Here is a 141,692-nt window from a genome sequence, read left to right on the forward strand (position 1 = left end):
TTCTCCCTTTACTTTGGAAGGGAGCAGATCAATAAATAAATAAACCAACAGAAATGTTATTTCCCTGGTGAGAGGCTCCTTGAAGTTCATCAGAAATAACAATCCCAACCCCTTGTGCATGTGTAAGCAAGGGAGAAGGGATGCGATAAGCCCCTGGGAAAAAAAACACCAGTGCAACATATTGGGCCTCATTTGGAGGGCGGCAGACTGACAATTTAACAGCAGTGTTCAAGGTCTTACTCAGTGGCTCAAAGATTTTGACATGAAAGGGACACCAGTCAAATGAATGGAAGGATCATCTTTCAGGATTAAATGTCCTTGTCACTAACCCATCAAAACACGGCGTTATTTTGAAGGGACAAATTGTGCTGAGCAGTTTACAGTAGATTAAACCTGAAATTCCAGGGGATATTTGGCAGATAAAGCTGCCACAGGTGGCATCAGCATTGCAGGAGCACAGGGTGACTGCATGCCAACTCTTGAGACAACTCATCCCCAGGAGGCTAAGGATCTGCCTGGCCCTGCAGGGAGCCCCAGCTGTTCATCTGCCATGCAGAGGAGTATGCAAAGCCCTGGAGTTGCTCCCAAATCGACCCAAAGCTTTCTCCAGAGGATGGGTGAATTTGAAATCCAAAGTTTACATAATGCAGTGAGTCAGGATCCAAAGGCTGCCTTGAGGCTTGACCACAGTCAGAAGTGCCCCAGACTGCCACCAGTAAGTTTGCAAAGGAAACACTCTTGCAGACATCCCCAGGCTAATGCATGTGTCTATACAAAGACATGCAGCAAAAACTGTCTGGGTGCATTCCTGAGATTAGGCATGTCCCTGTGTCCCACCAGCAAGGGCAGGGTCCCCAGAGCACAAGCCTGCACACTGAAGCCAGAGGATGAAGGGTATGTGTGGGACACAGCCACAGCCCTTCAGCCTTCCTCCATCCCCTTCTCAGGGAAGGGTAGGAGTCAGGGTGAAGGTGGACAGGACCCCCCTGGTCTTTGCCATGCTACAGCACTGCCACAAGTGAGTTCTGGTTGCATTTGACTGAATGAGGGAGCAGGTTTAGGGAGGAAGCATCCAGGGGAGTTCATGAGAGGTGTCTGCCAGGACAACCTGCATGTGGAGGAACCATGGGTCAGTGCTGTGTGTCCTGGGACAAGGTGGAAACAAGGGATATCCCTGCCTCTGACGTGTTAAACCATCTCCTCTCCAGGTGCACATGTTAATGGGAGCTTGGCTTCAATACCAGCTGTAGGATAAAAGAGTCTTGCATGAAAGATAGGAAGCTAATCTATGAGTTATTGGTTATGGGTCAGCAGCACTAGCAGTAGCTGAGAAGAATGAAACCCGGTGTCAGAGAAGCTGGGGTTTCTGACTCTAAAGGAGGCCGTAACAGATAAATGTTATGAATTCCTCTGCTGCACACGATCCTTCCTGGTTTACAGCAATAACAACCCTCAGACCTACCTCTTCACCCTGCAAAGCTGAGTGATGCAGCATGGTGCGCTGATGGGCTTAGCTGGCTTTAATGTCCCAGTTAAGTAGCATTTGTGGAAATGCGAGGACAGATGCTCCATCCAGAGTGCTCTTCCATATGGAAAAATCACAAGGATACACTGCAGAGGGAATATGAACACTGTCTTCCAGTCCTTGCGTACAGAAGGAAACAGCAAGATATCTCAGTTAGCAGTTATTGCTGTCAGTTAGCTGACAAGAAAATACTTGTGTGCAAAGCCTACCCCATATCCTATTCCATGGGAAGATGCTGGCAGCTTGAAAGAGAGCCACAGCAATTGCTAAATGTCTTCCATGAGGATTTTCACAGCCCAACATAAGCAAGGGGGTGCATGGGAATAGACAGTATAAGCACTCCTGTGTCAGCATTGAAATATTGGCTATGTTTGGGTAAAGGGGGACTGAAGGATGGGTAAAGCAAGTCAGAAAACTGGCATCACCTACCTGGAAAATTCAAAATATGTAAAAAGTCACAGTGAAGGGACAGTAGATGTGAAATGCAATCAGCCTGGTGGGATAAAGACATGAACATGGTGTTGCCTGAGCCTGTCAAGCAGAACCCCACAGCCAACAGCAGCATCTCTCATATGGCTCCTGGAAAGTTCTGGAGCTTGTACCCATCAGCTTTGTGCAGCAAGGCAGCAGCATGGAGAGATGGAGGGTGTCAGAGCTGACTGTTTTGCTGGCTTTGTCCAAGCCTGCCGTCACTCTGGGAAACCAGTCAGAGGGGTGGGGTGGCAAGCGGCATCTTCAGTTATTGTGTTTTAAAATTCTGCCGTTGTAGAAATTCAGTGTGACCAGGCCAGCCGGTTTTCTAATCACTTACCCTGAGGTAACTTACTCCAGGAGCACTGCAGAACAAGCACGTCTCTCCTGTCCCCTCCCCAAGCCACCTGCTCCGTACAGAGCACTCAAAAGCCAGCACATGTAGGGCAGAAAGAACCAGAATCACAGCACACTGGTGGGGATGGGTCTTCTGCAACTGTCCTAGGTACACCTGTATTCACGGGTGCTGCAGGACACCTACATTTGTCCTCTGCCATATAAACATGTTGCTAGAGAGGCTGCCTTTGGTCTGCCTGCAACTCCTGCCTGCACCCTGCAATACAAACAGCTGAGGAGGGGAGCCCAGGGATGCCCCTGTGGCTCTGGAGTACCTGGGGAGGCTCATGTCCACACAGCGGGGCAGCCAGCGGCTGTGAAGGCAGACAAGCAGCTCAAAAGGCAAAGAAAGGGACACTTGATGAGCAGCTAGGCCTGCTCTGCTGGGCTTGTGAAATGAGGCAGGGCGAGCAGGTCTGACCAGCATGGGGAGAGACAGCAGCAGAGGGGCATGCAGGCAGCAAGGCTGCTCTGGCTCTGTGCTCAAGGCAGGCAGTTCTCCTGCCTGCTTCCCCAGATAACCCACAGCACAAGAGCACAGTTGCTACAGCCCCACAATGGGCATACAAGCTGAACTGCTGAACTGATCTGGTTTGAAGGAAAAAAGGGCTGAAGAGAGAGAGTTAAACTGCTGAGTACTTTACAGCATCAAAGGGTGGCCTAAACTTCTCTCCACTCCCTCTCTGTCCTGCCCAGCTTGTTTTGGTGCCTCAGGGATAATCACATCCCCCTCCTCCTCAGTATCTCTTTTTAAACAGTTTTTTGGCCCATCACTCCAGGGGGTTCATCACTAAATGCTCAAGCCTGGTGTTTGCTGCCTCCACATCTCCAGAAACTTGGCTCTTGCAGGGATGCTGTGCTGCGGCCATGGAGGAATGATGCTTCTGGAGAAACAAAGGGTTGCGAAAGACCCTGGACCTCCCATCCCTCTCATCCAGGCCAGGCTTCAACCCATTTCCAAGAGTAGAAACAGCAACTACAAAAAAAGTGGGAGGTGTAAGATGTGCAGGGTACATATAACCAGATTACAAAGTATTCTTCCATTTTCCACACTCTGACAAGGAGAGGGAAGAGCAACAGCATTTCATGCTGATAGGCGACGCTGTCCATGGCACAAACATCTTATCTGCGCCTGGAAAATGAGGATATGGAACCTGCAAATGAGAAACCTGCCCATTAGGCTAATGTGACACTAATACTCCACATCTCGGAGACTGGAGTGCCCGTGGTGAGCCTGCCAAGAGGAGGGACAGCCACAGCAGCCCTGCTCACGAATGGAGCTGATGGGCAGCCCAGGGACACCCCTGGGTTGTGGCAGCCTCACTCCCCTCCTAAACATACACACGATTGGGGTACCCTATGCTGCCTACCTAAAATCTCTGTTCCTTTGCAAGGTTGCTGTTGTAGCAGTAAATGAAATGCTATTGCCCTATTACAGTCAGGATATCGCTCTAAATTGACTGTTTTATAGTCTTGGGTAATTTAATTTTTTTATTTAGTGAATGACTTGCCATATGCCCACTGAATGAGTGATACAGCTATAACATGGATCATATCAGAGCTGCTGTTTAAGAGCTCCCATTGCCAGTCCAGGTCTCCATCGTGTTCAGCCCCTGTTGCTGGCTGGTATGGAGGTTTGCTGTAGGAACTCCCTGCCTGAGCATGCAGAAGAGCCATCCAGAGACTCTCGAGGGAGACCAAGACGAAGCAGCAACCTGTGGGTGGATGGTCCAGCAGCAAGGTATGTGGGTCTGAGACTGGGATTGGCCTGGCAAAGATTCATGTGGTGTGTGCACCCCAGCTGCTGCCAGGCTGGGTGTGCAATGACCAGGAGGCTGGGGCTGCCGATGTACACCCAGGACACAGATCTCCAGCACAATGCTGGGAGCCCAGGACCCTGGGACAGAGGCTGTATTTTGGGCTGTGTATGCTTAATAAAGCTCCTGATTAGGCAATCATCCTACCTTATCTTCCCATAAGCAGTTGCCACCTTCCCCTGGGGTGGCAGCATCCCCAGGGCTCATGGGCAGCCGGCTTGGCTTAAAATACCCTGTGAACAGCAGAAGGATTTCCCAGCCAGACTCTGATCCTCTGAAAATGTAGGATGGATGATGAGAAAAGAAAACAGTGGTGTGGTGAGACCCCCCTCAATAGCAGCGATAAGTCTTGCTCAGCCTCACTGCACCACAGGGCTCCCCCTCCCAGTGACTCAGACCGTGATTCGGATCATTTTCTCCTAAATGGCCTGGCTGTGTTTTTCCAAGTGGATCACATTCTGCCTCTGACTGCCTGCAGTCTCAGCAGGACCCACTCGGTGTGTCCTCTATCCTCTTTGGTATTTTGATCTCTTCTCCAATTTAGTTTCATCTGCAAATTTCAGGAATGTGTTATTTAGGAGACCTGTGTGTCTTACTCATTTAAATGAATACTGCTTGGTAATATTGCTCTTGTTTCTCTTTTTAAATAATTTTTGCTAGCTTTCTGCAAAACTGAATTTTTCTGATTATTTTTTCAGTTAAATTAGGAGAACACATTCCATATGACACTAGTCATAGTGCATGTTCACAGGCTGATTTTGCTTTGCTCCATCCATCATGGGATGCTGCAAGACCCAACATAGGATGCCCTGAGACCCAGAGCCACTGAAAGCATTATGGGACATCTCATGTAAAAAGTTTTTTCTTTATTATATGACTTTCTCCATGTCCTGTATGAAAGCAGACAGGACATGGCACCTCTTATAGTTTCCCAGCAAATATCAGCCATGGGCTCAGTGGTCCAGGGCACTGCAAACACACATATAACCCCATCCCCAGCACAGGTCCAATTTAAGGCTGGTTGAGCTCAGTGCAAATGTGCCCATCTACATGTCTGCAGAGCAGCACTTTGTGCAAAATGTCTGTCGGTGATGGGAGCTGTTCCCTGTATACATGGGAGGCCTGACCTTTGCACGCGTCCATGGCCTCCAGGGCCCTCCAGGAAGCCTTCTGGTGATGTCTTCTAAGTCAGAGAAGAAAATGCAATGAGTATAATTCTTGTCTTAAAATCGTGAAGACCTTTAGGACTCAAAGCCATTTTTGCAAGTACCCTGAGGGCTGTGAAAAATTCAACCCCAGCAAAATACTGTTTTCACACTGGAAAGTACCTGCGAATCCCTCACAGTTGGTTCTTCTGTTTACTCGCTCTGCCAAGATTATTAACGAAGGTGTTAAACAAGCAGACGTAGCACTGGTCCCTGTAGTTCCCCCGACACTGCCTGATTTTTATAATTGTCCTTTGTCCTCAGCTTTGAGGATGGTTAGAGCGCCTTGCTGGCACAGAGGTATTGGCAATTTCACGATCAAAGACTTCCCAGTGGAGATGCAGATTTTGTTGCTACAATGTGGGCAAAGTTTCTGCAGTAACTGTGGCTTTGCTAGGTAGGATGACCATCCGTGTACCAGTGTCTCCATCCCTGGGGCTGTCTGGAGGAGAGCACTGCCTTGCACTGTCGTTGTCTAAAGGACGGTGTTCACGTGGCACCTTTCTGGATCTCTCTGCTGAGTGGAGTCATCACATCACTGTGTCCTGTGAGAAGATAAGCCCTACATCTGCCCTTCTATATGCATCCATGCAGGACATGAGGAGGTGGTGCCACATGGAGTGGGGCAGAAGCTGAGGAGGAGTGAAGGGTGTCCTTTCCTGAAAGTGGCTCTCTACGGCAGCTCTGGGGCAGAGAGGGACCAAGCTTGAGGTCTTCTGGGAATGAGAGAAGTCAAGCGGCTGTGGGCATGCATCAGAAGACTGGGAGATAAATTCAGCTGCGTTCCCATGGCATGATCCCTGGCTAGATTGGCTGCCCAACACCTGGGAGTCAGCACCTCTCCATCCCAGGCAGTATCTCTTTGCCTGCATTCTTGGCTCCAGCAATCAGCTGTGATCTTGGGAGCAGGAGGGGAAATCCAGGATGTGCTTGTTGTTCCACATTCCTGGTGCATTTGCTATGGGATGGAAGCTGGAGACCTCCATCATGTCTCCACCATCGATGTCCTCCTTGTGGATTTGCCCTCCCTTCCCTGCTCAGGTCCTCCAGCCACCATGGGAGTCACTGAGCAGCCACAACGTACTCTAAGGGGGAAAGAAGGCATCTCTCCCCAGGGGTGCCAACACCCCATCCCTGCTTCCTCGTACCCCTGCAGCCTGAGTGCCAGGGCAGTGCTGGGAAGCTGCAGCCAGCTCCTGGGCTCATTAACGTGGAGAGCATGCGTGCCCTGCTCCCCGTGCATCGATCTGATAAATGAAGAGCCGCCGATGATATTTTCTACCCTTTTAAGTGTTAAAATAACATTTTAGTGAAATATGAGCAGGTCAGAGTCGAGCTGCCCCCTTTCATTTCACAGCACAAAAGCAGGCTGCCTTGGGTAGGGGTGTCTGTGCATGTGGGTGTATGCGTGCTCACACATCTGTGGAGGAGGTTCCCAGGTCCTGAGGGTAGATGCATATGCAGCTGTGCACAGTGCCCTCTAGTCTGTGGGAGAGGATGAGAAGTAAAGGTAGGTGTGCAGGTGTCAGTGAAGGCAGGATGCTGCACATGGACAAGTGCAGATGTCAGGCTGTGCACAACACTTGGCCACAGGACAATGAGGAAGACCCATACCCATACATACCATAGTGCAAACTTTCACAGGTGCAACGTTCTTACAGGTGCAGAGTTTTCTGGAAACTTTAGCAACTCATGGCTGCTCCTTGAATCTTTCTGGGTCTCCTTTTTGCAATTCCTTTGTGGAAACGCAATGATGTGTTGGGGATTGGGCAAATGAAATGACATTGTCCTTGAGTTTGGCTCTACTCGAAGGGGCCCCTGTGCACTCAGCCTCCAGCCACCACAATCCCTGCCTGGCCAAGGAGATGAGGGCTGAATGCAAGGAAAACCAAACCCCACATGAAAAATGTGGGTTTCCAGCCTAGTTAAACTAATCTATAAAATGGATTGGATGGGGGGGGGGGGAACAAATGCTCACTGGACTGTGAAATTATACGCTGAAAATTGGAGTATAATACTGACAGTTGCTCGTGATGGAGTCCAATGTGTCAGGAAAGGAAGTGGTAGTGGTAGCAGGTTTGGCAGGTCCTGGTAGATCCTGCCCTGTTCCTGGAGGAGTGACAGCCTGACCCACCTCATCTGGGCTAGCCAGACCTTTCCTGGCCTGAGGATCAGCTGGACCTGGTGACTGCAGGGGGTGAATGCCATTTTCACACCCTCAATCTGAGTGGCTCCTTCAATGCCGAGGATTTCTGTGCATGCCTTGGGGCCTGGCTGGAGTTGCCTTGTGCATTCTTTCCCTGCCCATCTCAGGCATCCATCCCCTGTCCATCGCCCCTCATGGCCCTTTGGTTTCCCCTCCTTCCCCTGCCTGAGGGGAGCAATTCTTCACGAGGTCTTGCTTCCCTTCTCCCCAGCCAGCTCATCCTCAGGCCCCAGCCCCCCTTTCCACCCTGTTGCCCAATGTCTTCCTTCGCCACATCTCTGGAGTATGATTACGCGCCCTGGGTGAGAGCAAGAGAAATATATGCTGAGATGACATTTTGGTTATACATGATGCTATTAAAATATGATAAGAATGCTATTAACATTAATAATCCTTTTCATTGTATCATTTAGGGAGCAAAACAAGCCATTAAATATTACGGAGTCATTGGTGCTTTGATGGCTTCAGGGAGGGGAACATTTGGCCGTATTTGTCTACATGCACTCTGAAAATATAACATTATCTCTGGGAAATGGGCTTCTCTGGGCTCATCACTTCCCTGTGGCTCAGTGGATCCAGGCCAGTATCTGATGTGTTGGGATGGGCAGGTGTTGCAGAAGGGGCAGAGGAATAATTTGAATTGCCCAACGTTAACCATGTGGTCCAGGCCAGAAGCTCTCAGGCAGGGCTCAGCTCTTGGAGCAGGCTGTTCCATTTGCACACTGAGTCTGCTGCTTGGCGCTCCCAGCCCTGTCAAACAACCTTCAAGCTCACTACAATTTGCCAAAACCTCAGCATAAATCTACCTACTCTCGCTGATGCCTTGCTCAGCCCCAAAGTTCATCCATGTGGGAGTTCCCTGGACACTGAAGCATTAGCTCTTAAATGCTCTGAAAGGCACCTCACTCCCAGACAAATCCCCAGAGAAGACCAGTCTCTGCATGCCTAATGCTCTGCCTACACTGGTTATGTTCAGTCTGAAGCCTGGCAGCCAGAGCTGGTGACAGCAATATCCCCTTTCTGCACAGTCATCCTCTGGTGAGAGGGCAGTGGGGCTTTTTTAGCCCTCTCTTTGGGACAGGTATCAAACGCCCAATCTACCAGCTCCACTGAATGCCTAATGCTGGACAGGAACCAGTGCCAGCTCCTTGCCCAGCCTGTCCCCAGGATCAGTCCACGTGAAATTCAGGCTGAGAAGTGGCACCATGGCACAGGGCCAGCATCATGCCCTGGTCTCAAGCGCTGGGCAGCCCTTTGATACCCACAGGCTCATTAGTGATGCTGCTGCGCAGGGCAACACCAGGGCAGTGGGGCAGACAGGCAGACTGTGCTGGGCTCAGGAGGCAGCCATGCATCCCCAGGCTCACCAGTGACCACTTGCTGTGCTAGGCAGGGTCGTTGCAGCCAAGCCAAGGCCCCTGAGCTACTCAGATGCCACCAGGGTCATTGTTATCTGGATGTTTCCCCATGGTGACAGCAGCAAATGAGGGAGAGAGCTAAAAAATGTGCAGAAGCTTTTGACAGGACTGTCAGAGCACCGAGTGAACGCTAACAAGGACAAGTGTGGGCTCTTTAAACAAATCACTGTCATGTTGCAGGCATATCATTGTTTAACACAGTCACCACAAGTCACCAGAAAAGGTTAAAGCAAGAATGGAAGACTTAGTCCTAGGGAATGTGTCACAGCCAGGCTGTCCTCAGGACTGATCGCTTCCTCCCTGTACCCCAGCTGGCTTCAGGTCTGGAGCCCACAGTCCTTGGAGCATCCTTGGGATGGACCTGCCACAGTGCTCGTTGTTGGAAAGACTCCCCTGTGCAGGTGTGGTGCTCACAGAGGGCATACCAGCAAAAGCAGCTGTGCTACACCTATTCCCTCTGCCCTGCACTGGTGAGGGGCTGGGGAAGAGGCTTGGTCCCGTGCAACGACGGCCAAAAGCAAGCATGTACCTGCAGCAACACTCCCAAGGTGCTCCAGTGATGTGACCCAGACAGCTCTGGGAAGGACACACTCTCAAAGGCTCAGAGCCCCCAAGGTTTGCCTGAAGAGGCCTCTTTGGTATGTCTGACTTGCAGTTGTTCAGGAAGCCTTAGGTGGCTTCAACATCATGGGCTAGCTGGCTTCTCCATGGGGACCAGTGCCCTGCTCACAGCTGTGCATGGCTCTGCAGGGCCAAGGGCTTAGGTGTGTGACAGTGGGATCCTGTTGGCAGCTGGCAACAGTCCTGCTCCATCTGTCCTATCTGTGGGGAAAGGAAGGGAAGATGTGTGAAATGGGCAGGGGGATCCCTAGCGAGATGAGCTGCTGCAAACCCAGTCCAGGAACAAACCCTGCTGCATTTCCCCCCCGACACAGCAGTTCACTGGGAGATATGAAGGTGTGTCAGTCCTTGGAGACTTTCATGGCTTAGCTAGGTGTAACCATGGTCTGAGCTAGTGTTGGATATAGTCCCAAGAGAGGATCCGGGACCTCTAAAAAGCCTTCCCACCCACCGTTGTAGGATTCTGTGCAGGGGAAATATCCCAGTAATATGGGCCATAACACTTTTTAAAGTGTAAGGAATGAAATAACTGAGGTTGCTCACTGACACCCAGGGTCACTGCATGCAATTCGTGAGAAGCCACTCACTGCGCAGAACCAAATGTTCCTGTATATGAAAATCATATGCCAAGGTCACATAAGCAATCCGGACACTGACCTTAGCACTCTGCTCACGCACAAACCATTAGACATGGAAATATATAACAAACAGCCCCCAAAGATCCTAAAGGTCCTACACAGCTCCTACGATGCCTAGCAAGTCTTCTCTATCCATCACGTAGCATCTCCCAGAGCAGTGCATCAAACTTTAATATCTTACTCTTAGTCACACAAAGGCTGTAACAAGCCTGGCCTTTCATGCTACACAATCCACCAAATCAAAGGCTCTCTGACAGAACAGAGCACCTGAATATAATCTTTCTCTCTCATCTAAATCTCATCTATTTCAGGGCTCTGCATACCCCCTCGTCGCTGTGATACACATCAGCATTGCCAAAAAGCCCATTTTCCTACTGTGTAAAACAATTGGACATATTTCTAATTAGACAAATATCATTAGACATAAGGCTATTGTACAGAGATGAAGGAAACCCCTATGTGAAATCAGAGCCAAGCCCACTGTGCTCCAACAGCAATCACTTCTTCCTCCATCCCTCCTTAAATGTGATGCTATGGGACACTTTGCCCATACTTCCAAAGATAAAAAACACAAAAAGCCCACTCCTAGGGGTGAAAAATGTTATAGGGAATCCAGGCTAAAAAAAAGGATGCAAATAGAAAGATGTGAAGGAAATGTCTTCAAAACGGCTGCAAGATAACAACGCTAAGACCAATTCCTGGCAGGCAGGGAATTCACAGCTTAAAGGAGATTTTATAGAGGAAAATTTGGCAGAGTGGCAATGGCAAGTATGTTTCCCTACAAGAAGGAGTGGTGTGGGTATGTGTGTCGCTGCCGTGGCTGGTCACTGCGCACCCATGCTGGGTGGTGAGGTGCTGCTGGGTACCCCCGTGCCATGTGGAGACTGACGCAAGCAGCCCAACCCCTGATGTCAGGATTTTCCCCTTGGACAAAGTGTCCAGAGTGAGAAGATGTGACTCAAACAGGTTATGACCTAGTGAGGGGCTTTCCAGGCTGTCAGCTGCTTTTGTGCAAAGACATGTCCTGTCCTGTAATCCCTGGGGCAGGAGCAGAGAAAGGGATGAAGTGGGATTGGTGTGTTGGCTGGGGTCAGGGCATCCCACTGGAGAAGGCATGTGCCGTATGGTACAGTTTCCAGTAGCCTGGAGATGCTTCCAGCTCCTTGCCTGCCCCTCTTGTGCCCACAGTTGCACGGGTGAAGCTGGCTCAGAAGCAAGATGCAAAGAGGGTGTTGCACAGACCTTGAAGGGTGTGCCTGGCAGAACAGAGCATCCCCTGCCCTTGGTGTTGGGTCTGGAGTTTGGTGGAGCTGCTTGGCCCTGTTTTCCATCCCACAGACAGGACACCCCATGGCTGGGGATGTCCTGGAGCCCACACACAACCTGTGTCCATGTACATCCATCCCCTATACATAAGTCAGTGTGGATCAGCTCTGGCCAGGAGGCTCTGCTTCCCATCCTGGTCCCCAGAGGGATGTCTGGGCTCTGTGCTCTGCCACAGGAACCTGGGGGTTTCGTGTTAATGTGGGCATCTTTGCCTGTGTAGTGCTATGGCTTTACTTTCCTGGGCTCTTTGCTGGGTTCTGGGGTCCAGGGAGGGAAGCGGCAGGACTGGGGCAGTAGCGGAGAGCAGAAAGACATCTTTAAGATTCACTATCTGCATCCATTCCCATTTAGGTCCCCGCACAGAAGCAAAGTGTCTGGATTTGTGCAGTTGGCAGAGCAATCCCATGATTGCACTGAATCAGAGATTATCAAGGGGGGGGAAACTCAAGGCTTACGTGGGATCAGGAAGAGAAGAGGAGGATTTGGAGCTGGTCTGATGGGTTAAGTCATTTGTACTGGCTGAGATCAGGCAAAGGAGGAGTCTGATTTAGATGTGAAATCTGCTGCCACCTCCTCTGAGCCTTGCCCATGCATTCCAGCACCTTGTGGTGCAAGAGGGTGACAGCTTGTCCCAAAACAACAGCTCAAAGGGCAAGAGTGGGACCTGGAGGCTCTCCTGTGACCTCTCCAAGGCTCCTGTGAGTGGTTAGAAGTGTTCCTTGCTGTACTGCCATCCTCAGTGATCCCTTGTCTGCTATTGGTCTTGATGTCTGCCCATCAGGTTCTGCCTCTCCTCTGCCCTGCCCCTCTCCCCTCTGGACAAGCCCCTTGCTAAGCCTGCAGGAGAGAAATGCAAATAACTGGCATTTACTGCTTCCCTTTCCTGCAGGGTTCCATCACCAGTAACATCACAGTTTTCTTTTTCATGTCTCCAGCCTTGTCCAAGAAAAGGTCACCTCCATGCCTGCTTCCCTCTTACCTAGGATGGTTCCCTGCTCCAATGGGGTCCAATTCACTTCTTGCCTTAAGTACTGCCTGTCTGAAAGGATGGGAAGCACTGAATTCATCTGGGAGCCCTGGGTCCCACAGAGATGCTCTGCTGTCCAGGGTTGCTACTGTTTGCCATGACCTCCAGTCTCTTCTTGCCTGGTTGCTTGGCCAGCGGTTGTTTCTAAAGCCCTCAGTCCCTCAGATTTGTTCTGCCATGGGATCTCTGCTGGGACCTGGGTGCTACCGCACACACCTCTGCACCTTGGCATTTGGCTGCTGGGGCACAGCACGGCACCCTGCTGGCTTTGGATCAGAGACAGGGCTGGCATGTGCCCTCCATTCCAATGGGTGGCAAGACCTTGGAGATTTTCAAGGGTGAAGATAGGATGAAGGAAACCTAAAAAGAGCCAGTGATGTGAAACAGCCGCTGAAAGCAAAAAGAGCAGTCAGTAATGACAACACCTCCTGGCGCATTCCTTTCCACGGTGCTTCCAAGCAGTGTCCCCCCAGGCTGCTGTGCAGACACTTCTGGGAGTGGGTCCCAGGTGCCGGGAGCATGCAGCTGCTTCCTGTGGGTGCTGGGAGAGGAAAGCAGAAGGGACTTTGTGTAGCTGTGAGAGGCAGCCTGGAAAGGAGACACAAAATCAGTCTCTGCAAGCAGTCCTTGTGCCTGGTGGTGGCCAAGGGTGGCAACACAGCCCTGCACATAGCCACCATCTTCAGTCACTGATGAGCACAGTCAGGAGACAGCCTGAACCCTGGGCTCACCCCTGCAAACTCTCTGGAGAGGCAGGAACCAACATAAGAGACCTCAGCATGCCACTATAGGAGGCTCTGGGCAGCAAATCACAAGTGCATCCCTTGGCCTCCTTTTGGACTTCCTTTGCATTCCACTGCTCCTGGAGGGTGGTGAACGCCCTTGCCCTGGCACACTGGCACTGCCTGGCAGCAGGGCTCTCATGAGCATGTGGAGGAGTGCAAAGAGAGCCAGGGGGGGTAAAGAGTCTGATTTTAGTTGTAATGAAGCCCCAGGAGTGCAAGATAAAAGTGCCAGCAGCCCTGAATGTGCCGCTGGTTCCCATGCAGTAAGTGGGACCGCATGGGTAAAGGAGGGCAGGTGATGGGCATGGGGTAATGCTGGTCCTGGTGGCTTTGCATCATGCTTGCCCCCTCTGCATACCCTGGGCATGGAGAGCTGTCCTGCAGGAACTGGGGGCTGTAGGGCACTTGGGCGGGACAGTGCTGGGATAAATACCATCCAACCACAAGTTACCAGCCCAGAGCAGCACCCCACTGGTGACATCTCCAGCCATCAGCTGCCTCCTGAGAAGAAAATTAATGTCTCCTTATGGGGAGCAAGAGCACCAGACCTGCAAGATCCAGTAGTAGGAGCTGCATGCTTTTATAGGAAGGAGACCTAATGAGGTGCTTTATTAATTGCAGTGTGAACTTTTCCTTTAATGATTCTCCCCGCAACTCCCTCTAGTTAAAGCTAATGGCCTGTAGCATGTTCAGCAGACGGATTACTCATAGGTGCCCAGGCAGCTGGGCCCAGCTGATAGAGGGGTGTGTGGGGGCTGCCAGCAAGGCAGACACATCACCTGCTGCTCCCTGGCTTCCCAGGGCCCCAAGGTAATGCAGGGGCATTGCTGGACCCCAGGGGTAGAGGGGCTGCTAGGACACCCTGTCCTTGCCCATGCATCCAGTGCAGCAGCCTGTGGCAGTGATGCTGGTAGCAGGATCTCCCTTGAGCCCTTGGTGGTTGAATGAGCCGGCAGCAAGACAAAGGCTTCCCCATTGCTGCAGGTCATGGTGTGGGGGTTGCTAGGCTTCATTGCCCCATGGCCCGAGTGTGGCTCTGTTTGGGCCAGCTCGGTCTGTGCTGCAATACAGCTTTCCCCTCTTTGCTTCTGCACAAGGCAGAGCTCGGCCTGGAGATGGCAGGAAGAGCCCCATCTGGGAGCTTGCAAACTTGGGTGCACCAGGGCAGCAGGGTGGTACTTAGTGGGCAGCAGCTAGCCACCTCCACTCATCCCGGGATACTGGTGTGGGGTCTTCACAGAGCCTGTTTGGGTTTAAAGTTGGGACTCAGCCTCATTATTTAAATTAAACTATAGTGGATGCTCCCTGGAAATTACCATATGCCACCAGATGATGCTGATGCCGTGCCATTGAGAACAGTGTGGGCAAATGGTTTGTGCTGCCCCATCCCATGCTGACCCTGCAGAGCATGATGGCCTTTCCAGTAAGTCAGCAGTCCACATGCTACCACACAGATTATACAGTGCCTTGTGAGAAGATATTGATTTCCATCGCCTGTGGGCTGTAGGGGTCACAGCAACCAGCTGCATTAAGCACTGTGCATTAATGAAACGTGGCCAGCCGGCTGCCTGCTGTGAGAGCAGAAAGCTGTGTTCCATAAAAACTCCCATGGGTGCCATGGCCAAGTTCATGATCCAGGAAAGGGCCACAGCAGTGTAGTGTGGCCCCATGTGCCTGCCCAAGCCCTGTGCAGTTTAACCAGGTGCCGTTCTTCCCTGAACCTTCCTCGGGTACCTCTCCATCAGATAACCCTGTGTTTTAGAGTTGCATCCTGCCCTGCATCCCTCCACAGGTGTTTAGCTCTTTCCATGCTCTCCCCTTTTCCCCTGCCCCTTCTTGCCACACTCTCCTGGCATCAGGGCTCTTTCCATGGCATGCAGTAGAGTTAAGGGTGGGTAAGGGCAGCACTGGAGCTGGCTGCTGGGGCTCATCACACATGCTGGGGCATGTCTGCAGGCTGAGCAGCAGGAAGGGGAATAAATTAGCAGCTTCAAGTGGAGCTGGAGGTTTCCACGTGGGAGTTTGCTTCATTTTTAAAGCAAGTTCTGGTGAAGGATCTGCATTTCAGCCTGTCCACGTCCCATTAGCGAGTAACATGGATGTGTTTGTATTTAGTGTTGGCATTAATTAGTGGTGGGAGATGGGGTGAGTGTGAGCTCTAGCTCTGCGCAGATGAGGTGACTCATCGATCCCCTCTTCTTCACCACAGACTTTCTGCTGTAGCTCCATTAGCCTCAGCTGCCCCCCTGCACCTGGGGAACCTCTGCAGAGCAGCTCACACATGCCCACTGCTCCCCTGTGGACCATGCTATGGTGAGTGCCTGATGCAAATTCCCTTTCCAGATCCAGCTGCTGCTACATGATGAGCCTGTTGCTTTGCTGCCTGAGTCTGCACTGAAAGGTGAGAGTATTTTTAGCCTTGGACCGATTTTGCACAAACGCACCAGCCTACGCTGTGGGCCTCATGTAGCACCAGGTCACTCTCCTGTGGCTAGGGCTCTCCTCCGGCTGTGTCAGGGTGTTGAGGACTGCAGAGGTCCCCAAAGCAATGCCCCCTTTGAGCCAGGAGCCCTGCAACCAGCAGAGGCCTGACATGCTGCTGCTCCCCAGGTGCTGAGTAGTTTGCCCCTAAGTCTGTACCGCCACAATGCGCACCCTGGTGTTTCATGCAGGCACACAGGGCAAGGCATAGTTCAGATGGCTGTGGAGATGCTGTGGGATGTCTGGGCACTGCCAGGGTCATGTCAAACCCCCTGCAACCATCCAGCCTTCAGCAGCCCATGGTCTCTGCTAAGCACCCAGATTGTAAGTGTGGGCTGGGTATAGGGAAGGGACGGGCAGGATCGCTCAGCCTGGGGGAACTTGTGGCATGGTGGGTCTGGGGGCTGCTTGGAGGGGCAGGGAGCCAGCAGGGAGCTGAGGGGGGTCTGCCTTGGTGCAAAGGAAGTGACATTTGTTGAGATGGAGTTACAGGGCCACAGCAGATGGGGTAGAGGGGCACTTTATAAAACAGTATTTCCTCTGTTCTGCCTCTCCGTGAGGTCTCTGTGCCTGAAGCCAACCTAATTTCTGTTGAAATGAAGCCTGGCATTGAAGTTTAGAAGCTCTCTTGGTCATGGAGGTGGACAGACCCACTGCCTGGGTGCTGCAGGGCAGGGAAGGGCTGAAGGATGGCTGCAGGGCAGCAGGACGGCCAGGCTGTGGGTGTGGGCTGGCATCCACGCCACTGTCCAGGGGATGAGCCAGGAGTGGACTGAAAGCAGGCTTGGAGAGTGCCCTCGGTGGAGGCCACCATCCAGGGTCCTGTGCAGGTCTGCTACAGAAGCTACCCAGAGCCGATGTGAATGGGGATGCCTAAACTCCCCATGGTTTCCCAGAGACCCCCTCCAGAATCCTTGTCTGCCATCCACTTGCCCCTTTTGTGTCCCCACCACCCCTTTTTAGTGGTTGGGGGAGGCTGTAGGACAGCCCAGCAGCTCCAGGTGGCCATGGTGAGAGAGACCACCTCTCTGCAGTGGACACTGCGAAGCACTTCCCCAGACCAGCTTTTTGCTTGGGCCACATCCTCAGAAGAAGCCAGCATGCCTTAATGACACACAGCTTGTTGCACACAAGGACATCCATGGTGACCCATGCCATGTCCTCTGGTGTGAAGCTCTTCCACAGTGCAGAGCTCGTCTAGGCTCAAGCTCCCAGCCATCAGCAAATGCAGAGCTGCAGAGGATGCTTAGCTATGCCCTGCCAGGGAAGATCACCAGCCCAGAGGAGCTGTCTGTTGCTAGACCAGGAAAGCCAAACCCTCCTGGCTCAGTGCTTGGCAGCAGAGCAGAGCAAATCCCACCCAGCCATCTCCATATAAAGGCAGAGGGAAAGCAGGGGTCGTGGGCACCAGCCCAAGGGGCCCTTCTTGTGCATGTGTCCCATGAGAGTCTGTTTCCTGCCTTTCGAACACAAAGCAGCTAGGGTTTTTTTTCCCCTCTTGTAGCTGGAATTTTGCTGCATGTTTTGTCCTGGATCAGCTGAAAATAGCTCCAGTCAATCTTAACAATTCATTAGCTCGTTTTTGTCGTGAAACTGTTGTTGCTGTTGCTTGCACAAGAGGACAACAGCTCCAGTAGTGGCAAAGCACTGTGCTGCTGAGAGCTTCCCTACAGACTGTTGTTCGCTGAGGCTCTAGCTTCAAAGGCAATTTCCACGGGTTGCACTTGCCTGACCCCAGTCCTGGCATTTATTATGTGCTCATTTGATGCAATGCAATCCAAGGCAATTAGCTCACCCATTATCCTGATGCCTGTCCAAATACCAGAGTGGCACTTTCCCAGCTTGTGCATGGGTACATTTCCTCGGGGAGTCTTTCCATGGGAGCCCAGGACAACACTATGATCAGCACCCTCAGCATGGCGGGGTGGGGTTTTTTCTTTTTTAGTTTTTGAAGCATCTTGGTCTAATACCATCAATTCAGAGCAGGGGTGAGTGAACCCAGCACACACTTTGCTTCTGGCCTTCCATTATCGCCATTCAGCTGTGCATCCTGAATGAGCACAGCCACTGTTGATAACTTCATAGCTTCAGCTCTGTGTCTCCCCATTTCCCGCATGGGGACCAGGGGTTTCATTACCAGCAATGTCCTCTCCTGGCTGCCCGTATATTTATGGCAGTCCTTCTTTTTTATAGCCAATTTTGTAGAGTGCCCAGCAGTTATCTCAACTGCTTCCTTTCATTTCTGCATTATTGCCAATTTCCTGTTCCACAGACTAAATTTATCACATATTTAATTGTTTGATAACTCCTAGAACCAGCTTAGAGTCACCCTTCTCTGTGCTGGCCCCATTCCCTGTGTGCAGGCTTCATGCTCCCATCCCCAGCACATGTCTCAGACCCCTCCCAGCACATAGCTGCAGAGAAGATTCCAGCCTGAGAGCCAGTCTCAGCATCTCTTAGGAGCTTTTGGCCTCCTTTCTCTCATTTTAATTTGCCAGTCCCAGTCCCAGCCTAGCTCAGCATCCATACTTTGGTCCATTGTCGGTTATCCTGGGAGTCCTTGTGGTGTGCATGGGTCCATCTGAAGGTCTTCCCCTTGCCAGCAAAGGCGGCGTTATCCTACGGACATTTGGCCCTTCTCAGCTCATGCCTGTCCCAGAGCAGATGCAAGGACTTCTGCCAGGTGTGAACAGCCTCTGTAATGCCTCCAGTTATTGCTTTAGTTTTGTTTCAGTTCTTCCAGCCTTCTCTCCACTGGCGATATTTCTGAGTGCTTTCAGGTGCCCACTCCCTCCTGGTGCCACAGCACCACTGCTGAAGCATGGGTGAAGTGATTGTGCATGGTGGGCACATGCATGGGTGCACAGCCTCTGAGTCGTGCAGCCTTGGACCTCCTTCAGCAGGGTGCCAGCCTCCTAGCATAGGGTTGTGTCCTGGTCCCACGTGCCTGTCCTCAAAACCTGCAGCAAGCCCTCCACCCAGGTGCTGTGCAGGCTGGGTGCCTGAAGCTCACCCCCAAAGCTGAGTCCCACAACTTTTTCAGTAGCCTGGCATGGAGGTTGTGTCTCTGTGCCCTGAAGAGAGAGCTTGTGGGGCCTCCAGGAGGGGCAGGGACAGTTTGAAGGCATCAGAGTGAACAGAGGCTTGCAGGGCAGAGGCAGATATGCCTCTGTACTGGGTTACCCATTTCAGGGGCTCCACCCCATGCCTAATCACAGCTCAAAGACACCAAGCAAGTATCATGCCAAGACTTTCTGCTGAATAACATCCAAACATCCCAAGCACATGCCCCACTGCTCAGCAGCCTGGCTGTGCTATCCCAGAGGGGCTTGAGCATCACCTCTGTTCAGAGCCACAGGAGCACTGCACCCTTGCAGGAAGGATCCCTGTCCCATACAGCATGCATCCATCCATTTGGGACCAGTTTGCTGTCCTTGTTGCTTCGGGCTGGCTTTAATGCATGAATTAGATGAGTCTCAGTGCTATGCCCCATTTACACCTAATTGTGTGACATCCCAAAAGCCCGGGGGTGGGGGGAGCAGCTGGTCCTCAATCGAGGTCCTGCCCCAGCCTTTATATCAACCCTGAAGCAGCCCTAGCCCTGGAGGCGCTAGAGGTGACTGGTACCTTTTAAGGGTAATTTGGAGCCACAGAATTACTGGGGGGCTTCACGCCTTGCATTGTTAGTGCTTGTCAAATATTTATGAAAAAAACAATCTGAGGATAATTAATTCAGAAGCAATGGCAAAGCCTGGCTGAGATTTATTTGATGGATATGATTAGAGCATGGACAGAGCTCTGCCAAGTCCAGGAAAGTGTATCGTCAATAATAGATTTGTCAATAGATGAAAACATCATCAGATAAGTTAGCCTTGAGTGCCACCTGGCCAGCACATCCCCACAGTCATCCAAGGCCAGTGCCTGAGAGATGGGCTCCAACCTGCCCTGGCAAAACAGCTGCCCCACAGCTCCCAGTGCCACCTTTCTGGGCTGGAATCTTGGTAGCCAGTGGCAGGGGACCAGCAAGAGCATCTCCAGGGCAACTCCACACAGATGGCCCGACAGGGGACAAGGGGTAGAACACAACCTGCTGCAGGGGGGGAGAGGTTGGGGGTAAAGAGCCCCAGTGCTGGCCATGTGCCATCATTCCTCTGTTTGGTGTCACTGCCATCCCCAGGGAAGCCCCTGCTCTGGGATACATGGCACAAAGGCAACCTTGAGCACTGGGAGGGCCATGCTCTTTCCCTGAATAGCTGCACCGCCACGCCGTGCCCGTGGGGTACCCCTGACCCTGGGCCCTCCTGCCCAGCCACGGCTGGTCTGGGGCTGAAGTGTCTTGCAGGGGGCTGCACACACTGAGCTCATTCATCCACCAGAAAGGGGTCCTTGTTCCCTGCAGACAGGCTGCAGGGGCCAGAGCAGCTGCGGCGGCACGGGTCCACCAAGGGCAGGACCAGCCCCAGGCACTTTGCAGCCCGGCTGGCTCCAGCAGGGCTGGCCGATGAGCTATGTGATGTTTCCCACTTCTGGCAGCTTCGGCCAGGGGTGCAGGAAGGGCTCCTCAGCCTCCAGCACCCACTGATCTTCCAGGGTTGGGACCGGCTGTGCTGGGACATACAGTCCCATTCCCAAAGCACCAGGCAGGGACAAGACCCTGCTGCTCCACTGAATCCAGGCAGGCAGGGGACCGTCCCTTTCCCTTGGCACGTGCCACACAGGGTGGTCACGGAGCAGCACAGTGAGGAAGCACTGCAGGCTGGCAGTGCTGGTGCTGCTGGTGGAAGCAGAAGGGATGCCAGGGGGCTGATGTAGTGATGACCCCATCCTGTCCTGCAGCATCTCTCAGCCATTGCTCCTGCTCTGACAAATCCCAGCACCCCAGTTGCAGCACCCTGCAGCCTCTGGCACATGGGGCTGTAAGTAGGGCACCTTCCATGGGGCATCCCTCATTCAGGGGATGCTGGGCCTGACCAGACCCAGGGGGCCATGCCAACCTGGGCAGGGTTTTCCCTGCTCCCCACAGGCATTGGGGCTCCCCAGCCGCCTGGGTCGCTGGCTCAGGCTGCTTCTCATCCATCTGCTCTCCTGTCACATCCCCATCTCCCTGATTATTTTAATGAGGATAATGATTCACACCTGGGCAATTCAAACCCGCTAACAATAACAATTTTAATTAGTTTCCACTACAAATCTGAAATGTCGTCATTAACATTTAAAATGCTTGCAATTGGCAACTCCATATAAAGCAAGGCCTGGGTGGGCTGCTGGTGGGGTGGGCAAGGCTCAGGGGTGCAGGTGGGATGGGGAACCTGCTAGCAGGGGCAAGGCTAGACATCCACACAACATGGCCCTGAGCTGTTCCACTCCACCCCAGCTAGCTCAACATGGGGGCGGGTGGCAGGGAAATGCATCACCCAGGCACTTCAGTGAGTGCAGACAGGGACCAGCACCTGCCTCTTGCTGGCACCTTTGCTGCTCTCGGCGGCATGTGAGCTGTAGCCTTTGGGGACCTGCGTGGGCAGGCAGACCCACGGCGGGGAACACCCGTCACCCAGGCAGCAATGCATGCCCAAACAGGGGCACCTACGTGCCAAGCACATCAGGTAGCTGTGCCCATGCTGTGCACACGGGGCACCAGGAGAAGAAGGGGGCATGTCCCAAAGGCTCACCTCACTTCCCCAAGACTCTCTTGAACCCCAGAAAACCTCCGCTTTGATACAGACTTCCCACTGCACCACAACCTCTGAAGACCATCAGCATTGGGGTCAAGCCTGTGTCAGTCCTACATCCAGCTGTGCTCCCCACAGAAGCTGCTGGTCCCTATCTCCCCAGGCAGACCTGTCCAGCCCCAGCACAGCTCTGTCCAAGCAGCCCTGCAGAAGATGGGGAAGACCTTGGAGGAGACCAGGCACAGATGCAAATATTCCCCTCCCTCAGATAAGGTGTAAGACTGATTAGGGGAGAAGTGGTGGTGCCTTGAAGGTAGACAAAGGGGCCTTTTCATGGGGGTGGGAAGAGACAGTGCCCTGGAGTGCAGAGAGGGGTTAAGCAGGCTCTGGCTGGTGCAGTCTATGTGTAGATCATCCATCACACATGAGGAATGCTCCCCAGACTAGAAAACCTTTCTGACCCAGGTTCTCCAAGCTCACCCTGCAGTGTACCTCTTATCCCCAGGGGTCCTTCTTACCCAGGGTAGAGCTGCAGCTGGCAGGGTAAGGGTTTGGGGGCTCTGGGCAGGCTCTTGCAGTGTCTGGAGTATAGGCATCACAGGCCTGGGGCTCTGGAGGAACGAAGAGCAGAGCAGGGTTAAATACAGCTGAAAAGGAGACCTGCTGCTGTCACCCTGCACATGCTGGGGTCCTGTGGTCCCTTGCTTTTTCCTCTGCACAGCGGAGGACTGCCTGCTTCCCCTGACTCCTCAGCAGCCCGGCAAGAGCTAATGCAGCCCCATGTTCCCCATACTCTTGCATCTGCCTGTGGTCTTTCATCTACTGGAGACTTGCTTGGCTTGCTCAGGCATGTGCGGCAGGGGACCACACTCCAAGAAGTTGCTCCAGGCACTACAGGGAACAAGGGGAAAAGCCAATGCCAATGATGCTTTGGTCCAGCTGCTGCCTCTGGGATGTGGGGTGCATGTCCTCTAGCATCCTGGGCTCAGCTTTTCCTCGACACCACATCTGCCTTTACAAAAGGGAGCCCTCTCAGGCTGCTCCTGCAGCTCCTGGTGCTGATTCTTGCCTGTCCCTGGAGGAAGCTGGAGGAAGAAACACTTCCACAGTGCCCAGCTCAGGCAACCTGTCAGCGATCACATCAATCATTCAGCCAACCCTGGCCTCACGGGATGTGTTTAGCAGGAGGATCTGGAATAATTCTGGGCAAGGATGTCGAGTGGCACATGTGAGGCCCGCGTGCGCATTGCCGCAGTGGCAGGTCAGTGAGATGCTCTCCCAAAGGCAGCAGAAACAAGCAGCAGAGCTGAAGCTGCAGTTTCAGGGTGATGGGGACTCAGCAGTTCCCTGAGGGTGCCCCAGTGATGGGGGAGAAGGCAGGGCTCCTCCAGCCCAAGATGTCCTGCTGGCTGGGGTGGCGTGGGATGTGGGAGCTTGCAGGGTGCAGGATGGAGACTGTGGCTGCTGGCGGGAGATGTGACAGCTGCTTGGAGAAGGGTGACCTACAACCTGGTTGGGGACCTTGGGTTCAGACTGGGGACAGGATTGGGCTCCTGAGGCTGTCTGATGTCCTTGGAGCTGTCTCCCTCCAGGCTTGTCCAGTCCTTTGCATGCTGATCAAGGGAGCTGCCTGTGTCCTGCCTTGCTGAGAGCTTTCCCCCAACATGGCAAGCCTGGGGATCACCAAGGCTGGAGCTTTTTCCCTTGTGCCTGCCCTTGCCAGTTCTTGTGCAGGGACACAAGGGGCTCTCCTGGGGCTATGAAGGGGCCTGTGGGCTTGAGGTGCCTGTTGCCACAGTAGTGCAATGAGGGGCACCCAGGTGGGAAGGGGACAGGGACTGTGTCTCTGCAGCAGCCCAAGGCCACCATCGGCCAGGACAGGACCTGCAGCCCGTCACTTTCTGGACCCCCATGCTGGTGGGAAGGGCCAGTTGTGCTAGCAAATCCCCCACCCCAGCTGGATCCCAGTGCCAGCACTCTTTTTCTTGGCATGGTGAGATCCTGCCTGCCTTGTGCCCAGGGTGCAGTTGTCTCCAGCCCTGGGACATGGAGCAGTAAAGGGTTGTGCACCTTTCCTGCATCTCTTGTAAACAGGAGGTGCTGCGCAGTGGGGAGCAGCTTTGTGGGCAGGTCTTGGGCATGGTGAGTCCTTTTAAGGCCCTGACCCTGCATCCTTCCCCTGGGTAGAGATTCCCCTTTGCTGCTTCCCTCCAGGACCCTATGCCCAGGGAGCTGTGGAGACCAGCTCTTTTGCAGAGTGGACACTGGCAGGCTTAGGGCAGGGTAGGCAGCTGACCCCCTTGCCCCCAAGAGCCCTCTAGCCTCAGCACCATGCAGGGGACCCCTGGGCAGACTTGAGTGCTGCAGAGCATTCTGCCCTCACTGGCCCATAGCAGAAAGGAAAACCACAGGAGAGATGGGATGATGAAGCCAACACATTGGACTTGAGATAGGGTGGTAGCATTGCTGCTGAGAGCCCTGGCTCATCCTTGCAGCCAGACACTGGCCAAACCCAGGTTCAGCAGCTTTCTGAGGGGCTGGCAGGCAGCAAGCTGCTGGGGCAGAAAGCATAAGTGAAGATTACAGCCACCTCCTCTCTCTCCCCCAGCTACACCGGCTGTTGTCTTAGTGTAAACAAGGTATTTAATATGCAGAAGCACTCATTAGCATCTCCTGGTTTCAGCAGCGCAGTGTCTGCAGCTGGACTCATGGGACATGTCACAGGAAATCTCTACACACAACTTTTAATTACAGACAAATGGGTGGACACGTTGTCATTACCAGCTCCCGGTGCTTCCTGCCACTCCAGCTCTGCCTCATCTCCAGAGGAGCCTGTGGCCAGGCTGGGGCTGCATGAGCTGTGGGCGGGTCCTAAGACAGCAGCAATGGGGTGGATGCTGGTGGTGGTGGGCGCTTGAGGGGGTAAACAGAGACTTTCCAGCAGCAGAGGTGCAGCCATGGCACTGCCGGCTTGCTGTAGCGTTGAGCTAGGTGTAGGAGACCCACCCTCACTTTTAAGGCTGGGGTCTTGGCAGGGTGGGTCAAACCCTTGTGAGCACATGGGGAGACATGGATGGAGTCCCTTCTTCTCCTGGAACCTCACAGACCCTGCTTCAAGGTGTTTAAGCCTCCCTGTCCTCCACAAATGCTTGCTGGACCACAGCCATGGACCGCAACCATCCTTGACCCCTTTGCCATTCCTTTGGGTCCTATGGCTCATGATGATAAGAGGACAAGGAAATACTCAGCCCTTTGCTAGGCTCAAACCAAAGGATCCCAGGATGGACCCTGTTTGTCCTAGTATGCCAAGGGGGAGGCAGTTGCATGGGCTTGAAGCTCATTGTGCAGACAGATGGCCACTGGTCATCCAAAAACAGAGGTGTTGGTCCAAACTGGACACTGCAGCACCCCAGTGCCTGTGCAATTCCAAAGCCTGGAGCTGCCCATCTGCAGTGAGATGGGTAGCCAGATCCTGCTGGCTGGCTGCACAGAGAGAAGCAGGAGGGAGAGGGTGGCTGGCTATAAAATCTGTATCTGCAGAGGGAGCAGTGTGCAGGCAGGTGCCAGGGCTGGTGCCGAGCCACCTCATGTGGTGGGGACAGCAGCCCTAGGCTGACCCACACCCTGGAGCCCACTCTGCAGCCATGCATCTGCAGAGGGGAAACCAGGGGAGCAGCTGGATGGGGACCCTTCCTGCACAGCCCAGCTTTGCTCCAGTGCTGCTGGAGAGCACGCAGACCTCCTCTTCTCTGATCCTGGTGTCAAGCACGTTCCCAGGGTAGTGGTTTGGCCCGGGGCACAGGCAGATATGTTGATCACTCTTTCCATCATGGAAGGAAACCGTCTGAGCTCCAGGGCTGGTTTCTGATGCTGAGGTGGTTTAGAAAGCAGCTACTGTCCTCCTGGGTTCACCTCTGAGCTCTGGGACATCAGCCAGCTCACTAGTCCCTGCTCAAGCAGGGGCTGCCTGCTTTAAAGCAACAATTTTTGAAAGCAATCTCACGCAGGTTTGCTTTTGCAAGCAACTAACGGCTGATGATTTCTCACTTGCTTTCCCTTGGGGATGCTTATGTGCTTGAGGGAGGGTGGACAGCAACATGCAGGCATTTTTGCACACAACCTTTGGATGTTTTGGAGGCTGCAGTAAGCAGTGCTCAGGCTGGGAGGTGTAAAGTGCGCTGACACAGGGTGCAACAAATAGCTGGCACCAGTGACTGCAGCTGTACCAGGGCCCTTCACGGCACAGGCTGCTGCTCCCAGGTGGTTGCCTCCCCAGGGAGGCACCCAGGCAACAGCAGGTTATAATGTCTCTTTCTGCAAAGCTTTTAGCAAAAGCCATTTGTTAGCTATTGGAGTTATCTGCAATACCATCCCAGCCATGAAATAGTCATCCTGAGGTGGGCAGCAGGCAGCAACCAGCAGCCTTCCAGGTAGCTGAAAGGATGCCCCACTCGCTCTGGCACCAGCATTCCCATCCCAGTACATCCTGGACAGCTAATGCATGCTGGGATGTGGGCTGTGGGGTGCAGACTGGGATCTGTGCAGCATTGCGAGGAAGAACCGGCTCATTCACGTGTAGTTTGGGCATCTACACATTGCATGGCATGGGAGCAGCTGTGCCTTCCCCTTGTTCCTTTGGAGGGGCCAAATGGGGGGCCACAGAGGGACCAAAATCTTGAGGCTGGGCTGAATTTCAAGAGTCACACTCCGTGAGAGCACAAATCACCATCATTATGAGTTGCGAGGCCAGGGGGGTGTTATAGCAACTTCCACACAGCACACCCCTAAACACCTATGGCACACCCCTAAACACCTACAGCACCCCAGTCTTTGAGGGTACCAGCCACGTTTGTCATGCACCTAGCCCAGACCTTAGAGGGCACCTCTTCCTCCTCGTCAGGGCTGAGCATGCTGCTGGCACCATTTTGCTGCATCCTCCCCAGGGACCACCAAGCAAAGTGCAGACAGAGCTGCTCTCAGGCTGGGGGTCACTGGAGGTGAGCAGAGAAGTGATGTGCAGGCATGTGTCCTCTCCTCCTGGTGTAGCTGGGTGTTCTCCCATTCCCTATCACCCTCCCCTGACTGTGAAGTGAGCTGGGATCCCCTGGAAATGTCAGAGACGCCAGATAAAAGGATCCCATCCATCCGCCTGCTCCTTCCCTCTCCAAACTGCAGTCTGCTGTCCCGTAAATTGCACTGGCCCTGCGGATCCTCACTGCCAGCCACATCACAAAATCAGCTGTCTTAAAAATAACTGTCCCAAAACCCCAGCCTGGCTTGGCACACGCACAGCCCGGGGCTGGAAGTGAACACAAGGAGCCAGAATATCTCTGTGCCCTCTTGGCTGCCTGGATGGGTGTGTCACTTCCCTGTATAACCATGCACTTACCTCTGGGTTTTCTTCACCACCACAGGCTTGGAGCTGCCATTTCCTCCCCACAATGCTGGCACTGGGGCCATGTAGCCACATTGGTGCCAGGGTGACACTTGTCCCCATCCCAGAAGAAAGGCAGGGAGGGACAAAGCAAGGACACGTGCCAGCCTGGCAGAAGGTGGGATTCTGGGGGCAGTGAGATGGGTGTCTGTGCAGGGGTGCCTGGGTGAAGGTGCTGGCTGTTTGGTGGGATGGCTGTGGCATGTTTGGGTGGGAGCACAGAGAGATGAGGACTGTCCCAGGCAGGAGGAAAGGAGGCATGATGCAAGTGAGGCTGGGAAAGTCTGAGAGCATTGAGAAAACCAGTGGGTTTGCTCTGCATGCATCAAGAGGGCAGAAGCCATCACGTGGACTTGTACGCAAAGGCAGAGGTGTCCTACCTCCACCAAGAGCCAGGCAAGAAGCGCCTCCCTTGGTCCACGTCACCGCCACTGCCGACCTGGATTCCTCCCTGAGACATGAGCCGGTGACCTCAGCAATAAACAAAGAAGTGGAATAAAACCAGGGCAAGATAGATGCCTGTTTTATAGGCTCTTTAAAAGCTTTTGACTCATTCTGGCAGTCAGGACTAACCTTAAATTGCTATGTGATGGAACTGGTGGAAAATCATCTGGCAACATCGAAGCAGTGTACCGATCCATCAAGTGCAGGATAAAAATAAACAGCATGCAAATGGGCTCCATTGGTGGCGGGAGGGGCAGGACCCGGCCTTAACCTCCATACCCTGACACAGCAAGCACCCTCCCTTCGCCCTCAGGGCCAGGGCACACTGCTTCACAGGGCTGAGCATCCTCAGTCCCCTTACATACAGGAGGGCTCAGACCTGTGCAGAATGGGACCCGAGGGCTGGCATCTCCCCTCAACAAGATTCTCCACTGGAAACGTTCTTGGCTGGGATCCCACCACAGCACCCAGGCCTCTGCATTGCCCTATGGGACTCAAAGCTGGCATATTTTCTTCCCTGGCAAGGTTTATAAAATAGACCCAGGGTAAACGTCCTTGCCCTGAGGAATGAGGGGGAGCATGGTTCCTGATCAGAGCTGGGATGTCTGCTCTGGAGAGGGGGCACATCCCAGCTGAACCCATCCTCTCCCAGGGCCAATGCAACAAGGAGCATTGCCTAATGTCCACTCAACATCTGGCTGAAAGAGTGGAGCAGGAGAGTCCAGCCCAGCAGAGATCGGCTCTATGAACTCGGCATGTCAGAAAGCCAGACAGAAACACAATCCCATGAGCAAGCCTGGCTGTGCATAGTGAGGGGCCAGCACCAGCTACTCCTGGCAGGATGGCAGCATCATCTGTCACCTCCCCATTGGGGTCCCACTGCCCTGACAGCAGCATTCCCAGGAGAACTGACCTGCTCCTAGCTGCAGCCTCAGGTCACAAACCCTGTGTGCAAACCCAGACCTGATCTGCCCCCCAGCACCCACGGATGATTTACCCAGAGCACCCACACGAGACCTGCATCGAAGCAAATGTGCCAGGGGCTGGGACCTACGAGGAGCTGACTGCAATGGCAGGTCCAATCCCTTCGCACCCTCAGTGTGCCTGTGGGTGCTGTCAAGCGTGGCTTTTTCCCAGGATGTGGCGCTTTTGTTGGGGTATCCAGAGCCAGGGTGGATGCACAGTCTTGGTACCAGCCAGCTGGCAGTGTGGTGGCCAGTGAGCCCGTGTCACCCTGGGGACATGGAGCTGGGAGCACCCATGTGACTTCCTGCTTTGCCTGCCTTTCAGTGGAGAGCATTTGCAGCATCAGATGTGCTGCTCTGATCTGAAGGGCTTTGAAGCAGCTTCTAATGCATTTCTAATTCCTGCTTATCACTGGAGCCTGTCGGAGCTTGTCTCTGTGGCTCTTCTTAGTGCAGTGCTCCAGCTCAGCTCTGTTACAGGAATATCTCAGCTTCAGACCTGCGGTTTTTGCCTGGAAAATCTCCCCAGAAGTCCCTGCCCCAGCTTGTACTGTGGTGAGGGAAGCTCACACCACATCAGCTCCGTGCCTGCCCCTCTCTCACTCCTTGCATCCCTTGGCACTGGGTGGGACGACGTCGTGACCCTTGCCAGGCCCTATTAGCATCTCCAGGCTGGCAGATGTCCCTCTGCTCAGCTCATCACACTGTCTCTGTCCACAGGACAGGTCACCGCTAGGAGCTGCGGGAAGCACTTGCAGTATGAACCTTGCAACCCATCTCCAACCCCAGAGTCCCTGAGAGACCTTCAAGGGGTGACAGAAAGTCCCTGGTGGAGAGGACAAGTGAAATTGCACCTATGCCAAGGCACTTTCTCCCCCAGAGCCATGGCTGTGCAGCGGGGAGCTGAGTCCCAGCCCCTGAGACCTCCCATTTCAGCCCCTGGCCGTGCTGGGAGGGCAGTGGAAGGAGCAGCCTTGGCATCCCTGCACCAGCCAGCACTCCCAGGTAAGGTGCTTCTGCGCTCCTCATATCTCACGTGACAGGGAAATGGCTCGGTGCAAAGTGCTCTGAGGCTGTGGATGGGAAGTGCCCTCTGCACTGTGCTGAAAGCTGTTATTAGCACTAATGGCTCTTTTGCTGGGGATATTCAAATAGCAACCACTCCATTTTCATTGCTAATCTTTTTCCCCTCCCTGCTCTCCCCCTCCCCCCTCAAGAGGAAGACAAAGGCTCCTCACTGCAGAGTCCCAGCAAAGCTGCTCTGGCTGAGGAAGCCTAGCTCCCAGGGACCATCAGCACTGCCAGAGGCCAAGCCCAGGAGGAGCAGGCTGCACATGGCCTGGATGTTTGCAAAGGAAAGGTCCAAAGCAGCTGCTAAACCAGCACTGGGGAAGCAAACAAAGCTCCCTTGTGCAAGGAGCAGATGTACTCAGGCAGAAAGCAGGGATGGGGGAGTGTGCACGGACCATCAGGGCCACGGGTACTGGCAGGCGTCAGAAGCTGGCAGAGGCAGTACAGAAGTGCAGAGTGTCTCCCCTCTGTACCCCACAGCAATGGGGTGGGATTGGGACTGGGTCCACGGTCAGCAGCAGCCCTGGGGCAGATGGCGACCCAGCCCATGTGGCACTGAATACTGTATTTGCGTTTCTGGGATTCACAGAAAATGAAAGTAATTTTTTTACTCAGTAAGCAAAGAGTTTATGTTAGTTGAAAATTGACTCAATAAATATTTCAGCCAGTATTTTAACTGCATGTGCAGTCTTCAAAGGCTATTAGGGGAACAGCTTTATACAAACAGGCACTGAATCACACTGGCCATAGCACATTATGGACTGAGGTATGAAGACTGCTCCCAGGGGAGCTGTTCTTGCTGCTGTCCAGTTTGGATAAAGTAACTTCTGCAAACTGGTAGGGATGGGACCCAGGACTTGCACATGTGGAGTGGATGTGCCAGTGGACACCACTCACTGGGGAGGATGCTGAGCTGGGGATCTGCAACATGAGGTGTGAGCCTCAATGCTGCCTTGCTCTGAGAAAGCTGATGTGACCAATGCCTCTGCAGGTTGCTTGAGACCTGTCACCAAGTGATGAGGAGACCTGGGTGCTGTTATGGGGCTGGGGGGCCTGAGGCACTGGGAGAGCCAGGACCTGCTGCTGCCAGGGTGCTCCATGGTGCTGCAGAAATGAGCTGAGCAGTGGCAGTGGAGGGTGCGAAGCCCTGCGGGAACTGTCTTCCTCCTGCCTAGCAGGGAGAGGGAGGCAATTACTGCTTGCAGAGCCCTCCCTGCCTGCCTGTGCACTGAAATGGCCCCATGGGCAGGCTGCCAGGCATGGGTGGCTTGGCCAGCTCAGGCTCTGCAACTCCTAGCATTGCTCATGTCCTGTGCTGCTTCAAGCAGCCTCAGCCCAGCAAGGCACAGCTGGCCGCGCTGCGAAAGCAGGAATCTTGTTTTGGGCACCTTGACACCCCTGCCACCCCCACCAGGCCCTTTGTCTCCGCTCCCTGCCTGCCTCCCCTCTGGTGCTGGTGCAGACGTGCATGCTGGGACCCAGCAGACTTGGAAACGCTCACAGCCATCCAGGCAAGTGGAAACCACTCCTCTCCATTCGGAAATTAAATGAAAGCTTTAAATATTGCTGAAGCCAATCGATGGGGTGGGCAGGAGCCCAGCATAGCCCTTGCCAAGAGCTGTCCAGCATGGAGGGAGAGGGCTCAGGTGCCCAGCTGCCTCAGTCCCAGCATCATCACCTTGTATGTTCCCAGCCCTGTTCTCCTCAGCCAGTGCATCCACACAGCTGCATGGGAACACCCCATCATCCCAAACCCTCCCTCATGGTGACAGCATCCCGGGGTGACAGCTAAGAGTGGCCCTGGTCCATCAGTGTCCCAAGAGGGTCCACCCCTGACTCACAGTGCAGATCGCTTACAGATCCAGCGGCAAGCAGGGGGCAGGGAGCCTTGCACCAGGATTAGAGCAGTTTGTTCTGGGATTAGAGCACTGTTTAGCCATAGCAGGGTGCAGTAACCCAGCTCTGCTTTACTGAGCTCTGTGGGATTAATACTTTGTTTCAAAGGATTAGGGCGATTAGGAGTGTTGTGGGGGGTGCTGCAGAATGCAGGGTTGCTTAGTGGTGCCACACAGCAAACAAGCACTGAGTCAAAAGATCTCAGTCCCTCAACTGGCTGGGAGCACTCCAGAGGTGCCCCAAACTCATGCTCCCATCTCTGAGAGCTGCAGGTCCCTCATGGGTTCCAGCCCAGGGCATCAGGGCCATGCACAGAGCTGCAGAAAACGCACTCTGCCTAGCCCCTTGGTGGGATGCAAACCCACCCTGTACCATGCCAGCTGAGCCCAAGCCTGGCCTGATGCCATCTTCCCCATCCACACGTCTCAGCTGCTTTTTACCCAATTTCTGCACAGCCTTGGCCCAGAGATGCATGCAGCAAGCAGGAAGAAGAGGCAACAGGTGGGAAGCCCTCGGAGAGCAGGAAAATGTGAAAAAACATTATGAGCCTGTCCTCAAGTCCCCACGTCCAGCAGGGATCTGTCATCCCTGACACATTTGCCAGCAGCTTCTGGCCCTGGGATCCTCTGTACCACCATGGCACCACAAACCAGCTAACCTTGCATACAGGCTGTGTCAGTGCAGCAGCTCCTGTCTGGCCCTACACAGCCCTCAGAAAGGATGCTGCAGCAGGCAGAGCTAGCACCTAAATCCCATGCTCACCTCCTACCACTCAAGGCTACTGGGCACATGAGGTGCTCTCTCTGCCTGGTTTCCTAGTGAGCTGAGGTGCTCCTGTGAGTCCGTTGCTTCCCTAGCTGTCCTCAGAACCCCAGTTCCCTCTCTGAAACACTGTCCTGAGGTAGGAACTGCTGGAACCCAGCACAAGGAGATCAGTTGGGCTAGAATCTGGGCCAGAGGATCAGCTCTCCCCCAGTCTATCAGTGCAGGACTGAAGCTAAGACTGCAAAACCCACCCAAGGTTAGAAGCTGGAAAAGCCAAGGAATGGCAGCTGGAGACTTTGACCCTGGGTCTTCATCTGGGTGTGATGCTCCGTTTAACTGGTGCAACAGCAGGCAGCCCTACGCCGTGGTGGCAGTGCCAGGGACAGTTTCTGGGCTCCCACGTCTCAGCCCTCTTTCTGTGCCAATATATCTCTTTGCCACGTTATGTTGCAGCCCAGATCACTGAATTGATCCAGCTACAGAGGACTTGACTCCATTCCTGGAAGCCCCACCAGTGGCATGGCCAAGGGCAGGCGAGAGGCTGGAGTGGGGGGGGGGGGGGGCAGTGCCTGCAGCTCCTGATGGCTGATGCTCCTAGGCCAGCAGCACGAGAGCTTGGGCGGGCTGCAGGGAGTAGAGCAGCCCCCAGACCTCTGCTCCTTGCCTGCAGCCAAGATACCGAAGACACCAAGCTCTTTGCTCAGGTCCCACCACCCTCTTCTCTCCCCTTGCTGCCTCACAGGTAATGCCGTGCAAGGGGGCTACAAGCTCTTGATGGCCCATGACCCATGTTGCACGAGATAAGGCTGTGGGATTTGGGCTGGTTTATCTGGCCAGGAGGTAGCTAACAGCAGCACAGTATGAACTACCTAAAGAGAAGTGGTAAAGATGTTGGAGGTGAACATTTCCATGGTGGCAGATGGTATCCCAGGCAGCCAGACGTTGCATCTCAGCAGCTTGTGCTGGATGTAAGGAAAAAATTCTTCCCCTGGAGCATGTAGTTAGAGAGGAGGGAGGATCTGCCTCTTTGGAGGTTTGGCCAGGCAGACAAGGGCTGACCTTGCCTGGTGCTGGCAATAGTACTGTGCACAAAGACACACAGGCAGCACACCCCCAGCACATGTGTGCATGCAGGTGTGCACCCCCAGGGAAGTTGCATGTGTAAATTCACACTTGCATGTGAATTTGCATGATTGCACGCACCAAACGAGAGGCATACACCAGCACACACACTGGGAAGCACACATGTGCAGTTGCTGTGAGTCTCACTGACATTTTGCAGAGGGATGAGTTGCATGCAGGGGAATTTTCTCCTTTGCAAAGAAAATGTGTAAATTCTGCTTTGGACAGCCACACTTGGGCCCCAGAGCAGACCCAGCAAACTGGGACTTCAGGCCTCTCCCCTGGTGACACGTCAGTGCCCAACTCCTGACCCGAGGGCCAGCCCATTCCCAGCCACTTCTTTGGGAGAGGACTGGTCTGTGCTGGGGACCAGCCATGCCTGGAGAAAGGAGATTTGCAGGTCTGGGGTTGAGCTGGAGAGCATCTGCAGAGGAGGGAGGATTGGGTGGGTCAGGGTGGGGGGCCACTGCCTGCGCGCTGGGGTAAGTAGAGATGGTTTTCATCCTTTCCCCGCCTCCAGCCTGTAAGGAGAGCTTTCTCTTAAGTCCTTTTCCGCTGCTTACTCCCCCTGAGCTCGCACTGTGCTAGAATGGTTTAATATTGAAGAGAGACAAATGAGTGACTCATGCACATATGCAGAGGATAAAAATACTCGGGCCCCATGCATCCCATGGTCTGGACCCGTGTGGAGTAGCTGTGCAGAGCAGGGTGGCGAGGTATGTCGGAGCTAACATGCCCACTCTTGTGAGCAGAGGGACAGGACTTGGTGCTCCGGAGACTTGGCAAGCCCTACCGATGCTGTTTCAGTGTTTGGATAATGACGCTCTCACCCCAAGTGGCTCCAGCTCTGCTGGCCATGAATGAAGGGGATCAAGGGCCATGTGCTATGTGGAGCTGACTGGGACTCATGTGGACTTTGTGTCCTTCATCAAGCAGATGAAGATGCAGCTTTTGGCAATGGTGCAGGATCCCACTGCTGTGTGAGCACCAAGCCACGTGGTACGCTATGTTGAGAAACCAGCAGCATGTACACATACCCTAGCTGCAATGTTGCATCCAAGGGATGGCCACAGGGCAGGATCTTGTCTCCTTTGGCCTCTGGAGGGGTAGAGAGCCCTTTGGGCAATGTCAGCAAGGTGTGCCCAGCTTTTGATACCACCCTGCCTTGCCAGATTTGCTTAGCCTGGCATGTGTGAGGGTCAGACCAGAGAAGCTTGTACTAACCATGGCTTTCATATTCCCAAGTGGAGGAAGGAGGTTTGAAAGCAGAGGCATAACTTTGCATTTCTTGTCTTTTGCATAGTCACTTTTGAATGGGATATTTTGCAATGGTTTTGCATGCTTTATGCTGCTTTTTGCATGCTTTATGATGAAAGACTCCCATGTTTGTGAGCACACACTGCTGTTAACACCCCAGGGACCATTCATGCCCATGCCTCCTGTTTGTTTGTCTCTGGGTGCAGAACTGGTGAGTGACAGTTGTCCTATTTCCTTGCAGAGTTTGTTGTTGGGTGTGTTGGTGTCACACAGTGGCAGGATTGGGAGGGGACATCACCCAAACATCTCTGGAGGCTGGTCAAACCTTGTTGAGCTTCAGAGCATGGCACTGCCCAGACGGTGGGAGCACACAAGACACAGAGGAGTTTGCCTGTGGGGTAGTTTGTGCAGGTCTGTGTGATAGGGAATGGGCAGAGAAGTGTCCTGGGAACCGGTGCTGTGACTTACAATCCCTTGATAAGCAGTGATCAGTACTAGCTTAGAATGATGAGAACAAGGAAAAATAGGAAAAGAAGAAAAACTCTTGACACAGTAGGGTATGTCACACTGGTGAGAGGAGGAGATGCCCCTTGGGTGAAGGTTTCCATGACAAAGCCTGGTGAGCTCTGGGCCAGAGCATGGCTGGTGGCAGCTGGTCCTCTGCTTTGCACTGCTGCATCTTCCCTGTTGGCTGAGGAAGAGGATACCAGCAATAGGAGCTCCTGCAGGTGTCCCTGTGGTGCCCCAGGGTGCATGGGTGGTGCGGTAGGAGTCACTAGTGACACCGTGCTCTGTCCCCAGGTCCACACAGCATCTGACTTCCCATTGGGTTCCCTGGGCCCACAACCTAGGAGGCAATGGGGGGGCAGTGGGGATGTAGGGATGGGGTCTGAGCTTCCCACAGTGCCTGTGCCTCATGCACTCAGCCAAGTCACCCATGTCCTGGGCATTACTTGTCCAGCTGGTGGTTTTCCAAGGAAGAGGATGACCACCACTGTTTTGCCCTGGGAAATGTTACACAAGGAGCAGGAGACCCTCCTGGCTTGGGTGTGACCTCAACTGTCTTCAGGCTTTTTTAGGGTCCTGCCCCATTCTGCCCAATGCCTCGGAAGCATGAGCTGCCTCCCTCTGCATGCCTGACCTGCTGGTGCCCATCAAGGGGTTTTCGTGCAAGCAGCTCTGAAACTCAGCAGGTTCCAGTGGGTTTTGGTTCACCAGAAAGTTCCCAGGCACGGGAAGAGGGGAGGCCCAGGTGCTCATGCCAGTGGGGCCACTGGTAATGCACCCCATGGTGAGGCATGGACTGCACCAGCTGCTCCTTTGCCTAGCTGTGGGTGATGGCATGGGGTGGCAGGGGAAAACATCCCTCCCTGTAACCTGGCAGGCTCTGAAGATCACGTTTCTGGCATTTAGCTGGAAGCTGAAGTGCAGGAGACAGGGCTCTGGCAGTGATCCCAGCACTCTCCGCTTTACTGGTAGCGGGGTGGGGAACTGCTCTGGCTTGGCAGGAGGCCAGCTGGGGGCTGGGGTGTGGGGAGGAGGATGCTTTTGCAGGGATGCAGCCGTGGTAGCTGGCTGGAGTGGGAGAGGGCAGAAAGCAGGGTGGAAAAGCAAGGAAGGGTGCCAGGCAGGAGCAGTGACTGAGGTGGGAGCCTGGCTCAGTGCAAGGCTGCAGTCCGCCTCGGGAGGCTGTGCGGAGCTCAGGCACGTTAGCAGATGCAAATTGCTCCAGCCCTGTTCACCCTCTCTGCTTAGCTCTCCTACATGGCTCTGTGCACACGCCTGTTCTCCCAAAGGCAAATGTGAGAAAGCAGAGGCTGTTTGTCATCCCCTTTAAACCTGTGTGCAAGTGAGCATGGCGACGTGCTCTTGGGCTGAACGCAGCTCACCTCCATCACAGAGCCCTGGCTGGAGGAGACTGAGCAACAGACTGCGAGGGGGATTCCTACTTTGGCTACAGTGTCTTCACGATTTTGTGGGTCCCCTGTGGTGGAGGGGTCCCTCTCCACTGCCATCCTTGCTCACCCCACTGGCAGTGCTGACAGAGGTGTAATTTCCTGCTGCACTGGTCCTGAGCAGGCATGAACTGAGCAGGGTAGGACAGCACTGGGCACTCCTGCTCCTGGTTGTGCGCTCCCAGGGAACATCAGCCTGCTTGGCTAGGGGTCATGCAGGGAACCAGCTCGCAGAACTGAGCCAGGTTAAAATACATGTGTATATATGGCAGAAGAAAGGGTTATTTTAAGCCTGAGTTAGTTCCTGGATCTGGATCTGACACCCCTGGCAGTCTGCGCAGCTGCACCCAAGTGCTGGGTGGTACTAGGGCAGGAATGAGGGGATGTGGGATGGGATACCCTGACCTGGCATTGGTGCCAGTACAGGCAGGATACACACCAGAACACAGGGTCGCCTCCCAGAGGCATTCACACCAAGCTTCAGCTTGCCCAAGCCAGCTGGAGCACTAGAAGGGGCAGAGCTGCTCTGCGACCCCATCCCTAGCTGCATTGTCCTGCCACCCCAAATCATGACAATGTGGACATGAGTCAGTTTTGTGAAGAAAAAAACAAAAAGCTCCTTTTCTCCTTTTCGCTTTGCTGTATTGCTTCCTAACTGGGTAGCTTGCTGAGTTGTCCGCTCCACAGCCTCCCTGTGGCCTGTGCCAGCACAAGGAGGGAGTGAGAGTGTTCTTGGGGCAGATGGACATGCTCTGCAAATCGGAGTATTTCTGCAGCCTTTTTCCCTAGGGCTATATCCAGTAGCAACACTCCCCACACTGCTCCCATTGGTTTCTTGCTCTTCAGGACACATTTATCTGTCTTTCATGGGAGCTTAAACCCATCTTGGCAGCCAGGGAGTGGCCAGTGCTCCAGCCTCAGAAACACAGGGTAGGCAGAAGCCTCCTGCCTGGAGCACCAGGCAGCTGACAAAGAAATCCATGATGCATTTGAGGGCACTGCATCTCACGTCAGCTGCTTGGCATGATCTGTGCCCCTGCCCTGCTGTGCCCGGCTCATCGGCAGGTTGCGGGACTATGCATACCCCTTGACCAGGGCTGTGCTGCCAGGGCGAATGCTCCTGCAAATATCTACCTTGTCTTTCTCTGTGGTATGACTACCTCCTCTCCAGGGAGGGGGGGTTACCGGTGTGGAGCTGGGTGCACCTTTGGGAAAGCCAAGAGCTAATGCTGTGAACCTCACAGGCCCCTCCAGCAGGGGCTGAGGCTCATCATTTCTTAGCACATGCATGAGCCATCCATAGCTGCTCTCCTCCCCTCTGCTCAGGACTACAGCTGCCCTCTCCCCAACCCTTGCAGGGGTGATAATGCTCACTTGCTATGGCTCCTGCATATTTCTTCTCAAAACACCAACCTCAATTTGGCAGGAACAGCCTGCACTGCTTGTTCCTGGTTATAACTCTCAGCTGGTTGTATTAAATGGAACGGTTGGATCAGCCTGTGCTGGTCTGAAGACTGCCATCTCTTCATCACTATTTACTGCTCTGCCAGGCTCATGTGTCAGCTGCAAATATTAGCAGCAAGATTTTAGATTTACTTCCAGACCACTGATGAAAATGTGGCATAGCAATGAACAGCACTTTTGCTGGTTTCCACATCCTCTGAGGAGGTGTCAAGTGTGAGCATTTCAGGGTGCAGGGGTGGACTCACAGGTTGAGGGGGCCACACCTGCTGGTGGGTGTGACACCCCCCACCGCAACCACCCTGCCGGGTCCCATGGGTGCTCCCACTGTGGGGTGACCCCGCTGCCTGTGCAAAACTGCTGTATGGCCATAAATCACTGCCCAGCATGTGGAGGAGACCTGACATCTGTTTGTGGTGGCTGTCCTCTGCTGTGGAGGTTCAGCGTCTGCTTCAGCAGCAATGCAACCAGTCTGGCAGTGCAGGCAGAGGGTGGAGCAGGGACGAGAAACACTGCCCTCAAATTAGCCCACCTGGGTGGTGAATCAGACCCTTACCTAATCCCCGCTATTCAACTACTTATTGGTTGAATAAATATGCCATAATAACAGCTCATAACCTGTAATGTGGCACCCATTATGTGCAGGTACCCTGATTCCAGAGCAGATAATGGCAGAAAGCATCTTGCCTGCTCTGTACCTGGCGAGGAAACTCTGCAGGTGAGAAAACCTCCAGACAGCAAGGTGAGACTCTTACAGGCTTTACAGAGTTGAGCCTTGTCCCAGAAGGAGTCACACTGGTCCTCACCGTGCCACCAGCACACACGTCAGCATCATCACTGTGTGAAAGTAGGGAAAACCAAGTCCTTGCTTTTTTTTTTTTCATGTCCATTATATTTGACATGAGACAGCAAGAAAGACTGTATGACTCAGTTCCTTGCAATGCAGCTTCTCTGTGGCTTCCTGTGTCTGAGGACTGCCACTGGCTGAGGGTCGTTACATCAGTTTTGTCTTTCTAGCTAAATTCCTCTTCTCTGGGAAATGCAGGGTCCTCCGGGCTTGACTTCCCCTGGGCAAATTGCCTGTCCTGCTGGAGGATGGGGTGAGCTTGCATGAACCCCCAGATCTCACAAACACAGGCAGCAGGACACAAAAGCCTGAATCCATAGAGGATGTACCGGGGAAGAGGGGTCACAATTGGGAAGTGAAATGCAGCCCAAGCAAAGCCATCCTGAGCAAGAGCTTGTCTGCAGCTTTGCAAGGGGCTCTGGGTCCTGCTTATCTGGTGATCTGGTGCTGCTGCAGGAAGCCATGGGCTTTCTGGTGCTGATGGGATGCATGCTGCTCACTGGGGCTTGCTTGCATTTTCTCAGCATGGGCATACAGAGCAGGTTTGCTGTGTGGGTCTGGTGTGAAGCATGGCAGGCATTTTCATGCACTGATAACCTGTAACAATAGGGTGAAAATCTCTCCTGCATTGTTGTCAAGTTTCAAATCTCTGATGGGTTGGAACAGAGACAAAGCTCTTCTGGTTTGCTCCTTTTCCATCTCTAATCATTCGGGCTGAGTGGGCAGATCTCTCCAGAGCTAGGTAGGCAGGGGGCTGTGAGATGTTTTCTAGTTTCATGCTCTTTACACTGTCATGTGTCCTCCAGGACCTCTTGTTTCCGTTTTGTTGGATGAAAGACAGCCTGTGGCCCATTGCTCCCCTTCAGAACCATTCCCTGAGGTCCAGGTGTTTACCTGAGCAAGGGGAGCTGAAGGGAGAAGCTCCAGCATACCCAGCCCTTATCTTCCCACAGCTCCTGAGGTGCTGCCTACCCAGAGATCAGAGGAGTTGCAGTCTGTATCAGACATCCCTGAGAGTCCAGGAGCTTTCAAAGTGGGAAGCAAACCATGCTCTTTATGGGTACTTTGATGAGTAATGATTAGAGGATGGTGGGGAAGGGTTGAGTTTGCAGGATCTTTCTGGGGACAGGAGTGCCATGCAGGGCTGGAACCAGCAGCTTCTGCTCCATCTGCACCTCCATGTGTCTCCATGGCTACCCATGCTGCCCATGCCTCCCTGCTTTGTGGGTCTCCGCAGGTCACCAATGCACTTTCAGGCAGCCACTGGTGGGAATCGGCCATCTCCACCACCTAGAACTGGGGATACATTGTCCAGGGTGTTGTGGGCTCAGGGGCATCTCCCTGCTGTTCTCGTCCCTACAACCCCATCACTGCTGGTGCTGTATTCATCTGCTTCCAGTGCAGAACAGGCTGCACCAACGGAGCAAATGTCCCTACCCTGACTCTACAGCAACATCTCCCCTCTAGACCCCACTGCAATGACCCTATCCCATCAGCAATGTCCCCCCACTACAGCAGTGTCCTTGCCAGCTCCCCAGCCCTTCTGCCATCAGCCCCAATGACCTTGCTGATGCATTTCTCCCTGGCCTGGCAGTTCCTCTCTGCCACCCTGGGGAGGAGGCAGGGAAGGATATAACTCCCCTGGTATTTTCCAAGCCTGTCTCCCCAGTAGTTGCACCTCCCGTGGCGTCTGGAGGCAGTGTGGCGAGCTGCCAGCTGGGCTGAGATGCCTGGGCACTCATCTCCACTTTGAGGGCCATGCCGTGGAGCCCATGCCAGCAGCACCAGGTCACACTGCAAGACTAATTTATATTCCTTAGTGTGCAGTGGGTGCCTGTCTCTGCTCTTGGTAGTTCTGGCTCTCCACTAGCAGGTGGCCTGCTGGGGTTTGCTGGCAGCCGTAAGGGGAGGATATTTTTAGCTTTCCACTCCCTCTTGCTGTGGGCGGTATGTGGCATTTATTTGTCATAAAAGTTTTTCTAATTAGGGTGGCAGGCTGTTTACACGGCAGGAATGATGGCACGGAGCTGAAATGCACTAAAGGTACCATCACTAACCTCCAAGCTCCTGGGTGCTGGGGAAGCAGACCTGCACGCTCTCCCCACTCCTGTGCCCAAAAGTCCAGCTGACTCTCCTCATGTCACAGGGGAGCTGCATGGCTTGGTTAGAAATGCAAGAGACCCAAGCCAAATGGTCATGTGTTGTTGGTAGAAACACAGGTGGACTTCCAGGGTCACAAATCCATCCCTGTTTAGCACAGGCACCACCATCAAGGCTATGCTCAGGCTCTGTGTGAAAGCATTTTGGTGATCTGCTTCCCCACACACCCTGGAGATGCCATCTCTAATCAGGCAAGAGCTGCCTCCTCTTTCTAGCCTGCATGTGTTCATGCCCCGTTTGGACCCACTTTTTCTCATGCCAACCCTTTGGCTCAGCTCCTGGTATTCCCAGGCCTGCATCCAAACTCCCTGCCTGCCTGTCCTGCTCCTCTGTGCCTGCCTGTGCACCTCCTGCACACGTGTCTGGGGAGAAAACACCTTGTAGCTGTGAAATGGTGCCCTGCAGGAAAATGCTATCTAACCTGTTGGAGTAGCTTTCCGCAGGGAGCCCCGTGCCCTTCTTAAATCTCTGCAGGCTGCCGGAGCCTCCCTGGCACATGAAGGCCTCGCTGCAAGGATCACACATTCCCTGGCATAGGGGACAGCCCTGCTGGAGGCAGCTCTGGGGCATGGGGCCAGGCGTAGCATCACGCTTGCTGGGAATCCGAGCAGGAAGCACTGTGCCTGCGCATGGAGTGCATGCAGGCTGCCGGCTGCACCAGCCTTGTCCTGGTGCAGGGCCAGGCTACCGGGCTGCAGGCAAGCCCTGCACTCTGCAGCACAGTGTGGAGGGTGAGTCCAGCCTCTCTGAGAGCCTTGGCACCTTCTTGCACAGGAGTCACACCTCTCGCTCCACTGACTGGATCAACACATGCTGCTCCCCCTCCATCCCCTCTCTCCAAACCTGATTGCAGGGGCTGAGTCCTTATGAGTGCACTGAGGTGAGGTATGTCAGAGCCAGACTTTCAGAAGCTGGCACCAGCCCAGGTTTGCTGCTGCAGCTCCTTGTGCTGGCATTAGAAACCCAGATCAGAGGCAGGGGGAGCATTAACTGGCGTTTGCAAGAGTACCAGCAGCGGGAACGGTGTGGGAACTGAGCACTGGGGAGAAAACAGAAGATGGGAAAGCAGATGCCAAAATGAACCTTGGAGATATCTGCAGGAGCTGAACAGGAGGATGGTCTAGTTGTTTGCCTGCCCTGGACCTGCTGTTGCTCCCCCCATCTATGTGCAAGCATGCGCATGTGTCTGTGTGTAAGCTCACAGGTATCTTCCCTGCAATGACACAGCTCTGGGGAATGTCCAGGCATGGGTACCCTTCTTAAAAAGGACCTGTTGCAGCAGCCTGTCCAGTGCCTGCATGGCAGAGAGCCATCAGGAAGTGACTGACTCACTGCAGGTCCAGACACTGTAGGAGGGTTGGTTTCAGGTCCTGGCTCCACCAGGCTTCAAGTATGACCAGTGACAGCTTCTGGCTGTGCCTATACCAGCAGCTGTAGCAGGAACCCAGGTTCAAAGGTGGTATCTCAAAGTCACACTCTTTGTATGGGGCTCCACCTAAAAGCCTTCATGTTGCCTAGGAAGAATTGAGGGCAAAATCCCTGCCATACTGTAGTGCATTTGGCCTCTGCATGTCCAAACGGTATCCCCACATGAGTGGGAATTTATGCCTTCATATGGATCCATGTGCGTGTTTCCTCAGGACCTCAGCCAATGCTGGTGCCTCAGCAACACTAGTGCCTGTATCCACACAGTGGAGCAGCAGAAACAGAGGCATGGTCAGGGCAGGTTCCTGCATGTTCCCAGCAAGCCAGGCAGCATCACAGAGCAGTCAGGCATCACGAGCAACAAGAGAAGATCCTCTCCCTGGAGACCCTTGAGCCTCCTGCTCTTGTTGCAGCTGGGTGTCTGCAGCACTGGGTCTGGAGTGATACCCCCAGGTGCTGGGTTATGGATGAGCAGGCAGAGAAACCTTCTTGATGCAGGGTGATGCAGTAACCGTGGATACCAGAAAGGTAATTGGTGAGAAAGGAAAAATCTGAAAAGGCACCTGCTGCTGAATTCAGCCATTGTGAAGCTCTTTGAGGTGGCTGCCGATTTACATATCAAAAGAGGAAACTGAGAAAAGGATGCCCAAAGGTTGCAGCTGAACTGTGCTCAGGTCCTCACCTAGATGGCTACTGGCTTCAGCAGATGGGGTAGGATGAGTCCCTCCCTGCTCAAACTGCCTGCCTATTGAGTCTGCTCTGAGTTGTCCCTTTATAGGCTGTGGGAGAGATGGACAGCTCTGGAAGACAATTTGTGACATTCTCGGGTAGCAGTTGAGGTCTCTCAGCTGCTTCTGGAGCAATCCATGAACGCAGATTCCGGGGCTTGGCTATGTGAGAGAATGATCAGTGGGATGGAAAGCACCACTGCAAAGTTTTTATGGCCAGGGATCCCACACATGTGTGGCCAGACAGCCACCATCTCTGATGCCTTAGCTGCCTTTTGCCTCGTGCTTTCTGTTGTAGCCTTGTCCCAAGCTTCAGAGAGGGATGGGCAGTGAAAGGGGCATTCCCCACCCAGGGTGCTCATAGCTACAAAATACCATAGTCCCTCTCTTGCCTTCCCACCATCAAATGTTTTCAAGAGAGCTGGCACCATATGCACAGCCCTAGCAGATCAGGATGAAGGGGGATTGCTTTCTGTGCCATGAAGAAAAAAAGCTTTCTGAAGGGTTGACTGGAATCAGCCAGATGTTGCCACCAGGTGATTATAGTTTTGCAGGGCAAAATATCTTCTCTGGACCATAACCATCACCAGTTTCAGTTATAGCCCTTTTTTCTGCTCATGGAGTTGAGCCTGGAGGAGGAAAAGAATGGATTGCAGAAGGAGAAGGCTGAGAAGCAGTTTCACAAGGGACCTCTCCTTGAACCAGCTTCATCCTGTATGTGGCTGGGCTGGTAACAGGGTGGTAGTGGAGGCTCAGCTGCAGGCCTGGGCTCAGCAGCTCTGGCTGCAGCACTCCAGGATGACAACAGCAATTTCCATGGTGTTTTTCAACCTCGTCAGTGGGGCAGATTGGCCCTTGAGGTCCTGCTGAAGGGGACAGGCATCATGGTCCCCACCTACTGTTAGGTTTGTCCATCCAGCTCCTGTCTTGTCTTGTTTCCTGGCTAGTCTCCACACACACTGGGCTTTGGACCTGCAGCCCTGCCTTTGCCGGGCCCTGAGGAGGCTGTTGTCCACCAACAGCCTGCACTGTGCTTTTCCAAAAGCCAGCTACCAGGAGCAGACAGACAACAGCTTCTCTGGCACCAAGGGTGAGGCCAGGGTGAAGCCTCCTCTGAGGTCTTGGTGCTTGCAAGGGATGCACCTTTCTGTGCTCACCCAGCGGCCCCCGTCAGCCCTGGCTATGGCATTTCCAGTGAGCAAGCATCGAAGAAGCTGTTTGCTAAGTGCAACAAAACCAGTGCAGCTGATTACACCAGCTTGTCCTCCTCCAGGGACGTAGGGGTGAGGAACAAATGTCCAACACCCAGCATTGAGAGCCTGTCTGTCTCACGGTGCAGGGAAGAGGGGAGCATCCTCTATCACCCTGAGACCTTCTGCAGCTGGTCAAAGCCAGGAGACCTGCTCAGAAACTGGGGCCAAGGTGGACATTTCAGCTGCTCTCATGGACTAGGAGGAACAAAGTGGTGGCCTGGTGAGGCAGAAGCAGCAGGCAGCTGGCTGGCCCCAGCCTTGGATGCAGCCCCCATTAGCAGCCTGCCTGGAGTATGTGTATTAGCCATGAATTAATGTCCTGCAGAGACTGGGAACCAGGATCATGCAGGGATTAAAGAGGCATTACCCTTTTGTTAAAGCTGATGTTTTTGGGATAATCTGGAAGCTTTAGCTAATACATTATTACAGAAACTCCTTCAATCACAGTGGCAGACAGTAAGCAGATTTGGATATTACTGCATCACTGTGCGCAGGCCTGCTGCTGCTATTCTTCTCTGCCCAGGCATCATCATGGCACAGCTGTGTGTGTCCTGCCCTGGGACCTCTGCAGAGACCCTGTGGTGGCCTTGTCTTTTAGAAGAGATCCCTGCCTGGAGATGCTACGTGCACAACCAAAGGAAGGCTGTGTCCTGGCTGGGGTGTTCAGGGCTCCTCTGGGGAAATCAGCAACTTTGGAGCCACTCAAGAGGCTTTGTCTGTGAAGAGCACTGGGAGCTCCAGCCTGGTTAGACAGCTCAGCCCATCCAAGCATCCATTAGCAGTGCCATTCAGCTCACAGCTGCAAAGAGGTGGAGGTGGCTGGGGCAGAGGCCATGGGAGTGCCAAACCTGGCAGCCCTGGGAAGATGCCCTGGCCTGATGCCTCCTCCTACCTGACAGATCAGCACGGTGCAGGGCTGGGTTTGCAGTGGAGAGGCAGCTGGACAGCAGGATGCTGTTCAGAGGAGGCCAGAGGGGCCTTGGATCCCCAGATCAAGCAGGGAAAAGCATCTCTGGAGCAGGGGGAAGCTGCTGCTGGCGGCACACATCTCCCCTTGGTGCTGCTGCTCCATCAGATATGCTGCTGCTTGGATCCCAAAATTGCTCCTTTCTGTTTTCTCAGGAGCCACAGCAGATCTAATACAAGATAGCCTTTCTTCATCCCAATGTGGACAGCAGCACCAGCATTTGGCACTTGTGGAAGAAGCCACTTGTCCATGCTTCCAATGGTCCCAAGCGCTCAGGGCTTCACAGGTGGCTTCTTGGCACCGCATTCCTAAGCTTCTCTGGGACTTTTGTGGAGACATATTCCCAGTTTTCTATTATTCCATCAATATTTTATCTCCCCAGGTGTGACCCCACTGCCAGGTATGCTTTCCTAACTTCTGACAGTCTGGGAGGGTACGGGAAGCTCGTGGGTTCAACAGATCACCACTGACCTGTGCAGGTGGGGCCAGGCCCTCAGGTGCTTATCAGCAGAAATCATGGGAAGACACTGATGATCTACAATGTCAGCCTCCTCTGGCTCAAGATGCTGATGTTCTGCAAGCAATCTGTCTGTACTGAACACAGCCAGCCTCCCTTCCTGGGAGCCCTCCACCCTGCACAGGTTCCTGCATGCTCACACACCATCCTGAAGCTCAGCACTCCCCATCCCTCCACAGAGGCTTATGGAAATTGGAAAGTCATGGGGAAAGATCACAAAATTCTTCTGGGAGCAGTCCTCTGGGCACATGGCATCGTCTCTTCAGAGGGGCATGTGGGGCAGAAGGCAGGCAGGTTATGGCAGTGCCTGTAAAATAAGAAGACGCTTCTGGTGGAGGTGGGAGGAAACAGCAATTGCAAGAGCTGTTCCTGCCAGGGTCTCAGCTTGATGCTCCAGTACTGTCCATACCAGGTGATACCACCTTCCCTGCCTGTGTGCCCCTGTGCACCCACTTCCGAAGCCTTGCCGTGCCACCTCAGCTGGAGAGCTACACAGGGCACGCCATTTATACATTGTCAAAGCTTACCCTTGCCCTAGCATCAGCATGAGCCCAAGCCCTTTCCCTTCCCATGGAGGTTCCCATTTATGCTGTCCTTCCCTGTAGGTCTGTCACAAGCCAGAGCCGGGTTTAACCTCAGTCCCTGCTTGTGACTTTGCCTCTGATCCTGCCTCTCAGGGATGCTGTGACTTCCATAAAGCAATCCTGGAGATATGGAGGCATGTGATTAAAGCTGCCCATGCCTGGGATTGAAGGAAGGGCAGTTGTCACTGTGACACATCGCCTAGGAGTGGTGGATAGAGATGAAGGAGGCTCAAGCCTGGCCCTGCAGAACTGCAGGAAAGGCAGAGACGCAAATGTGGCAGTGTGCAATGTGATGGGACTGGGGCTCTGGCCTGCTCAGCAGTGCTGTGGGGACAACTAGGAAGAGAAACAGTTCATATTGCTTTTAGTGGCAGATGCATGGGATTGTTTGAGCCAAATGTTGTTGAGAAAATAGATATTAACCTCCAGAGAGCTAACAGAAAGAAAGTGAAAATGCAGCGGCGGGTAAAATGTGGGATGGAAACTGGGAGGCAGAGATGGCTGAGAGCACACACAGCCAATGCAACGCATGCACAGGGGAGCCTGCTGGGGACCACAGTGTGGCGGAGTTGTAGGAACACCCAGCCAAACAGGGGGGCATTCCAAAATGAAATCCTTGTGCAGAAGCAGGAAGTGGTGTTCCCAGATTAATTTTCAGGCAGGGAAGCAAAAGGCAGAGATGGAGGATTCAAAGCTGTGATGCTGGAACACACAAAAGGTAGCAAATTCCCAAGCCCGGATGACACATCTGGAGTCCTCAAAGAGCTAAAAACCAAGTGACTAAGCTCTTAGCAATTACACACAAATTCACATCCTTCAACTATTGGACCGGGGGCAGTAAATGCTGGGCCTACATTTTAAAGAAGGCCCCGGGGTGTGCTAGGGATTACAAACCAATAAGCTTTGCTTCAGCATGAGGAAATGGTTGGAACAATTATGCAGAAACGTAATTGGAAATCTCGTAGAGCAGGGGTTCCTGAGCTGCCATATCCAGCCACTTCAAATAAGTGCACATCACCCGAGCAGCTCCTCTTTTCTAGGCCAGGTTATTCATAGGTCTGATCCCCTCATGGACACACAGGTTGAGTCTGTGCAACAGAAGGCACAGTTTGGGGCCAGGATGGAGGGGCTGGCAGCAGGCAGAGCTGCCACCAAAGCTGTGAGCAGACTCCAGGGCCTTGGAGGGAGCAGGACCCTTATCAGACAGACGAGTTTAGAACCTGTCAAGCTGCTGGCACCCACTCTAACAGCAGCAGGTCAGACCCAGTGTAGCCCAGGGCATGTGGCTTTTCCCCTGCACTCCAAAGTGTCACCTCCCTCTTCAATTCCCCAAGATGCTGCACCCAGTGCAGATGCTCTGCACAAACAAGGGAGTGCTTGCTGGAAAGAGCACATTCAAGCATGGAAGGGAACCTACTGTTCATGCACAGACAAGGAAGAGGATGTGGGAGCACTGAGCAGCTCCATCCTGGTGTTTCCGCATGTCTGGACATCAGTATCTGGCTCCTGACTGAGAATTGGCCCCTGCTGCCAGCACTGTGGCTCAGGGGTACTACAGTGCTGGGAAGATGCTGGCAGCCATCAGGAGGTTGCCATTCACTCATGTTGTATCTTTTCCTCCTTCAGGGCACCTTTTGCACCTCCCCATATCCAGCCACCAATTCTGGGGATGCCTCAAGGAAGGTAAATCCTGCAGAGGTCACCCCCATTGGTGGAATCAGCCAAGAGCTGATTTCTCTCATTCAATTAATCAAATTCATCAAATGAGTTGCCTCATTGCCCTAGAAAACTAGGCTGAAATATAACAAACATAAAGTAAACACCCAAATGACCAAATAGCCATCAGCCCCCTGCAGCCAGCCAGGGTGTCTCTGAGTAGTCTGGTTTCACCAGCCAGAATTGGGTGTGCTGCCTTCCATTGGTGCTGTTTTGGGTCATATTTTTTCAGTGCTAACAATGGGATTGCAAAAAATATATATATATATATAATTGGATATGTTTTATCACTTCCTCCCTTCCCACTTTTCCAACTAGGTGGAGGGACATGGAAAGGTCCACGGGGTTTTAAATACCTGACTCAGATTGAAGAAATCTCACCCCAAAAAACAGCTGAGAAAGACTTTTCTGCAATGCCTTTTGTGACAAAGCCCCCTGCAAGGAACCTCAGGCCTCAGGACCCATCAGTAGAGGTCCTGACGCTCAGAGAGTACCTCTGTGTGCTCCAGTCCTTTGGAGCTCAGTGTGTCCCCAACCAGCCCTGCTGAGCCCCCCGTTTGTTATGAGGTGGGGGTACAGGCAGGCAGCCAGCACAGAAGAATGTTTCTGCCCTGGGCTTTTCTTGGCAGAAAGAAGAGCAAGCACCTTCCTCAAGGGCCTCCTCTGCCTGCCTTGTGCCCCAGGGCGTTCATGTACCTTTCTCTAGAGCATTTGCATGGGGCACCACAGAGACTGCAGGCGGGTCTGGAGGGACACTGGTCTGGAAATCCCCACTGCAGCTTCCCACAGCATATGCCAAGGGGCTTGAGGACAACAAATCAGAAGGGACCCCCCCTCCCCCCAACGCTTTTAACTGTTGAAAAAGTAGGACAGGTCTCCCAGGCTCTTCTGTGCTCCTTCCATCGCTCCCAGCATCTCTCCAGTTCACTCTTGCCTAACCTTGCCCTCTCTTGCTGTACCAATGTAATCTTCAGGCACAGTGGGGTCCCCAATTTAACTGCATCCCCTTTGAGCTAGGCCTGTCTGGTGTCTCACTGGACAATAATACTGCAGATGTGGAGTCACAAAGAGCAAAAGAAGGGCAAAGAAGAGGAACACATTGCCCAGCCTGGGAACTGCCCCTTCAGCCCAGCTAAAACTACCACTGCAGGCAGCTCAGGAGCCTCTTGGTGCTCAGTGTGGTACTAGTACTCCCGGGTATTCCCAAGGTAGACCACATGCATCACCAGGCGGTTTGGTGCTGGTGTCTGTGCGGGGCTGGTGTGGCAGAGTGATGGTGTTACAATTGCCCTGTCCTCCCCGTATCTCCTCGCCTTCCTTAGTTGCACTATCACAACCGTCTGTGGGGCCACACTGAAGTGGAGTGGGTTTTGTACAAGGGCCGATAGCTGAGCTTTCACTTGGGATGAGCCCCACTTCAGCCTGATGGGCTTTGAACCCACAGAGCAGCAGCCCCTGCATGGAGTAGGGGAGCAGGGCAGGAGCACAGGGTCCTCTTCTCACTTGCATTTCAGCAGCCTGTGCTTTGGCTGTGTCTTACATCCGCCCTCCCTGTGCTGCTGTTTCCCATCATGGAGCACCCTGGTGTCACCGGCATGCTGCCCCCTTCAACTTCCTCACCACTCATGAGGGGCTGACCAGCTCCTTGCACCACTTCACAATGCCTTTTGCGTACAGCTCTTCATCCCACTCCAGGTCCAAGTGACACTGCTGTAATCAGGCCAAGAGATTTAATTTTGTGAGCAAAATGTAATGCCATCAGGTTCACTAAAAACATCTGTGAGCCAGGCCAACGTTCACCAGTGTTTTTCCTTTCTCTGCTCATCTACCCCTTTGCTTGATAAAGTGTATCTGGCATGCACAGCCCTAACCCCAGTGGTACTTACCATGCTTGGCTCCACTTGTGTTGCTTTCACATCTCATACACAGAGCCATTGAATTTGCTGGGTGGGAGAGACCATGGTTTCTTGCCATGCAGCACTGAATTCACTTTCCTACAGCTCTTGCCAAAAGCTGCATCACCCTGTGACATCCCTCCAACAGAGCCATCTCCATGCTCAGGCTTGGGATGTCATGATTTCCAAAATGCTTTCCTTGCTGCCTGGTGTCTGGGTCATGGTTGTCTTGCCAGGGACCTCAGCTGGATGGATGGGATCCTGTTATCCAAACCTCCCCATCAAGTTGTCTGAGTACATTAGTTTTACTTCTTGCTACAGAGAAGACCCAGACACCAAAATATCTTTTTCTTCTTGGCCCCTAGATCCTGCAGCTCAAAGGCTCTCGTGATTAAAGCCTTGATTACTCCGGGTCAGGATGAGGCTGGAGGGCTGGGGCAAGGCTCTGGCCACAGGGAAGGTAACAGGAAGAAGGTAACCCCCGTGGTTGTGACTGTTCCCATCATTCCCTAAAGACAGACAAACTGCCCCAAGAGCCTGGTCCCTATCCTCTTCAGTCCCCATGAGGCTTTTCACACCACGCTTTCAGCCCATCCCATCAATCTCTCCCTCTTGTACTTTCTCATTTCACAGGTCTCAAACCCGGACACACTCTACCCATTTCCAGAACAAGCCCCTGGGCTGTGGAGCTTAGAGCTGGGCACAGCACCTGGGCCGCCATACCATCGCCCCTACAAAAGGCCACGCCAGGTGTGCTACGCGCCTCCTTCCCAGAGCTTGACAAGGAGACACCTCCCCATCACCCATCACAAACCCTGTCCTGAGTGCCTGGAGGTGGCCACCCCATTTCCCAGAGGCTGAGATGGCCTACCTCTGGGTCACCCACACCATCACTGGCCCTGGCAGGGTCCAATTCCAGCAGTGCAGGGCCAGCTCCTGTCCTGTGCCAGGCCACCAGTGATGCATGCTGCAGGCAGTGGCTGTGGACTTGTTTGCCTGCCTTGTTCTCTCACCCCTTGCTTGTCAGGCTCATATACACATGGGTTGCAGTGCCTCTCAGGGGCCCTTGCACCATGCCAAGGGAGCTTTTCTTATCTTCACAGGAATGAAAACCTTTCCCAAATCAAAGTGCTTATGTGGCTTTGAAGAGTTTTCACTGGAGATGAAATAAGGCTGTTTGCAAGCATGAGCTATCACTGCTGAAGCTGGAGCTCCTGGTGGGACAGTGACTGGGTTACTGGTGTGCATGTGTTACTGGTGAGCATTGGACCAGGTCAGTCGTCCTGCAGCTACCCTAAGCTGGGCACTTTGGTGACTTCAGCAGGCTTGAAGCCAAAGGAGCCATCCTCCAGGCTGAAACTTTCCCCCTCAGTCAAAGCCCACCAACACAGGGCTTGTCTAATTCATTTGTAACTGGCTGCACACTGGCAATTGTGTGGCATGAAAGACAATGAACAAAGGAACACTTTAGAGGAGTATGTGGAGATGCTATAGATGTTCAAATGGCACCCTGTGCAACAATGTGCTGCACAAATCCTCTAGTGCCCAGGACCCACAGGGCCTATCTGGAGGGGAAAAATAAAGGCAAGGGCCAGTGCAGCAAACAAGTCTGAAGAAAGCCTCACCTCCTGGAGGAAACTACCCACACTAGGTTGTTCTGCTTTGAGATGCTGGATGAATGCTGCATATGGAGGGACTAGAGACAGTCTTGCTGTGGGCTTGGGGATAGGCAGAAATACTTATGTGATCTGGGACTCACCAGCACAGGCTGTACCCACCAGCATGCCCCGGGGAGCAGAGAATGCCTGGGAAGCCAGTGTGCATGTAGATTATTTGTTGTTTGATATTTTCCTTTAATGATTTTGTCCTAAAATAAATATACAAAAGTTCAGGGCCCTGCAGGTTGTGTCTGTTAGCAAGAGAAACGGATGACTGAGTCAGTTATTGCTTTGGAGCAATCGATGTTATTTGTTTACCAGGATGGGCAAAATCTAGTCTCCCTGGACACATCTTGCTAACAGCTCCTCATGAACCTGTCCGAAAGCTGTCTTGCCACCCTGCCCACACAGTCCTGCCACCCCTCCTCTGCCTTCTTGGCCTTCCTGCTTGTGGGGAGAGCACGCTTATCTGTGTGGCAGCAAGCAAACTGGCTGACATGTTGCTGCACAGGCCAGGGAGTCTCCTGAGCTTTGGGGAATAGAAGTACTTTGCCAAGGGGCAAGGAGGGTGAAGTTTCACACTGGATCCCAGCCTGGGGCAGTAATTCTCAGGGGCAAGGGGAAGCAGGATGTGCACTCTTTATCGGTGATGCGTCCATCATCCTGGGACTCGGGCACAAATGGGGAGTGTAAAATGGTGGACCCCAGTTCAGAGCAGAGCACACCACATCCCCAGTATGCCACTCACTGCATCCAGCTGATCCCCACACCAGCACAGGCACCCTGGCACAGCCACCATTCCCATGTGCCCCATCCCCATGTGAAGAACCCAACACAAGGGTCTCACAATCCAGACCTGCAGACCTCCTAGTTCAGGCTTGTTCGCTCCCTGGGGATATGCCATTTCTGCATGGGGCTGAATCAGGCCCACTGTGGCCAACTCTGCTATGCAGGGTTCCCACTGCTGTGAACTACATCTCTTGTGAGAGAATCTTGGTTAGACTTTTTCAACAGAGCACAGCTTGTTGTCACTTGTTTAGCACTGCATTCCCCTTGGAGCATCACTCAAGTGTCTCTGGATTTTGCCCTGGAAGAGTGTTGGCTCTGCAATATTGCAGAGCAAACAAAGAGCAGAGATAAAAGGACAGCATGATCCCATCAGAGCAAACACAACTCTCCAACCTCCATCCTAGTGACTACAAAGGCCATGCAGGTCCACCACTGCCATCACCTCCCACCCCAGCCCCTTGCTGGCCCCAAGCCTCTGCCTGTGCTCCTGCCTGGTGGTGAAGGGAGGCGATATGCCAGCCCCAGCAGGCAGCACACTGACCTCCCACCAGATACTGTCCGCATGGCCTCAGTGCTTCTCCATCCCCAGCCTGTGCTGTCCTGTTCTCCTCCATCCATGAGGTCCCAGTGCCAGGGCTGCCTGTTCCTGCCTCCCATGCCCACAGTGATCTTGTTTCTGCCCTGCTGATGCTCATGGCACCTCGGGGTCCCTGTCTACCTCCCTTTTCCTTTGCTGTCTCCATCCACTAACCTTGCCTCAGGCCCCTACCTCTCAGTCTGTCCCTGCCATCTCCTGCCAAGTGCCATCTCCTGCCAAGTGCCATCTCCTGCCAAGTCCATGCTGCCCCCGAGATCTCCATCTTGTGGTGTCCATGCACATAGGCTGTCTGCCCCTGCCATTGTCCCTGCCCCATGGTTGGTACCTAGCACCCTCCCTGCCATGATGCCTGCCCCTGGTGCAACCCTGAGCCCTACAAAAGCATGCTTGACAGCACAGCTGGCCTGGGCTCCCCGGGATGTGTCTGCCTTTCCAGGAGCAGGCATGAGGGGAGCCCAGCCTCTCCCTTTCTCTGTATGCAGAGCAGCTCCTCTCTTGCCCAGCCCAGTCTCTGTGGGCAAGTCAGAGCGTGAACCGAGTTTCCTGCTGTTGTGTCTTCCGTCCCCCGTATAAGTCACGCTGGGCAGGTCTGATCTGGTCTCCTCTCCCCAGGTTTCCTCCTGCCTCCCTTAGACTGCAGCCAAAAAGGCAGAATTCGGTGGGTAGAGGTCACAGCTGCCCCAACAGCTGACAACTCCTGTTCTGAGGATGTGAAAACCTCCTTTCTCCGGTGCCTGCTCAGAGAGACTGTCTCCAGGGCTGGGCCATCTCCCAGCAGCAGCTGGAGGCTGACTGGAGGTGGACTTACAAGCAGGAGACTGTTGGACCCTAACAAAATCAGGAAATGGGTGTAGTTCTCCTTGCAGATGAGGTATGAATAGCAGATTCCCCATGGGTGGTGAGGCCAGCTTCGAAAGCAGCAGGGATGTGGTAGATTCAGCTGATTCCTTGCTAAGTTGTACTTCCAGACAGCTTCCCTCTTCCTGCTCGTCTTCAGCCTCTTCTCCCTTTGGGCCACCTCTGCCAGACCTCAGCAGCTCCCACTCCTAGACCTGCAACCTGCCAGATCCATTGGTGTAGGGGTGGAAAGGCAGCAAAGGGGGACAAAGAATACCTCATGCATAGCACAGCTCACTGCTTCCTACCCAGGAGCCCCTGTGCTAAGCCCCACAAGCAAGAATTTGAGTCTGTAGGGCAATAAACAGAGTGTTAGAGGCAGGGGATGGGAGGGAGGCCACCACAGCCCAAGCCCCTGGCATAGGTGCTGGGAACAGCAGGAGCTGCCCCTTGGGGGTGGCTCACAGCCTGGGGAAGCTAAGCATCCCCACAGGCTTCCAATAGTCTGATAGTCTCTGGGAAGATCCTTTTAAGTCTGAATCCCAAGATCAGCTCTTCCTTTGAGCACCAATTCTCAATTCGCCAAAAGGGTTTAATTTTTGGTGCTTTGCTCTTTCTACTTGGAGAAATCTCTAGTGCCACAGAGGATGGGTGGAGATTGGAGAAACCTTCCTGTTCTCTGCAGAAGTCCACCTGAACCCTGAAGTAAGAGATTGATTAATCATAGCTTGGATAATTGCAGGGCATTGCAGACAATCTGTTCCCAACACCCTGTGAAGGGAAGGGATGAGGTGGACGATTGGGCTCCTGTGAGGCCAGGGGCGGTCACTCATCCCAGCCCATTCACACGTCAGCCTCAGAGTTGCTCCCAGAAACTGGATTAAATGGTTTCTTTTTTTAAAAAAAGATCTAATCTCTTTACAAATGCTTGAGCAATGTTGTGAGCCCTGGGAAAAGCTCTTCCAACCTCCAAATGCTTTCACCACTAGGACACTGGCTTTCAATTCAAGGCTGAATCTGCCTCTCTTCAGCTCAAGCCCTGCTCCTGTTACACCTTTCTGTGGGATTTAACGGTTCCCCACTATCTTTTCCGTGTGGGAGGACACAGACCAGGTCCTCCCATCACCTGACAACATACCTTTTTAACAAGCATCACATCATTAGGCCTGGCTTTCCAGCCTGTGGTCAGGTCTGTGGTGCTCCTTCAAGCTCTCCTGGTATTTCCCTGCCTTCTCTGAGTGTGGGTGCCAGACACAGTGCTTCAGCAGTGAGCTACTTACTAGCCCTCCCATTTCAGGAGCCCACAGCAGGGTGCACCAAGTTAATTTTGGGGTACCCGTTCATGCTGATCCCTAATTCCTCTTCCACAGACAAGTTGTCATCGATGGATGAGGCATATACTCCTGGGAGGGCTTCAGATGCGGTCCCTTGGTTGTTGGTTAAAAGCCAGTGTTCTTACCTCCACCCTTTATAGGCATGCCTAGAGTCATTGCTTTCCAAGATCTAGCCTTCAGGCTTAACATGCAAGCTCCATTTCCAGATATATTCCTGTGTTTATCTGTATTCAAATGCACCCTGACCATTTAACCAGGTGATTCAGCATGAAACCATCCTTGTTCATTTCTATCTCATCACTCTTGGTGTCATTTTCAAGCTTTACCAGCAAAGATTTCATATCTTCATCTACATCATTGATAAATATGTTTAATAGTAGTGGACGAAGAACAGGTCTCTGGGGGGAGGTAGGTAGAAATAGCACTACTTACTGATATCAACCCATTAGCAACTACCTCTGAGATTTGCCAGGGAAGCATTTTTAATCCATCTAATATGTGCCCTGTTAATTCCTTATAATGCAAGTTTTAATCAAAATGTCAGGTGGAAGTAAGTCAAATGCCTCGGAGAGATCCGAGTGTACTATATCAACACAATTGCCTTTCTCAACATGACCAGTAATCCTGTCAGAAAAAGACAACAGGTTTGTGTGACAAGCCGTGCCATCCATGCCACCACACTGGCTGCAGCTCCTGATTCTGGGTACCTAACAACACCATTTGTTCCTCGACCCAGGGATCCACATGTGGACCGAAAACCCACCAGAGACTAGCAAAACCCCATGAGCAATACCCTCACCCCTTCTCCTAGCTTATACCCATGTTTCCTCCTCATTTGCAGTAATATTTCGGAGACTGTGGTCCCTGAGGAAGGAGATGAGATTTCAAGGCTGGACATGGAGGTCTGTGACATTCAGCCTCAAGGGTCCATCCCAGGAGGAGCTTCCAGCCTGGCAATGGTGAAGCCCGTGCAGCCCTGAGATGCGAGGTGGGCTGAGCACCGTGGGAAGACCAGAGCTCAGGGGCTTCCCCGGCTTGCAGAATCTTTCATCCTCCGTCACCACAAAGCCAGGCCAGATCTGCATTTGCAGCAGCCCACAGAAGCTGCCTCTGTTGTCTTATTTTTGTTATTTTTGAGAGGATATTTTAGCACTGAGCACATTCCCTCCTGTTGCCATGGCAGCCATGACAGGGGTTATATACCGTGAGAAAAATACCAAAATTAATGAGTGAGTGAAAGTGCAGCCGAGAGAAAAACAAGGTTAAAAAAAAAGAGTTAAGACAGTAATAAAAACAATCTCCCAATAATTTGGCTGCAAGTGTCCCACAGGCAAGACAGGCAGTGACCATCCAAGCCGTTCAGCCCCTCCACTGATCCCGGCGCGGGGTTCAGCTGTCTGCATCCCGTGGCCAGCACATCTCCCAGCTGCGCTTACCAGAGTGGCATGGTCCGAGGGATGTGCCTCTCCCACAGCATCCCGCTTACGCTCCAGATCCGGATCGGGCTGAAACTGCCCAGCCCCTTCCCCTGCAAATCTGCAGCCCTTCATTATGCGGTAGTCATGCGGAGGAGCAGTTCTTTAATGTGCTCATTTCCTTGCATTTGGGTTTTGAGGATCTTTTTGTTTTTAATTGTAGAAACAAGCAAATTGTCAGAACATCTGTGTTATTAGCATTTGCTGCCCAAATCCGTGCTGCTGCTTCTCCTGTGGAGCCCAGAGCTGATGAGAGAGAGAACAGAAGAGCCTTTGAACTCCTTGCAGCAGACGGCAGCCAGGTTGCTGCGTATGTGTGTTGGGGAGGGGGTATTTATTCTCTTGTAAGGTTCATTTGCTCTCCGTGTTTCCCTTTCTTCTCGCTTTCCCAGAGATTTAGCTGGATGCTCTTCCCTCGCAGGCTTTGTTCTTCTGACAAGGCCCCACTGGCATCATGAAGCAGCTGTCTCTGCATGATGCCAGAGCATCCCGGCACAGGATACCCACTGCTCGAGGCGAGCCAGCACCTCCAGCAGCATCTCCAGGGTCGGTGGCACTGTCAGCACTGGGACAGGTGGGTGGGAAGGATCTGGAGAGTCTCATGAAGTAACTGCGGCCAAAACTGCAGACGGTTTCCCATTGCTTAGACTGGCCCTGCTTTCTAGGAAGTGGTGAAGACAAGGAAAGGAACAGTGACTCATACTATAATGCCCAAGCAAAGGGTGGACAGGGAATGGCAATGATGGCATCGGGCTTTCCTTGCTGTCGAGGGCACTCTGGGAGGAGCCTGGCCGCTTTCAAAGGCAGCAGGCAGAGGAGGAAGGTAGAGACAGACAAACCACCCCTGGGATGCCAGGCCTCTGGTGGCCTGGATGAAGCGTCGCTGGCTCCCCTGGCCATCAGGTGCTACTGGCACTGCAGAGGACTTTGCCAGGCAGCTTCTCTGGGCTGCAGAGAGGTGGCTCCTGAGGCTGGGACACTTTTTCCCCCCATGCTCTTAGACCCTGGACCTGCCTCTCAGAAATGTGCCTGAGCAGAGGCTGCATACAGCAGGCAGTGGCCCCCCACAAATAGGTGGCATCGAGTAAACTGTGTGCATGCACAGCTTCCCTGGCTGCTCCCTGTACAGCCTGTCTATCAACTACCTGTGCCTCTTGTGAAATGGAAACCTTTGGTCACCAGCAATCTCTTAAGTTTGCCTTCACTGCTCCACAGACAGCCTTGGATCCACAGGGTCACTTCCTCAGTTCTTCCCTTTGCTACAGCTCTCCAGCCATCCAAGGAGGGCTGCCAGTGACTGATAAATTAAATCTCACATTGTCTCCAGCGAGTTTAATTCCCTCTCTCTGTCCAGATCCTCGGGTCATGCTGTATCAGTAGGGTAAACCCTGACAAACCCCACAGCTCCTTCCCCTGCCGTTCCATAGTGGGCTTTGACCTTCTCTGGGTTCTCACTTCTCATCTTCTGCTAAATGGGCTTCATGAGAATTGACACCCAGAAAAAAAAACCAACCCAACACACAGACGCAGAGAAGCCGACATCTCTGCAGGAGCAGAGATGGCCTTGCTACAGGGAAGTCTCGAAGAGAGCAGGGTTTTCCAACCATAGGGGATGACTCTCCAGCCTCTTTCTCCTGCCCAGTAGGAAGAAGCCCTGCCAGGGACTGATCTTCCTCTTGCAGGGGAAAAGCAAAACGATCTGGGCTGAGCTTGGCAAAGCCAGGGCTCCTCCAAGCAGGCCAGCGCAGCCTCTAGATGGTGCAGTCATCGCAGCCGAGCTGAGCATGTGTGCAGTGAAGGGAGCTGCGCAACAGGTTGGCGTAGCTCAGCGGGAAGCAATGCTCCCATCCTCACGCTGCGGCGAAACAGAAAGGACTTTCCAGCATCCTGGAGAGAAATCTGCGCTGCAGCTGGCCAAGAAGGCGGGTGCTGCGTGGTGAGGGGCCCTGCAGCCCCGTGGGGTGCCCAGTCCTTGCAGGGTGCCTATAACCACCCCAGCATCTCCATGTGTGAGCTGAGGCCTTTGGCAGGGCCAGGCTGCAGGTGCAGCCTGCTGGCAGGGAGCACTGGGTCTCCTTGCAGTAACGTGGAGGCCAGTGGAGGCATCGAGGGAAGAGGCACCCCTGGGGCATGTTGTCCCCAGGCTCCCTGGGACTTGCACTCGCCCATCTGAGGTCCCATGGGGGCCAGCAAGCGAGGACCCAGGTGAGGTAGCACAGCTTGCAAAGGCATTGCAAGGGCAGCCAGGAGCTTGTAGGTGCTTTTGAGAGCTCGCAGGTGCTCTCTGCTCCCAAGTCCTGACACCCTGCAATAAAAGCATGATTCACCAAGGTATGATGGGAGGGGACAGTTGCTTTTCCAGGCCCCACTACCTCACCTGGGCAGGGCTGCAGGAGCCACTGCTTGCAGCCTGCCAGGAACCCTTCGTGGCTGGGGAGATCTGTCCAGGGATGGGCACAGCACCCCAGTGGGCTCCCTGCCACGGAGGGGTTCTCCCCTTAGCACAGCAGGGTCCACTGCCAGCCGGGCGCCCTTTCCCAGTGCAGCGAGGCTGCAGGGGTATGAAGCACCGGCTGGAAAAATAAGTAAGTGAATACATAAATAAGAGCACCGGGAGGGGAGCGAAAGGGGAGACCCGTCCCAGACGTGTGCGGGCGAGGAGTGGAGGGGTCCCCGGGGTAAGGGCGTCCCGGGAGGCTGCAGAGACACCCCCCCTCCACTGCCACGGGGCTTGGCGCGGTGCCTGCAGCCCGGAGCTGGGAGGTGCAACGGGCAGGCGGCTCTGTCCAGCAGCCGATACCCGCTCGTCCCGGCCCGGCTGGGCTCGGGATCTGATAAGGAGCCGGAGCTCCACCTCCCCGTGGTGGCAGCGGGAGGCGGAGGCAGCGGGCGGGGGGAGGGGGGCGAAGGGGCCGTGCCTGCGCTGCGCTTCCCTTGCACATCCTCACACACACCGAGGGACGGAGGCGGGCACGGACGGAGCTGCCCACCGGGGCTGCCGCCAGCCCTGCCGCCGCCGCTCAGCCGGAGGAGCCGCAGCCCCGGCCCGGGGGAGGGGGGCGGTTCCCGCGGGAGATTTTTTTTTGCCCCCCCCTTTCTTTTTTTCTTTTTTTTTTTTTTTAAATTTGGTTTTCATCCGTGGATAACAATCGAGAGGAGTCGGGGGGGTGGGGGGAGCCCGGTCCCGGCGGGGAGAAGGCGATGCAGACGCCGCTGGATCAGCGCGCAGGGGGCCAGCGCGGAACGCAGCGCCGTCCGCACCCAAGTAAGAGCTGCGCCAGGGCCGGGAGCCCCCGCCCGCGGCCGCGGCGAGCTGCGGAACGGTGCGGGGCGGTGCGGGATGCCCGGGGCGGGAGCCTGCCGCTGTGCGGGAGCGCGGGGCCGGGCGGCAGCGGGAGCGGCGAACATCCTGCGCCGGGGTGCGCGGGCGGCGGCAGCGGGGCGCGGGGCTCCGTGGGCAGCGGCGGCGGGCGGCTCTCGGTTACCGGTCCCGCCCGGCGCTGCCACTTGTTGTGCGGCGCGGAGCGGGGCCGAGCCCGGGCCGGGCAGTTTGGGCGGCTTGGGGTGGCTGTGGGTGTGCGGCTGTGTCGGGGTGAGCGCGTGGGTTTATTTTTTTCCTGTGGGGGGTGGCTCTGGGTGTATGTCCCCCATCCACCCCTGGGTGTGTGCGCCCGGGGTGTGAGCGCAGCTCGGGGTGCGCGGGTGCGTGGGAGCGAGAGAAGTTGGGGGTGAGCTGGGAGCCGTCTGGGAGCGGGGCTGTGCGTGTGCGTGTCTGTGTGCGTGTGTGCGGGCGGAGCGGGGTGAAGGCGGTTGGCCGGTGTGCCCGCCTGGGTCCGTGGCAGGGTGTCTCTGCGTGTGTGTGCGTGTGCCATTGGGGTGCGGGTTACAGGAGTGGTATGCATGTCAAGAGCGGGCTGCGTGTGCGTGCGGGGAGTGGAGTGTGCGTTGGTGTGTGTTACAGAGGGGTGTGTGCGCGAGTGAGAGTGTGTCAGAGCGGCGTGCGTGCCTGCGCCTTAGAAAATCCCTGTTTCTCTGCTTGTACGCGAGGCTAAGTGTGAAGCCGGTGCCGGGAGAGCGGTTCCCGTGTGTTTTCCGCGGGTGTCTGTGTGCGTGTGCAGTGTGTGTGTGCGGGGCTGGCGGGAGGCGCCCCGTTCAAGCCCGGGGCTCGCCGGGGAGCGGCGGAACGGGGCGCTCCCTGTCCGGGGCCGGCGCTGCTGGGGCGCTGCCGGCTGCGGGAGCCTCAGCCCGGGCAGCCCCAACGGGGTCCGGGTAGCCTCGGCCGCGGCGCCCGGGGAGCGGGGCCCGGCCTCCATCCTCTTCTCCCAGCTGGCGAGGGCGGATGGGAGCCGGGAGCTGCGGCTCCCCCCGGCACCCTGCGACGTAGGGACTCCCCTATCCTCCCTCCTCACGGCCCCCCCAGCCCCTCCGGGCTGCGGTCCTGGGGAAGGGCCGCTCTCGCTGTTGCCGGCTCCCTGCGGCCCTGCCGGGGTGCTTCAGGCCCGCGACAGTTTTGCTTTCCCCCAGGACTCCCCTCCAGGCCGGGATGGCGAGCAGGATGGTGGCGCGGGGGGGGGGGCAGGAGCTCGCAGGAGACCGGAGGGTCTGTGGGGGACCCCCGAGGTGGGGGGATGGAGGCTGCCGTCCTGGGGAGGCTCTGACAGGTCTCTGCCTTGCTGGCTGCTGGAGTTCGAAAGGTTGTAGAGGAGGAGGCAGGAGCAGGGAGGGCCCTGGGTTTCACCCTCTTTTCATCACATTGCAGTTCCTAAGAGATAATTTTGGGGTAAAGCTGTTCACAAGCGAGTGCGGTTCCTCGTTGCAGGGTGCTCCAGCTTGGGGTGCTTCGGCCCAGCCTGCATAAATGCTGAGCAGCCGCAGTGGCAGCTGGAGCTGAAGGAGACCGTGGGACTTGCCACAAAATAGTCAGGATTCAGCCCATCCAGACCGTAGAATCAAGACTGAACATCGGTGGCCGTTTTTTGGACAATATGGTCCTTGATCTCAGCCCCTTGAGCAGACTAGAGCTGGTGGAGCTGTGATTAGCATTTGCTGCTTTCTCCAGTGTTGCTCCAGCTCTGAGCATCAGAGCAGAGCTTGGGGGCATGGGGGGGATTAGTACTTGTGTGCAGGGTTTGGATAGACTTCCAGGCATGGCTTTGAGCCATGCCATCAGCCGTTGGGAGCAATAAGAGGGTGGACTTTGGTGCCCGTTCCCGGAGCGGTGCTGCTTTCTGTGGAACAGGGCCAAGGGGCTGTGGGAATCACAGGGTGCACAGGCTTGTTCAAGCAGTTGCTTAAATTCTTGGTGCTTTGTAATATCTCTCTCATTAGGGCTTGTTTTTTTTGGGGGTGGATGGCTGAATTCTGTAGGATTTTGCATGCCACTGTCCTCCGAGATCTTCCCAGTCATGCATTAAGCAGCGTGACTAACGCCTCTCTCATGTGGTTCAGTCTCTCTCACACTCTCCCCGTAGGGAGAATTGTGTGTCTATAGGAATAGTTGTTTTGGGAGGGGTTTTTATTTTTAAGTGCTCTGTACTCTGCCAGCAGGTCGGAAAAAGGTGCCTGGCACTGGAGAAGAAAGTGTGGGATGGTCCTTAGATCCCATGGGAAAATAGCCTGATGCCTTGGACTGGCCCCTGGGAAGCCTCTGTCTCCTGCACAGACGTGCTTTTCCCCAGTGGTGGAGGCTTCCGCCTCCTCCTCCTCCTCACGCCCAGCTCTGGGCTCTCATGTCTGTGCTGTGTCATTCGCACCCCTAGGCGCCAAGTAGGATTCCTTACCCCAGTGAATCCAGGACCCCTCACGCCCACCGGCAGTCCCTTGTGGGACAATGATCCCACTCAGGTTCCCAGCCCCTCTCTTCCTCCAGCCTCCCTGCTTTGGAGGTTTCCTTCACCTGTGGGAACAGGGCTTGGGTTTAGGCTCCAGCCCCTTTTTTGGAGCAGAAGGCATGGGTTCTGGGCACCCTTGGGTGACTCCCTTCCTCCTCCAGGCTGGCACAAGGCTCCTGGCATTTCCAGCTCCTGGGGCCCTCCCTCACAGCCCAGTCAGGGCCACGTGAGGCATCGCCCCACAGTGGGACTTTTACCTTTACCTGCGATCTTCCACCTCACTCAAGGCTTAGTCAGGACGGCGCTACGTCATTGGCAGTCATGGCCCAGCCTAGTGCAAACAGGCTTGTGCAAACAGTTCAGTGGCAGGTGTGGGTGCCTTTCCTGGCCAGGACATCCTCCCAGTGGTCAGGGCTTTCCCTTCTCATCCTCGCCACACAGCCATTTCTAAAGGCAGCACAGGGCAATGGGGTGATGGAGCTCAGTGTGGGTTTGGACATACTGTGAAGGCAGGTGGATGGTGGGGGGGTCCGGTGCGAGTACACGCACATGCTGCAGGCAGGCATATGCATGACCCAGTTGGGGCGTGCACACACACACGGTGCAAGTACCCCTGCACGGGGTGACATCACACAAATGCACACCCGGTGGCGACAGGGGCATGCGCAATATGCTCCCCCGGCGCAGGCACACGCGTTGCTTGGTGCACACACACGTGCGCTCGGTGCAGGAATGCAAACTCGTGTCTCGTGCACAGGCTCTCCTGGTGCAGGCACAGGTGTGCTCCTCGCAGTGCATGCATGCCTGCACACCCTGCTAGTGCACATGTGTGCACATGTATGCTTTTTCCTACAGTCATGCTCTGAGCAGGTGCACATATACCCAAATGCTCATGGTGCACATGGATATGTGCACTCAGCGCAGACACGTGTGTGTGCGTGTACATGCATTGCTGGGCTTTGTCTGTATTGATGCAGAGATGTGTTGTGCTTCTGCTCAGCTTCTTACCTCCTCCATCCTCAGCCCTGTGCAGGGATGGAAGAAGGCTTGTCTGCCTCTTCCCTTCCTCCTGGGGACATACATCTCAGAGGTATCTGAACACAGTGCCAGTCTGGACTGTTATACGTGCCCTCAGCAAGGTGGAAATACCTCTTCTTTGCATGAAGGATGCTTGCAGGACAAGGGAGCAGAGTCAAGCCAGGCTTCAGGACTATAGTTTCTTCTCCAGAAAGAGATGTATTTTCACCCATGGAGGGAGAGCTCTTCTCTTCTGTGCCACTGATGAGGCACTTGTTTATGGGGAAGTGGAGGGGTGGAGGGAAGGAGAGCTGCTGGCTTGCGGGAAGTATCAAGGTGGATAGTCCAGGATGCTTCACTTGTTGAGGATCTGTACAATGATGGAGTAACCAGGAATTAGGCACTTGCTGTGTGGCATCACAGAGAGGAGATGGTGGAGGAGTGCTTAGCCATCCTACAGGCTGGGTGCAGAGTGTGGAGAGAGTGAGCAATGGGAGTGGCGAGAGAGGGTTCCTGCTGTGGGGCCATGGCAGCTGCTCGTGGCTGTTGATTTTAGGGCATCCAACCACTGGGCTTTCTGGGTGCTGGTGAGCTGCTCTGCATCCCTTCATGTTCATGGCTCAGCAGAAGCTGCATGGGTGTGCCTGGACCCTGGAGGAAGGTGTGTTCTCAGAATGGAAAGCGGGGCACAGGAAAGCTGCTGGCCAGGCACAGCACTAGGCAGAGGCTTGGTGACAAGGCATGTGGCTTGGCACAGAAAGAGACAGTCTCTATGGGGCTGGTGGTGTACCTGTCACTGCCTCTGCAGCATGTGCATACTGGGAGGTTTCCAGTGGCTGGGTGCCTGCAGTGCAGTGTGTGCAGTGTCTCTGCAATGCAGGGGGGCAGTACTTCTGTCACTGCCTCTGCAGTGGGTGGAGTGGACATTGGCACTGGGTGGGTAGTGTGGGTCTGTCCCTTTGGGGCAGGATGGACACCCAGTGTGTGCGTGCAGTGTCCCAGTCTGGAGTGGGAGGGAATGAAAAGGAACAGTGTGTCTGCAGTGAGCAAAGGGAACAGTATTTGCTGGCACAGGGTGTGGGGTTGCCTAGTGACTGTGTAGCAGAGGGGAGATGCTGTGCCTACCATTGCAGTGTGCTGGGATTGTGCAGTGCTGCTCCTCAGGAAGACATGTGGCCTGTCCTGTGGGGTATGTCTGCACTGCAGTGCAGGGTGGGCAGTGGGTCTGTGTCCCTCTAGTACAGTGGTGGGTAGTGCCCCTCTTTCTGCAAGGGGTACAGATGGATGGCAGTGCCCTGCATGCAGTGCAGGATGGATGATGCACAGGGCTCCTGCATCCCTGCAGTGCTGGATGGGTGGTACCTTTGTATCACGCAGTGCAAGGCTGGCAGTGCTGCTGTGTCAGCAGTGCAGGGAGGGCAGTGCTGCTCTGTCCCTGCCGTGGCAGTGCCCTGTGTCCCTGCAGTGGTGGATGGGAGGTAGCTCTGTATCCTGGCAGTGCCCCGTGTCCTTGCAGTGCCGGGTGGGTGGCAGCCCTGCATCCCTGCATTGCCCTGTACCCCTGCAGTGCCAGGTGGGTGGCAGCCCTGCATCCCTGCAAAGCAGGCAGAGCCCCTGCCCCCGTTTTCATGCTCCTGTTTCTGCAGGGCTGGCAGACGCCTGCAGTGCCTCTGTGTCCCCACCGTGTGTGGCAGTGCGTGGCACAAAATGCTCCTGTGTTTCTGTGGTGAGAAGCTGTCTCTGAGCCTGGCTGGCTCCCACCAGGTTGCTGGCAGCAGGCTGCATGCAGTCCGCCCTGTTAGTGTGCCTTGTTGGGTCTAATTATAGTTTGTGTGGGGATGAAGAGGGTGTACAGTGGCAGGAGTGGCTTCCTGCAAGTGACAGGAAGCCACGGCTGAGGTTTCGATGACTGGGTTGCTCACCTGAGCAGGGTGTTGAGGAACTTCGCAAGCCGGAACCAGTCCTCCCAAGCACTTGCTTGTGGAGGCTGCCAGGAGACCATGGCTGGGGCCAGCTCTGCCAGGCGAGCCCTTGAAGCCCGTTCCCTTTGGGGGGCTGCTTTGGCACTGTGTGCAGTCCTGTATGGCACAGGGGGTGAACCCAAAAGGATGCACCACGGAAGTGGGCTGGGGCGGAGCAGTCCCCAGGGGCCTGGGTCTGCCTAACCTCTGGTGTCTGTGTCTCTTTCCAGCTCCCCTGCAGCACAGGATGAAACTGCTGGCATCCTACCTGGCCCTGTGGCTCCTTTTCCAGTTCCCTGCCCTAGTCTCTGGGACACGTGTGGTCTACAAAGTGCAGGAGGAACAACCCCCTAACACCCTCATAGGGAGCCTGGCCTCTGACTATGGTTTCCCAGACGTGGGGCACCTCTACAAGCTGGAACTGGGGGCCCCATACCTACGTGTGGATGGCAAGACTGGGGACATCTACACGACAGAGACCTCCATTGACCGGGAGAGCTTGCGTGAATGCCAGCACCTCCTGCCTGGAAAGCCCTGCTTCCTAGAGTTCGAAGTGTCCATCACTGACCTGATCTTGAACAGCAGCCCACGCCTGCTTGAGGGGCAGATAGAGGTGCTCGATATCAATGACAACACCCCCAACTTTGCCTCACCTGTTCTCACCCTCTCCATCCCTGAAAACACCAACATTGGGACACTCTTCCCCATCCCTCTGGCCATGGACCGGGACTCGGGCCCCAACGGTGTTGCCTCCTACGAGCTGACAGCTGGTCCGGAGGCACAGGAGCTCTTTGGGCTGCAGGTGGCAGAGGATCAGGACGAGAAGCAGCCACAGCTGATCGTCATGGGGAATCTGGACCGGGAGCTGTGGGACTCCTATGATCTGACCATCAAGGTGCAGGACGGAGGCAACCCACCACGGGCGAGCAGTGCCCTGCTTCGCATCACCATCCTGGACATGAATGACAACGCGCCCAAGTTTGAGAAGGCCCTGTACGAGGCAGAGCTCTCTGAAAACAGCCCTGTGGGGCACTCTGTCCTCCAGGTGAGTGCAGGAGCCTTCTTCTCCTCCCCAGCTCCCCTCCTGCCTGGCTGCAGCAGGGACAACCTGGGGAGCGTTTATATGGCTGCTTGCTGCCACGATTCCTCAAGAGAGGAGGGAGCCTAGAAGGGTTGCAAGCCATAGGAGCCCACAGTGTCACTCACCCAGGGCCAGCAGGCAGACAGGTCCCTGGGATGTCACATCTGCTAAAACAAGGTTGGAAAGGCTGCACAGGAAGGCGCAGGCAGAGCGGGGGCTGCAGGACACAATTGAGGGGCAGCAGCAGGGCTGGTGGATATATGGGAGCAAGGCTCTGGGTTACAGGGAGGGCTGAGACCTGAGGTCCACGGGGAGTCTGGCTTCATGCCAGACCAATCTCAATGCTGCCTGCAGACAAGACATAGACCCTTTCATAAGTTGCATTCCCTGGGCTGCTCCATGGAAACCCAAGCTTGCACTGGAGATGGGGGGCAGGCAGCATCCCTGCTGCCCATCTGGGGGGGCTGCCCATGACTCCGGGGTTGCCCTGCTGTCTGCAGGGTCCAGGGTCTCTGCCCTGTCTCAGGCAGCAGTGCAAACTGGCTCAAGGAGCCCGAGGGGGTGGATCTCGGTGGATTTGGCTTGGAGGGGGCATCGAGATGATCGTAGCCGACATCTGTTTATCTGCAGCTGCCATCTTAATAAGCAGAGCGTGGCCAGTTCTCATCTGCTTGCTAATTCTGATGTGAATTTTTTTTTAAGAATTCATTTTTCACTGTTAAGAGAATGGAAGTTGGAAGCAGATAAGGATGCTGCACGGCCAGGAGGAGAATGGGCTGAGATGCTGCTGCTGCCATTGCTCAGCTTTTATCTTTCAGGGGGAAAATGACTTCCGCCTTTTTTGTGAGTGGAGGTAAAAGGTGGAATTTACATTTAACAACTTTCGTTCTCCATCCAAATCTGCTGAGCAAGATAACGGTGGAGCAGCAAATGGTGCAGAGAAGAGGCTGCTCGGAGAGCCGATTAGGGAGGCAAATGTTAGACAAACCTCATCTTCTTTAGAAAGCAAATAATAGGCGCAGAGGCAGGTTTATGCGAATACAGAGCTCCTGATAGGCAGGCGGGGATGGCTGGTGCCGTGCAGAGCTTAGGCAGCCCCGGTCCCTGCTTGGCTGCGTACCTGAATGCTGGGATGGAGTTGCTGCAGCTCTGCACATCCTCACCTCCCTCCTCATCCTCGCCTCAAGCCCTTATTTGGGGAGGGTTTTGCGGAGCGGGTGCAGCCAGAGCTGTACCTCCACCTTTCTGCTTGGGTCATGGTGGTGAGGCATCCCAGAGGATTCCCTGCATGCCGGAGCTGGCCAGGAGGGGAGCATGGCCAACCGGCCTAGCCAGTTTTGCCGGAAGAGCAAGGAAAAGCCTCTGTGCCGGAGGGCCACTCCCAGCTGCTCTGCCGGTCCCAGGCTCTTTGCCCATAGTCATTGGCCCCAGAAGAGGAAATCCTGGTTTTTCCCCACCAGCCATCCCCAAAGGAGGCTGCAGCAGGCAGCATGGTGGCTTGCGGAGGGGCTCGCACTGCCTTGCCCTCCTGCTCACCGTTTCTCCCTCCATCCCGCAGGTGAAAGCCAACGACTCGGACCAGGGTGCCAATGCCGAAATCGACTACTCCTTCCACCAAGCCTCAGACATGGTGCGCCGGCTGCTGCGCCTAGACCGCACCACGGGGCTCATCACCGTGCAGGGGCCCATTGACCGCGAGGACGTCAACATCCTCAAGTTCTCAGTCATGGCCAAGGACAAGGGGGCCAATCCCAAGAGTGCCCGCACCCAGGTGGTGGTCACCGTCAAGGACATGAATGACAACGCGCCCTCCATAGAGATACGGGGCATTGGGCTCGTGACCCACCAGGATGGCATGGCAAACATCTCGGAGGATGTGCCAGTAGAGACAGCAGTGGCTCTGGTGCAGGTGTCTGACCGAGATGAGGGTGAAAATGCTGTGGTGACCTGCGTGGTGGCTGGTGACGTCCCATTTCAGCTGCGGCAGGCTAGTGAAACCGGGAGTGACAGCAAGAAGAAATACTTCCTGCAGACCACCACGCCGCTGGACTACGAGTCGGTCAAGGAGTACACAATTGAGATTGTGGCAGTGGACTCGGGGAACCCACCCCTCTCCAGCACCAATTCTTTGAAGGTGCAGGTGGTGGATGTGAACGACAATGCGCCTGTCTTCAGCCAGAGCTTCACTGAGGTGGCCTTTCCTGAGAACAATGAGCCCGATGACCTGGTGATGGAGGTCACTGCCAGTGATGCTGACAGTGGCTCCAACGCCAAGCTGGTTTACTCCCTGGTGACGGACCCCTTCTCTAAGGGCTCCTTCACCATTGACCCCGATTCTGGGGAGATCCGGGTGAAGGCGGTGCTGGACCGAGAGCAGCGGGAGCGCTATGAGTTCTTGGTGGTGGCAGCAGACAAGGGCAGCCCCAGCCTCAAGGGCACAGCGTCTGTGGCCATCAATGTCATGGACAGGAATGACAATGACCCCAAGTTCATGCTGAGCGGCTACAACTTCTCAGTGATGGAGAACATGCCGCCCCTCAGCCCTGTGGGCATGGTGACAGTGATCGATGCTGACAAAGGAGAAAATGCCCGCATCCAGCTGTCGGTGGAACAAGACAATGGGGATTTTGTCATCCAGAATGGCACTGGCACCATCCTCTCCAGCATCTCTTTTGACCGGGAACAGCAGAGCACGTACACTTTCCGACTCAAGGCAGTAGACGGTGGGGATCCTCCCAGGTCTGCCTACGTGGGGGTGACCATCAATGTCTTGGATGAGAATGATAATGCCCCCTTTATCACTTCACCCTCCAATGCCACCTACAAACACATTCTGCCCCACACCAGCCCTGGCCAGCAGGTGAGCAAGGTCAAGGCAGAGGACATTGACTCTGGTGTCAATGCAGAGCTGACCTACAGCATCACAGGAGGCAACCCCTTTGAGCTCTTCCAGATCTCCCCGCACAGTGGAGACATCACCCTGGAGAAGGAGATTCTGCGCAAGCACCATGGCCTGCACCGCTTGGTAGTGCGCGTCAATGACAAGGGCAAGCCCTCACGGCATGGCACGGCGCTGGTGCATTTCTATGTCAATGAGACTCTGGCCAACCGCACACTGCTGGACACACTGGTGGGGCACAGCTTGGACACACCACTTGACATAGACATTGCTGGAGACCCTGAATATGAGCGCAGCAAGCAGAGAAGCAACATCCTCTTTGGAGTCATTGCCGGCATCGTGGCTGTCACCCTAATCATTGTGCTAGTCATCCTGGTGCGGTACTGCCGGCAGCGGGAGGCCAAGAGTGGCTACCAGGCAGGCAAGAAGGAGACCAAGGACCTGTATGCACCCAAGCAGGCCAGCAAAAGCAGTAAGAGCAAGAGCAAGGTGAAGAAGAGCAAGTCCCCAAAGCCGCCCAAGCCTACAGAGGATGAGGAGGAGACGGGGCTGCAGAAATCGCTCAAGTTCAACCTCATGAACGACTCTGTCAGTGACAGCCCCCGAATCCACCTGCCCCTCAACTACCCACCGGGCAGCCCAGACCTGGGTCGCCACTACCGCTCCAACTCGCCACTGCCCTCCATCCAGCTGCAGCCTCAGTCACCCTCTGCCTCCAAGAAGCACCAAGTGGTGCAGGACCTGCCGGCCACCAACACCTTTGTTGGCACCGGGGACAACAATTCAACAGGCTCTGAGCAGTACTCGGACTACAGCTACCGCACCAATCCCCAGAAATACACCAACAAGCAGGTAGGAGAGCTCATCCTGAGGCCGGCAGTGGCCCCTCCCCTGCACCGGGGAGCCATCTGGACAGAGGTGTGGGAGTGAGCGTGGACTGGCCCCCAGCCCTGCATGCGTGGCCTTGAGGGCTGGCGAAGGACTACCCTGGAGCCGAGCCAAGGAGCCTGGTTGTGGGGCAGGGAGGGGATAGGGGTGGTGTGGGGAAGGCCAAAACTGTCAGAGCCCTTGTCAGAGCGCCTGGGGCTGGGTCCTGGTGGCGCTGCCTGGGTGACGGTGATGCGAAGGGCACTGCATGCGTGTGCCTCTGCATGTGGAGCTCTGGGGAAGGAATCTCACCTGCCTAGGTCCCCTTAGGGTACTGGCTTTAAGAGCACTGAGGAGGGCATGCCCACCCTCCCATCCATCCTTCTGCTTGGGCTGACTCATGGGGAGGAGAGACTGGTCCTGCTCCTGCCACAGCTCTGGGCAGCCAGTTTCCAGCCCTGCCCCTGTCTGGGGAGCAGTGAGGAATGCACTAGCCTTGCTGTTGCCTGCCCAGCTCTGCTGGTACAGCTGAACCTTTCACCATCCTTGTGCAAAGCCGCTCAAAAGGGAGTTTTATACCCACTCTGGCTGCCCAGGCAGGTGGAGCTGGGTGGAGGAACAAAACTCTGCCTTTTTCCCAGGCTCAGGCTCTGGCTTCCCCCAGGCTTGGGCCCTCTGCCATAGCCAGCATGGTGAAAATCAGGCTTCCCTTAGCGCGAGCATCGGGCCTGGAGCTATGGCTCTGCGGAAGCCGTGCTGCAGCCGCTGCGGAGGAGGAGAGCAGATCCTGGCAGCCAGGGTGCTTCCTCCAGGTGGCATGGGTCCAGCCATGTGCCGGGGCTGGAGCTGGGTCTCGTGCTCAGGGCTGGAAGAGTGAGGCACTGGGGTCTCTGCTGTGTGCTGCAGTCAGGTCACTGCTCTTGGTCTAGCTGGGGGTTTCTGCTGTGTGCGGGGCAGGGTGGGGGTAGGTCTTGGCTGCGACTGGGAAGGGATGCTCGCTGGTGTGCACTGGAGCTTGGACTTCTCCCCAGAGGTCGTGGGATGAGCCTGGAGCTTGCAGGATCCTCTTTCCTTGGGCTGTCTGGCCAGTTAGCTTGCATCACGTTTCTGCTTTGGCACCCGTCGGGTCTATCCTTAACTAGCTAGGAAGGGAGAGGGGGGATGAGTGCCTGTGGCTTTGCCTTCCTTCTGGGGCCCCGTGGGTGAGGACCACCCACTCGCCCACTGTGCTGTACCCTCTGTGCCCTGTGGAGACCCCTGCTCCCTTCTTTGTATCCCGGTGAACGGCAGGCTGGGCTACTGCCGTGGGGCTGAGCTCAGCTGCCCTGTTGGATTTGACTTCAATAAAGTTTTCTATTTTTGACCAGTTGTGCCTTATTTTCCCTCTTGCCCGTGAAGATGCTCTTGCTCCCAGCAATTTTCCAGGCACATTTTCCATGTCCTCAGCCACTGGAGCACCCAGGTTCCCCAGCACCTAGAAGTGATGCTCACATGGGCCAGCCATCTCCACAAGCCCTCCACCATGCCCCAGCGTGGCCAATCCAGAGGCCTCATGGTACTGACCTCCCTCCCGCGATTGACATCTCCCATCTCCAGTCACTACCTGGTCCTCTAAGGAGACCTCTTCCTCCAGGACATGGTTCACAACACATGCATGTGCATACACACACACGTACATGTGTGGATGTGGAGGCAGTCTGAGCCATGGACCAGCCAGCCCAGCTTTCTTCTACCCCATCATCCCCCTGCATAGCTTCTCTTGGTTCATCCCCATGTTGTTTTGAGACTCACCCATGTCCCAAAGCCAGTGCACGGAGGAGCAGATCTCTGCTGCACAGTGCCTGGCTAGCCTGACCCAAATCCTGCTGGTGGGGGCTGGAAGACACCTGCCTCTCGCCCGCCGCAGTGCTGGAACAAGGACACATGTGATTGCAGATGGAGACCCTGTGTGTCAGCAGCGCCGGGGGAAGCACATGAAGCAAGGTGCTCCCCCTATTCCAGGATGTGATGGGCACATTTGCAGCAGAGGTCCTCCCAGGCGGGGTTGCTGCCAGCGGCAGGGCTGCAGGATGGAGCCAGGTGGCCACACTCCCAATAAAGATGGCTCTGCCCCTCCTCGTGTGCAGGTTTGGGGTGATGCTGCTGCTGTGGGGCTTGCTCAGTCTCTTGTCTCCAGTGGGCTGAAGAAAGGATGGATCTTGGTAGGCAGGAGCAGTGCAGCACCCCTTCCCCAGGCCCTGGATGGGGCTGTCCTACACCCCCTTCTCCAGCCAAGCATTACATCTCGGGGCCCCTCCCCAGCCATCCCTTCCTCTTTCTCACGGTTTTTTCTTTCAAACTGGGACAGACATCCCTGCACCCGTCATGCCAGCTTCACCTCTTCCTTAGGGGCTCCAACCAGCCGTACCAGGCTGTAGAAGATGAGGAGCTCTGATGCTGGGAGAGATTAGATCTTCTGGGGAAACCAGTGGTTCTGGCTTTGGTGGTTTCAGCCCTGTGCCAGCCTTGGCTCTCACAGCCTCCTAGTTTGTTTTGCTAACAGCATAAGGTTTTATCTTGAACTGTCCGGGAAGTGTCTGGGCCTCCTAGGCAGGCAGGCCTGGGACCTGCGGGAAGATACAATGGCTGCAGAGGAGGAAAGGAGACACCAGCAACCACCTAAATAAATAGTCCCTGCAGGGCTGGGCAGGGCAGTCTGGGGGCTTGGCCCAACGTTGCTATCTGCTTCCCTTTGGGAACTTTTTGAGAGAAGTTTCCCTCCTTTCCTTGTCCCCGGCAGCTCTTTGATGAACCTGGGGCGAGACTGCAACCTCTCAGAAGCTGGCATGGGGAGTGTCTCTTTCTTCTGCCTGTCTCCTAGGCTCCATCCTTTGGGGCTTTTTTATACCTGGGTCGGGGGCGCTATGCTACATCCTTTCCTGGCCGCACAGACCCAAGACTGCCCCGGGTCCTTACAGCCCCCACCATCTGAGAAGCTGGCTAGAGCGGCGTTAACTTCAGCATGCTACTGCGAGCTCAGCAGAAGTGCCTGCACCTGCCTGCAGGCTCAGGAGCACACTGCAGGATTAATTACTGTCTGGGCGGGGCTGGGGATAAGAGGAATATTATAACTGTAATGGACAGAAATGAAATTGTCTTGTTTTAGAACTTAGCTTAGAGTCTCCATAAATTGCAGGTTTAGGAGCTGGCAGGTGTCTGGGAAAGTTTTCTACTATCCTGGGTCAGTCGATTTTCTCAAGGTTGTTCACACGGATCTTACAATGAGCTGCAGATGGAGCTGAGGGTTCATGGGGGAACCTGCCCTGTTTTTCCCCAGTTTCAGAAAGACACTGTGCTGGGAGCAGTTCCCAGGCACTGGAAATCAGCTGCTGCTCCTGGGATCAATTGCAGTCGGTTCAGATTTGGCACTGATGTGCAAAGACCAAATGAGGGAGCATGTCGGTAACGTCCCAGGGGCTGCATTGTGGGGGCTGAGCCCTAGCTGTGCTGGGAAGAGGGGCTGGGCTCTGCAAAATAACTATGAATACACAGCAGCTTGTAAGGATTAATGGAGAACTTGTGGCGGGGGGCGGGGGCGGGGCACAAGAACGGGTGAGGAGTGGGTTGTACACCGTTCTGGCTTCTGGGGAGTTGGTGAGGATGCTGAGAGCCCCACAGACAAGGCAGGAATGTGCAGTTGCTCCTGGAAGATCTGTGCTGGGGACTTCAGTTTATGGCAGGGAGGGGTGCCTATGCCTGGGAGAGCACTGTGGGGCTTTTGGGGCCTCAAAATGAAGAGCTTCAGCCACAGGAGATGAGCAACCCCGTGGTACAGTCTGGCTTGTACAGCCAGAGACAGCCTGGGTGTGTGCAGGCTGTGCTGCAGGGGCAGGTGACAGTGGGGTGTACTCAGTCTGCGCTCCGTGCGTGGGAGGTGACAGGTAACAATGAGGTGCTCGCAGCCTGTACCCCATGGAGGGGTGGCATGGAGATGTGTGTAGTGTCTGTGGCAGGGGGTGGCGGAGGCATGTGCACAGGCTGTGCGGCAGGGGTAGGTGATGCAGGGGGGTGCAGCCTGTGTCTACTCTGGACAAGCCGTGTCCCAAGAGGAGGTGGCATCGCGGTATGTGCAGCCTGTACTGCAGTGGGAGGAGGCACAGAGCGGGTACACAGCTGGAACCGCAGGGAGGGGTGGCACAGGGTTATGTGCAAGCTGTACTGCATGGAGATGTGGCAGTGGGGTGTACACAGCCTGCATACGGTGAGAAGTGACAGTAGCGTGTACATAGCGTGCAGCCTTGGGCAGGTGACGACTACTCTGTAAGCAGAGGGTCTGCAAGGAGGCAGTAGCACTTACTGTCCTTATCCCATTGAAGAGAGCATCCGGTCTCTCCTGCCAGACAGTCCCTGGCTCCACCATCACTTGAGACCTCATTCTTTGCTTCCTTGAAGGCTTGCCCAGCCTGTACTACCTGCCTGGGGCTCCTCACATTGGGCTGGGCTGCCCGGGTGGCTAGCAGCTCTGGCCAGTTTCCCTCTTCTCACCTTGCTGAGCCAGGCGCTTCTCAGACCCCCAGGCTCTCCCCTGCCTGATACCCCTGGAGCCATTGTTGGTCTGTGATGAACACAGTCTTCCCTAGCTTGAATCTGGGGGCTTCTCCTTCCCCCTGCCCACCCTTCCCTTTCACAATTGTATCTGCTCCCTTCTATCCCTCTCTCCTGATCTCTCCCCCTGCTCAGCTAAGGCAGCAACCTCCCTCTTTCCTGTTGCTTTCCCCTCCCCATCAGTCTCTCCTCACCGGCTGTCTGCTGGCCTGGGTACGGAGGGATGCTGAGCCCTCCACAGCACAGGGCTGAGTCCCTGGCTGGTTTCAACAGCAGAGCTGTGGATCCACTGTGCGATGAAAGCGCTGGCTGTGTGGGCAGCCGCCTGGTCCAAGCCATGCTGATTGATATTCCCAGCACTGCTCTGCCCGCTCGGCTAGGCTCTCAGCTGCAGTGCTGTTCCCTGCATGCACAGACCAGCCTGGAGCAGGGCCCAGCCCTGCAGCCTGCTTAATCAGTCACCCAAATCCTGGGGCAAAGCTGTGACAGGGTGTGTCCCAGGGCACTTTGTGGTCCCTCCGCCCAGAGAGTAGTCAGGAGGCTGTGGATGGGGTGAAGGGTAGAGGGTGGGATGCAGCTGAAGGGGGTGGAGGGTGTGGTGCTCCTGGATGAGGACAGAGCTGGAACGTTCTGGGACAGGGTGGAGAGGAGGCTGGGGTAATGAGAGGGTGCATGATGTAGAGCAGGATGGGGTGGGGTGTTGCTGGAGTGAGCGAGGGTTAAAGGATGCATGGAGCAAAGGGGGCAGAGCCACTCTGCCTAGGAACTGCGTCAGCTCAGGGTGGGGAGGGCAGCCCCAGGAGGGCATGGGGCAGCAGCAGAGGTGGATGCTGTGCGCTTGTGTCCCTGTCCCTGGAGCCGGTGTCCACCTGGCACCCCTGGTGTGAATAGTGTGCAAGAGCCATGCAGCTGTGCGTGGGTTGACTCATGTGGGGCGGTGCCAGGGTGGGTTGCAAAGAGCAGGAGCTCCCCTTCATGGTTTGTGGGGTCTTGAACCTTCAGCCCCTGCAGTACCCTGCCAAATCTTTCTCTTGCTGGCATGTTCCTTTGAATGCTGCCCCTGGAGCTAAGCCCTGTTCCAAGCCCAAAGCACCTTCCTCCTCCTCCACCCTCCATCCCCACACATACCTGTCATGTGAGAGCACATGCCCATGAAACCCCGGGCACAGCCCATCTCCTTGGGAGACCTGTGCTCCTATGTACTGCCCTGCAAGCTGGTCCATCCAAGCTGCAGTTACACAACCCAGCTCTGCTCTTGGGAGAAACCAAGATGGTCAAGGGAGATTACTCCAGAAGGGACTCTTCCCACAGTCCTCTGCTCCTTCAGTGCCCCAAGAAGCAAGCAGTCTGCTTGGCTGAGGCAGAGAAGGGTTGAACATGGGTGAGCAGGAGCAGGGGCACAGGCCAGCTCTGGCATCTTGGTCCCCCTCTTCCTGTCACTTCTGATGCTAGCTGCAGTATCCGTCAGTCCAACCTGGATGAAGCTTGGTCTTGGTTTCACCTCTGGGAATCAGGGTCACCCGCGACTCACACCCACTCAGCCTCCCCTCAGTAGGTTCCCCCGTTGACTTTTTCTTCTCTCTGACTTTCTGGACTTCTCTGGAGGTCTCAATCTGCACTCTTGAGGACCTGCTTTCCATATCTCACCAGTATTATAGGTTTATTTTCCTAGTGGGGTTCCAGACTCAACACTGTGGTTGAGGGCACAAGAGGAAGGGGAGGTCAGCCAAAAAGCCAGAAACAAATCAACTCCTCAAGATACCTTAAAAATGTTCCTAGTTGTTTTTCATAAACATCTTCCTGTGGTGTAAGCTGTTTGCTGCCTCAGTCCTTCAGATGCTCACAGGAAAGAGTGCGTGGGAGAGTAGGTTTGTGGCAGTGACCTGCTAGGAGGGCAGAGGAAAGCTCATACTGGTACATTATCTGATCATTTACATCCATTTTGGCATTCACAGCCAGTGTCTTGTGGATCCTGCCCAAAGATCCCCAAAGATGCCCCTGCCTGGGGAGGTAAACATCTTTCTGATCCCCTTTTCACTTGCAGAATACCTGCCTCCTGATCTACTATCTAAACATGGCACAGCCGGGCAGCCATCGATCTTGGCAGGTTTCATCAAAGCTGTCTTTGGAGCCATCATTTTGGGGGGGCAGAAAATCACCACATCTCCCTTGGAACTGATCGTGGTCCGTAGTGAAGTTGTGAGAGCAGAGTGCCCTGATTCAGCTCCTCTGAGACATCTCTAAAGGCCCGAGCAACCTGAAAGCCTGGAGCTATTTTGCTCCCACATGGACTGGTTTTCACATGCTCTAAACTCCCCTATGCTCTTGAGCAGCTGCAAATCTGCTGCCAGGGAAAGTCTGACAGATATCCATCCATCCCTGCTGTGGGGGGAACTTCTTGTCTGAGCTCGGGACTGAGATCGTGCTCTAAATGTCTTGCTAATGTGATGTCTGATGTTCCTCTTACACTAATCTGTTAATCTTTCTGCTTCTTCATCAAAAGCACTCAAGCCCAGTAGAAAGCAAAATCAGTATTTCAGATGTTTGAAGAGCCCTTCGTTATTATACAGGCTGGGCAAGACCTTATGGGGTGTTGTGATTCAAGGCCCTGGGAATGCCTGGAGGAGATTGGGCTGTTTTTTCCAAGGATTTCAAGTAGATCACAGTTTATTAGGGACTATCAGGATATCTCTCACCCAGAGAAGAGAGCTCAGAAACCATCTCTGATGTTCAGGAAATTTTTCCTGAGCCCCAGTCTGCAAGATCTGGCCCAAGGACTTGACAGCTCACCCAGGATTTGAGGACAGAGTAAAAGAAGGCTGTCCTCAGCTCATCCATACCAGAAGTCCTGTGCCAGTAAGAGTGGTAATGCCAGACCAGTGCAGGCAAGATAAGTGGCCTTAACAAGCTTTACAATATTACTTGTCTTACCTGTTTGTGTTCTCCAAATGAAGGCTTGTCTTACCCAGTATCATCATTCACCATTAGGCACAGGTTGTTGAAGACCACGAAAGTGAGGGCTCTGCTGGTGTTTAGAGCATGTTGGTGCACAGGCTTATGGAATAGATGCAGTTCCTCAACCAAGCAGGAAAAGATTCTTTTCTATGGAAGTAGAGGTGGCTAGAAGACAGGGTTGCCGTCAAAGAAAAATTTTCAATTTGAAAACAAATCAGCGAGAATTGACTTTTTTTTTTCTACTCAAGTCAATCAACAGATATAGATGCATAAATATATATATCTTAATAATTTCTAAAGGCACAATTCTGACTGACCTTTTTTGAATTTAGCTTCATAATTAATACTTGGCTTGAATTCTGAAGTGAAAGTTACCTTGCAAGAACATAATTTTTTCATTTTTACATGTCAGCAAAGATATTCCCCCTGCCCAACTTTGAAACAAGAAACTCACTTGAAAAATGATCTGATTTCAACAAATTGACATTTTTTTTCTGACAATTTTTGTATCTTCTGTTAAAGCATTCCTAGTTATTGCTCTTTTTTTAGAGTCCTGACTCTGTGGCTTGGGACCCACTGCTCTCTCCCCAGAGCTTTCAGTACTATCTGTCAGCTCTACTGGGTGCAACTGGGAACCAGATTAGCTCATTATTTTCCCAGCATTATTTTCCCACTCTACAGCTGTTGGATTCCTCGAGGGCTTTATTCAAGTGTTACTCCCAGTCCTGGAACCTTTTTCTCCCTGGGATTTTCAGATGGTTTTAATGGGATTATGAGACCTCCTTCTGCATCCTGAGCAATTTCCACTCTATACCAACTATCTAAAAAATGGCTCTATTATCAGCTTGAAGGTGATAGACATTTCAGGACACCATGGTCAGTCCAATTTAGACATTATTCCATAAAGATTATGACCCCTTTAGATTTTATGATTCACCCTTCAGATGATTTATTTCCATATTTTCCTTTCCAGTCTTCATTTCAACCGAAGAAAAGCCAAATTACACATCACTGATGGGCCCAGAGCTCTGATAGGCTGAGAGGTTAGGCAATCTCTGTCCTGAGGCTGTCTAAATGGGTTTCTAATTGTGTTAGATCTTGCTATGAGTTAGATAAATTCGATCTGACCAGGCAGGTTGGCACCAGGCTTTGGCGGCTTCTTTGAGCATCATGCAAATTTCAGGAGGCTTCAGGGCACCTATGTGGAGTCAGCCCACATTTTACCCAGATTTATTCATTAAATAGTGCCTTGGGATCTGATGTCCATTTTAGGATGGCTGTTCTGCTATCATTATTTCACCAGGACTTGTAGCACCTCTCTTCTGACTGCAAGGTCAGCACTTGCTAATTGTCAGTGGTGGGAGCCATGCGAACAGCCAATTAGAAGAGTTGCTTTTCAGATAATACCTGGTTTTGGGAGGTGTGATTCACCTGGATTCATATGCATCTTTCTTCCAGTTGTGGATTCCTTCTGTAGCTTCATTTGTCAACAGTGAAAGAGCTAAAGCATTGTTGGGAACAACCCTCACTTCAGACACTGGGATGGGGATGGACATAAGGATTTGTGGGCAGAGCACAGCAGTCAAACGAGACCTCATGAACATCAGATGTGCTAATGTGCCTCGTGCAACCAAGGTAGCTGCGATCAAGGTAACCCCAGCAAATCGTCAGACTGATAGATCAGAAAACTGGGCCTTTAATTCTGCTAGTAGTCCTGTCCAGAACTATCAGTGCTCATTTGGAGACACCACCTTCAATGACAAAATTTTGTGAAGGTCTGAATGATTTTTTTGAATGCAGGGCGGGTCTTACTGGTGTGCATAGACCATACCTTTGCTTAGAGCTTGTCTAAAGTAAGCAGAGCCCCTGGGACCAATTTCCTTGCTCTGTACCCGCTCTTTCTTCAGTTCCTTCATGTTGTGCTAAAAGGGAGCAATCCAGTACTGCTGGGAACTGGAGCTCTGGCATGGTTCACTCCACTTCACGAAGTGATAGTTAGCCCTTGTGCCTCTGAAAATCTGGACCTGGAGACAGTGTGGTAGGGCAGGGGTGTGGGGCAGGCAGGATCCCCAGACCACAAAGGGGAGCAGAGGGGCACAGAAGGGAGACGCACAGTCCTTGAGGAGCAGAGGGTTACCATAGGTGCCAGAAGGCTGACACCAAGCCAGGGCAGCATTTGCCTTTGCTGCTCATATGCAGACACTCTCCCTCATCATGCTGCTCTGCCTAGTGCCATGTAGGCAGGTGAGCTCTTCAGATCATGTGCAGGTATGGCAGCCCTGGGTGTGAGGGTGGGTGCAGGAAGAGTAGGGGATGCTCTTGCGGGGTCTCTTCTCCAGAAGTCAGTGCAGCAGCCAGACAGCATACTGCTGGGGTAGCATGGGAAAGGATGGGAAGAGCTATCTGCTCTGACTCTGTCCTCACCCCAAAACACCAGCAGAAGCACATGCTGTTGCCCAGACAAGCTGTAAAATGGTCGACTGTTTATGGCCATGAGCTGAGCTTGTGTCCTATTTCCTAGAGATAGAGTGTTGCCCTGGACTGTTCTTGGCAATTCAGGTCCAGCTTTCCTCAAGGCTTGCCCTGGTTTCCATGGGCATAATATTCCCTTCAGCTTCCTGCTCTGAAGCCTGTGTTGCATTGCACTGGAGCCATGCTTCTCTCCAGACATGACACTAGCAAATAAAATAATTGCCACATGCAGCAAAGCCTCCATACGTGAAAAGTTGGATCTGTGTAGTTTGGAGCATGGTCCCTCGGCGTTTTTGGTGGTTTGGTTTTTTTTTGTTTAGTAACCAGGGATGTTGCATAGCTCCAGGTTGGTTTGTAAAAGAGAGGGGTTCATGAATTAATCTGAAGTTGACTAACTCATGTGCTACAATGGCTCCCTTGTCACTTATTTTTATATTCTGGGCATTGGGTCTGACATTGCCTTTCACTTTCAGCCTTGTGAGTCGCTGCATTGTGGTGGCTGTTGAGGAAGCAAGCTCCTTTGGCAGCTGGCTGAAAGGCCGTTGAGGCTTCTGGCATGTGGGGAGGTGCAGGAGCAATTGGAGGCTGCCAGATGAGCCCATTATCCATGGATCCTGCTTTTGGATCAGCAGCGAGGTAGTTAACAATTTGGATATTTTCACCACTCCAGCATTAATCGGCGCTCAGGGCTGGGGGGAGCAGGGTGGCTCACCTCTGTGGGAGCTATTGCACTGCACCATTTCTGTAGTCAGGAAAAGGGTGCCTGGGGCAGATTTTAAGGTTTCCTTTGTGAACAGTGCAATTTCTGATCTGTCAGATGGGACCGCATCTCCTGCTGTTTGGTCCATGCTGTCTGTGCAGGGGGTGATGCTGTGTGTTTTGGGGGAGATGATATGACACCCTGCAGCCTTGTTCCCTCACAGTGCTGCTCTTGTTTTGGCTGAGTTTGTTTTCCCTGTGTTTAGTCAGGAGAATCAGCTTGGTGCAGGTCCTGATGAGAGCCGGAGATGTTTGCAATGAAGGGAAGAGGCAAGAGGGAACAGAGGGGGCCTGAGGAGGGAGGTGGTACCCTTAGTCCCCCTCCAGCATCCGTGGGTGCAGACCCTCATTGTAGAGGGCATCAGGACAGAGTAGCCCCTTGGCAGGGACTGGTGTTGGGAGTTTTTGGGGCGTGCAGCCAGGACCAGACAGGCTGGGGAAGGCTGTTGGGGAGAGCGCAAGAGAATTTCTCATCAAAACAAGTCCCTGCTGTCAGATGAGCTCCAAAACTGGAACCATGGGTGTGACCCTGGCTCCCCTGTTGTGGAAAGGCTGTGGCAGAGCCGGAACAGGCACAGGGAAGGGCAGCAAAGCTCTCCTGACCTGCCTGGTGTCTGCAGGAGGACAGGCTGCATATACTTGCGTGCTGCAGCTCGCAGAGGACACAGCAGAGCAGGATGCAGTGCAAATCTGTGAAATTGGAAAGGAGTAGAGCGAGGAGCAATTACTCATGTTTTCTCATAACCCTGCAGGTAGGAGAAGTTCAAGGAAAAATTACTAGGCAGCAGATGTAAAACCGAAGGGAAGTGCTTTTCCATGTACCACGTGGGCAGAGGGTTCATTGCTGCGGGATGCCAGGGGGGCCAAAAGCAGGCATGGACTCAAAAAGGCACGAGAGCACTTCACAGAGGATGGGGGTCATTAAACTTATGAGCTGCGAACAATTCCTTGCTCAGGGTAGAAACCTCAGCTGCAGCACAACAGAAACCCACAGGATTTACCAGGGGGTAACGTGAATGTCTTCATCAGAGCATCCACTGTTGTTGGAGGCAGCCTCCGGTGTCAGTGCTCCCTGCGGAAAGTGGGGGACAGGGGCTTGGTTTGCTCCTCAGATGTACAGGCTGGCACAGGCAGGTCTCCCCATCAGGAATATAAGAGCAAGCATTGGGGGGTCTTTGAAAGAAATTTTTTCAGAGCCACAATTCCTCAGCTAAGAAAATAGACAGCTTTGCCCAAAATCCCATTCCAGTGCAGTGGCAAAGTGGAGGCAGTAGTTAGAAATAGAAAAACAATAAATACTGGGGGGAAAAAAATGGGAAAAAAAGGAGGGAGTGTATAGCAATTAGTAGAAATGAGCAGTTATGAAGTATAGAAAATTGACAAAGAAAGCCAAAAACATTGGGGGAAAATCAATTTTGACAAGCTAAACACAATAAGGAGTACTTTTAAAAATGTGCTAGGAAGTGGTGGAATCCAGTAATTGTTATTTCCAAATGGAGATTGTGAAATTGTTAATTATGTAGAAAAATGCAGAAGTATTCAATAAATAGTTCTAGTAATTTGGACTGAGACATAACAATGTAGGATGCAGTACCTGCCAATGTATTGGTAACAAGCAAAGACATTAAAAATATAATTTCCTTGAAACAGTGGTATTTGAAATAATTCAAAGCTCTGGAGCAGGAGCTCTCTGATCCAGGGTGTTAATGGAGCTGGGAACCCCAGGATGGGCAGGGAGGAGTGGGAGGGCAGTGATAGTGTGAGCCAGCTGGAATAGTGATGGGGATGCTGTGTGCACTGCACACTGGCCTCGCCAGCCCCAGGGAACAACTGGATTAATAGCTTAGGCAGGAAACTCAATGATGGAAATAGCATTGACGTCAGTCAACGCAGTTTGATGAGAAGGGTTACTGGATAGTGTCATTACATGATAGGTCCAGCTCTTTAACATTTCCTTAGGCATCTGCGCCTGGCCACTCTGAGGAACACAATCTGCTCAAGGCATACCTATGGGTCTGAAGCTGCAGAGCTGGTTTTATGTTGGTGTGAGATTACAGCATGCAGCTGATCAACTTGGAGTTTGATGAAGAGGCCAAGCTGATAATGTGTTACATTACTATTATTATTATTACTATTTTGTATTAACACTACTCATTATGAGTAAAGCATTGTTAGATAGATGAAGATCTGGTTTATCAACAGCTTAGTGAAGAAAAGCAGTGGTTCGTTGGGAGTCCTCATGGAACGCGAGTCTCTTGGAGGAGCTCTTCGGCAGCTGTACTGTACCCGCTGCCATTCAATGTTGCAATCAACGATCTGGAAGTAAATATAAAATCACTGCTGATAAAATTTGCAGCTGACACGGAGATTGGTAGAGTGGGAGATCATGACGAGGATAGAGCAGTCATGCAGAGAATCCAGATTGCTTGGTAAACTGGGCCCATTTAAACAAAGTACATTTTAACACAGCCAAATGCAAAGCTGTACATTGAGAAATAGGGAATGCTGGTTTATATCCTGGAAAGCAGTGACTTTAAAATGGATTTAAGGGTCACACCACATGAGCATCTCAGTGTGAGCATTCGCTGTGCTCCCACCAAAGGGCTAATACAGTTCTCTGATTAAAAAGCCTGAGAGGTAGGAGGAGAAGCAAGGCTTTGCAGAAAGGCCTGGTGAGATGGCACCAGCAGTCCTGCAGGGATTGCCTCTGACGAGGAATGGGGAGAAACTGGGGCAAGGAAAGATGAGGGCCACAAGACTGATTTGCTGGCTTGCTGGTTGAGACATAAGGAACCCAGTTTGTTTAACATCTCAGAAAGAAGATTGAGGGGTGTCTTGATTGCACTGTACAAGCAACTTCTTGTGTAGAAAACACTGTGTGCTGAAAGGCTCTTTAACCTAGCAAAGAAAGGTCAAACAAAACCCAATTTCTGTAAGTCAGTGCTAGACAAACAGATTCAGTGTCTTTCTGTGAATCCAGAACAAGGCTGTCTGGGTGGAGAGCTTCAGCCAGACACAAGCTACTATTATTTTTGAAGTGCATTGGTCATAGCATGGTGGGGACTGTGCAGAGTAAGAGGGGGGCACTAACCCCTGTCAGTGCCATGCTGCTGTGCAGGGTCAGTTGGAGGGGAGTGGGGTTCAGTGTGGGCTGCCTTTGCCTTGCAGTGAGGCAAAGAGCCCTTTCAAGGGCTGCCAGGCAGGATCTGACATTTAAAGGAGGTGTTTTTTAGGTAAAAGTGATGCTACTTGGAAGAAGACCCCTCAGGAGAGGGATAGTAGCTGTCACAGGCTGCGGTTTCTGAGGCTGTTTGTTTGTATTATTGCAGGCATCCCCAAGGAGCCCTGGTTGTTTGTCTGGGGTTTACAAGCACGGTGGCAGAGGAAAGCAGTTTCAGACAGGCAGTCGGGATGCAGGAGGAAGCTGTAGAACAGCATTGCCCAGCGTGGTGGGCAGTGACATCTGTGCAGTGAAGGCTTTTGCAGGCTTTACACAGCTGTACAGCCTAAAAAAGTGGGCTGGGAGATGACCTCTGGAGGGTCATCTGCATACAATTCTGCTGTGGGCAGGACTGCCTTGACCTCAGCTCCTCCAGAGCTGAACACGAAGACCTCCTGAGAGGTGCTTACCTATCCCTTCATGACAAAGACTGCACCTTCTGCTTTGGCAATCTACCACACTTGGCTAAACATACCATTGTATTTTCTTCCGTAGTGGCTAACCTTGGTCTTCCATGTTGCAGGTGAGGGTCATTTCTTCTTGTATGTCCATGGCCAAAAACAGCAGCTTTCTCTTTGCAGGAGGTTTTGATGATCTTTAAGAGTACTGCCTTTGCCACCCTTCACCTTCTCCTCCCCAAACCAGATTCATCAGTCTTTTTATGTTTTGTCATGTTTTCTAACAGCTGCTTGTTTTGATTCCTCTCTGCTTCACTGGTGCATATGTTCTTGAAAGTGGTGCCCAGACTGGACGCATCTCTGCCTCTAAAGTCCTACCTGAGCCCAGCAGAGCAGACAGATCCCTGTGACTTAAAGACAAAGTGCCTGTTTACGCATCTCAATGTAGATGCATTTTTTGGTGAGAGATTGACATCGTTGACAGATACTCAACCCATGATCTGTTGTAACCCCCAGTCCTTCAGCCAGCCTGCTGCTTGTGCAGTGATTCTTTTTCCCAAGTGTGCAAATATGACAGATATATTCCACTTCTGTCATCCAAGCAGTTAATGAAAATACAGGCTAGAAATGGACTTGGGACACAACTCGAAGAATTTAATTTGATACTTCGTCCCAGCTGAAAGGCCTGTCTTCAGTAATTACTTACTGAATACAACTTTCTAAATGCTTTGTATCCACCCTGCAGTGCATTGCACTGTATTACCAAAGCAGAGAAGGATGATGCTGCACCTACGCTATTTTCCTGCATTACTTATGAGAATATTGTCTGAAATAGTGTCAAAAAACTTCTTAAAGTCAAAATATAACACTTACCGCTCCTCCTCCATCCACAAGGCCTGATGTCTTTTCAAAGGAAGAAGTTCAATGGCTTGACATGTTTGTTTGTGACAAACCTACGGTGGCTGTTACTCATTTCCTTGTTATCTTGTAGGTACTTACAAAGAGTTCTTTTATCTGTTTCAGTATTTTTCCAGAAACTGAAATTAAGCTAACTGTTTTATAATTCTCCAGCTCTTCTTTTTTCTCATCTTTAAAGACAGGCACTATTTTAGCTCACTTCCAGTCTTCTGGAAGCTCCCTGATTCTCTACAAATTCTTTATAAAAAAAGTATTTAAAAAAAAAAAAGCCCTAACAGCTCAGAAGTTACTTAAATCAGGTCTTTAAGCACCTGGGTGAATTTAATCATGTCCAACCAACCTAAAAGCAGATAGCTCATGTAAATGCTCCCCTTGTGTTCCTTCCTTTGGTTAGTCTCAATCTCTTCCCCTTCCTTGTTGGTGCTAGCTGTGTGGGATGCTTGATTGCCACTCAGTTGTGGTAAAGACATCAGCAAAAAAGATATTCAGCCTAAATGGTGTGTTGGTTCCACTCTCTCCTGATCACCTTCAGATCCCCATCAAATATCTCCTTTCTTGGGCTCCTTCCTGCATTTATGGGTGATTTTGTGTCTCTTTCTCTCTCTCTTGGTGTTTGTGTTTCATTCTCTGTGCTCATCATTCTGCTCTTGCCCTATGAACTTGTGCTACCCTTTCCACTCCTTGGTAATCTCAACAAAGAAGGGTTTTATGGAAGGATTTGGAGGAGGATAATGATGTAGCTTAATGGCTGTTTGCAAGGAGCTCCTCCCAGGCATGAGACAAAGCTGGGGAGAGAAAGTGTGAAGCAGAGTCTTTGAAATATGTAACTAGCAGACAAAAGAAGCAATGGTGACCCTTGTTGGAGAACCTCTTAGGATGAGAGATAGTGTCAGGCCAGAGGCTGGAAGGTGAGGGATGTCACCGTAGCTCTGCGCTGGGCAGTGATCCCATTAGAGACGCTCTTGGGAGAGATGGGCTTGGCCAGGTGGGTCTCTGAGAGCACCAAGACTGCATGCAGAGTCTGAGTCCAAAGTGGAGACCCCAGATGAAGGGTGGGGTAGGGGCCAATGATTCAGGATGATGTGCTGACAGGAGACCTTCCTGAAGCCTGCCTGTTATGGGAGGGGGCTTCTGCCCAGGGTTGTCTCTGGGTGGAAGAGGAGGCTGGGGCATGAGCCGTGGAGGGAGCTGCTGGATCAGGGGAGAGCAGGGACCATGCAAGGTGTGCTCCCTGCATGGGGTGGTATCTGATGTGGTGCTCTTGGCTGGGGTGGAGTCCAGTGCTGCGTCTGTTGGGCTGGCTGTGGGGGTCTGATGGCAGACCCTGCTGTTGTCAGGAGTGCTGGGCAGGAGCACTCTGCCTCTGTTTAGGGGCCAGATTTGATGACCCCCCCCTTTGCCTTCATCTGCTGGGTGGGTGATGCAACGGTTTTTCTCTTCTCTCCCAGTTACCTCATCGCCGAGTGACGTTCTCTGCAGCCAGCCAGGCTCAGGACCTTCAGGATCCCTCCCAGCACAGCTACTATGACAGCGGGCTGGAGGAGTCAGAGACCCCAAGCAGCAAATCATCATCGGGGCCCCGCATTGGGCCTCTAGCCCTGCCTGAGGATCACTATGAACGCACCACGCCCGACGGCAGCATCGGGGAGATGGAGCATCCTGAGAATGGTAGGTGCTCAGGGCATGTGTGCCTGCCCCCTCCCTGGGGACCCTGTGCCTGAAGCTTTTTGTCCTCAATGCTGCACCTCCCCTGGTGTGGGTGAGATGGGACAAGGAGCTTGGTTGGGACAGGCTTGCCACACAAGTCTAGTGGGGATGGGAAGTTGGAGAAGAGGTGAGGCTCAAAGCAAGACAGCAGCAAGGACTTGGCGGGGAGGGGAGAGGTGGATGAGGGGGAGGAGTTCTGGGGGAGGCAAGGAGATGTGGGAGTGGGAAGAGCCAGGGAAGCAGATGGGTTTGGCAGGAGGCAGAGGGGTTCGGCATGATATAGACAGGGGGCCCCACAGGATGGTCTGAGATTGCAGTGCAGGTGGCTTGCAGAGGGGGTTGTAGCCCAGCCGATGGTGAGCTTTTGTGGTGTGGCAGGGCAGGGGTGTAGGGGTGATCAGGGCATGATGCAGCTCTCCGTGTTATGGTGGGTGTCAGAACCGTGGGAGTTTCCTGGGGGCAGAGGGGGAGAGCAGGTTTAGTGGCATAGACTGGGTGAGGAGACAGGTAGAGTGGAGGATGATGGAGCGTGATGGTGGCAAACACGAGAGTGATGTGCCCTGCCTCCACTGGGCCCTTCAGGTCACCTCCTGCTCGGGTCCACCTTTATCTGAGAACCCCTCTGGAGGCGTCTGCAATCTCACTGCAGGAGAGCTGGCTTTCCCCTGCCCTGGCACAGCTTCAACCCCAGTTCTGCTCCTTGTGCTGCCTGCCTGACTACCCTCAACCAGCCCACTCCCTAAGCTATCTTCTCTGGTCAGTTTAAGTTGCTTCCTTGGACTTGGCTCTGGCTGTGCACATAACATACCTTGCTGTACCTGCTGCCTTCTGTGCTCTAGTACTAAGGGGAGGTCGCAGTGGAATTGGCAAGTTCAAAGAAACCTCTGGGAGTGAAAAAGAGGAAGTGCAAAGGGTTCTTCTGAAGTCTCCTCCTACTTCTGGGAGCAACCTTGACTTTGGGACAGGTCTGTATGTGGTGTGAAAATTACTGAGAGTGTGTCCAGCTGGTCTAGGGAGCTGCAAACCTGCTGAGTCCCCTTATTAAGGAACACAAGGGGCCCAGGGTAATTTGTGGTCTTGAAGGTCAAGTGGAACATCTCTCCCTTCTTCCCTGGTTAGTTCCTGGAGTAATGCTGGAGTTTGCTATGCTGTGAACGCTGAAGCAAGGCGGCGCGGTGGTGCCAGGTGTGGCAGAGTTCCCAAAGCCCTTTGTTGCTTTTGCAATAAGAGGCACCCTCCTGTTTAGGAGTGTTGTGCAGATCACTTTCTTCCCCAAAATACCAGCAGTGTGGAGAGGTTCCTGGAGTCCTGGTGCAGGACGACAGTACTGGACTTCCCAAGAGTCCTCAAGTACCAGCCAGGTACAAACTAGAAAAAAGAGAGAGAGAGGAAGACCTGGAGGGTCTGCAACAGGAGGTGGAGGACAGAGAGGGCTGCCTGTAGTCCCTGGGATTGTTTGTTGTCTGCCCGACAGGGATGAGCAGACCCAAGGAAGGCTAGGGGACACTGCCTGGGGCAGTGGGTCTCACAGAGACACAGAACCTGGTCATGGCTCCTTGCCCACAGCATCACAAAACTCAATCTATCCCATAAATTAGGCTGCTCCCTCCTTTTGCACAAGAGACCCTGTGTATGTTCACAGCCCAGGAGGACTGAAATCACCACACACCTACCCATGAACAAATCCGCATGTGACATAGACATGTGCAGAGGCTCCCAGGGGATAACCACAGCCCTGTTCTGCTTGCCATCCCCCAGCCTGTCCTGTCTTGGCTCTCTTCATGTGGCAGTGGTTGGGAGTCAGCCTCTGGTGCTGCCAGCAGCTATCCTGACCTGGATAAACCCAGTTCAGTGCAGAAGCCGTGGCAGGCCAAGGCTCTGGGGAATCCACTGGCATTAACTCTAGTTGGTCCTGGTGCTCTGCAGATAATCTGGCAAAGGCAGTTCAGTGAACTTGAGGAGTTGGGGTCAGGGTCATGATCTGCTAAGCAGACTATTAGGGGGCCCTGGCACCAGGCCAGGTGATTTGTAGATGATGAGTTACTGGTCAATTTAGATCTGTTCATCAGTGTTGCATTTCCCATGGTCTGCCTGCCTGAGACGTAGCACATCAGACCTCTCTGTGGTGCAAACAAGACCTCTCTGTCTTGTTTGTCCAGAGAAGGGTCATGCCTTCCTTCCTGCGAAGAGTCTCCAATGATGTGGGACCACTGTGACCTTTTGGGGGACTGTCTTACCATGCCTTTGTCTTGGCTTATGCAGCTGCTCAAGCAGCACCAGCCCCTCAAAGAGATCAGATTTTGGGTTTTTGTGAAGCTGGGAAGACTAAGCCATTCTTGACCTTATATTAAACTGAAGAGACTAATTGGATCCCACACACCCTATCTTGCGGCACGAGCACAAGACTGACACGACTGTGCATTTTCTAGGCTTTCATCTAGTTATAAATATCCAACATAACAGGGCTTCCATTGCTTTCTCCAGGAGATTATCCCTGCAGTTGAACCAATCTGATAAGCAAGTATGCAAGGCTATTTATAGCTTTTCAACTGGAAGACAGATCCATGCCTTTTCTTTGTAGATGGTTCTTCGCTTGATTAACACACATATCAGTGTCCTCCTTTTTTGGACACCTTTTACTGTGCAGACTGCAGCAAAATGCTGTATTGCAGGGGCTGAGCCAGGTCCTTTTCAGGACGAATTACAATGTTTCTAACGAAGACTTCTCCAGTATCTTGGCACTGATGTGCCAGCTCCTCAGTCATCCCAGGCATTTGTCATCCCTGGTATTTTACCTAGCTGCCCACTGTTTCCTCCCCAACATTTTGCCATGCTGTTATCCACTTCTGTGGGGTACACTGAGCTGGGAACTGAGCTTAGTCTCCCACTTGGCCACCCGTTGCTTTCGCTAAAGACATCTGCTCCCCCTGTATCACAGATTTGCTTTAGTTGGAAGGAGCCTGGGAGTGATTCTGCTCTGCAGAGGATCTGCCCTGCCATAATGCATGCAGAGCTTGGATTATAAAAGTGCCAGTCTCTCTCTATTGATGATGGAGAGAATTTAGTAAGATTACAGGACCAAATATGTGCAATTTAGGAAACATTACATGAAGGCTGTTTCACTCTGTCCCTGTGTGGTACAAAGGTACCTAAGATAGCAATACATTGGATGAAGTATTTCTGAATTGCGTTCTTTAGCCCACAGAACAGGGACAAATGCTTAATCTGTTTTATCCCCATTATTTAAAGCGGGGACCCCATGCCATTTTTAATGCATGCCATTACAACCCCACACTGAATATGTAATTAACAATCATCTCCTGAGCTTTTGCAATGCACTTAGTGCAGTAGTTTCTGTACTTCACAGATGTTAATGAGTTTATCCTCACAGCTCCCCTTCTAGGGAAGAAATTCCACCATAGGTGGGGAATGAAATATAAAATTATAATCTGAATTTCTGAGATGTCTTCTACCTTTGGGTGACCCCCTGGATGAGCTGGCAGCTCCTTGGTCTGCTCTTTTTGGAAGGTGAGAGTCACTGTAGGATCCCCGTGCTACTGAGCCATGAGGCAGGTCCCCAGCTGCTCTTGGATGGTGAAGCTGAGGCTGCATTGGCCACCTCTGGGCAGCTGCTGGTGTACGAGGTACAAGCAGCATGGCTTTGGGACTTTGTGGCATGGCTGGATTTAAAACCCTCTAACCTGGTTCATAGCCATAGGCTCTTCTGACAAGACCAGCCTTTTTTTCATGGTGGTCTACCTCTTCTGTACACCTCAGCACAACTTGACCAAATGACTTGAGACACCATTTCCAGGTAAAACCCTTTCAGTCCAGATTTTTCTTCATTTTGAGAGAGTTTGGTAGATTGATGCATCGTAAAGCCAGAAGGAGCAGCTTGTCTAACCCCTGTGTGACACAGGCCATAAAATTTCACCCTGTGATTTCTGCATGGCTGAGCAGGAGCGCTCCTTTGGAAAGATCCCATTTTGATAGCAGATTGCAAATGGTGGCAAGTGTGTGAGACCCCTGGTGAGTCCTTCCAGTGGTATATCCTCTCTGCCCCCAGTTTCATAAGCCTATTCTTAAATTCTGCTTGAGCTGCTCTAACTCCCATTTCTTTCCATTGAATCTTATGATATTAGAAGGCACCCACTTCATGCATACTTGTGGATCACATGTAAGCAAGTCAACATTTAAAGTTCTCTTTGATACACTCAAAAACTGAGTCAAGTCCCTTACTGTGAGCAGAGCCAAGGCAAGACGTTTTGGAAGCTGGGTCTTTCTTCTTTTCCTCCCACTGTGCCTTGGGCTCCTCCCAGCCATTGCCATCTGCTCATGACACCACCACAGACCTGCAGCCCCATTCCTGGGCAGCCGCAACATCTGGCACATCTTGGATGTATGTGCTGCTTTTTGGCAACCCTTGCAAAGGCAGCCTGAGGAGATCTTTTCCTCCTGCTCCCCTGTGCTACACTTCTGATTATAGTTCAAGTCTTCCATTCCTTCATATCATTTTTTTTCTCTGCATGATCACCAATTTGCCAACAACCTTTTAATGGTGTGGATGTGTCCAGATGATAGCTCACAGCTCTCCAACAGCACTCAGTGGCAACCATAGCAGCACCAGGCAGAGAGTTAATGTTACTGCTAGTGTTTTCCTTCATAGCCTCACAACAGGCATGTGTGTCCATCGCATGCAACCAGAGCTGCTTCTGGCTAGCACTGGGCTCAGTGCGTGTCCTCCAATATTGCAGCACCCTGAGAAGATGGGTGGCTCAGAAGAGGACTCCCAAGGCAATGGTCCCTTCTCACTGTTCATCGTGATGAGATAGATTTGCAGCACTGGCCAGCCGCTGCTTCCTGTCTTCTGCTTAGTGTCAGTCTGGTCATGAGCTTCTTTTTAAGGTTCTCTCTGCTACTGTTGTTCAGTTCCTTCCAGACAGCAGAGGGGACAAAAAAATAACTTTCTCCCTCCTCCTGGGTTTCAAGCTAGCTCTGTGCCGTTCCTGTTTGAACACCAGTGAACCCAGATAGGATGTCTGGTACAGACACCTCTTCTGTTACTGAAAGATCTCACACCTTGTGGCAGAAAACTGAGGGTGTGGCGTAAGATAGGATAAATGCTGCTGTCTGTGCAGTAAAGGAAAATTATCTCTGGCTGGTACTGTGTACCCGTTTCCCCTTTGCTGAATGAGAACCTGCAAGTCACACATCTGACCAGCTGAGGACCAGTGGCTTGGGTCTGACTGGTGCTTGGACTCTTCTCTAGCTGAGACATTTTAGGATTTTTTTAAACTGATCTTCAGACCTTTCCTTTTTAACACTGACTATTGACATCAGGGCTGGAATTACTTACTGTAGATGTTTTGTCATTACTAGTAGTTTCCAAGTCCTGCTCTTGTTTAGGGTATGCATACCCTCTGTGACCACCTTCTGCATCTTGTCTACTTCTACAAATTATGTCTGGGTTTCTCAGAGATCTTCAGCTCTACAGGTATCTGCATTTCTTCATAAGAAACTTTGAGCTTTTCTACTTTCTTCATTTACTGTTGGTTCAATCCCAAAGACAGCTTCTGATTTTCCTAATCGCTACTGAAGAGAGATGTGGGAAAAGATTCTTATCATGAGAGATGACATCCAACAGATTGCAAATGGCTGTGTATTACACCATCTTGGTTTCAACACGCCATTTCTGTCTGAGCTGTAATTTCAAACTTGTTCTCACCCTATTTCTTCTTTTCCATATTTTCCAGCACCTCTGCCTGGGTAAACTCTCTCTTATGAAAGAGCCGTTCAGGTCAGAGCAGTTGTGGCATGCCACATCAACCAGGTCACCTTCCTTAATTGTATGGAGGATCCCAGAGTAAATAGGGTACAGCTGTTTTTTCTTCCCCAGACTGAGTAACAAGTACATTGCTACTAGCTACAGAAAATGCCTTTAATCATCTCAAGACCTTCTAAGAAGGGTGCAACTTGCTTCCAAGGTTGTCCAAAGTAGCTTTAATAATATACTTGACAGTGTTTTTCTTGTCTCACAGGATTATGTGGTAGAGCACATGTAAGATTGTCCTCAAGTTTTCCAGAGATCCTTGGCAGATCCTGGACAGTTCTGGAGGAGTTATTGAATGAACCAAATTTCCCTGTCAAATTTTGATGACTTTATTCACCCTTTCTCTCCCTGAACTGTGGTTGCATTATGTGATTATGAAAAATCTAGACAGGACAGTCATTGTGAGTCAATGCCCAAGAGACAAAAAGCTTCATATTTCAGTAGGAAGGTGCCTTCTCTTGTAGAATATATAGGTCCCTATGGGTCTATGTGTACCTCCTGCATTTGAGATTGGATTTTTTGAGTTTTCTGCTATTTCTTACGATCCTGGGCTGGGCTGTGACATCTTCCATTCCCTTTTGCTGTCTGTGGCAAGACAATGGAAATTAGTGAATGTCCTGTCCCTTCTTTTGTGTCTTTCACATTCTTCCTGCTCTGAACCTACTGGGTGGATAAAATCCTGTCATTTTTCTTAATCTTTATTCTTCCATTTGGAAGCCCTACCCAACATGATCCTCTCCCTGCACTATAAGCGCATATCTCAGGGAGGTGACCGTGCTCTAAATTTGCTGATTTACTCAGCAGTACTGGAGAGACCACAGGCTTGGAGAATGTGCTGAGACGTAGCCCAGAACTCATCTCACTTTTTGGAACCACTCTTCCCTGTTCACCAGGCCTGGTCAACTCCTCAGCAAGCTTTGAGGTTTTTCTTAGAGGAGCCAATTGCAAACAGGTGGGAGCATATAATTTTTATCTAAGAACTATAAATGAGCTTATGCAGGGAAGATAACTTCTACTGTCCCAGGGAAAGGAGGATTTCCCAGTCTGTCAGAGCAGGGAGACAAAGGAATATCACGTACCTCCTCCAGTCTAGGGCAGGAACAATTTCCACCACCATTTCATCTCAGTAGGCCTACGTCTGTGTTGTAGCTCTCACCTGGACATGCACTCCTGCAGCCCTAGTGACATTAAAACAGGGAACTCTTCACCTTTACAAGGCGGCTGCAAGGTGAGATATAGGCTACTGCCACTCAGTTGCACAGGACATCATAAATTTTTTGCTTCTTTGGTATAAAGTCTATTTTCCAAAGAGTAGTTTATGTCATCCTCAAACTATACAACTCAATTCACTATTACATGAAGAACCTTTCAGAATTAGACTCGCAACAGGCACAAGAGGGTGGGTCCCTTCTTTCTTTGTACCATGTTGCTCTCCAGGGAGGACATTTCCTCAGAATGTGGGGTGGATGAAGCTCATTCAGAATCTATTGTGTATCTGTAACATTTTAAAATATGCATTTGAACAGGGCTTGAGACCCAGTGTCCTGCCTTTGGACAAGTGCTCTGGAGTAATTGCAGATGGTCCATGTGATATCCATGGGGAAGAGCCAGCAGCTGAGTTATGAGCATTTGTGTTGATAAACCCATTAACCACAGCCAGCAGCTAGTGTGTTTTGTTAGCAAGAGTGCCAAAACAGGCAGCTCCCCTCCTCTCTGTCTTGGTTTGCTCATCCCTGTCCCTATGCCATGTGGTCTGTTGTGCCAACACAGCTGTTTGTCTGGCTGCATGGTGAACTGGACTGGGGAGCTGATCAGGCTGAAGTTTTGCTGGATCACTTTTTTGCTATGTTACTCTTCAGTCCAAGCAATTTTCCTAACCTGACTACTCTGTGGCTCCACAAAGAGCTGAACTTGCAAAAAGCAGGGATTTTGCAGAGGGGCAGTGAGCAGCCAGATGAGGTCGGCATTCAGGTTTAGAGTATGTCTAAACCAGAAAAAGCAGCCAACTGTAAAAGCAATAGACAACTAGGATCCCTCAGCAGTCACAGACTATTTGTTGTTTTCAAAGACCTGCTTCCTTAGAAAGCTCCTTTTGAAGCAATTTGACATGTCATTTCCAGCTCCTGTGTGATCTAACTCAGTTATTTCCCCTTTATCTGCCTCTGAATGCTCCTGAATGTCTCTGTAAACCTTCCTGCTTGGCAGTACCACTTCCCATGTAAAGGGACCTGCATTAGTGTGGGATTTAAACTTAATGCTAGAGAAGCTTATGAAGTCTCCCATTTGAGCTTCTTGAGGACTTCACACTGCATTTTCTTTCTCATAAAAATAGCATGCGCCTGAGTTTGAAGGATCGGTCAGGTGTAGATCCCTCAGGTGCAAAATCCCTCTTGTAGGCATGAGATAGAGGATAAGGGATTTATTCCTGTCCCCAGTGAAATCAATGTGAGCTTTGCTATTGAGACAGGTCAAATGTCAGTCTCAGTTGTTCACTCTTCCTCAGGATTTTATGCTTTGTGCTCTCACTATCAATGAATCTCTCTTCCTGTCTCCTTCCCACGAGCTCTCATCCATCCTGATTTGAAGTCACCTCCATTAAGTGGTTGTAACGCTAGTTCTTTGCTTTACTTGCAGAGAAGACACTCCATAAATCTAACATTAGTCATGGCATCTGGTGAGAGATACCAAGGATAGGCTGCTTTGACTCAGAGGTTATCTAACCGTATCAGCCCCTGCATTTGCCTTTCTTTTCAGAGAGCTGAGGTTCCCCTGCAGGAACCAGGGCTCATTTCATGTGAACTGATGCAACCATGCAGTCTGCTCAGGGCCAGTGCCAAACAACAGCGGTGTAAAGAAGCCCCATAGTGGTCAGCTCCTTCTTCCCTGGGCAGTGTGGTTGGACCTGGGCTCCCTTTACAACACCTCAGCCCTCTATCTGGTCTGAGTAGGACAAGAAGCTTTCAACAAGCAGAAATGGGGGAAGCTCATGTGCTTCATGGCTGGCAGCCTCCATTTTCACAGGCAGGTGCATCTAGACAGGTCTCAGAGGCATGCAGCGATAAGTTGTCCATGTTTGTTGTTACTGGAGACCACAGTGGGATGGAGAAGGGGCTGTGCCTTTGCACTGGGTACAAAGCTTCCCAGATAATCTCTGTGAAGGGCTTCAGTCTCGTTCCTTGTGGGAAAGGTGGGCTGCACCTCACTGATGGAAGAACGGGTCTGCCCAGGGTCTGATGGACATCGGGCCCTACATGGGTGTTCCTTCTACTGCCATATCACTAGAAACAAATTGCCAGATCTTGTTCTTGGGCTTTAAGGCCAACCTCCCCTGTACAGTTTATGTCTACTAGGTTAAACTCTTTCAGTCAGTGTTGCTTCATCCATCCTGTCCATGGGAGAGGGTTCTTCCACAGTGCTCACGGCCAAACCTTGCCAGGGCTCTTGTCTTGCAAAAAGCTGCTCTGAACCAGGTGAAAGCAGGCTAACCTCAAAATGAGCCAGATGATAAGGACAGTGCGCATGGTGGGTATTGGAGATGCTTAGATTTACACTCAGGACCCTTACTGCAGCATAAGACTGGCATTATCAGGTTTAACTTCACTTTTAAAATCATTTAGGGTAAACTGGCAAAAATGCTGTGAGTCAGGAATAAATCAGTTCAGACGGCCTGTGTGTGAGAGGATGTGTGCCTCTGTTTTAGTCTGTGTGTATTCATATACTTATTCAGCTATAAAAGGTAAAACATTCTTACATGGATGGCCATAAACCCTCTATACAAGAAACACTGGGAGAGGCTGGGAAAGGGATCTGGCAGAGAAGAGCAGGATGCTGGGATACATAGGCACAAGTTCATAAACCCAGCACTTCTCAATCAGTTATATGTCTGTGTCTGTTTTAAAACAACCTTGCTTGGAAGTAAAAAACCAAGAAGGCAGCAAGAGAACGGAGAGGGTTAGGATATGATCTTTGTTCAGGGATGTGCCAGAACAGCATGTTGTGTTGTTTTATAGCTGCTGAGGAAAGGGAAGATGGAGTAGGGAATGTAAAATGACAGAGAATGAGTAGATGTGATATTTGCCTGATGTATCTTGCTGGTAATTAGTAGAATGCCAATTAGACATAAGTCATCTTTTTTTATTATTCTTGAGCTGTATAAGTTATTGCTTTAAAATATGCCACTAAAACCAAGATATTAAACTTTGAGGGATATGGAGATCTCTGTTCCTTGAGGATCTCTATATGAAATTACCCAGACAACAGGGATCTTGACAAAAGCAAGACTTATTATATCTAGAAAGAAAATGAATAAAAGCAAAAGAAATTGTGTATTCTGTGTCTAGCGTCTTGCTGCTTATTAGCCACACAGGAAGGGGCACCCACAGAGATGCAGATAAATCAGTGAGCGAAGGCAAATATCTTGCCTTTCTTGAAAACAATGCTGCTTCAATGTTATTGTTCACCCTATCTGTTCCCCTCAGCAGCCAGATCCTGAACCCTTCCCATGTTCAGGCAGTTCCCTGCTGCAGGTAAACCCTGCTGCCCACCTGCATTTTATTTTTCATTCTCCAAGCCCTGTTTTCTCTCTTTGCCAACCCACATCATCAGACACAGGACTTGTGCTGTTTTGCCTCTTGGTCCCTCGGGACATAAACCTCCTTAATGATGATTAATGGCTTCCTTTGAAGGCTCAGTCGCTGATCCTAGACCTCTCAAATCACAGATCCTTTTGAGCTCTCTACCTGTCCAGTTCTGGGCTACTCTTATAAACAGGTACACTGCTGCTTTGCTCAATGCTATACACATATTTTCTATTGCTAAGGACAGGCCTGCTATTACTGTCCTCTCCCTTTTGAAAAATATTCTGTAAAAATTATGCCCTTGGAATGATTCTGGAAGTTTTTATACATCTCTGTTGGACCATGAAATCAAAATCTTCTCGTGATCATCCTGTGCTCCCTTGTGCTGTGCTTTGGGGGTGGCAGAGCTGGCAAATCACCTTTGCCAATATGCCTCTAACACAAGGTGATGATGTATCCCGATTGTCCTGCCAGGATGTTAAGCAGCGGGTTTAATCCTTGCTAGTTCTTTAAAGTGTGTTTTATTCATTTGGCGCCTTAAGGACTGCCTCCAGCAGGTCTCCCTTGAGTGGTGCAAACTTTATTGCATCTAACCTCCAGCAGTCTGTAAACTGCAGCACCCAGGGGTAGCTGGAGATTGATATTCCCTATCGGAAGCAATTATCCTTCTTTTTCCCAGTCTCCCACAAGAGCACCTTTCTGCCATCCAAATAACAAACATAGGGCAGAGCAGTGCTCATCAAGATCTAGGTTTTTTTCCTGGGTCTTCCCAAACAAACAATAACCAGTCTGCCCCATTCCTAAACCTCCCCATTTACATCAGCACACTGATTTCATCCTGTTTGCTCAGAGCTGCACCTTTTGCAAGCTGCGTTGGCATTGATACCTTCTATTTTTACATAAGGAGGTGACTTTTCCCCACCCATGGCCATCAGCACTGCAAATCCTTTCAGTGCCTCAAGTGGGGAATCATGCCAGCAAGATGGCAAGTGGTTCAATTCAGGAATATTAACCACCTGGGTTGATTTCTTGGCATGTATTTTGGCTGCACCACAGGAGGATTTGACCAGTGCATATGCTGCTTCTGCTGTGTGCCAGCCACAAAATCTCTCACTGTTTAGCTTCCACTGCAGATTTTCAACCTCTGAGTCTGTGGGTGCTTAAGGCATCAATAATGTGAATTTTCAGCTGGGTTTATGGCATGCCTCTTCACTGCAGAGAAATGGGCTGGGCAATTCAGAGGTTCAGGCCCTCCTGTGTGGGCTGCTCTTGATGTTCAAGCAATCAGCAATTAGGCACCCTCATTTGGTGTTGGATCATTCCTCCAAATTTTCATGACCATACCTCTGGTCTAATGCTTACAAAACTTCTGTATGTTGGATTTCCATGCATTTGGTTCTGTGTGGCTGGGTGTGGTATCTGGGTCTCTGTGTGCGTCCTCCATCAGCAGACAGACATTTCCTTCTCAGGGCAGCCCAAGAGCATCAGCCCTGGATTTAGTGCCTGTCTTGAATTCTTCAAATATCCACTGTAAATTCTGGCAAGGATCTGCCAGATTCAGGCAACCAGCAAGTTTCCTCAGTCAGAACAGACTGTAAAAAAGCTGATATGATGATGTGCTCACTTTACTCTTAAGCAACTCAGGAAAGATCTGTGGAAAGAAAACAAAGTGTATGCATGCAAATCCATACTGTCATTTCCCCTCTAGTTTCCTTGGGGTTCGGCTTGACTCTCTTCCAAGGGCTCTTCCTTCCCCCTTGCTCTGCTTCTCTCTGAGTGGTCTTGGTTTTCTTTGTTTCCAGATCCCCTTGTTGAGGCAAGCCCTTTTCAGAAAGTTGTGATTTCTTTTGTCAGTTAAACACCTATGTGACTTCAAAGGCCTTGAACAGTGCTTTACTGTGTGGCTACAGGCCCCCCTGCAAGAATAATTTCCCCAATTCATTGTCCTGCTAGTGAAAGATTATTAAATTGTTGATGGAGCTTAACAATGGCTTTGTTCAAAGGCAGACATGCGTATGCCAGTTCTTTTCTCCTTGACATAAGAGCTTTAATACAAGCGTACAATGAAAGGCAGCCACCAAGGAGCACACACACAGAGAGTGCTTGTAAAACCAGACCAGTATTCCTATGTCCCTGTGCACATGAACTGGTGTACCTTGCAATACACTCCTAGGCGGTGCATGTGGCTACCTGCTCACTCCCCTCTGACACAAGCCTGCAGGTGAGGTGAGACAACTGGTCTTGCTGAAAATTAATTACAAAAAAATTAAAATGTCATGTGTTAATTCTTGCTCATGTGATTAGGACACTAGGAGGACTGAAGAACTAGCACGTGAGCAATGGTGGGAGAGGGCCGCCCTTTTCAGGATCAGTGGAAGGACTGTACAGTGTTGGCATAAGGCTGAAACTATTGCTCTATTCTTCCTGCTCAGAGCATGCCAAGCACACGCATACGTCTCCCAGCCAGGTTGTGCCTTCAGAGCAGCTTTTGGAACTTGCAATGAGGATCATTATATAGACTGTGCAGCCTCAGGCTGCTTGACATTTTGTATTATACAGACTTATTTTTGATTGCTTATCACTTCAGCAGATTTCCAAGACTGAAGCTTAAATTTTCCATGCTGGGTTTCCTTCAGGTTGATTACTTTTTCTTTTTTTCTTAAGTTTTAGCAGAGGTGTTCCAGCTGTTCTTTGAGAACAAGACATGCTGTCTTAGCCCTGCTAACAAACTGATTATAAAAATTTCTTTTTGAGACCCGGTAGCTTAACCATGCTTTGGAAAAGAGGTGTGGAATTTGGCATGGAAGCTGTCAGCATCAGTTGGGGGTGTTTGCCCCAAAATTCTGAGTCTCTCATTCAATGTATGCCAGCATGCATCCCTGTGTAGCTGTGCCCACACACTGTTGTGTGGCCTTCAAACAACAGCATTTCTCAGGGCTTATGCATCCGTGTCGTCCCCCAGAGACCTGGTGCAGGAGCTTGCTGCAGTTGCTGTTCCTTGACAGATATCCCTCCTGTTGCTTGATGGCATCCATCTCGGACATGCTCCTTCCCCGCTACTCTGGGGGTCCCCAGTTTTCTTTGGGGTGCTGGGTACTGCATGGCATGGGTTGTTCCTTGCCTAATGGGAGGATTGAGTGTGGCTTGCTCTGCTACTGGGGCATGTAGTGCACATGGACTCTGGTGTCAGGGTTCATCTGAGCATGCCTTGCTGCTTTGTGGCAGAATGGGGGATTCAGGGTCATGCTGCTGCTGGGAGATGGAGCTAGCCTTTAATGCCTCCCAGCCTGCCTGTGGTGGATGCAGCTTTCTTGGCTCCCAGGCTGACATGCAGAGGTCCATCCAGAGCTCAGAGGACCCTGTGTCCCCCTGTGCACAGCACTGTGGCTGGCAGACTAGCACTGAGGCTGGAGCTCGGTCCCTCGCTGCCTTCGTGGTCCCTGGGCTGCCAGCCAAAGGGACTCTTTCTTTTACCTTCTTCTCTCTTTTCTTGTCCTTCCTGGGGCATGTTCCCTGCCCTTCTGCTTCTTCCCTGGTGAACTGGCAAAGGCTGCCTCAAGCTCCAGTGCCCCCCCTGATTAGCTGCTGCCAGGAAGGAAAGCACGACTGCAGTTTTAATTAAATGATAAGGGCAGAGCCCCGGAAGTGGGGAGATAAGTGCAGCAGTGTCTGCCACCACACTTGCCCAGGCTCTTTCTAATTAGCTTTGAGAAGCTTTAGAGGGGAAGATTAACCCTTGGAGGGAGGCTGGCTTGGGGCGGTGGGCTGCAGCAGGCAGAGGGTGCTGAGGCCAGCCCCAGGGATAAGGGGCTGCAATTCGCCTGGAAGCATGTGTGGGCTGTGGGTTGGAGGGGACCCCTCTGTGCGCTCCCTTTGAGCCCCATGCCTAAGCAGAGGGGCCAGGTCAGCAACGATTATACCCCTGCCTTTTACAGGCTTAGGCACAAGGTAAAGCTCAAGGATTAGCCGCTCCGGTTCCTTCTGTAAAAAGTATTTGCTGCTTTAATACATCCCGTGCCTGGCAGCTGTGGGGTGGCCTGGGGCATGTGGGTTGTTGTGCTTGTCCCTGCTGCTGCCCCAAGGGTTTCAGTGCAAGTGGAGGAGTGTCAGGAGCGCAGGGCACAATCCTCCTGCACGAGCTATGGGACACATCTCTAGTCCCCTCCAGAAGCCATGATGTGTCTCAGTGATGCTCTGAGAGGGGAGGAGGGAGATGGGGTAAGAGAACCACTGTATGTCAGCAACCCATAATAATATGGACCAGGAGCTCCCCAGGACCTGGTGCCGCAAGGGCCACAGCCACACCTCTCCTGCTGTTCACCCAGACACAGCAGACCCTGGCTGGAGAGTGCATTGCACTGGAGGTCTGGGCAAGGGCACCTCAGCTATAGGCACCCTGTAGCTAGGTCGGCAGGTAGCCAGAGCTCTCACTGGCATGGGTGGTGCTGCTCCTGGCCCTGTTTGGCCTGGCCCCTTCTGGTCCTATGAGCTGGCAGCACATGGGTACCTGGGGCATGCCAGGAGGCTCTGGGCCATGCATCCGTATGTCCCCAGGGAGCCCCTGGCTGGACAGGGAGACAGGTCAGCCCCACAGATGCAGGCTGGGACCCCTACCCGGAGGGTCTGGGAGGAATCCTGTGCACGGTAGGCATTGCAAAGGCAAGGTGGGAATGTGGAAGGAGCAATTGTGTAGGTATTTGGGGAGCAGGAATGCGCATACAAGGCATGCATGAGCTGACAGCCCCTGGGGATGGCAGGTGGTGTTCCTCTGTGTATTTACATAACCATCATTAGCCCTTGCAGGAGAGGACTCAAAAGCCAGTAAAAGCCTTGTGTTCTGACCTGCCCCTTCTTCCTAGGGAGGGGGTGAAGAAGGGTGGCTGCTCTGCTGTCCACAACTTCTTGTCAAAACCTTTGTGCACTCCTGAAGGTACTACAGGAGTTGTTACTCACCTGGGCTGGATATTGCAGGGGCAAATAATGAGACTGGGAAGATGGTTTGGTTATTGCTCAGTTTTGTTTGGTTATTGCATAACTCCTCGACCTTTCTGGTGGTTATTTGTTGAATGTCTGTTGTCTGTAGGTGTCACGAGAAGTTCTTGGTTGGCCAGAGGACAGTGTTTGGATATTATAGGAACCAGGACTTCATTTTTGGAACTAGACTTGTAACTGTGTTTTATACAATGTGGATGAAGAGGGTTGCCCAGTAATGTTCATTACCTGACTTTGTTTTCAGTTGCTTGAAGTTTTGGCAAACTTCAAGGACACAATTTTGCATAGTGGACATATGCCACTTACCAAATATTTTGAAAAGTGGCATTGAAATCTGTCCAGATATTTCACATTGAAAAGGAGGTAGGAAAGGAAATGGGTAGTTTTTTCTCAATAGTAAAGCGATCCCCCTATCCTCCAGCCCCATGCTTTAGAGAAGTGATTTTCTGTCATCTCTTGACCCTTTCATTGTACCTTCCCCAATTTCTGCAGCCTGTGGGGTAGAGTGTCACCGGCAAAGTCTCTTCTTCCCAAAAAGCCTGGTATATCTCCCAGGTGGTTCTGTCCTCTCCGTGGTGTTGCAAGGGACCCCAGGGAAAATATTTTGCATCACAAAGCAGACTTTCATGAAGCAAATTAAGACTGCATGGACAATCCTAATTTTGGCATTTCCTATCCTTTGAACCCTGTAATCCTATTAAGGTAATTCTTAACATAATTATTCAGTAATTTAATGTAATATTTCTGCTTTTGTTGTCCAGTGGAGGTTGAAGCCCCACTATGCCAGGGTAGGAGATCATGTAAGCAGCACCAAAAGCACAAAATCTGTTATAGGTAGATTGAATTTGTTTCACTGAGTATCACAGGGATTGCACGGAAGCTGGGGGGCAGATGGTGCTTTCGGGAGTCCCATAGGTGCTGTAGTCTGTCGCTGAGCCTTGTGAGCCCTGCCTGGTCGCTGCAGGAACACAGTCAGTGTCCAGAGCCATCCATCTGGGTGCTTCTGCCACTGGTGCAGGGTACAGATCACCTCCTGTTGCTGTGGTGATGTGGCTGTGGGATGCCTGAGTTTCCCAGTCATCCTGCTACTGTCGTACAGCCGCCTGCAGTTTGCAGGCATAACGACAGCAGGGAGGTGGTCCCTCAAGCTCCAGCTACTGCAAGCAAGGGAAGAACATGTCCTCTGGGAGCCTGGGCTCAGGCCCTCATTGTCAACAAAGTCTTTTGGCACTACCTGTGCTGGTGAGGCGGAGACTGGTGGGTGCATCTGTCCACATTAATTACATGCTGGTTCTGCTGTGATACCCTTAGCAGGATCTGGGAAGTAATTTGCTTTGGTGCTGCAGTTAGTGTGTGCTGTTGTAATATACTCCAGAGGCCATGGTTTGATCTGCGTGTGCATCTGGGGGCTGACAGGCCATTAACTTTGGAGGAAGCTGTCTGTACTGGTGTTTAGATGCTATTGTTTAGCATGAGGGGAGAGATGCTTGGTGCTGTAGGGTCTGGAGGAGATGGCTGTGCACATTATATCTTTTGACTTTGGTGCCTAGGAGAAATCCATCTGTGTGCTGGCATCAGCCTGAGGATCTTTCTCAGTATTTATCGTAAGAGCGGGTGTTGCTCATTATTGCCCTGAGAGCTGTAGGTGTGGCGTTGACCTGCAGTAACCACCTTTATGGGCAGTGTTGGGTCGTTCTCCGATACCAGAAGCCATCTGTCTGTGTGCTGTAGTGATGGTGTTAAGTTTGGAAAGCCATCTGTCTGGGTGTTGTAGTGCTAGAGTTAGTCCCCGAAGCTGTCTGTCTGGGTGTTATAGTGCTAGGAATGGTCCTGCAAACCGTCTGCCTGGGTGTTGTAGGGATGATATTAGCTCAGTCTAGGAAAAATAGGGACTGGTGTGGACTGCAGGGAGCTCTCCGCTTGTGCTTTCAGCTTCCAATATTTCTGTACTGATTAATCTCTTGAGCATTGCTGTGGAAATGGGTGGCAGTCCAGCAGCCTTCCCCAAGGCCTGGAAAGTGAAATTAGTGTTGTGCTTGTGCTGCTCTGGAGGTAGAGGGCTCTGGTCACATCCATATGTGATGTAGGAATCAGGGACCAGAAAAAGGAGGCAGACTGGGGAGCTGCAGAAGGTGACCTTGCTGCTCTGGAGGGTGGGCGTTGCCTGCTGGGGATAATGCACTGGCCATGCCCACCTCATCTGGGGACCTTGTGTCTGTGTCTGGGCTTTGCAAAGGACATCACGGCTCCACAGCTACCTACAGGGCAGCTCCCCTCTCCCAAATGCCCTTGCAAGGGGAAGATGTGTTGGGAAGGAGACACCAAGCTCCTGTACACCAAAGGAAGGCCACGCTGAACTGGCCAGGTGGGAACTGGCTGTTGAGCATCTCTTGCTGCCAATGTGGGGGGAATTCTCCAGGCTACTGAGTTAGGCATGCTGCTGTGGGAGAAAAGCACAGAGAGGGGTAAGTCAAGGGGTGGGATGAGTGCAAGGCACTCATTCCAGCAGTGCCGGGATACAAAGATGTGAAGAATAGAATAGAATAGAATAGAATAGAATAGAATAGAATAGAATAGAATAGAATAGAATAGAATAGAATAGAATAGAATAGAATAGCGATGTGGCTGCTAGTGTAAGAAAATTAGATGTTGGGGCACACTATCCAAATAGGTGTGCTGTTACAGTGTAGTGAAGAGGGAACAGACCATGAAGCAATGGTGCCTGGAGGAAGCAGCACCACAGGGGAGTGGTATCTGAAGGGAACAGTGCTGTAAAACATGGTACCTGGAGGAAATGGCACCATTAGAGCAGCAGTGCCTGGAGGGAAGACAGCAGCAGGAGGAGGCAATACCTGGAGGGAGCAGCAGCACAGAACATGGCACCTGGAGGACGTGGCACCATGGGGGACCACTACGTGTAGGTATCAGTGCTGTGGAGGAATGGTGCTTCCCAGGAATGGCGCTGTGGGGGAACAACACCTGTAGAGAGCAACGCCATGGGAGAGTGGTACCTTTGGTAACCACACTGTGGGGGACAGTACCTGTAGGGAACAGTGCTGTAGGGGAACGATACCTGTAGGTAGTCACGCTGTAGGGGAGTGGCACCTATAGAGAACAGTGACATGGGAGAATGGTACCTGTGAGCGGTATCGCAGTAGGAGAATGGTGCCTGTAGGGATTAGCACTGTAGGCAATGGTACCTGTAGGTGTGAGCACTCCAGGGATTAGTACCTGGAGGGAGAGATGGTGCAGGAGAATGGCACCAGTGAGCTATGGTGGAGTAGGGGAATGGTGCCTACCCTCAGGAGCTGCGCTGTAGGAAGGGGATTGTTGGAAAGAGCAGCACCAGGGAGGCTGTCCCCATTGCATAGATGCTGTAGGGGCAGGCAGGGAGGACAGTGCTGCTGGAATATATCATGGGAGGTCATCACTGTAAGTGATGTTCCAGGAGTGGTCTGCAGAGCGCTGAGGGCTTGGTGTGGGAGAAGGGGGGTTTCCAGGTGTCCACACCAGGGCAATAGAGGTGGTAAAGATGCCTGCACTGGAAACACTGCATCCTTTCCTGGCTGAAAGACAGCCATTTTGAAAGAAATACCTTGCATCCCAGCCCTCAGTTTGCAGCATGGGGCGTGCTCCACCCTTCTACCCCCTGACTGAGGCTAGAAGAGGTACACTGCTTTTGGGCTCTGAACAGGGGTAGCTGGTTGAAATTATTGCCTGATGTTCTCTGTGCCATCAGGTAGGGAAGATGAGCCTTTCTGATCTCATACTTGGGGATCTAATACTTGGGGAAGCATCCTGCTTTGCCTCTAAGCCGCGCTCCCCACTCTGTCTTATTCCCCATTTCTCTGTACCACTGAACCTCTCCAGTCCTTCCTAGCATGCTGAGCTTCCCTCCACCTCCCTTCCAGGCTTCTCTGCATCCTCTGCTGTGTCACGTCCCCACAGTCCCAATGTCTTCCCTCCCAGAGCTGCTCCACTACATCCCCTCACCCGCAGGATCTGGCCTTCTGTGCTGCATCATCCCTGCTCACCCAGTGCATTCGGTGCTGATGTCTGATGCAAATGGAAGGCAGGGAGAACCAAACCAGACTGCAGATGTTGCAGATGGTGGCAAAAAAAAGTGGTTGGGGCTGGCTCTCAGCCTCTGCTTGAAGCTACCTGGCTTGCAGTGGGCAAGTGAACCTCTGCACATCTACTGCAGGAGATAGAAGTGCCTGCTGAATGAGACTGCCTGCTTTTGTCTGCTGTCTAACAGTACTCAAGTGCACTGTTGAAATCCCCCACTAAGAGCGATAATACTATTAGAGGAACCCTTGCAAGTGGCTGCAACAGGATGTGTTCCTGCCCTGCATGGGGATATATAGAGAGAAATAATTAGCAGCATCACCAATATGTGCCTCTTCCCGGAGGAGACAGCCTTGCACAGTCTCCTTCACAAAGAGCAGAGGTGCCCTGGATGTCAGGAGACGAGAACAGCCACGTCAGGACTGACAACAGAGCGTGGCTGAAGAGAGCTTCCCCTCCTCCAGCTGTAACAAGGGCCCAGGGTGTATCTCTGAATGCATCTTGTTGTAAAGCCCTAACTGTGCCCCCTTTTCATCCTAAAAGTTCAAAGGGATGCAACTTTTACTACCCTGGGTTCCTTCCTGTGAAATGTGAAGAGGCAGAGCAGCCCCTAGGCAGCTAACAAAAGGATGCCAGAGAAATGCAAAACTATAGAAAGGAGGGACCCAGAAGACTGTGAGGACTGTGAATGCCCAAACAACCACACAACCCTCCTGGCTGTGAAGTAGAGCCTTCTGGCATGGAAATGCTGATAGCAGCCCTTCCGAAGGAGCCATGCCTCTGAAGGAGCGCAGTGAGAGGGCAGAGCTCAGGAAAACATAGCAGCTGCACACACATAGCTTTTATTTTGCATGGCCAGAATGCTGTGGAGGAATGAGATGCTGGAGAGAGCATGGCCATCCTCTTCATCACATGAGAACTTTGTCAGATTTCAGGTGTTCAGAGTCACAAAACTGCATTCCTGGGGTGGAGGAGGGATCCAAAATCCTGAGTACAATTTGTAAGGTGAAGTGGGCACCTTGACCCTGAGGTGACATTTGGGCTCTGCCCCCTCACATCACACTGCAGGGCATCCAGAATCAGCACTTTGAGGGCAAAATTTCCACCTGTGTTTACCCCCAAAGAAGGATTTTTGTTTGTCTGCAGTGGCACATTGAAGTCTCTGGGCCACTGGCATATGCTGAGAATTAGGCCATACGGTCATGTTTGCTCTAAATCACAGCTATTCAGGAATTACACCCTGCCCTGTTCCTGGACTCTTAAAGCAGAGCTGGTTGTGCTCATGGCACATAATACACTCCTTTAGCAGCGGAGCTCTGATGCCAGCATCTCACTGCAAGCAAAGGGACAGCGCTGGAAAAAGACTTTGGTGCCAGAAACAGACAATGGGAAAAACAGAATAAAAGACCCTGAACACAGCGTTCCTGCTTGATCCTGCGATTTCTTAGCTGCCATTGGCGCAAGGAAATCACCACAGCTTTGTTCACTGGAGAGGTAGCTTTTATTTTGGTCCTGCCAGTACCCTCCATAGACTTGGCAAAGCACCTTCTGCCAGGGCAAGAAGAGGTGGCACTCACCCACTCCCCACCCTGGGACTGTGTAGCACCAAGGCATTTCTGGAAGTGGAAGAGTTGAGCTGTCCCATTTGTCTAGTAGGAAATTAGATGAGAGAGAGACAGCGATATTGCCTCTTGGACAGAAATGAAAGACAATGTAACACGACTTCAAACTGACCAAGCTGGTGGTCACCAGGGCATCCTGTTGTCCTGAGAGGAACAGCTGGTGTATCACCTAGACACAGGCTCCAGTCTCTCCTTTGACTTGCACAAAGTAGAGGCAAAAACTGAGCTGTCTTGCCTCTGCTTTTGTACCTTGCTTTCTATCTGTAGCGAGAAGAAAGAAATGAGGCAACTTTCCACATGCTCAGGAAATAGGACAATTGGTCTGTGTCCAGCCCTGAGAATGACCCCCAAGACATGCACTGGCAAGCTATGCTCTCACACTGGCCTGTGCGGGCATCTTGTCCCCTGTGATGCTTGGGCTTCTGCTTTTGCACCCTGCAGCATGAGCATGGCTGTCCCCTGTGCATGAGTTCATTTGCGTGTGCCAATTTGTGATGCATGAGCATGTTAGCGTGCACCCAGCTGGGCTGTACGTGTGTATGTGCACATTGCCATATGATGCACAGCCCCAGTCCCTCTGTACACAGGGGCTCGAGGTGCTACAAGCCAGGTGTCTTCAAGCTTTGCCTCAGGTTCCTGTGTGAGTCCTGCAATGGCCAGTGGGCTCCAGGGAGGCTAGGGTAAGACTGGAGAAACTGGTGAGAGACCAGCAGTGGTGGAGAAACAGCCTTAAGGAGATTGGAGCAGGGCCAGGAGAGGCCAAGGGACTCCTGGAGGCAGTGGGTACCAGAGGGATGCTGTGGGGCTCAGTGCAATGTGATGGGGAGGTTTGGCAGAGGCTGAGGGGTCCAGGAGGATCCTAAGGGTGGGTGTGGAGGCTGGGGGCTGTGTAATGATGTGACCCTCTCGTCCTTTTTCTGCTCCTCATTAGAGTCCCCTGAGCGGAGCAGGCTGTGAAGGGGGTCTGCGCTGAGGTATGTCCTTATGGCTTCTGCCAGGATATCACAGCTTACATGTGCGCCAGGGGACGGGACACAGAAGGTGGCTCCCAGCATGGGGAGAGCATGAGTGCCAGAGCCTCCACAGGAACCAGGGGGAAAAACTGGGGTGCCTCAGCCCCCAGAGGAGCTGAGAATTTGGGATACAGTCACTGGGGGTTGTTTTAGGGCAAGATATTCTCACACACTGGTTTGCTGCCAACTTTGCCCCTTCTTCCATGCCCATCTCTCTAGCTCTCACTTATGACCCCTGTCCACCATTCCCATCATTGTGTGGTGCCTTCTCCTGCAGAGACCTTCCTCACATCCTGGGGTTGCCTGTATGCAAAAGCTGTGCCAGGGTGACTTGGGGATGCCTGTGTCCAAGAGCGCTGAACTGGTGGCAGGAGGGACGTGCTGATGAAGGCAGAGGCCCCAGCATGGCTCCAGTTTTCTTCTTCCCAGGGCTGAGGGAGTGCCAGCTGGTCTTTCCTTTTTTGGGAGGAGGGGGCTATGTGTACCAGTGTGTATCTGATGGGAAATGGCATGCCCTGAGCTGTGCAAAGCCCCATGTGTCTCAGGTCCCCAGAGCTCCTTAGTGTCTCCTTCCATCAGGCAACAGAGCTGTTTGTCAGCAATGCAGTGGAGTGAGCTCCTGGGTGGAGAGATAGTGAGGACTTCTGTGAACCAGAAGGGACGTCTACAGGTCAGAGCAGTCTCAAGGTCATGAGCAGTCCCTGCTTTCATCCCAGCATCAGCACCAAGCTTGATCTGCCAGCAGGTCTTGTGGTAGTGGGCAGTGATGTGTCCCAGGCAGTGGCAGGGGTTATGTTGTGCCCCAGGTTGGGGTAGATGGCAAGCAATTACTTGTATCTGGGATGGCTCTTGGAGGGACACTCACCTCTGCATGGAAATGCCAAGTTTCAGCCTCTGAAGACTTGTGACAGGTACTCCTTGTGTAAAGGATGTGTGGCCAAGGCTGGTGGTCAGAATTTCCCAGCTCTGCCAGGAGCAGGGAGCTATTGATGCCCTCTGATACCTGGCTCTCTCAGGGGCAGGTGTTTGGTCCACAGAGGGGCTTGGGCAATCCTGGGGCAGGGACTCATGAGTATCAGATATGTCCAGCCTCTCTGGGGTAGACATGGGTTTGCCCATATGTGCTTTGCTGTGCTTGGGGTTTTCAGGCTCTGTGGGAGATAAGCCAATGTCTGAGGACTTCTGGCTGGGCTTGGGGCTCCTGTTAATGGGTGCTTGGGGAGGCTTGCCGGTGGCCTGGCTTGCCTGATAGTGAGCAGGACAGGGCTGCCCAAGGATGGTGCTCAGGAAATACGGTTATACCTCAGGGCAGTGAAGAGCAGTTCCCTCCCTCTGCACAGTGAAGCTGTCAGTGGTGCCCAAAGGCACTGGAGCAAGAGAGTTCCTGGAGCCTAGCAGGGTCCAGGTGGTGCCCATGGCTGTGGGGTGATGAGTCCAGTGGCAGCCTGTCTCCTGCTGTGCAAATCCAGGCTGTGGGGCCCCTCCTGTGCAATGCCCGTCTCCCAAGGGGGGTGGGCTCAGTGAGGCCTGTGCTCTGCCTCCCATTTCTCTGCACGCACCACTGCAGGAAGGATGCTTGTCAAGGGGGAACTGGGGCTGTGAGCTTGGATGGGAGGTGTTGGCTTTCAGGAACCTTGGGTTCTTCTTCCAGCTCTGCCTTTGCTCCCTGGGTGGCCGTGGGTCCATCTGTCCCCTCCCACCACAGGAGGCTGCGGGTAGGACAGAGACATCCAGGCTTTGCTGCTCTTCCCTGTGCTTCAGCCTCATGTCCGAAGCTGGTGGTACCCAGGTGTGCTTAACAATGCTCTTGCTTGCTTCTCTGCAGATCTCCGGCCTCTGCCTGATGTAGCCATGACTGGGACCTGCACCCGGGAGTGCACAGAGTTTGGCCACTCCGATACCTGCTGGATGCCTGGCCAGTCCTCCCCCAGCCGCAGGCCCAAGAACGCCCTCAAACTCTCCACTTTTGTGCCTTACCAAGACAGAGGGAGTCAAGAGCAAGTCGGGAATGGCAGCCCCAGACTCTCAGAAGAGCGCAGCACCAAAATGGCCAACCTCCGCCTGCTCCCCACGTACAGTGCCTTCTCCAATAGTAGCCATGAGCCCTGCAAGGACTCTCCCATGGAGGAAATTCCTCTCACCCAGACCTCGGACTTCCAGCCAGCCACCACCCCCTCGTCCCAGACCACCAAGAGGGAGATATACCTGTGAGGCTGGGTGTGAGGGGCAGGGAGCAGATGTGCTTCTAAGGCCAGTGTCCAGAGGAACATTTTAAACTTCAATGCTTTATCGCTCCAGTGGCCGGTTCTCCAGGCTGTGGGCTCGGCGGACAGCAGGGCAGGGCAAGGCAGGGATGAGAGGAGCATCTTTTTATTCCTTTGTTTCCTGGGGCCAGGGGTGGGTGAGAAGGTTGAAAGCATCTGAAACCCAATTTCCAAGCACTTGTGGGTGCATGTCTCCGAACTGCTGCGTCGCTGGGGAGGGCTGGGCAAGCTTCAGGTGTGGAGGGAACGGCTGGGGAGAAGGGCTTACGTACCAAAGGTCCACGCAGAGCTGGTGGAATTCCTGGGCATAGGACAAAGGGTGTCCCCACGCATGGGGAGTGAGCTGCCTGTCTCTTTGCTGTAGACTCCTGTAAATATGAATCTTAGGAATGACATTCAAGTCCTGCCTGATTGAAACTTTTTATTGTCCTTGAAACAAAAGACGTTTAAAAAAAAAAAAACACAAAAAAAAAAAAAGAAAAAAAGAAAACAGAAACAAACTACAGGGAGCAAATTCCAGCTTTGAATGGTTTGCTGTGTAGAAGAGCCCGCGGGAGCGCAGCGTCCGGCCCACACTCGTGTTCTATATTGTAAATAGAGATGTGACCAGTCCCTGAAACAGCAGCTGGGGAGCTGGAGGAGAGGGGCAGTGTCCTAGCTGGACTGTAAGGACTTTGCTATTTTTCAGCCTGAATCTCTTTCTGAACGTTGTCACTGTGCCCACAAGCTGCAGGGCCCCTAGGGACTGTCCTGTGCCATAGGTGGGGTCTGCTTTGGGAGGGGGTTCCCTGGTGGTGGCCCTGCACCTGGCAGGTGGAGGAGGGATGGAGAAGCCCCCAGTCAAGGGACCGGCTGGGTCCGGAGAAGCCCTCAGTCCAACTCTGCTGGCAGGAAGGTTGTCATTGGCTGTGGTATCTCAGCCCATTGCCTTGTGCCTCCTCCGGGGCAGGGGATGCCCATGAGGCCGGCTGTGCCATGCCTTCGACCTCCGTCCCGTCTGCCTGTAAGCCACCATTGCCTTTGTGAGGAGGAGCTTTGTCTCAGGGTCACACTGGGGGCCACCGAGCCCCTGCCTGCTGGACTCCCACTGCCCTTAGGCCACAGGGCCACTCTCAAGGGATCCAGCTTTCTCTTCCATTGTCAAAGGTCGACTGGTCTCCCTGGCAGGTTTCCGCTGCCCTGGCATCCTCTGCTCCCTTGCAGGGTACCCAACTGGGGCAATGCTGTGCACGCAGTGGGGACAGGACCCCCTTACCCCTCAATGGTCTCCCTGGAGGGGGACTCCTGGGCGCTTTCCTGAGCCTCTCTGCTCCCTTGAAAGCCAGGACACAGTCCTGTTTTAGGGGGCTTCGCGTGCACCCCTGGAAGAAGGGGTGCAGGGGACTTTGCCTCATTCCTGGGTAGCCCTTCCCGGTCCTCCCCTGCCAGGATGTGGGGAGGGGCTGTGCTGCACCATTGTTCTTCCTGTACTTGCGTGCGCATCGATCGTCTTCAACTCTGGGATCTTCCTTAGGGAGTGAGGCCAGTAGTAACTGCAGGATGGTTCCCCCTGCAGCTCATCTTTGGTCCACATGGTCCATCACTGCAGGGCTTGCGGATGGCTCTGCCGGGCTTGACTGCCACAGGGACACCGCAGGGACAGGGCACCCCAGCCGCTGCAGGTCAGAGACGGCCCTGCCATAGCTGTAGTGCCTGTTGGGGTGCAGCGTGCTGGGACTCCACCCTGCGCAACCTCCTTCCCCCCTCCTCCAGCATCCCTCTCTCTGAGCAGCTCCTCTCCCTTTGCTATGGTGGTGGTGGCAAGATGCGGCCAGTTCCCTGGTGCAGCTCCAGTTGACGTGAGGGGACATGGTGCAAGCCGAGCTCGGGTGACAAGGGAAGGGCAGCAGAAGGTGCCTGCTTGCACCTGCTCTGTCATGCCCCAGCCCTGCTCCTCACCTTCCCTGGGCGCCGTTGTGCCACACTGCATCACCCATGGCCCTGGCACCTTCGGATGCCACCTGGAGGAGGCAGGACCCTCCTCCCGGCCTCCTGCTGCTGCTTCCCACCAACCAACTGGCTGGGGGTCCCTTGAGACAGGCGCGATGCTCCCGGTGGATGTCCGGCCTGCCTGTCCGGGCATCCCTGCTCTACCCTTGCCCGCTGTGGGTGCCCGGCGGGGCCCACATTCCCCTGGCCTGGCTGCCTGAGCAGGTCATGCTCCTGAACTTGTTTTTATTGTAGCTCTGTAGTTTCAGGGCCAAACTGGGCAGAATGTGCAATTTGGCCACGCTGGCCAGGATCTTTGACTCCACTGCCAACTCGACTGCTCACGCCTCCCCTTGGCTCAGGCAGTGGCAGTGTCCAGTGCCCCTCTTGGGGACACCCCCGGGAGAGTGACGTAGCCACATCTGAGGGGTGCTTGTCCAAGACTTGCTTCCCCCAGCCCTTTGCCTGTGGGTGGGCTCCCTACCTTCTTATCGGGGTCACCAGAGGGACCCTGAAGCTCGAAGACCTGTGGCTGGAGTAGCTGTCTTGTCTCCTGGAGCACCTGGCAATGTTCTCAGTGTGGTGCAAGGCAGGACTGAGTACAGAGGGGGTCCCCAAGGGGTGGGAGGAATGGGTGCTGGGGATGCGTGCCGTGGTGGGGGGCGGATGAGTCTCATTGGGGGTGCACAGAGAGATGTTGGGGCTGGGTCTTTGGAGGGGTGCATAGTGGGGAGAGGGCACGGGTGTCTGGAGGGGATGGGGAGGGGATGGGTGTCTAGGGGGAGCATGGCGGGGGGGCGAGGGTGGGTCTGTGGGGAACAACAGGTGGGGCAGTGGGAGTGGGTCCTCAGTGGGGTGCCAAGGGGCGGGAGGCTATGTGGGGTGCAGCGGGGATGTGTCCCTGGGGAGGAGAAGGCTCTGGACATTGGTTCTGGGAGAGGGGGTGTTGGGGATTTGTCCAGGGGTGAAGTTGACAGTGTGACTGGGGATCAGTCCTGGGGGAGGGTGAAGAAGAGGTGCTGGCAGAAAGAAGCTCATTTGCACAATTATAAGCCAGAAGGATAAAGCCTCTGTGCACGTGGAAGGGGGGAAGCTCCCCACGGGCTCCAGTCTAGACAAGCACAGGGAAGAGGAGGGGGGTTTGATGCCTCTGTGGAGGGGTTCACTGTATCTGACACTGCACTAGGACAAGCCAGGGGTAAAACCAAAGGTGGGAGCCAGGGAGCAGGCGGGCTGCGTGGGAAGGATCTAAGTGACCCCTTTGTAGCTCTTCAGTGTTGGTTCTATTTATACGAGATTTCATTTCCTTGCTTGTGATGCCTTGTTTTTTGTACAGTTTTATGTACATGCAGGTGTAGCTTTTCTAAAGGAGAAGTCCTATGGCAGAGTAAAGTACCCAACTATTTTTCAGATGGTGACCTATGTCTAAGGCAATGCCTCTTGCTAAGGTTGTATTGCTCTCAATGTGTGATGCATTTCCCTGTGCGGGGAAGGCTTTGGGCCTTGGGCTTGGTTTTCCCCGGGCGCTGTGAGCACAATTGATTCCCTTGTAATTCTTTCTGTTTGGAGCAGTGAGCATGACACCGTCGTGATCCCCTTTCTGTTCTCTCCTGTTCTGTTTGTTTGCTGAGCTGTCAGATGACCAACTCCATTGTAATTAGCCCTTCCTAAAGCTTTACAATAAAAGTGTGAAAACCTGGGTGTCTGTGCCTGACATTCTTCCCATGTGTTGCATCCTTGGGGGCAGCCAGGGGCATCCTCAGGGAAGAAAACACATAGAGGCAGTGAAGAACCTTGGTGGCTGTGGGGAGATACCTGCTCCTGCTGCCCTCCTTCAGGTGCAAGGAACCCTGGCGTCTGCTCTTGTCTCCCTGCTCCTGTTTTTCAGCTTAAGGATGGTTCTGCACAGGTATGAGTAAGATAAACCCACAAAGCAGTTTGCCACAGACAAATCTCCTTTATTTAAAACCAAAATGTTTCAGTGAAAAGACATCTTCAGCCCTAAGGGTGCCTGCACTTGTGTCTATCACCAGATAAGTTGGGAACTAGGGAAAGTCCCACCAACCAGCTCCAGACTCCCTCCCACCTCCATCACTGCTCCTTGGAGACCCGATGTGATTTCCCACCATTTCACCACCTCCTTTACCAAGCATAGTTGATTTTTTTAGGTAGTTTAGACCTTCTAGAAACAGCTGGGCCACTTCAAACCAGGGCATATTTGTGGCTGCCTCCTACTGCAGCTGCAGGGACCTTGTTCAGCTGTAGCTGTTGTGTTTTCCTGCTTGCCTTTGCACCAGATTGCGCTAGGCAAGATCAATAGCTGTACAGGGTAGTTCCCTAGCACAGAGTACAGATGCTTCCCTTATTAGTCAGGTTACATACATGTGTCTTGTCGGTGTTGGGATCACACACAGCACTGCACCTCGCTCTGCTGAGCTGCAGGCACTGGGCTTGCCATGGTCTTAGCACTGGGAAAAGGCAAGACTCACCCCCAGCTTGGAAGACACTGGCAAGCACCCCTGGGAAGGAAGTTTCCAAGTGGAGATGTAGACATTCATCCCCTCAGTGGGGTTTTGTAGGGACTTCTTTTCTATCGTCCCCTTCTCCCTGGGCTCTTCTCAGGGCAATGCAAAGGGAAGCCAGTACCACCCAATTCCAAGGGATCATGTCCGTATGGGTAACGGAGTGGCCTCTCAGCTGCCCCTCTGTGCAGGCACGCTCCAGCTGGGCCGCAGGGATTTGTCTCTAGGGGCCCTGGAGAACCAGGTGGCCTTGCTGGATCCAGATGTTGAGGATAGTGCCTCCCCTCCCACAGGTAGCACCCACACAGAGCTCTCAGCACCCAGCTGCCCCCAGGATAACTGGGATCACCAAAGAGTGTCGTCCGAGGCAGAGACACAGTCCCATGACCTTCCTGTCCCTCCTGAGCATGCCTGGCCTTGTACCATGCCTTACAGTTGCTCCTCATGCTCCCACCCAGTCAGCCCAGGCTGTGCAGACCCCCTATGCCCCCATTCGTGACTCCTTCCCCTCCTCTGCTCTACCCTCCTCTGCCCCCCCCTCCAGTATGCCCATCCTACCCACTCCCCCACCTACTCCGTTCCCTCCTTGCCTCTCCTTCCCTACTCCACTGTGCTCCCCCCTGGCAGACCCTGCCCTCCCCTCACCCCACCCCAGTGCAGCAAGCCTTCTCAGTCCTCCGGCACAGCCCTGAGCATCACACCCAGCCAGCTATGTGCTGGTCTGGAAACTGTTTCCATGGCAGCACACATTGATTACCGGGGTGGGAAGGGGCCTTGTGGATCCTGCTGGTGAGGATGGTGAGGCTGCCCAGCATGGCATGGCGTTTGGACACGAGGCTCCCCAGTCAGTACTGCCCTTGGGATGGGTTTCAGTGTCCAGCGAGGCAGGTGGATGTGGAAGGAGTATTATCCAGCCTAGGATGGTCCCACTGGGCTGGGCCTCAAGAGCAAATGGAGTTGTGCGACATGGCCTTGGTGTCCCTGCCAAGTCCACCCGTCCTTGGAGATTTGCACAGCCTGGGGCTCCACAACAATCATTCCTAGCCTAATGTGGAGGGGTTGGGAAGCTGCTCGTCCTGCCCGCTACTTGGCAGCCTCCCCTGGGGTGGGAGCGCCTGCAAAGAGGGGCAACTGGCTGCCAGGTGGGGATGGCACGTAAAGGGAGATGGGCTGGGCAAGAACTGCTTGCTGCATAAGCTTTGTTTTGATCTGGTCGGGGGACAAAGTGAGCCAGCAAAGCTCTGCACAGAGTTGGCTGAAGGGTCCAGACAATGAATTCCCATGAGGGTGGCTTTCTTGCTGGGGTGAGCAATGGGACAGCAGACTTTGCTACCTACCTGTGCTGTGATGGTGGCCACAGATGAACTCCTGGAATGGGAACAGGGTGCTGGGCCACTGCTGTGCCAGCCTGATGTTTGGGGTTCAAAAAGAGCTGAAAGCAGTTTAAGAGCTGACACCATCTCTTCTGGCATAGTATCTGTTTATCCCATGATGCCCACAGGCAGCTGTGGACAGCTGTGGGGCCACAACAGCAGGGCTGGCTGTGGACATGGCAGTGATAGGCTTCAGTAACCTACCCCATGGTGAGATGCTGAGAGGAACAGAGCCCACCATGCAGGAGGAGTGGGACCATGGTACAGGGAAGCTGCAAACCCCTCCTTCCCTGGCTGGCTTTAGGCTGCGGGGAGGTCATGCCTGCCCAGCTCATTCCTCCCGTGTACTGCTGTTAATAGGATAAGCAGGGCTGCCTCTGCTCGTGGCAGCCATGGAGCCCAGCCCTGCATATGTTGCGGTGGCCTCTGGAGGAGATTGGATATTGCGCTACAGGAGAAGGCCCTGTAATCGCCCACAGGATGATTGGGATTTGCAAGCAGCTCGGGAGAGGCGGGGGACCCAGCCCCAGGCAGTTTTCTGCTGTGTCTCTGGTTGTCTGGCAGTGTGATGAGGGGGATTAGGAGATTTAGAGCAAGCCCAGCCCCCTCTCCAGGGGGCTTTTGAACTGAAGCCCCAGCAGAATACGCAGCTCAGTTTATTCCCATAGGCAGACTGATAGAGAGAAGTCTGGGGTGCTGCTAATAGCAGCGAATCTAAGAGCAGGAGCTTTCCCCCCCTCTGCTAGCAGGGAGTTGGCATCATCCAAGACAAGGAGAGACTATCAGTTTCCTCCATGGCCAGATGCTCAACCCCCAGCAGCTTTCACCCCACACTGCTATTCCCATCCCTTTCTTGAGCTGATTCAAGCCCCACCCTCTGCGGTGCTGCAGTCACCCCTTAGCCTGGAGTGAACCTCTGAGCTCCCACACCAGAATGGCCTGGCGCCATGTTTTAATCACACAAGGAGGCACAGTTGGTTGGACCGTGCTCTTCTTCCCCATCTGCTCGTGGCAGTTGTAGAGCTAAGCCTGGCCCACACAAAGGCAGACACTCTCTCGACAAGGGAACGCTCTGTGGGGGCTTAGTGCAAACACGCCTAATGGGATTAGTACAAATGGAGGCCACGCTCTGTTCCAGTGGAGAGGGAAGTGTGCCTGCCCTCCCTCCCTGAGCTTGTCTTTCCCTCCCTTCCTGTCCATCAACCCCAACCTGGTGCCAATCACCAGGTATCTCAGCACCTATAGAAAAGGCATCTTTCTAAAACTTGCTGTCCTGGGCTCCTCCAAATCAACAGATGCAATGCATCGGATACCTTAGCTCCCTGAGCCTATCTTCCCACCCTGATCTCATTATGGACAGCCAGCTTCTGTTGCAGAACCCAGCTGAGTGCCACTTTCACTTGTGAAACATCGCCAACTTGTGAAGTTATCAGATTTGACTCTGGAGAGAGAAGTTTTTTCAAAATGCTTTAAAATGGAAGCTTGCAACGTTAGGGTGGACACCAAACCCCCCCTCAGTTCTCTTTGCAGCAGCCTTGTCACAGCTCCAGAGCTACAGGGGGCCAGGGTGCTCTGGAGCCCTGTGATGCTCTGCTTCTCTTTTTGGACAGTGTGGGATGGGTCCGGAGGGCCGTTAGCACCTACCCTTGATTAGTTAGCATTGTAATAACATGGAGGCTCCCTCCATAAACCACTGTGGTGTTATGACTGGCACCATACAAACACGGACCAGAGATGTTTGCTTCTCCGACATTGTCACACTGATGTGATTTATAACATGATTATGCTGGGCTGTGGGCAGACTACCAACCCATGCAACCACAACCCCAAGCAGATACCTTCCCCACCAGCTATCCTGTGTGGGAAGCTCAGCCCCCTGTGAGAGGGCAGCTGCACGTATAGACTGAACCTGGGCATCAGGGTTTGTAACTCTGCAGTTGAGATGAGCCCTTGGAGATGGCACAACAATGGCTGTTAGCTGGGAGGGGGCTATAATTAGGCAACTCTGATTGATAGTGGCTGTCACACAAGGCAATCGTGGGCAGGGTGGTGTCCTGGCAGTGTGGTGCCAGCCACCCTCTCTTGGCTGCTGCAGCTTGGAAAGGACGGAGGGATGCTGCTACAGAAACTGCTCCTGGGTCTCCCACCACACAGGAGAAGGTGTCTGTGGGCAGCTGCATGGCTCACCATGGAGGTGACATGTAGCAGCACCTCTACACCCATGAGAGATGAGCTTTGAAACTCTTCACAGTCAACAGGGGAAATTCATGGATGTCTTGCTGCTGTGTCTCCTAGCCTTGTCCTTAGCTGCTTTTCACTTCTCCTCCTGCTTTATGAAATAACTCCGTATCTGAGGAAAGGGCTGCACAGGCTGCCTTCCAGACTCAGAAACATAGCAGGGAGTGAGTGACTTAAATGGCTTTTCCAAAGACCACACAGAACTAGGATAGTCCTGAATTGTTGGTCCAGCAGATGAAGGGCTCTCCCAGGACTTTGTGTGGCCTTTGGGCACCATCTCTGGAGTCAGCTGGAGCAGGTCAGGCCTCAGTTTCCCTGTGAATACATGGATCTGATCTGGAGAAACCATTGGGGCAGGCTGCTCTGCTCACTAAATTTATTGCCTGCATGGAGATATCACAGCACAGTGGCACATCCTTCACCCAGGCAGACTCAAACACAGATAGATGACTTGTGAATCTGGGGAACACCCCAAAGCTCAGCAATTTGTACCCAAGCACAGTGGAGGTTTGCAAATGGAGGGTGTCCATCATTAGGAAATTATTAATAAAGATCATCTTGCCTTGCCCACACACTAAACACATCACCCTGATGGTGCATCCCGTGTGCTTCACTCTGAGCAGCCACTTCCACCTGCCCCCACACGCGTACTGCCTTGCTGCAACAAAAATTGAGCTGAGCAGGAAAGCCTTGAAGGAAGGAAACAGCTGTGTGCCAGCAGTGCTCACTTGAAACTGTGCCAAGCCTGGGCAGGACAGTGGGGAATGTGCTGGGCACAACTGGATCAGCAAAGCGCTGGGCCTGGGCTTGTTTGCAGGGGACGGATGGCCAGGGGAAGCAACGAGGCAGGTGCAGAGCAGTGAGGAGAGTCGGAAGGTGTCAGGAGGATTGGAGCCTTCTTTCCCTACCTTATCTTACCTTGGACTAAAGCCTTACTCCATGCCATCTCATCCAACTCACTGCTCTGCTCCTGTTTGTGTTTCTGCTGTCTCCAGTTTCGCAGGGGACCTTCTTCATCCCTGGCAGGTCAGACTCTTCCATGCACACTCAACACACAGATCGAGCAGCTCCCACGTGCCATGCTTGCTCCTGCAAGCAGACCCATCACTCATGTGGGAGATCTAGTGGCACCACAGCCCCTGTGTTATTTATATCACAGCCCAGCAGCCACCTCCAAGCATGGCCATGAGGGCATGGCACTCCTTTCCTGGGATAAGCTGTGCTGCTGGAGGTAAGACAAGTGGGAAAGGACTGGCCATTTCCAAAGAATGAAAAACAAAGGAGAGGCTGTCTTCCCCTGCCTTGCACAGCTCTCCATAGCCTGGAACCTGCTGAATTATGCTCATGACTCAAATTTGCAGGAGGTGAAGAGATGATAAAATCCTACTTGCTGTTCCAGGGCTCCACCTCCAGCCTGATGCAGTGCTGGCATATGCTCCAACAGCACAGCCACCAGCAATGGCTGAGTATGGCAGCACACCAGAGACAATGCTTGAACCCTTCACGGATGTTGCCCATCAAACAGCCTTTGGGACATGGTGAGTTCCCAAATGGGTCACATGTGAAATAAAATGAGCCACAGCTGAGCCTTCTGGGAGCTGATTTTTCCCACTCCTAGCAAGGCTGAGCACTTGCTTGGTGACATCCTCATCCCTCATGTTTGTCCTCTCATCCTCTTCCTCCAAAGCAGCCCAACACCAGCCCCTGAGGACCCCTAGAGCCCGCCTTGTGCCTGGACAGAGGTCCTGGTCACCTTGGCAGCAGATCCCCAGTCCTGGTGACCTAGAATGAATCACCACCCAGAGGCTGGCCAGTCTGGGGTCTTCCTTCCTCATTCCTGTTCTGTGGCACCAGAGTTTTCTCAGCCAGTCTGAAATCAACATCCCACCTCCCCAGGCCAAAATGAGAGACAACAGAGCTCCCACATGCTCCGGAGCTGGACTTGGTTAATCAACTCCTGCCTTGTCTGGAGTTGGACACTCTCTGGGAGTTTTCCAGGGCCACAGGTCAGTGGTGGCAGCATGGGTCGATGCAGGCGAGACATTGCTCTGGGATCAATCCTCCGCTTACCCTGTCAGCTCCTGTTTAACCTATCAGCCTGCAAGCCTCAGTGGAGACAGCAAAGGAGTGGGAGGTTGAGTCTGCCCTGCCAGCAAACATGGCATGCAGCCCTTTTTGGGACAGCTGTCTGTAGCCTGGCACTGTGCATAGGGAGAGGTAGCCAGAGCAGCTCTCTTCCCCTGGCCCATAGCCTCCCTGGGGCAGGAAGGGTATCCAAGCAAGGGCTGAGGTAGAAGGAAACAGAGAGAGGCTGGCTATGAAAAGAAAGGAGCAGAAAGGGCACGTCCAGGCTCCCTCAGCATCTCAAGTTGTAAAAGAAACAGAGAAGCAGTGGTGGGACCAGCTAGCTGCAAGTTGCGCAGAGACCAGGGGGCATGAGTAGATCCACTAAAGGAAAGACAGTGTTGAATGGAGTAGGACAGGCTTCATGGGGTCCTGAATCCTGGGCTGTGCAGCTGAGTCTTGCCAGCTAGCCCAGGCAAGACAAATGCCTTGAGAGCAAACCTTCCTCCAAGCACCATCTTTCCCCTGTCCTGGGGTGAAGGGTTGTCCACAGTAGCCTGGGCACTATGGGGGTACATGGCACACTGCATACAGCACATACTGGGGAATAATGGCCAGCATCAGTGTGTGGGCAGCAGCTGCTAGTGGTGCATGGGTTTACACACACATGCCACCCTCCTCCCCACACAGCTGAGAGCACTCCCTGTGTTCGTGCATGCTTGTGCTGGCAGAGGTGCTCTGTGTATGACCAAATATCTGAGCAGGGGGCCATGCATGCAGCCAGCCACAGAGCGTGTCCCTGTGTGGCCTCCCTAGATATGGGGTGGAGGGGCACACGCTGCCTGTGCTCACACATGCAGCCACAGGCAGGTGTGTGTGCTGCATTCAGCCAGGGGCGGTTATTATTCTTTATTAGTTTTCCTGTCCATCTGACATATTCTTTATCACTCTGACTCAATCTTTCACTCGTTCTCCTTCTCTCCCTCAATCATCCTCGATTAGTTTTTCTGTCTGCCTTCCATTCCCGTATTCTTCATCAGGCACTCCCTCTTCCACCCTCCCCCACTCTCCCTCTCGTCGTCTCTCTCCATCTCCCCTCCATGCAGCTTTCCTCGCTCCTGTCTCATCACCCCCACAGCTGTGGGAGACCGTGAGTGTGGAGTGGTCAGGAAGTGTGGAGTCATCATGGCTCTTTTCCAGGAGCTGATGGCTGCTCAGCCACCATCCCTCCAAGCGCTCCCACTCTGTCTCCATCGCTGCCCTGGCTGCCAGGCACTGGGGATTTTCCTAGCTGCCAGGAGCAGCCTGGGGATGCTGAGTGACTCCAGCCCCGCAACTGGCACAGACGCTGCTATGCTGCTGAATTGTTTGCAGATTAAACCCCTGTGTCAAAGCAGCTCAGGAGCCAACATCTCCTTCAAGAGGGAGCAGATACCATTGGATGTTTGTGCCTTGCTTCTGCTTCCCCACCCCTCTGCTCTTCCTCCAGTCCATCCTAGCATGCACCCTCTAGCAGGGAAAACACTTGTCTTATGCTTCATCCCCATTCTGCTTCCAGGCTAGCAGCAGAATTCCCTGAGTAGGCTGGTGCTGTAGGACTTGTCTGTGAGACTGAAGGCAGCTGGCCAGATGCCAGAAGAGGCCCTGGCTGACAGCCCCAGGCCAATTCACAGCCTTTACTGCCTCTTATCTCAGCGTCTGTGCTACTCCTGCTGGGGTGCCCCTGCCTGCACAGACCTGCAGTCACCAACCACACATGGGGGAGGTCGGAGCAAGGATACGGCCATGTGGTAGGATGGGGTTGCATGGGCAGAGACTATGGAGACCAGGGAACAGACCTGCTGGTGGACCTCAGGCTTTGAGTCATGGTGAGAAAGCACAGCATAGAGGGATGCTCTGGAAGGCACCTTTGACTAACGACAAGGATGGATGAAGACATACCCTGCATCCCCCAGCAGAGAAGGCACAAATATTGTGCCTCGCCTCCCTCTCTTTGAGGGCCAGAAGGTAAAATCTGGAGCGCTGGAGGACTCAGGTAAGTGAAATGGGCTAGCAGTAGCTGCTGTTGATTTGTGGAGACAGTTTCTGCTCAGTTGCTCTCCCCCCCAGCCCAGGAGGAAGAGGGTGCCTGCAGGACCCCGTGCTGGCTGCATCGTTGTCCCTGTCTCCCAGCATGGAGGAAATCAGAGCTGGTATTGAAGGAAAAACCCTCATGCCACAGCAGTCTCCTCTGTGCTGCATGTGTGTGGCACGGGTGGGTATCTTGACCCATCAGCTGGGGAAAGCACAGCGTTTCTGCAGCTGGGCCCAGCATGGTGCTCAATTTTGGGAGTGAGCCGTCCTATGTAGAGTCTGATTTCCCGACACTGCGCTTGCTGCTGTTGCTGGCTGAGAAGCCTCGTCACTGCCCAGCCCCAGAGCTGCCTTTGCTCTTGCCCACAGTGTCAGAAAAGTTCATTTCAAGGGTTGGTGGGGACCTGAGTTGGAGCTGGGAAGCCACATTGGATGGGAGACCTCATTAGTGCCCAGCAAAGCCCCAGGACCCTCACTGTACAGTGGCAAGCTCCCCTCTTGGCAGAGGGGTGCTGCAAGAGGCGATCGGCCCTGCATTGCATCTGCTGCTGATGCTGATGTATGTGACAGGAGCGGGGGTTGCCAGGAGACAGCATCCTCCTCCTCGGGTGCTGTGCAACCAACACGGCTCTGTGCTGGTGATGTAATGCTCCTCCGGCGCCGCTCATTGCCAGCCTGCCCTGTCTCTCCCTGCCAGCGATGGAGGGGAAAATGCAAAAGCCTTTACAGACATTCCTGTCGCCTTCCTCTATCTGCGTTGTGCTCCCTCCCCTCCTACGGTTACAGTGAGCAAGGCTTTGCAGAAACCAGCTTCAGCATGGGCACCAAAAGTCCTCTTGTGCCCCTCCGTCGTGGGTTGCCAGCCCTGTCTCCCAATGTGCAAGGTCCATCACGGACCTGCTGCTCAGGTTTTGCCTACATACACAGTCCACAGCAAGATCTGAAAAGGTCTTCATCGTTTGTTCAGATATGGAGGGGAAAGGGAGAGGCAGATGGCCACTCACACACACAGAGGCTCATTGAATAAATATCTGGCTACAAATTATCTGCTGATCTAATAAAAAAGATATTACCTACCTCTACAAACCTAGTTTCAAATTATTCCTTCTGCTCTGTTCAGTAGCCTACTGGGAGATCACTGGCAGGTTAATTTGCTATTGAACGGGTCCCAACTGGAATTAGCACTTCAGCCTGCCTCTGGTTTCACTTGACAGTTAATGAAAGTCGCTGTTATTCACTCCTGGCTCTGAACTTTATGCACTGCACCATGTTTCACGGGTGTGAAAGAGCTGACCAGGATATTTTTCTTCGGACTTGCAAGGTATTCAATGCTTGCAAAACCCAAAAGGTGCTGAGATAGAAAATAAACTGCCATGTGTATGCTTTTACATGAGAACTTAGTGTGTTTCTAACAGAAGTGGCCTTTATCTGGTGACTGTCATTTTGATTGTTTTATATCTGTACAGTGCCCCAGAGGTGTGCATAGAAAATGCAAAGAGATAAAGAGCATGAACAAGGTAGAGCTCTGGCAGAAGCCCTAATAAACCAGGAGGGCAGGCTGATGGGGGGAGGCTGGCATGGGGGCGTAAGTTAAAATGATCCGTCCTGCAAGTCAGCGCTGTTGCCTGCTCTGCACCTGGGGAAGGTGGTATGGAGGGCAGCAGGTCTGGTCCACAGCACGGGGATATGTGCCCTGCAAATGCCACTGGGGAGGAGAGACGGCTCTTGTCTACTTGAAGGGTACCCAAAACCATACCTCCCCAGCACCATCTGGGCTGAGCTCTCTCCATGACGATGAGGACATGGGTGACTTCCATCCCTGTGGCATTTGAAGAGGGTATAGCCAGGAACTGCTGCTCAGAGGACCACCTTCCCCTGTGCTGGTCTCGCCCACCACAGCTTCTGCCCAGAGATCTCCAGGACAGACAGCTGACTGAAACAAACTCCATGCAGGCATAATGGCAGCAGCCCATGCAGCCAGGTTGCCAAAGTCAAGGTCTGTAACAACGCAGATGCAACAGAAAATGCAATCTTTGCAATTACTTATCAGTCCCATCCCCACTGCTCTCCTTGCACAGCCCTCTTATCCCACAATGTTGCCCTTGCTCCATCACCCTCCCCTCATCCCATATACAATTTCTGCAGGCCTCCTTGACCTGCCAGCCATGGGCCAGAAGCTTCCCTTGCAGCCCAGGCATGGTTTGGTTGGGGCTCAGTCCCATGCCCTGCCCCTGAAGACCAGTCATGAATAGCAGGAAGAGCTGAGTCAGAGGCACTGGCATTCCTCTCCCCTTTCTGACGCCCCAAAGCCCCCTAAGTAATTTCCTTCTCCCTCAGAGTTTGCACCCTTCAGGCACTCAGAGACAGTTATCCGGCTCCTGCCTGCATGATTGATCAGCAAAGCTAGACAGATTTAGTTCATTTAATCTGCCTCCTAAATCCCATCCTTCAGCCCCTTCATCATTTTCCTTGTGTCTCTCTATTGTGTCCGTATCTCATTGGGACAGCAGTGTCTCCAGCTGTGCCCGGGCATACAAGCTGCAGGCATGACTCCCGGCAGCCCTGGTGTGCGTGGCACAACTCCTGCACCAGGACACCCCACGTCCCTGGGCTATCCCTGCAGAGTGCCATCCCAGGAACCCAGGGTCCCTAAGTATGTTTGGGGTCACCTTGCATGCCAGGCACTATCTGTTTCTGGCTATCCCCTCTCCCTGCAGGAGCCTCCTTTGCAAATGCTGCTCCAAGCCCAGGACCCTCCAATGTGACTGGCAGTCCTCAGTGCCCTCGTCAGACACCTCATTGCTTGCTCCTTGACGAGTCCTGCAGAAAAGAGCTGCCAAAGCAGTCAGCACCAGGGCAGGGAGAGGATGCATGGGGCATGGTTGCAATCACTCAGCTCTCCATGCTGGTGCCTGTTGTGCCAAAGAATCCCCTCCCTGACACAGCCCTCTGTGTACCCTGGTGGCTGCTCCATCCCCAGCCAAGCAGTGGGCACCAGAAAGCGAATCCAGGACTCTGTTTTCCTAAGTACTTACTGCTGCAGAGTCTTCCCTCTGCAAAATTTGGGCCAAAGTTTCCATTCCAGGCTAAACCCAGAGATGTTTCTTGTACTTATGGAGAAAAATCTCATGACAATGAGAATGTGTGACTGATCTGGTGAGGCTTGCCTGATCCTGCAGAGTCCAAGACTGCAGGTCATGGAGCAGGAACTTGTTCTGCCCTCTGGGTCAGGGCTTTGGGGCTCTTCTTCCATTCCTGTGCAATAAGACATATTGTCCAGGTGACCTAGAATTCAATATTTCTGTCCCAGATTCATCCAACAGATGTACTTAAAATTGCTGTTTCTGCCTCTCTGCCTGATTAGGACCTTCCTCTGGCTGCCTCTGTCCAGATTCCCTGAGAGCTGTCACATTTCCAGCACCAGAAGCCCAGTGTGGCTCCATCAAAAGCAGCAGGACTGTAGCTTCTGCTGAGGTCCCCAGAGCTGGCTGGTCCACAAGGAAGAAGCCTGAAAGCAGAAAACACATCTCCCCAATCACCAATGGTGTGTTTTGCATCAGCCCTTTGATGGCTGGCACAGAAGATTGTGTGGGGAGAGGGAAAGACTGTGGGGGTAAGTTACAGGGGCAAAAACACATGCACAGCCTACAGATGCTGTGGGTCGTGTGCTTTGTCCCCCCCTGCTCTCACAGTCCCACTGGACACTGCTGCAATTTTGTTATTTTCCAGAAGTCTATCGGCTATTGGCTCCATTGTTGGGTTGAAGATGGAGCCGTAAAGTTATCACTGCTGGGATCACTGTCTTTTCATGAAGGCTGGTGTACTTCCTTTTTCCAAATCCTCTGGTAATTTCCTGCTTCTCTGTAACTCAAACAACTCTATTGTTGGTCGCTGCTTTATTTCATAAGCTCAGTCCCACCCCATTCCCTGCTGCATGCCCCCAGCCCTGCTGAGCCATACAGGTTCACCCTGCCTTTGCTCAAGAATTATATTTGACAATTTGACAAGGTTTTCTTTGTTTTCTTATTGTCTGTAAGACACTTTTTAGATTTTCTTTCTTTTTTTTTTTTTTTTTGGTTAAAGGCAGATTTTAGAAGGCTGTGTGGCAGTTCAGCCATTTGAGAGTCATCACTAATTTAATCTTCTTCCTAATTTATTAATGGCTCCTACTTTCTTTCCAGTATTTGAGACTCCCTTGGTATATTTGTGAAAACCATCTTATTCCCCTTAACCTCTTTGGCAGTGTTAGTTCACTCTGCCTTTCCTCCCCGTCTCTGGCAGGTTCAAGTCAGTCACAGTCCTCCCTGTCTCTGATACAGTCACATCCCATCCCACCAGATCTCCCAGCAGTTTTGCTGCCTGCTTTTTGTGTGCTTCTTGGTAGGTGACTAGCTGGAAGCTGCCCCCTTGTTGAGGGAGTATGTCAGACTCTCCCCATGCCACCCCAAAAAGTAACGTCCTTTCCTCCTCACATCTCTCACCAGCAGGCAGGGGAGCAGGGGACATGATGCAGGGTCTGTAGCTTGCTGGTTTATTAATTACAGCCCCTCAAAGATGCATCCCTCTCTGAGCTGGAAAGGCAGCCCTAGACCTTGAGAAAAAAATCTCTCCTAATCAACAGTACTCTGCAGGCAAGACCTGGAGTTGCTAGGGCACACCAGCTAACACATAATAAATGGAGTAAACTGATAAGCAAACATCACTTGAAGAGTGGGAGAAAAGTACTGAGACTGATCTGCAACAGTAAATATATTAGGCTTAATCCATCACTGGTTGAAGTCCCTGGTATGGCACAAGGTCCCAGTGGCTGCAAATCTCTCTGAAGCGCTCCAGGGGCTAGCAGGGAGCCCTGAAATCTCCCCATCACTTGAAACATGGTAATAACTGATACACTGGTGACCAAGCTTGTAAGAACTGGGTTCTGCCAAAGAGCCGGCTGGGAGAAGGATGGGTGGCATCTGCCAAGGGTGGCTTCTGCTGAAAAGAAACTTGGCTCAGACTGGGAGGTTCCACCGCTGGGGACCAGGCCAGCGACATCCTGGGAGTACCCCAGCCTCCCAGCTCTGCCCAGGTGTGGCCTGTACTGCATCCCCACCACTATCCTCATGGGGCTCTGCACCAACAGCCCCAGCTCCAAATGCACTCACAGCCAGGAAGCAGCTGGTTACCCCATGGAGACAGCGTTTCACATCTGCCCCATGCAGCCTCAGAGACCATGAGGGGAAAGAAAGGAACTGTATTCTTACAGGAAATGCTGAGGATGTGACTTTTTTCTTCTTCATTTGCAAATGAAACAGGTCCATCAAAGTCTGATTTTTTTTTTCTAGAAATGAAGTTCTGGAAGCATTTCTTTTGGATTGGTCCAAATGTTCAGTGTCAACAAAGCCAAAATACATCATTGCAGTTTGGACTTTTTCAAACAAAAGTAGAAAGAACACTTAAATTAAATTTGTTCCTAAATGTCATTTTGAACAAAGAGAGAAATTCCTCAGCCTGGAAATGTTGAAACAGACATTTTGATAGCACCAGAATAGTTAATCCTATTAAAATAAAATAAGATGGGAATAGACACATTTTATTCTGTGGTTTTTTTTTTCCTTTGGTTATTTATTTATTTATTTATTTATTTGATTTGGGCAAAACCACCATAAAAGATAAAATCCTAAACTTTTTGAGAGAGTCGTTAGCATTGTGTGTTCCAAGCAAGGTGATGGGACCCCTGGTCTGTGCTGGAGGTATTTGGCACTGTAGCAGTGACTGGTCAGAAGAGGGGAAGCAGCTGCGCGGCTCCACCACCCCACCTCCCACAGGATGCTGTATCAGGATGTGCCAGCTCTGCTCATGGTGTCTTGGGTGCACCCATGGAATCATCCTATGGATGCAGCAGCTCTGTGTCACTGGGCATTGCATGCTGTGCCTGTGCTGTTAAAAGTGTCCCTGAAATAATCCAAGAGAAAAGCATCCCTTTTCAGGACACGTCATGAAATGCTGACTTGTTGAGCAAGAAATGTTTTGCTCAGAGCACCTCAGGTCTGCCAGATTTTCACCAGCACTGCAGCTAAATTCCTTCACATGCCCATAAACTGCCCCAAAGCAGGAATCTCACCCCAGTGCTGCCTCTCTAGAAAGACTCTAGTCTTGTAAGACTGATGAACTTCTGTGTCAGTTCATTTCAGAGCAAAATCAAGTTAGGAGAAAAAAATATTATCATAAGCTGGAACTGTCAAAGCACAAATTGTGTTCCCAGATTGCTAGAAATGAGCAAAATGGAGTCTGGCTGGCAGCAGCTGGGGCTCCTCTGTCCTGTTGTTTGCTCAGGATTGTTTTAGGTCTCTCCTTGTGATGCAGCTGCCCTTCCCCATGCTGCAAATTTGGACATGTGTGACAGCCCCTCACATTTGCAGTGCCCGTTCCCCCAGCATGTTGGGTGCTAGGTCCCTGCCTTCCCCTCCAGGACTGCTCGCTGGGTTTCAGCCACCTTGCCACCCACCAGCTCTTATTTTCAAGCCTACCTCACAAGAACTCCTGGCTCCAGAGCACTAAAAATCCCCATCTTTCCAGCTACCATGCCTCTCTATCTCCAGGCTCCCCACGTTTTCTATCTGTTGACCAAAGATTTACTTAAAATATCTCTTTTTTTTTCACTCAAAGTTGCATTGTATTTAGCCAATGTGTTTTGACTGCTGTGATGAGATTTTTCGTCTAAATTGCTAGCAGCTGTAAAATGCAGACCTTGCTTAAAAGGGAGCCAAGACTGCATACCCACCACTGCCATGGACAGCAGGCCAGGAGCTCCATGCCTCCCTCCTGCTCATTGCTGCCGGTGGCTGCCTGCATTGCCTTGCCCTGTGCCGGTAACAGCACCATTCACCCTGCAGCAGCCAGGATCCTGGTCAGAAGCCGGGCAGGAGCCTCTGTCCCATGTGAGCCTATATAATTTCATTACTGGCCATCAATGCACTTGCAAATCTGCTGCCATTCTCACGGTGCTGAAGAGACACCAGTTCCCTTTTCCAGAGCATCCCCTGGAAATGCAGACAGGAGAGGGATGAGCACAGGCACCGAGAGGCCGCGGGCAAAGACCTTCTCTTGTGCACAGTGCCACGCAGCACACAGCATCTCTTATTTCCATAACCAGCAGCAGAGGCGGCTTGGGCAGTGTGAGGGCAGCTTGGCTTCCTCCCCTCCCAGTGCTCCTCCTGAGCAGGGCTGAGCGGCAGGCATCTGGCTGCGGCGTGGACTGGGGCCAGGACTGGCATGTCAGTGTATTCATTCTTTTTTTTTTTTTTTTTCAGATGGATAAAAGCAGAAATCAACAGCACTTGGACTGGAATGCCCTGTGGTTGCCTGACAGCAGAAGCCAACCTCAGATACGGTCACACAAACACCAAAAAAACAATGAGAAGATCTAATTATAGAGAGAAGAAAAGCAGCCATCTAACCAGGCAAAGATTTGTATTTCTACTGGCAGACTCGGAGTGGAAGGCAGGAGGACAAAAGAAAGAGGGAAATGCTGCTTTAGGCTGACTCATGGTCCACTTGACTCCCAAGGAACAAACGTCCCTGTCTGCAGGAGTGAGCACACACAGTGATGACAAGCAGGTGTCACATGGGTCCACCTGGGTGCTGGCAGCTACCTGTGCCACCAGCCATGCCTCACGCCAAGCAGCCCTTCCCTACCCTGGCACAGGCAGCTAGACATAGTTTCAGTGCCTCCTAACCCACAAATCAATATTTAACACTGTGGAAAAAACCATTCATCTCTGCAGGATAGGCTCTAAAGGCTTTAAAGGACTCACTTCCAGTGAGTCCCCTGCAGAGGATGTGGGGCACTTGGTGCCAGGGAGGACCACCGGACTGAACAAGAATGCTGAATGCCCTCGGCACCATGGGCCAGAAGCACTGCTCAATCTGCACCTGTTCCCAAACTCTCCCTGGTGGAAACAGGACAGGAAGCAGAGGTGGTGGCTGCAGCAAGCTGCAGGGAAAGCTGCTGGGAGATGACCATTTGCAGGTGGTTTGGGGGACAGGCTGTGTGTGGATGCTGCACCCCATAGTGGGTGCACTGGCTAAGACAGCCCTGTGCTGCAGGGTGATGGGTGCTGTTGCTGTGCTGGGAGCTGGAAGCTCATGGGGACCAAAGTGCAGACTGGATGAGTCTCAGAGCTCCACTTCCAGCTGATGTGTGCCTCCCAGGACCAAACTGGACTCCCAGACCATTTTGAAAAAACTTCTCTCTGCAAGGTGCCTGCTCTGGCTGCTTCCATGAGCAGAGTCTAGGCAGTCCACAGTGCTTTCTGACCAAGGATTATGGTAGTTTGGGTTCACTGTCTGCTCACAAGCACAGCAATGGGGCTGTGTTTTCAGCCCTAAAACATGGAGTAAATATGCTTCAGCAGAGGGGTGAAATACCCTTTGGGAGGAGGTGAATGGGGGTTGCCTCATGGCTTTTCTCCAGGAGTCCAGTTGGAGGCAGCAGCATCAGCAGCTCCCTTCTGCCCTTAGAAAGTGGTTGTTCCTCTAACATGCCATGGGGCTTCCCATCCCCTCTGGGCTGGGATGTGCAGACCCAGGCATCCCAAGGGCTGTGAGCACCTGTGACCCTCTCCTGGCAGAGTTTCCTCTCCAGGCATTCCGCAGCCAGCCTTGCATCCTGCCCAGGCAGCTGCTTTGCTGTGCTGTAGAAGTGCCATGTCACTGCAGGATGCCTGGCAATCCCTGTCTCTGGCCTGACACAGATGCACAGGCTTTCTCCAAGAGCTGACGTCCATGAGGTCTCGAGTCAAGAAGCTGCTGCTGCTGCCAGTGCTGAAGAGCTGGTCCAAGAGGAGTGATGAAGTGGAAGCAGAAACAGCTGGCGCTGGCGCTGGGACCTGCTGCACTTGGCGAGCGGCGTGTGCGTCCTGCCAGCCCAACTGAATTTCCTGAGCTGTCAGGTCAGATGGAGAAGTGCCACGTCAGCCTCATCAGGTCACATTGTGGGGAGAATGCAGCATGTCAGCAGCGGCTTGTGCAGCTCTTGCCAGCTGCAGAGGCCCATGGGCTTTGGGGAGGGCAAAAGAAATGACATCTTGAAGGGAAACAGGGCTGTGGCTTGGGACAGGGAGGTGAGGTTTTCAGCAGGGTTTGGTAATGGCTGATCTTCACACCTGCATGGGTCTACTGGCATTTTATCACCCATCAGTAGAAGCCAAGACATGCCTACTCTCAATGACTCTCCATGGAGGAGATTTGGCCACCACCGACACCGAGTCTGGGCCACCATGTCACATAGTGGCTCATCTTGTCAGGTTTGGCAAAAAAGCCAAGTGTGTAAAAGGTGACATACTTCGATAGCTGTCCTTTTCACCTGGTTTAGTGTTAAACCTCTGGGCAGCAGTCAGGGAAAAGAGCAGTGATACGTGGGGGCAACAGCATTATACCAGCTGGCTCATTCATGCAAACCTGGAGCATGGTGTGTAGCAGCTCTGCATGGTCACAGGGCTGGAGATCTGAGGGGGGTCAGCAGAGCCACAGGGGCCCAGGCTCTTGCAGCCTTTACACCACAGTGTGTAGCCCATCGCAGAAACTGTTCAGTACACCTTTGCTGTGACTTTTCATCCCTGTGCTGCTAGCAGGTTATTCTAGAACTGCCCCAGTGGACTTGTGGCTTGTTCAATCCTATTTTCCTTTGTGCCAATGTCACCCGTTAGCTCAAAAGATTCTCCTCCATGACCATCCCTGGTGCATTTTTGGGGAGCAGGATGCCTTCTGAGCCATCCTGGTGGGAAGGCAGGCCAAACTCTTCCAAAGACAGGGAGGGGGCCATGCTGGGCTTCTCAGAGTGAGCAGGACTGGCAAGACTGTTCCTGATGAGGCCTCACTAATGCATCATCTGCAGCACTGATGGGATTCTCTCTCCAGGAAGTATTGTAGCTCAGCTCACACATGCCTTTTTGCTGCTGAACCAAATTGGCAGTTTATGGCCCTTCGGTGACTGACTCCCTCAGCCAGCTCCTTCTGCTTTTCATTTACTTCCAGCTACAGTTGAAGTTCCTGCATCAGTTCCTAAGTACCTGACCTCACATTTGTACTATTGAATTTCCTTCCAGGTCTCTTACTGCAGTCTCTAAGGTCACCCAATTGCTTCTGTTTGATATTCCACTGCTGCCATGCATTGGTTTCCTCCTTTGAATCACCAGCAGGTTTTATCAGCAGTCTCCTACCTTTTGTGCAAAGATCATTAGTGGAAATATTAAGCAAAATCAGACCCCAAATGGATCTTTGAGAAACTCCATTAGTAGCCTGCCTGCAGCTTAATGCTTGCTGTTTTAACACTATCCATTGCTGCCTCCCCTCCAGCCATTTCCCATCTTACCCTTGTTCCTTATCATTTCTCAATTAATCCCCCTCTTCACCAGTTTAATTAATAATTTCTCATGTGCATTACATCAAATGCTTGACTGAGGTTCAGGGAGATGAGATCTACTTCAATTCTTTTGTCTGGGAAAGCAGATACCTTCTTAAAGAAAGTTATCAAGCCAACCTGCCACAGTATGCCTTTGGTAAATCCATGTGGTATTTAATCCCATTTTCTATTTACTTCAATGCTTTTAATTACAATTTCCTTTAAAATCTATTCTAAAGCCTGGCCTATGGCTCAGGTCAGTTCTCAAGTTGTCTTTTCTTCAAATCCTGCTTTTTTCTGTTTCTGGTCAGCCAGCCTTTCAGACCAGTGAGTAACTCCTGTGGGCACGAGCACCAATTGTCTGGGAGAGAGTTACATGAAATGCAGTCTGGGCAAGGTTGGACAGCTTGGCGAAGACTTCCAGCTGTGACCCACAGCTAGCTGCCAGTGGGGTCCTGTTCTGCAGTGGGAGTTGGAAGCCTTACGGGGAAGGTGTCAATGCTTGGTAGCAACAGACACTATCAAAGCCCAGAGCATGGTTGCTCTGGGGCAGGGAACCATGATGCCCACACAACCACTGCAAGCAAATATCTAAACCTTCCCAGGAAGGAAGGTCTTGTCCAGATGTTGTTCCCCACCATATACTGTGCAGGTAACAGGGTCTCCGTGGAGGTGAGCTGGGGAGTTCAGTCCAGGTCAGCATGTGTCCCCAGGAGGTGACAGTGCCAGTTAGTGCTGCTGTGTGCAAAGATCATGTATCTGCAGGCATGTTTCTGTGATAGAGGTTTCAGAGGTACCAGAAGGCTTTGGGCTTCACGGGACCAAGCTTGGCATGTTGGACAGGATCAGTCATTACATGACACCAGAGTAAGGCTGAAAGGACCCACACCATCTCTACATCTGATTCCAGTACCCAGAGAGAAGAAATGTGAAAAAAGAAGAATGGATGGTCATCCAGGAGAAAGAAAGTGTGGACAGTTGTAAGGAAAGCACCCAGGTGAATCCCTGATGAGGAAAGTCATGTGTCTAACCCAGCCCAGAGATGTGCAGGGCTTAGAGAGGAGAGACTGTTAGCAGTATACTGAGATGAAGAACCTAAGAGAGGAGGAACCAGTGCAACTTGTGCAGCACATGAGATGGGTCACCATGAAATTACTCTCCTTTCCTGCTGAGACTCCTGGCATAGGCCCCCTCCAAGCCTCCTACCTGCTGGAAAATGGTTCAGGGATGCACTGTGCCCACAGGGTTCTCATTAAAAGTGGGTAACACTGTTCTTTTTGTTGGTATTTCATGAGACTGTTGAGCTACTTCAGTTGTGGGATGCTTTCCTTCTTGTACACCTCAGGCTGCTCAGTGTACACGCTCACTGGAGCCACTGGCCCTGCAATAGACTTCTCCTGGCTCAGCTCATGTATAAACCATGGGACTGCCCCATAATGTTTAACCTACAAAAATTATGGCTGAAAGACATCTGATAGTTTTCTATAAATATTTTGGGGAAAAAGAGAGAGGGAAGGGTAAACATCAGCATGGCAGCTTGTTATTTAAACTATAGGCCAGTGTTGGCACAGGAGCAAATGGGATAAACTATTCATGAATATATTTTGAGTAAAAATTGGGAAAACTGCTGAAGCCATCAGAAGATCAGGGTAGCTGTGAAAAGCCTCCTGAGAGGATCAGGGAGGGGTTGGTTCAGAGCCTTTTTAAAATGTTTCTGAAAGAGTCCTTCAGAGCTTCTTGGTTTGCCCCTGTCACCCTGCTCCCAGGAGCAAGGAAGGAGGGTCCCACACCCTGGGGGTCCACATGGGAGGAGCTACACCATGCCCTGTTGCCTCCCCATCCCTCTGCCCTACTCAGACACCATCACTGCCCCAGGAGGCTTGTGCTGTGCCTTGCTGTGGCGCTCAGAGCTTTCCTCTGGAAAGGTGGGAAAAGACTTATGGGGACCAACACCCCTGGAACTACAATGTCTGAACATGGCATTTTCCTTACTTAACCAGCTCTTGATTTTCTTTGCTTAAGAAAAGGGAATTTTTTCTTTTCTGTTAGCAACAGCTAGAAACCACCCTCCTCTAAGCTGGGCCCTCTGTTCAATCAGGACAAGAAAAATTATTTTAAAATGCTAAACTCTTTGCTGGGAGAGGTGTCCCTGAAATGCAAATGGGTGCAGCAGTGAGGGACAGAGGTGGTGGTCATTCTGTGGGAGAGGAGCGGGGCTGGAGCCATCAGCACTGTCACCCAGGAGGGGCTGGAAATCACTCCCAAGGAGTTATTTGGTTTGGTATGAGGCACTGTGGTGATGCTGACGGGCAGTGGGTGAGGAGAGGATGTCTGAGATTGCTCCTGCTCTTCAGCTGATGAAGAGGTTCCACTGACCCTGTGCCCAGCTCCCAGCAGACTTGACTCCGAGATTGCTATGCAGGGTACAATCGACAGGTCATCTTCCAGCTTCACAGAACCCTATCCTGAATTGGCAGAAGTACCTGTGAACCAGAACCAAACTAAAAGACTATGTTTGTATTTATGGGGGTTTTTTCAGCAACATATGTTTAGTAGCAGATGCTTCCTATGGGAATGTGACCAAAGAAAGGATGCCTTTGCCTGACCCTCTTTCCACACTGTGCAGACCCAAGAGGAAAATGGAGAACAAATATTTGTTTTCAGATGTTCAGGAAGCTGCATTTCCACCCTGACAGCCCCTTCACCCTGCACAGAAAATCTCTCTGTGTTTGCAGATATATGTGCTTACCAGCTCCAGTGTATAAACAACTGTGTCCTCTTGCCAGTCTGCATTTATCTTGTAGCAAAACTCAGATGCAGATTATATACATATGAGGTGTAGCCTAGAAATTTTTGGTTAGTTCCCAAAGCAGCCTGAAGTACTGAAGTCATTGCACATCTTTGAACTAGGGAATGAAAGAACCAGAGGAGTTCCTGGAGCTTCCTCAGATCCTGAATTTTGGACAGCTATTACTTATATGTGCTCTTCAGACACTAAGAATTTGCCAGCTCTTCCTAATAAAATCCTGAAAATACCTTTTAACTGGACCAGGCCCTGGCCTCTGAAGCCTGGATCACAAGGAGCTCCAAAGCAGAGGCTACTCACAGGGAGCAGCTCCTCCATGCTCCAAGAGCATATCTCCGTCTGTGGGCTGGTGTCCCACTCCTCACATGGATCCTCTTCCATTTCTTCTCCTCCTGGCCCCTGTTGTGTTTAAACACAGAAGGTGGTGGCACAGTATGTACCAGTATGGGTGACTGGAGGAGTGGGATGGGGGTGGAAAATTCAGCCTCTCTGTCCAGATCCCAGACAGCGTCTTGGTCATCTCTGGCATTTGCAGCCATGTGCTGGGGCTAAACCATGTGCTCCAGGCTAAAGTCATGAAACTCCTCTGCAACCTGGTTGGTAAAACATGTTGGAGCAGCATGTAACCTGTTACAGTCATCAGTCTAGTTCAGCCTTTCCCTGCGAGCAATGCCTGTATCTCCTAGCACACACATACATGCTGTGCCTCATTGGCTGCAGAAGCAAATATGTTGGAAGGAAAAAAAGGGATTCTCTGAATCTGCCTGTGTTGCAGTGGCATCAGCTCCAGGGCAGGGCCTCCAGCAGTGAGCTGCAGCCATGAGAAATGCTGAGTGGACCGTTAGTACCAAGAACATCTCCTGCCTTGGCAAAAGGAGCCTGGCCTTTGTCACTTCCCATTTATCAACTTTCAAAAATTGGACATTCAACTTTTAGTCTCCAACCATCTCCTGCTGACTACTTCATGCTCCCCATTGCCACCTCCAAATAGGAACCAGTGCTTTCATGCAGCTGAACTAGCAGGTGGTGTCAGCAGGTCGTGTTCCCCCATCCAAACATGCCTGTGCACAGTCCTGGCTCTTGGGTATTTTTTCAGCTGGTGCAATTGCCCAGCATACAAGCAAGCACCAGGAGCAGGGTTTGTCAAACTAAAAGTGGAGCTCTTCTGTGGAGCTCCTGAGTGTTAGATGACAATGCTGCAGCTTGTCAGCTGAAGTGTGACAGAGCTCCTTGCACAGGTAAACCCTGCAGGCATCTTCAGGCAGGAATGCTGCTGGGAGAGGGGACAGTGTGGGATCACACAAACTCCCTCCTGCAAAAACAATTCATGGGCTGAGCTGTGCTTTCTGTGGTCTGGATGGGTTTGCTTGCCTGGTTTGGGTTTCCTAGGGTGGGTATAAAAGGCTGCTTCCCTGTGATAGCTTCATTTGTGCAAGGAGTTTTGCTGGTATAATGTGGCAGTATTTGTGTACCAGCAAGGCACTCCTCCAGTCAAAAATCCCCAATGAGGTTGTTATAAAACCAGTAGCTTAACTGTGATGCTAACCTCAGTCAAGTGGCAACAGGCAGCTGCCTGCTCATATAACCTTTTCCATGTGCCTTTGTCTCTCTGGTTTCCACTAATGAATTACGATCAACCAAAATATATAGCCTTACAGCTTGATAATGCAGCTATTTGCTCTCTGTCCAATGGCAGAGTTTCACTAAGGTTTCAGGGATAGCCGGGGAAAATGGCTGGGTCTGTAGGCCTTGGGAAGAAAGGAGCCTCCTCAAGAAGAGAAAGTTCCTTGGACCATAGACCCATTTGACCCAGTGCCCTGATTCATAGAAAGGATCCCATGGCAGCAACCAACTCCTAGGAGAGAGGACAGATTTCTCAGTTCAGGTCCTGAAGACAGATTTGGGAAAAAAAAAACCCTCTGGGATGACTGTCAAAGCCTATCTGTGTCTCCTAGCTCATGAACAGCATCTGAGGAACCTTGCAGCCCAATGGCTGGAAATAACAATCCTCCAGGAGGCAACAGCCATGCCTCAAAGAAGTACAGTGCAAAGGGCTCCTCTGGCTCTATGCCACTACCTGGTCCTCCATCCCAGGAGACTACCAGCATGCTTTCACCAGCTCCAGAGCCTTTTGCGCATTCTCCTTTGGCAGATGTTGCTAAAACCTGTGGTCCACTTAAAGAATTGCAAAATATGGTCACTTGCAAAAACAGAGAGGAGCACCTACAACCATTGCTTCAGGTCTTGTGATTGTAATTAACACAATTGTACTTCGATGAGCTATTTTAGATAGTCTTTTCATGACAATCTGTCAAACTCTGGACATAAAGTCCTCCAATTCACTTAAGCTTATGCCAGCACAGAAATCCTATATCTGTAGAGTTGCCTGTGATTTAGATCTGAGATTTTAAGGTGCTCCAGACTAATTTTTCTCTGCTCCTTCTTGTCAGCTCAGAACTTCAGTCTCACAGACACCTTTGCCTTTGTTGTGCTGCAAACAGCTGCCATATTTCTTGGTTTTGCTGGGGTGGTCTCAGGCCTCAGAAAGGGCACAAATATCTTTGGAGTTTCTTACTTGGAAATGCTTTGGGTGTATTCATCTCATCAATCTAAACACTTATTTTTAAAATATTATCTGTCAGCAGCTGCAGAAATATTTGCGTTGGAGGCATAGCCCCCCCACAGGAGACCCAGCTCTAAGATGGCAGGAGTGAGCCATTCAGGGTCACAACCACTCTGGGTCATGAGCAGTGAAGGACAGTGTGTGGAGCTGTGATGTGTTAAACCCAGGTTGGCATGCTTCTGCAAAATAACCTCATATTCTTGCTCTACTTTCCAGAGCCTTCAGAGCCACCAGAAACTCCCCAGGCCAAGCAATTTATCTATCTTCCTGCAGAAGCTGACAATTTCAAGTCCAAAAGACATTCTAAAAGACACATGAATTTAGAGGGACACCAAAAGGTGCCTTTCTGCCTCAACTACCCCATAATGTGGAGGCCAGAGTATTTCTTTCCCCTTCAGATCTGCTCTCTGCTTTACACCACAGGCAGCAAACCCAACATGTACAAAAGACCTACCTAGACATGTGTCTTGGGCAGGGCACCAAAGGCGGTTCCCTCACTGGTGCGATGGTCATCCCCAGGTGTACTTCAGACACCACACTGTGCAGCTCGGGGCTCACTGGGTCCTGCCCTCATTCTTGCAGAGGAGCTGCCAGCAACGGGGCATTGGCTGAGGCGCCCCCTTGGCTTGTGGCTTCCCTCAGCCACCTACGGATGGAAATTAGATCTGTGCAGATCTGCAGTGGGGTCTGCCCTGTGAAGAGTTTGGATAACCTCATGGGCAGGTCTGAAAACTGCCTAGCTGCCACAAGGGATTTTAATATCGAAGGAGGAATTTTGGGAAGTCCCACAGAAGTCCAGCAGGGACCATATGATCCAAGTCAGGACCTTCCCATGCGCCCACAGGCCTTCTGCTCTTGCAAACCTCAGAGAAGGAGTCCATCAGGCAGCCTGGGAAATGGGTGTTGCTGGTTTTCTTTTCTTTTTCAAAACACTGACAACTACGATTTGTCCCTGGATGTTTTTTTTGCTTTGGACTTTTCCTTCAGTTCTTGTGAAACTGAATCATTTTGTGATCAGGGGAACCTGGACCTGCTCTGAGCCTACAAACAGAGCAGCAGCTAAGACTTCTGCTGCAGCTCTTGGCTCCCAGCCTGAGCTGGTGCCCATGTGTGTCCCTTGCTGGGCATCACTGGTTCTGGAGCACCTGGAGGTGTGACAGCCTGCTCATGGCAACGTGGTCACCTGCCAACCAGGTTCTTCCATCATCCGTCGGTTAAATTAACCATGATGAAATTTGGGGCAGTTCCTATCTCTCTCCCATCTCGTCACCTGTTCCCTGCAGCATCGAGGGTGCTGTTTTTCCACACACTCTTCCTCACCACTGTCCTGCCCAAGCACCCCCATGCTCTGCATCCCTCAGCACTTCTCACATGTCTGCTCTCATCACCATTTCCCACAAGCCACTGGCTGTGGCTCCCAAGTGCTTCCCAGGCACCCTGATGCATGCTGTAGCCAAGCTACCACCCCTGTTGTTCAGCTGCCCAGATCTATGGGAAGACCATGGGACCACTGCCTACATTACTGGTCTTTGCTCTCTCTCCTTCATGCCTGCCCATTTCCCAAGCAAAGCAATGCCTGCCCTTGACGTTTGTGACACTCTGGCCTGGATCACTTTGAGTTAATAACATTCATTTCACAGTGCCAGGATTTCACTGAACCCTTTTCCTTATTTTTCACATGATTGCCAGTCTCTTTTGTTTCACTAGCCGAGTCTAACAATTTCTCTAACTGTCAAAAAGGGCCATTAATCAAATGAGCAGCCCCTGTTCCACACCATATGTGAGACACATTTGTGCGCACAGCCCCATGGAAGTCAGCCTCTCCTTTGCATGGCCAGGCTCGAGCTCTGCAGCATGTCCTGCAG

At 52.6% G+C, this 141,692-nt stretch overlaps 1 protein-coding gene across 2 annotated transcripts; it reads left to right on the forward strand.

Annotated features, from left to right (window-relative positions):
* The first annotated feature begins 59,852 nt into the window (after positions 1-59,852).
* Positions 59,853-112,292, forward strand: PCDH1 (protocadherin 1). 2 transcript variants are annotated; one of them, XM_064458855.1, is made up of 6 exons: positions 59,854-60,003; positions 65,778-66,592; positions 68,187-70,379; positions 87,149-87,368; positions 109,428-109,470; positions 111,335-111,423. In XM_064458855.1, the coding sequence occupies exons 1-5, from the start codon at positions 59,940-59,942 to the stop codon at positions 109,451-109,453; spliced, it is 3,318 nt and encodes a 1,105-aa protein (XP_064314925.1). In that variant the 5' UTR covers positions 59,854-59,939; the 3' UTR covers positions 109,454-109,470; positions 111,335-111,423. The 2 variants fall into 2 exon arrangements, with proteins under 2 accessions (XP_064314924.1, XP_064314925.1); XM_064458854.1 differs by lacking the exon at positions 109,428-109,470 and having other exon boundaries at positions 59,853-60,003; positions 111,335-112,292.
* Positions 112,293-141,692: the final 29,400 nt, after the last annotated feature.

The sequence above is a fragment of the Phalacrocorax carbo genome, chromosome 8 (assembly GCF_963921805.1).
Source record: "Phalacrocorax carbo chromosome 8, bPhaCar2.1, whole genome shotgun sequence".
In the NCBI taxonomy this organism is placed as follows: domain Eukaryota; kingdom Metazoa; phylum Chordata; class Aves; order Suliformes; family Phalacrocoracidae; genus Phalacrocorax; species Phalacrocorax carbo.

What these genes read in the sequence shown, in the direction of transcription:
- PCDH1 (XM_064458854.1), top strand. Translation starts at nt 59,940, where the DNA reads ATGCAGACGCCGCTGGATCAGCGCGCAGGGGGCCAGCGCGGAACGCAG. An exon ending in GCAGCGCCGTCCGCACCCAA is followed by an intron (nt 60,004 to 65,777) that starts GTAAGAGCTGCG and finishes GTCTCTTTCCAG; the next exon opens with CTCCCCTGCAGCACAGGATG. An exon ending in TGGGGCACTCTGTCCTCCAG is followed by an intron (nt 66,593 to 68,186) that starts GTGAGTGCAGGA and finishes TCCATCCCGCAG; the next exon opens with GTGAAAGCCAACGACTCGGA.